Here is a 141228-nt window from a genome sequence, read left to right as displayed (position 1 = left end):
CTCAGCTGCGAGTACGCTGGTGTCTCTCGATGCCACACGGCAAACGGCACCTGCATACCTTTGGTGGCATTTGGTACAATATTAACGTATTATGCCGTCGTCACGGCTGCCTCTGCCCACAAATCCTGAGGTAGCTGAAAATGTGCCAGCAAACATCGCATTCGGTTCAGTTACAGTCCTTTATCATCCGCTCCGCTATGCCATTTTGCTCGGGTGTATGCTTCACAGTAAGCGAACACTCCATTCTCTGCTTCTTTTCACACATTCTGCAAAGTGAAGTCAATTCGCGTGCGTTATCACACCGTAATTTCTTCATACGCACTTTGAGCTGAGTCTTCACATACTCATAGAGCAACTCAAACTTGGCATAGACCTCAGAGCGATTTTCCAGCAAAAATAGAGTCGAAAATCGACTTGCTTCGTCAACAAAGAGGGCGAAATATCGCTTACCCGAATAGGATGCGATGGCATACGGTCCCCATACGTCAATGTGCACAAATTCACCAACTAACCACTCACGATCCGGAATGTTAACGGTGTGAAAGCTTTTTCGCGTTAGTTTTCCTTTCACACATGACTCACAGTGAAACGTTTCATCAACACGCAAGTCCACATTAGCTAAAGGCCAATCTACGTGTCGGAACAGCGCGTTGAACACATTTCGTCCTGGGTGACCAAGTCTCACATGCCACAGGCTCGCACTCTGCTCTGATGTAGACGATACCACCATTACAACGTCAGGCGGACTCTCCAGCTCAAGATGATAGAGATTGGTTTCGTCAATACGTGCTGCAGCTGACGCACTCTGCACCTTTACTATAGCACAGTCGTCGTCGTCAAAATGAACACGAACACGTTGATTGGGAGGTAGCGTCTTCCGAGTCTGTCGTCGTACTGAGAACAGGCTACACTGGAGCTCTGGGACATAGCGTGTGTCATGTAACAGAAGGGTACATAGGCCACGTGATGCTCTCAACACCTTTTGGACAGTTCCAATGCCAGCCACATTAAGCCAATTCTCACCGCCGACTCTCACTCGTGCACTCAACGGTATGAGCGTAATGAAGTCGCTCTTCTGGTTCGTGATGTGATTTGTGCAGCCAGAATCCAAATACCATCTTTTATGAGCTATGTTTTCCATTCTCCGTTGAAGGCAATCACCAGCAACATAAGCATTATCACTTTCTTCACCAAAATAATTACCCTGAGAGCTACTGCTTTTCGCATTGCCACTCTTAGCTTGTTGGCCACCACCAGCTTTGCTGCGCTTTCCAGGCTGTTTCACTCCAGAACGCTCGCTTGGTGGCCGCTTGCCCAAGTATGGACAATCTCGAACTTGGTGGCCTTGCTCGTTGCAGTGATAGCAGCTTCCTAGGAGTTGCTGCTGGGTACCTCTGCCTTGTCCTCCTCGTCCACGTCCTCTTCCAGCACTTCCACCACGACCGCCTGAGCCACGTCCACCAAAACCACCACGTCGTCCAGGGCTACCGCGACCTCCTGGTCCACTACGTCCACGACCACGTCCGCGGCCTCGCCCCCGACCACGACCTCCACTAGACATATAAGCCTTATCTTCGTCATCTACTTTGCCACTCTCCGTTTTACGACCTTGACGGCGATCATATGCGACCTCGAGAGCATGCTCCAACTGCTCATAATTTGGGGGTTCATTAATGTCTTGCGGTGTATGGCTAGTCAGAAACGTTTCTACCACGTTATCATACTCAGACGGTAGTGATCCAATAAGTAATGCCGGTTTTTCATAGTCATCCAATGGTTTTCCGAGTACGGCAATATGCTCCATTAGCCGGCGTACCTCCCCTAAGTGATCAGCCATATTGGCTTTTGGATCAAGACGTAGGCGGCGTAGATTAGTCATTTCCTCTGCGTACTTGAAGTACGTTTTTCCGACAAACCGCTTCTTTAAACGCTCCAAAACACGAAAGGGGGTGGGCTCGTACTTCACTGTTTTCATAATTTGATTTGTCATGCCATCGTACAGGATCTCCTTGGCCCGGCGAGTCTCCTTCTTCCACCTGGCATGCTTTTCAGACTCCTTACTCTCATCGGGCTCTAGCACCTCTGTCTCGCAGTAACGCCACAGCTCCTTCCTCTCCAGCTTCAACGTGATCCTCTCCAGCCAGACCTCAAAGTCGTTCCCATCGAACGGCAGGTGCTTGAGCTGTTTCTCCTCTCTTGGCTCCTTCTTGTCCTTGGTACTCATTATCTTGACGAACTACCCAGTTGTAATATTTGGGCTCATAACCACTTGCAGTACGCAAGTATTTAGCGCAGAGCGAGTAGCTATGTCACTGTTAGGTGACAGATAGAACGAAGCCTACGAGCGTTAGTGTAGTGAGGAAGGCTGCTCAGCAGAGCGTATATTCCAGAATGAATAACTTTCTGTGTTGCTACATTACCTGTCTCTTCTTCTCTCACCTTTCTCACACATGTTAGCAAAAACCCATTTGGGACAAAAGCCGGTGGCACAAAACCCATTCGGGACCAAAAGCTAACCTCCCTAGAGAGCCTCAACTTGTGAACCAGTACATCGCAACAGTTTTAAAATAGTGATAATATCACTTGGCAGGCCAGTTAATATAAAAATACAACCACATATATTTCCTAAATAGACAAAACATTATTTTTAAAAATTAGCTGAATACTTGTATTAGTTGCTTCCTTTTGATGTGTTTTAAAACACTGGAGAAATGGGCTGGTAGCTGTTGATATTTACCGTATCTGTTCTAGCGATCATATACAGATAATGTACGTTACCACACTAACCTTTAGCACATCGAATTTTTTTAAATCTGTTTAAGAAGGTAAAACGATTTGAGCGAGCTTATCATTTTCTAATTTTCTATCACCGGAAATATTGTTTCTTTCAAAAGCTCACAGCCACAATTTCTCAGCGAGCTTACCAGGGACAATATACTTCGCCGCCGCAGCGGTGAGTGAGCTGCCGCGGCTATCCCCGCTCTATCTACATGATACGTATACTCTTCTGCTCGTCTGCTCTGCTTGGGGAAGTTTTGGGCCAGTCGAGACCACCACTATTATAGTGACGCCCGCGACGGCTGGCCCATACGGCCTAACGACACATACGAGCGGATTTACCACTGAGGGGGAGATAAAAAAATACTTAAAAAATACTTCTGTTTTATGTTACGTCACAAACTAAATGATCTAAATCACCAAACCGTTGGGCTTGAGCACCGTTAATTGGAGTTGCACTTCAAGCGTTGGGTTTCCATTCCACTGTGATGTGATCACGCACTTGGTCAAGCGCTTATAAATGTTTATCCGGGAACAAACCGTTATGGACGAGCTTCGTCCACGTGTTGAGCTCCTAGAAAAAGCAGTTGCTCTCCACGAGCTTGTCGGTGCTGGCGACGTAGTTTGGCCTTAAAACCAATTGAGGGTACATGACGATACGAATGAGGCTTGTAGTCGATGTGATTAGATGAATAGGAATATGAAAGTGGGATTGATTAAGCTACAAGTCCCAGTACCATCTTCGACCACTTACGTGTATGACGAAGATAAACCCTCATATAATTTGTTTCTGTGGACCACATTTTTCATCAACGACATCGCTTGGCAGATGGGTTTCCAGTAACTCCCATTTAAGTACGATAGGGTCATTTTAATAAAACGATCGACTCATTAGATATTAAGCCCTATCCAATGTTTTTAGTTTAGATTGTCGTAGAAACGTAAGCGGTATCTTGGCGTTTGTAAGTAATTGTGAAAAAAAATGAGCGGAGAAAACGTCAACATTGGTAAAATGTTGACTCACAAAAGTACTGTTTTATTAAAATCAATCAGTGTTTGCCTGATTTAATAGCCAGCGTTTTCTAGGACTTTTAGCAAGTGACGATGAGCACTATCGACATAACAAGGGTCCCAAACGTCGGCGACACGAAGGGACCAACGCCAGCAGCATTTCACCAGCTTATATCAAATGAACTAAATGACATTACTTGGCTGGGTGCTGCGATAGTCATTTAAATCGTGCAGCTCGACAAGCAAATCTTCCCACAAATTCATTTTTTATGTGATTGTATCTACCAATAGGAACTCACTATTTGCTGCATAAGCTGTACACCGTTCAGTCAAATTAATCGTGCATTCGCGCTTTAGTGACGTCACAAACATGAGATATTTTAGAAGGCTCATCAATTCTAAACAAAAGCAACGACTTTATTCTAGGGGTTTGGTTTGAAATATGAAATACATGTAGAAGTTTTTAGAGAACGGGCAGTTAAATTTCCAAAACTCTGTGCTCCAACCTAAACACCATAATTAATCATGGCATGACTAATTAGAGTGAATGGTGTAAGTCTCATAAGGTATCGTATTTAACCCCTCATTCGCCGGTTAATGACGATGTGGCAAATTTGATCGGACTTGTGCTTTGAGTACAAGCTTGGTTAGTAATTGTTGAACGCTCGTACGAGGCCCAAAAGTGCTCACTAATGAGCTAGCGGTGCAGGAAGCGATCGTTGTTTCTGGGGATGAGATATCTGTATTATAAGCGGACGACGAGGGTGAGTACAAAATATCCGTGGCATATGAAAAATTCCATTAATCATGTCAAACGCTAAAAGGTTAAGGCTTCGTGGTTGAGAGTACGCATATTGCTCGTGAGCCCATGAGCCACATTCTAGTAAATGTCGTTGCTCACTAGAGTTTTTACTAGCTCAAATCCTTACGAAGTCATTCGAATGAGAGAGTTGCGGCAACTAGTACCGTCATTCCCACGCCGAACGATATCTCGCCTGCTTTCATCATTTTTTGCGACTTGGACGGGTTCTTTACAATTTCTTGCGCAATACCTTCCGTAACCTTCGCGACTTGCTTCTCGTCAGCGTTTTTAAATTGTCCTGCCGCCTTTAGCTTGGCGAAGTCTCCTTTCCACTTACCAGAAGCCGTGTTTAGAGGTTTAAGTTTCACCCCCGATTCGATCTTGACAATGGCTTTCTCCAGGTTCTTAGTCGAATCGCTTGCAAGTGGGCCTGCTCCTCGAAGAGCATTCTTTGAGTTCTTTGCAGAAGGGATTAGGAGCTTGCTAGTTTCTTTATACTTGACGATCGCGTTTTCGTTCGTTGCCGCACTGGTCCATCCCTTAAACTTACTCGGGTTCTCTTTCACTTTCGCCATGGCACCTCTCCACATGTCCTTGAATGATATAATCGTAGCTTGTTCCTTGGCACTGGCGAAACTGAGCAAATTCACCGCGAAAGTGACCGCCACTGCTACCACGAAGAGACTACAGCGCATCGCGGGTGAAAAAAATCGGCTGTGAGACCCTCGGCAAACTTGTAAAATGAAGATAAAATGCGTGTGCCAACTTTGCAAATGTCCAATTCATGTAGCTGCAGTTGTTGAGACCAGAGTCTGAGGTACGTTTGCTGTTCTGCTATCCGGATCAATAAGTCTCCGATTTGTAAACAGATTATGGAACGAACTTCAAACAGATCCGTGGGATTGAGTCTGGTACGCCAGTACCGTATCGTCTTAGTCGTTGGCGACAATGGGCAGACATAGATTGTAACGAGCTAGTAATTCAAATCCCAAGATTTAAGATAAACAAAGTGACGATTTAGATCATGGGTAAGCACACGATAAACATAATAAATGCAAATATATTTATCATTTGTCCTCAATAGCAATATCGTCCTCAGCCCCGCTGTATTCGCTTCCTATATCATCGTCAGAAGTGATTTCTTCCTCTGCAATTTTGTAGCGCTCTAATTCGATAGCAATAGTGTCAAGTTGCTCGACGATGTCTTCTTCTATGTCGACCTCCCGAACATCAGTAAGGAAGCCTGCCCTCGCAAAACCACTTATTATTGTCTTAGATGACAGCTTCGACCAGCAAGAAGTGATCCATTCCGTCATCACAGGTCTTGATGGAGCGACCAGCGAGAACTTTTCCACATCGAGTTTTTTTCTAAGGGTAGCCACTTTCCGACTCGCATTTTCTTGATCAAGTTTTGTTTGAGCAAGCAAAATTTCATCTTCGATTTGTTTTTTGCGCTGAAGTCGCTCTTGTTCACCGCTGTTGTATGTACGAAGTTGCTGTCTAATAGAATCAATCCACAGTGCGCGAAGCTCACCTTTAAAAGGTTTATTCCACGAGATGTCAGCAGGCTGACACACATATGTATACTTAGGGGGCACCTTGAGCAGAACAACATTTAGAGAGGCTGCAAAATCACGAACGGTCTGGGTCCAATGTGCGCTAAAGTCGTCCCATAGTAAAAGCACATTTTCGTGACGATTTTCACGGTAAGCGAAATGATACTCCAAAAATTTGATCGAAAGTTTATCGTTCCACCATGCCGTGTTGTTGCCGTAAATTCTACACGAATACTTATCCTGAAGTTTTTTAATTTCGCGCCAAACTGTTGTACCAAACCCGTTTCGCAAGGTGTCATTTTCTTTCTGCTTGCTTTTTGTTTTGAACGGTGCGGCTTTAAACAAAACAAAAGTGTCAAATTTGTTTCCACTTGAATCGCCAAGTAACATAGCTGTCGCCCTTTGTTTGCCCTTATTTCCGCAACGAATCCAAGCCGTCTTCGTACCTTTATCTGTAATTGTTCGCTTAGGAACGTACTCGAAAAAAACGGCTACATTGAGCGAAAACGTTATTATATTATAAAACAAAAAATAAAAAAATACAAGTTTTAACTTACCCGTTTGGTCTGCATTAAATACCTGGACACATTTTTGTTCAACAATTGTTTGCAGTACCTTTGACCTAAATTCTTTGGAGACTTGTGCTGCGTCTTCAGGGGTTGTTTGCCCTTGGCGCGTCCTGGATCGTAGAGAAAGCTTCTGGCGGCGCATGAACAGCTTTATCCACGATGGGGACGCCGAAAACTGATCTTCCGTAAGCCCACAGTCCTCTGCCACCTCCAAACCCTTAAGTTTCATCATCGTGCGCGACACCGGCGCGCCGTCCTTTCTAAGAGAGTTGATCCACAGAACAATTTCTTCTTCAGCCTCTTTAGATAGCACTGTTGCTGTACCACGCTTACGAAGATTGAGGTGGCGTGAATGCCCGCTTTCGCAAGCCGATTTAATCGTCGCATCGTTACCGCGCCATTTACTTATAAGTTGCTGCTTTGATCGTCGCTCCTTGCCGGTCAAAGTACCGTAGAAGTAGTCCAAAGCTTCACTAGGCGTATGGCCTGCTTCTAAGTAGGTGATAATCTCTTGCTTGTGGCCATACTCAACACGAACTCGCTTGTATTGTTTGCGCTTCTTTTTCGTGCCCTTGATGGTTGGCCGTGCCATCCTGGTTCAAGTGTGCAGGAACGAATTGGTTTCCTAAATACTTAAAATTAGCTGACCGTTGATTTTCACCTTCTGTTTGTTTTAGATCATCCTATTGGCTGTCGCTTAGGACCAAACGTCGCCTATTACTAAGACGATACGGTATACACGTTTTTGGCCGACGACAACACTTTTACTCACGTTAGTTAATCAATTCGCTTTCAATGTTTGTCCATTCTATGCTGGTGGTCGTTTTGATGTGTTTGCGGGTGTCATTTCCTTTTCTACTGCTGTACTTTACACCGTTGATATTAGACCATCATCATCGATACGGTATCACCCACACGAGTATCACTACATGTATTTGTATTTTCAGCTGATAGCTTTTTCTAGTTCATATTTGACCCACGTTTTGTGACCCACGCTCATGAATTGTGTTGCTGGTTTTGATCATTGTTCGAGTACCTGCAGCAACATCACCACGGCTCGGGCCAGGGAATGGAGAAATAATGAGTAGCCAGTTTGCGCGTGCTCGTTTCACAGAACAAGTTACTTGTCCAGTTGATTGCGGTTGGCGGGGATATGTCGGACGAGATCTGCGAGGTACTAAACATTCTAACTACCGATATACCTTATACTACATGACGCTTGCAAGGAAACGGCTGGTGCGGTGATCTAGCCGGCGGTGGCCCTAAAGAGGCTACAGAGCACGCTCCATCAATGGCACGTTGCGGTATTATCATAACTATATATCAATTTTCCACGTCATCGACCTTTTTCGTATATTTCCAGGCTATTCTCAAATGAAACGGCCCCAAAAGAATGTACCAGCCTCATTTTTTTTCTTTGTGGGAAGATTTGTTTGTCTAGCCAGTTGTCGACACTATTAAAGCTGCACGTTATTTAAATGACTATCGCAGCACCCAGCCAAGTAATGTCATTTAGTTTATTTGATATAAGCTGGTGAAATGCTGCTGGCGCTGGTCCCTTCGTGTCGCCGACGTTTGGGACCCTTGTTATGTCGATAGTGCTCATCGTCACTTGCCTCAGGAGTCTGAAAGCTCTAGAAAACGCTGGCTATTAAATCAAGCAAACACTGATTGATTTTAATAAAACAGTACTTTTGTGAGTCAACATTTTACCAATGTTGACGTTTTCGCCGCTAATTTTTCCACAATTACTTACATACTCCAAGATACAGCTTACGTTTCTACGACAATCAAAACTGAAAACATTGAATAGGGCTTAATATTTAATGAGTCGATCGTTTTATTGGTATAAAATGACCCTATCGTACTTAAATGGGAGTTACTGGGAACCCATCTGCCAAGCGATGTAGTTGATGGAGAATGTGGTCCACAGAAAAAAAATCGTATGAGGGTTTATCTACGTCATCATAATAGATGTAGCATTTTCACAGCCTTACACCATATTAATAGCATTTTGTGGATCGATAGGGGAGGCTAGGCTACGCGAGGCTATGCCTAAGTCACTACTACGTATATACTTAAGTGGGTACATTTGACCGTACCTCCCAAAAAAAAGGCATTTGGACAAAACTGAACTAGTCATCTTAGCGTTAAAGCATTCCCTTTTTGCTATGAAACTGCTCTTTTTGTGTTTTGATTTGGTAGCAAAAAAAAGGCCTTCGCCAAAAACTGATAGAATTTCAGATTTGTCTTTCAAAATGTATGTTCAATTAAATAAGAGCTGTTAAAATGAAACCTTGAAACATGTTTTTCTGCTCATTCTATTCAAGCGCAGCGATGGGAATATATCTGCGCGAATGTTGACGTAACGTCAAGCTTAACCTCTTATACTTCGTCTTGTATTATCACATTGACTTGAATGCAATATTTGTATTCTAATCTAAGGTATATTTAAGTAGATTCTTCATTTTTTAAGTTGCCAAACGTGTTTATACCAGATGTCGATTGCGCTACACGTTCCGATGGTATTTTGCTCATTGCCAGCAAAAAAAAAACATTTTTGTTGCTAATGCACCGGTGGGCTCGTTACATATTAGTATCGGTGCAGTACATTTTCTCGCATACGCGGACGACCCATAGTAGAAGGTAGTTGGAGATGCACGTAAGTGGTAGAAGATGGTACTGGGACTTGTAACTTAACCAATCCCACTTTCAAATTCCTATTCATCTAATCACATCGACTACAGGCCTCAATTGCATCGTCATGTACCCTCAATTGGTTTTAAGGCCAAACTGCGTCGCCAGCACCGACAAGCTCGTAGAGAACAACTGCTTCCCCTAGGAGCTCAACCCGCGGACGAATATCGTCCATAATGGTTCGTTCCCGCAGAACATATGCGTTTGCCCAAGTGCGTGATCGCATCAAGGTGGAATGGAAACCCAACGCTTGAAGGCCCTTGGTATGACCGATGAAGATGTTAGTTTCACACATCGAGTTTACATCCGCTCGAGCTAATGGCGGCCGAGGCGTGCACTTTGCTCGAGGTTATCTGCAATAAGAACACCCCCAAGAACCGGCTCCTTGCTACCAAGAATCTCCATAGCGTCCAGCTGCAGCTCGGTACGAAGTTTGCTTTCCGTGCGGACGGGTTTAATAAACTGATACGGAAGCTGAAGTTCAATTGATGAGTCGGTGGGCGAGACTTGATTGCTGGTACCGATGAGTACGCCATGCTTGCGACTGACTTCGAAACATGCCAAACGTGACTCTCGCTTACGCAATACAAGCACTCTCCGGTGTTTAGCGCTTTAACGAATCATCATCGGCTAAAGAGCAATGGTTCGATGAAAGGCGTTAGCATCAAGAGCAGCTTCTATGTCAAGTGCTTTTACTGCAAAATTTCAGGGCCCAAGGAGTTTGCGTGCCGAAAGAAGTAGATTGACGAGGAACAAGAGCAAGTGACGCATTTGCAAGCGTCAGATATCGCACTAACAGCTGCGAGTGCTATGGCCAAGTCAGAATAGTTCGCCAACGCGGGTGCAAGCTCGCACATGACCAGTGTCCGGGGCAAGTCCATGCTCATGATCGGCCTGAAAACGCAGTTCGCATCTCTAAAGTAGAAGTCACGACAATCGACTCAGCTACAGCGGGAACCGTCGGATTAAAGATGATGGACAGGACGTCAGTCACGCTGTCGGATGTTACGTACACCCCTGATGATTGAGAAAGTATCATCTTGGTTATAAGCTGACAGAGACGCACATCGTCACACTGGTTGACAAGGCCATGTGTGGCGTTTGCTATGGTGGCACAACGGTTATAGAATCTGTGCGTTACGAAAACGCATGCAAGTGGAAAACAGTGTGGGTCATGTTGTGACAACCCGTAAGGCATCATGGGCTGCGGCCAATGTACGCCTGGACCACATCTAATTCTAGAGCTACGAACAGCACTCATACATAGCAGAATGTGTGCCTCGCACCGCACCTGAAGTCAAGGGTGATGACGACTACCTATGCTGCTGCATGTAGCTGCATGTAGAAGACGAAGGACGATGACGTGTATCGACACCCGCCGAATCTTGTCAAGAATAATGAAGTTGTTGATTTGGAGCCTCAGGGTGGGGTGGATCCAATGCATGCCATGATGCATACGGAAGGTGAAGGCATCACAGTCATCGATATGGTATTAACGCAGAACGATCGGCAACCTGACGACGCGACACATATTTATTCTGTTGAATTTGAATCTAGCACTGTAATTCTGTTCCAATGTGACGTTAGCGAAAATAACACGGTCGTGGCGTACGCCACACGGTTACGCAGGCACGCCCTCGTCACCTTGATGAAACGACGGATCATGAAGAGTCAAGGCGTCGAAGCTGCCAGTGGTGGATTATCTGGATTCGACCCGTGACAAGCCTGAGAAGTTAGCTGGGAAAGGATTCGAGATTGAGCAGCATACCGCCGAAAATACATTTCCGTACGACAGGTTTAACGAAGATATCTACCAAGTGTTGCCGGAGGGGTTAGATGATGTTCTGCTTTAAACTAAGTCTGAAAGCGAAAACGAAGTCGTGTGGCAGCTGCTACAGGGTCAAGCAAGCGATTCGTGTGTGAAACGAGACAATCGACTGTCCCCCTACAGAGCACGGGGCTCAAGGCAGTGGATGTGTACCCATGCGTATACAAGAGGGGTGAAGGGAAGGCAAACGTATATGTTTTATGTCCATGATATGCTGATCACGGTGAAAGACATGTACCGTATGTCATTGCTTCGGTGAAGGCTAATATCGCCGAGAAATTCAAGATCAAGGGTCTAGCACGAGCTCGCTTTATTCTCAGGATTTTGATCAACTACGGCATGAAGTGCAAGACGCACGTATTAGTGTATACAGAGTCAATCGTCAAGAAGTTTGGGCACGAGAACGCTAAGCCGTGTTTCGCTCCAGTGGAAGCTGGGATTTGCTGACTAGGGCTGATCAACCTCAACACAAAGGCGACATGGCCAAGTTGAGATCCAACCGCTAGGGTTTGTTCGTGAGGAGCCTTATGTACCTAGCCTGCAGTACGCGGTGGGACATCTCCATTGCTGTTGCTCATTCGAATCTCTTCTTGAAGATTCCCGGACAGAAGCTCTAAGATGGTAGTGTCGGAGTAGTGCGCCACCTCTTGACGACTAAGAACATTGACATCACGTACGACGAACGCCAAGGAGCAGAACCCGTCGCATACCCCGATGTAAATTGAGCCGGCGACCGTAGCGATAGCCTTTCCGTGAGGGGCGTCATGCTCATGATGCGTAGTGCTCCTGTAGGTTAAGCTTTCAGTCGTATTGAGTTCGTCTGAGTCAATATACATGGCTTCCAGTGACCGCGTAAATGAGGTTGTGTGGATGCGAGTACTCCTTAAGTACATTGGTTCGGAGCACGATGGAGTAACCGTAATTTACAAGGACAATTAAGGTGCAATGGTATTGGCGAAGAACATTAGTTATCCAGCTCGCACGAAGCACGTCGACATTTGGCTACTCTATTTATCGCGAACGATTGAATATGATTAAGTCGAGCTAATGTAAGTGGGCACCTAGAGCCATCTGGCTGATTACTTTACGAAGGACATGTCGACAAAGATGCTGCGGGCTCTCTCCGGAAGCCGGTAACAAAAGCTACGGAGATCTACTTACGCACGAGAGAACCGCTAACGCATACCAGTAGCATTGACAAGCCCCGGAGTGTACAAACAGACGGTAGCATAATTAATGTTAGCCTTCAAAATGTGTGATTGCAGTAGTTTCAATGAAATACACGCCAATTCTTACGGCCCTGTGGTCCCTACCGAGCGGTCTAGTGGTGCAGTTATCAGCATATTACTCGTTCCCTACGCCATCAAGATAGTTGGGCCACAGTTTTTGTTGATAAACGCTCTAGTTGGGCACCTCGAGCATTCCTCGGAGCGAAGAACCTGATGCGTAATTCTAGCATTGTAAGCGCATGTAGCCGTCCCACATCACGTATTTCCCGCGTAATTGTTTTCTAGCTGTTATGCTCTAAAGCTCCGAGCTGCACCGTGCCAAAATTTCGCTCAATCTGCCTGTAATGGCACGGTTGGATAGCTATCAATGAAATGCCTTTTAGCATCGCCCTGCATATTCATCTGTCTAAGCTGAAAATTAAGGCTGTCATTTTACTAGGATAGAAAACGGTATAGGATACTGAACAAGGATTAATTCGGTGGTCTATCGGAAGTGACATCGCCCCTTCACTGGTATATTGGTTTCAATACCGAGCAACCGATAGCATTTTCTGTTGTTGGACCCCCAAAAGCAACAATATGGTGAGAGGTCATTACTAGTAAATCAATACAAGAACCAAGCCATCTGTAGCCCTGACTTAATGCGCGGGGGAGTCGCTACTAGTACATCAATACAATTACCGACCCATCCGTATCACTACTCGAGCTGTAATGCGGTGAGATGGGCGCTCAAACAAGCCTGTAACGGTGGAATATCTAACAGAACACATATATAACACATTTCAAATGTAATCGATGATTGATATTATCTTACAAAACCGAGTTTTAATTTTGCATGCTAATGTACCGCGCCAGTTTAGTAGAATCATATTTTATCCAATGAATGATCCAGCTTGTTTGACTAGCTGAAACCTCAGAAAGCGTCCACCACAATAAAACTATGTCTTCATTTGGCAATAGTTACCTTCACATTAGTTTCAGCCTAAATGACTGAAATACGCGATTGTTACACGGAGGGTGAAAAAAAAACGCTATAAAAGTGTTCTGAATGGCGAAAGCAAGTCCAGCGCGGTGTAACGTACGACGATCGGCTAGCACCCTTTATAAATGGGCTAACGATTTCAAGGAAGGTGTCCCCAGTCGACCTAAGTGACGAGGCCTAGCACCAACCTTCTCGCCTGAGGATGGCAAAGCCGATTCGAATGGGTTGTTGCTCGGCAGCAGGTGGGAATTCCGGTAGGTCATCCGGAAGTCGTCGTAAAAGATCGATCAATGGCAGAGATCATAGAACGGGATGATGTTGCCGATTTCATGAGCGCTTTCCTCAACTCGAAGGTATCTCAGATCAAACGCCGACTAGTGTCCGGAACAGCGTCGACTACAGAAATAACTGGGCGTTGTTTGGAACACTGGATACGACGATCATCGAAGAGCGACTGGACCGCAATCGTCTTTACAACATCGCGCAGAGCACACTTGCGACGCGAACGAAGAGCAAGAATGTCACTGCCCTACAGGGGTCCAAGAATGTGTGGACTACCGAAGTTTCGACGAGTTTTCAAATGACGGTTGTCGTCTGTGGTGGGGCTCAAAGGCCTGTCGTGCCTCCAATGTTAATAGTCCCGGGCAAAACGGTATCGGTTAATCACTCTAATTCGTCACTAGCCTCTGCGATTGCAACATCCATTCTTTTTCGTTTTGGACAATTTTACGCACTTAGTAGAAACTGAAAAGTATTAGACGAGCGCATTGCGGCTGCTTTACAGTTGTCAAGACAAAAATAAATCTACTAAACTGGCGCTCCATTTTGGAGCCGCTATTTGAATCTGAAAACGAGCAGTCATCAATACGATCTTGTCAAAAACGGATGGGCCTGTCTAGAGCACGAATGTCTTCTCTTTCGTTTCATATGTTGCAAGACACAATCCGTGTCGTAGAGCAAAAATTGTGGTTGTGCAAAATCGACTTTCCAATGTATCTCTTCAACAGCGCGCCACCTTACGGACAATTTGAAAAGTAACACATTACGAAAAGACTAGGCATTAATGCGGTGGGTTGGTCCTTTCTCGAAAATCTATACAAATGCCGACCCTGCTGGAGCCTTAACCTGCCTCGTTTATTTACCGCTGGTTACAAGTACCGTGTCCAATGGAAGAGTGATGTGAGTGACAACATGGACGCAAATTTGACTAGTTGGATGTTTACAAAGATTGAGAACACCATCGCATCCTAGCGTACGGAGGCTCGGTTGGTTCTAAGTTTCTGAACCAATTTTAAGCTCTGAATTACAAGTAACTCGGCTATCTACAAACCATTCAGAGAAGAGGACGATGCGAACGAAGCTTGTAGCCAATGTGAGTAGATGAGAGGGAATTTGAAAGTAAGATTGATTGAGCTAGAGGTCCTAGATCCTCTTACAGGCAGTCTTTATTACTTCCTACTAGACAGTCCGCGTTTACAAAATAGTATACCGTACCGGACACACTAATATACGACCGACACGATGTGTCAATCGGATACAGTGTACACGCCACATGTCATAATTTCCCTCGCGTAGCAGATCTCGTGATAGCCATAAATGAAGCTAGTGTTCAATCACAATACGGGATATCAAATGATCTGCCAATCAGGTCGTACTATTTCTGTCACTTCAACTGATGCACGCATTAGGCACGCCCACGCCGCATGTCAAGCGGTATGTATCGAGACGAGTAGACAGCGAAGTACAGCCACAACACCAGGGGCTAACAGCATTTAAAAAAATAAATTTGCGAAAATACTACTAAGGTGAACTGCCAGTTTAAGTCCGTGACAGAAGGTTGGGTTTGAGAGCACATAAATTGTCACCGGCATCGAAAGCGATCGTTTTACAAACACGTCTGTAACCATCCGGATTTCAGCATTGTATTGTGGTGTGGAGCAACGCGAGCGAGCTATGTTTAGCTTGTACTAGCGGCTTTACGTTCGATTTTGCCGATGTGCCAGTTTAAGTCCAAATTTGACTTTATTTTTGTGAAGACGACGACGTTTTATGTACGATCTCACACGTACATTGGAATTTCTGCAAATTCCGATTTTAGCTTTAAAAAATGATAATCACGAGAGCGATCAAAGAATGAAGTGTATTTAAAAAATATCTACAACCTTAACCTTACTCATAAAAAACAGATTGTTGGGTCGACACTTCTGCATTTAGCCCAGCTCATCCCGCTGGTCCTGCTTCTGTACGCGCTGGTGGTTGCGCTCCTGCTCCTGCTTCTGCTCCTCGTGGTGCTGTCCCCTCGACCATTTTCTTGAAGCTCTCTTACTCTTAGCTGTGGCTCGTTTTTCGTTCTGGGTCATTGGTTTGGAGTGTTGGTCCGGTTGCTGGAGCATCTCGCGTGTTAAAAGTCTACCTGCTACTGTCTTTGTTTTTCGTTTTCTACTCCTAGCCAGGAAGCTGTTGTAAGGCTGGCAGGAACGCCGTTGTGTTGGAAGTTGTAAAGTTTCTCGTACACTTTTACAAGATTCTACGAGAAAATTCCACTACTAAATTACGAAAGCCAGAAGAAATATGTTGCACGAAGTTGCAACTTGTCCATGCGAATGTAGCCATTTGAAGAGCGTTTTCCTTGCTGATAGTACTAATTCCGCTCGCACAAACTACTTCGTCGATGAGATCGTGAAGTTTCGGACAGGAATGCCATTTTGCTCGCCTATGTCGTCTATGTCGCCTCCTTCTCGAATTGACTTTTCGAAGTCCATTTTCGCTTGCTGCTGTAAGTGTTGCGGTGCTTCATGACTGGAGATCGAAACTGAGAAGTATAAATGAATTCGTCTACCTCGCTAATCGTAACCTATCCACTGCATCTATAACTGCTATTGGTTGGTCTTAATCTGATCCGATTGGCTTAAACCGGCAGTTTACCTTACTACTATTATTAGATTAAATACGTATCCATACGGTACTGGTGCTCACTATGAGGGTATTTCTGCGGAGGCGGTACAATAGCACTGTTTGGAAAGTAATTATTTCTAAGACCCCTCAATAGGCAAGGTGTATATTAGATCGGCAATGATAGTGCGGTTGTCAGTGGTGCTGTCAAGAGAAAACCACCTTTTTTTTTTTAGTAAAACAACACCTCCATTCTGCAAAACGTGTCGTATGATGGGGTGCGCAGTTGCGGGTTGCCAAGAGGATGAATCGATTAATACGAACCCTTTTTTTCTGGGTGCGGTCGGCATGTCAATCAGGCCTGTGCCACCGATTTATTCGCGGGCGTCGACACAGCAGGTGATCGATGCTTGATTAGCATTTGGCGTAAATATAGTTTCGGAACAGGTTCTATGGTGCAGCGTTCGTGAAACAGGAGTAGCCCGACGAAGGACTTCACTCCACTGGGAAACCCGAGACGGCACTTTCTCACGTGTCATCGTGGGCTGCAAAGAGGTCTTCTGCAAACATTTGGACTGGAAACGATTCAGACTTTGTGCTTGATCCCTTAAGCTGTAGAAGAAGGACAATGTCAGATCGCTACCAAGCATTTCAAGCTAAGCAAACAAATGATGCTGGACGGTGGATCCACTGCTACAAAACGCAGAGCTAAGATCAAGACGAGTACACTCTCGCTAACACTAATCGCCCCCAGACACCTCCAGTTTCGCTCGTGTCAGATCTTGGTGTGCCTCCTCTCCGTTCGACATGGAAGAGAAGCTGCAACGACTGATGGTGTTTGGACTTTTATTCATCAATTGGTTGAGCCATCAAAAGCGGGATCCGTGGCAACCATCACAGAAAGTATATCGCAACTTGTTCTTGTTGTGCTGTGAAGGGCTAAAGGCGCGTACTCGGACAGCTCGATACAGTTGGGGGGGAAGCGCTACGTAGCACAAAGCGTACCTCGAACGCAAAAGACCACATCATAGCAAATTTGAAAACCACCCACTTTCTAGTCTAGTTGAGTAGAATATTTCTGACAAGGCGACGAATGATATCGAAATTGGAGAGGCAGAAGTGCGAGGTGTAATCGACGACGACGGTTGTGAGACGTTTACTTATATTACTTTTAATGGAGTCGAAACGAAGTCATAACACCATCAGCGAAAAAGGCTAATAGATTATTTCGTTTGAACATGACATTACTGAACGAGCGAATCTTCAAAGTGTTTAGCTAACTAGATATTGTCGTACACAGTGCGCAAATCGGACGACTTCCTGGAAGTGATATATGCTGCCACGAATGACCCCTCGTACATTATCCTAAGTCGTATTATACATTGTCGCTTGCTCAACGGTCGGTTCCAACTGAAGGACGGTGGTGTGGAAGCGTGAATGGCTTTCATCGACAGCAAATGAAGCTTTTACTTCATTGGTATGCTTGCAACTGTGGAATAATAAAACGATGGTCACAACGCACCTCTTGTTGCTACGTTCATCGAAAGCGGCTTCAAACTAAGGTGTGATGTTGCCATTCGGAGGATGCTTGCTGCTGAGATGAAGACAGCAACAAATGATATCGCTGGTTTGGTATCATTGGAAGCTCAGAGTAAACATTTCGTTTCCTGCTACATGGTAGCCTTTCGGCGTCTGGCAGAAAGTAAGCTCAAGTCGTACAAGCTTCAGCGAGTGGCAATCGAAGCTTCGCGGTCAAAAGAAAAATGAAACGACCCATCGCAGAGCTTTAAGAACACTATAGTGAGTTTAGGAGCCCGGCAAGACCTGCGTTTGGCGGACACATTTTGAAACTGGAGGCACGCTTCCCCAAAAACGGCAGATCCAAAGAGCCTCGGAAGTTGCGCGCCTTCGCCGAGTGTAGACCGCAACGTTTTAATATATGCGCTCATGTGGCCTCGTCTATGCGATATGCTCTGCCACTAACCTACAGCTTACTGCTTGCAGACAATGGCGAGGATTACGAGTCGCAAGATGTCCAGAACGATCGCACGGGAGCAAGAGCAAAAGCGGAGTAAATAACAGATCAAGTAGAATAGAGGTACAGCGTGTTAACATGTGGCAGTTTAAATAGTGCGCATCGAGAGCAAGGGCGAGTCAAGCGGCGCGAATATCGAGTTCTCCTGTGACTGGAACGAAAGCTTTTGACACGTATTGGTCACAATAGCAAGAGAATAACCACCGTTGCCATGATTCAAATACGCGACGCCAATAAAATAATAAGCACGCCAACAATAAATACTGGAAGCCAACGGCCACGCATTTAAACGGAATTTTGCAATAACTACACAGTTGTTATTGCCAACGCGTATGTGCTTTACTAGGTTACATCGGTGTACGCAGGAAATACACCGATTAAACGTAGTAAAGCACATACCATTCTACGCATGAAATGAACAACTGTTACCGTGGCTTTTGTGTTGCATGGCCGTGCAATGCTAGCAGCGATAGCTTGCAAGGTCTAGGTAGCTTGGCCGATTCGTCATCAACATACTGTAAGCCCTTGCATGTACAATCTACCTTCATTTAAGAGCTAGACGTAGCTTCACAGCGAGCTCGAACGCCAATTCAACAGTAGTCTGGACTCAATTGTCATGGCAATACTCGTACCAAAGTCGGAGTAGCGAAGGTGCTCAAAGTTGTTCAAGGTTGCTCAAGGTGCCTAAAGTTGCTCAAAGGTGCTAAACAGAAGGGTGCTTAAACTTTAACGTGAGCCGGCGACAAAGCGATGTGAACAGAAAACGTAGTATAAATCGGCTATTGCAATTGTATGGATTTAATTGGCTAAAACCACGGTAAAACAACATCCAAGAGGTTACTGCGCCACAATTTTTTTTTGGCGGCACCAAGAGCTCATCCATGTTATTGAGAGCTGGTGCGAAACGCAGAAGTCATTCAGAAACATACTAGCACATATCTGAGAACTTGTACTCACTCCTATTATAAATAATACTTTAAGTTGCTTCCGCGGCTTTGCGGAGTAGCTTGTGATCATGTATCTTCATAAGTTCGTTCTCGGTGTTTCACAGCAAGAACGTCTTGATACGTACTGGCAACACGTTACGATACACATCACAGAGTTGCATCATGGATACTGTGTATGCAGAGCTCGGAAAATTAAATAAAATATTGTTTTGGATTTAGAAAAAAAATAATCCGTTTTTCCGTATCGATAAAAACAATAATAAGTACTGCAATTATTGTCAGGAATTGGTAGCGGTGCAGTGGTTTGGGATGACCCTACCAATCCACTGCACAGGGTTTTAAGTCCCACACCTGTAAGAGAAGCTGGTGGCTACCACCGGGACTTTTGTCCGGGCTTAGGGTACTCTAGCAAACAAAAAATGCGCCGGCGATGGCAGGCAGTCCACCAGCGGATATGGGTTTTGTATCTGAAAGCTTTATACCTGCTATATTTAATGATAAGACATATTATCACTAATAAGAGGTTATCCTTCTTGAGTGACTTTCATCTACTCTGCGTCTTCATCGGCCGACGCATGGCACCCCAACAGAGAAGTGAAGTCCCAGAGCTCACGGTTAGCGCGTAAGAACACCAACATCTCGAAGTTAGCTGGCAACAGGCTGGAGCGTAGAGGGTTGAGCACCAACTTGCACTGCGAGAAGAGGCGCTCACAGCGATTGCTGGTTGGAGGAACCTTTTGTAGCACGTCAATGTACTTGGTTCCAGCGGTTCGGCGAGGTCTCTTCGCTTGACGAAGCGTTTCCGTCGCGAAATCTGTTTTCTTCTTCTTGTTCGGTGCTGCTGGTTCGCGATCAGCAGGGCCAGCAAAACGAGCCACAGCTTCTTCTTCATCGGCGCTTAACGGTCGATCCGACAGCAGCTTGACAACCGCATTCTCAAAGGCCGGCGAGTGGACGATTTGAGCCGATGCACTAAGGTGGTGTGCCGTCCCTGGGTACTTGGAAATGACAGCGTCGAAAAGGAGTCGCACATCGGCAAGGTTACCTTCTTCGGCCTGTAGCTTGACACAGACGCTGTCTAGCGCCTCAAGCTTAGTGACAAGCTGGACAATCTGCCGATGGGTGCTTGGTCGGGGTAGGAGGTCCTCCACAGCTGTCACCATTTTGATAGCGTCCCGGATCTCCACATAGCGAGCCAGCATCTGGTAAGTGGATGACCAGCGCGTAGCGTTTGCCTTCAGCGGCTTGTACTTCGTAAACCGAGCCAGGTCCGCTGCATTGTTGGCGTGCCGCAGGTGAATACACAGCGTTTGGACTTGGTCGATCAGCGGCTTGTAGTCTTCAAGGTACCGGCCGACAGCGAGGTTGAAGCGATGACTTGCGCATCCTACGAGCGGTACTCCCATGCGCGTAGCGACTGCTTGGTTTGTAGGGCAGTTGTCAGCAACCAGACACAGGATCATACTGCGATCCTTCTTGTAGACATCCAGCACCGCATCAATCATGTCGATGTGAGCATCAGCGGTCCGTGCTCGGCAGAAGACAGCCCGAGCAAAACTTCGTGTAGCGCCCCGTCCTTCGTGAAGCCACCGTAGATAGCGATGAAATGGTAGGTCCCTGAAGTCCAGCCGTCAAACATGAGGCCAAACTGGTTGCCCATGTCTGCCGCAATACGCGTTCCCACCTTGCCCGCCACGTGACGCATGTACTTGACCAACGTCTTCGAAGACACTGGCTTGATTGCAGCCAGCGCACCCGTCATGGCGTCGTCCACCTCACTCAGGGGCATGTTCCGGACGAGAACCCACTCCATCCACTTGAAGATCTCCATAGTGCGCGGGTCAATGAAGCCGTGTGCTTTGAGGGACTGGCCGAACGATCGCTGGCTCTCGTCGTAAGTCTTCTTGTAGCCGGGGTGGCTCGTTGCGAGGTGGTTGATGAGATTTGTGTAGCCAGTCCCCGGCGTCTGCTTGCGAGCCTTGCCGCACTGCTTGCAGGAAAACTGTTCGTTGCCGCAGTCCGTGAAGAAAAAGCTGGAGATGGCGCGAGAAGTTGACATGGCACTGGCGAAATGAGAAATGAGAGGCACGAAAGCTCAGCCTGATGCCTCCGGCAAACTCACACAAACCATTCGTTTTGATTGCATGCTTGACAACCACTACTTTACTCTCTGTTGCTTTTTACGTTGGGTAAAAATTCAATATAATTATTACGGGCACAATTGCATATTTTACGGAAAGATCAATTTGCCAATAATCCATTATTCCGTCAATACAATTGTACAGTTATTATATTATAATAATTTTTTCCGAGCCCTGTGTGTATGGGTTCCTCCTCAAAAGAAATGAGGACATGCCTTCAAAATACCATCGCTAACCTAATATTATGATTAGGGGAGCTAAAAGCAGAAGTCTTCTTTGTTGTACACGAAACTAGCGATGCGAGCCATAGCTACTTTGAAATGATATCAATATTTGCAAGCTTTCACTGCTCTCGCAAGGCAACACCCTGGCTTGATGTACCGGCACGATCAATTCCTTATGCAAATCGAAACAAAGAGAAAACAGTCAATAGCTCATGGTCCGAGGTAGTTAAAAAGGAAACGCTCCTCTCTTAGCCCCCTGCGATTGCGACCGTCCCGTTCGGGGCTGAAAATGGCAGCGTACCCGGGTTCTGGTATCTTTTGGGAGTCGTCTTGTGCGGCAGTGGCAGCGGAAGAGGGGGCATTCTTGCTTTCATCTTGAGCGACTTGTAACACAGAAAATAGCATAGAAGTCGACCTCTGCAGAGCATTTTTTAATAAGTGTGAGGTGTATTGTGTTACCCGCCCATACGTGTATGTGCCTGAACTCTAATACCCATTTCCAACTTGCATGAAATGCCCGGTCAGGCTGTACCTACTCAGCCTGTACCTGCTGAAGCCTCCTTTCGCATTCTTATCGTATTGTTTATGCCTCTCCCTCCGTGTTCCGTCCTCTTTGCCATTCCTGAACGTCTCCCGTTGCCCAGTGCTCCACCTTTAGCATCAGCTCGTGACCTTGCTCTTCTTCGCTAGCCCCATAAATCACACTCTTGCCTGTGTCCATAGGGTAGTTCGCTAGCCAGTCCGCTGCTTTATTGTACTTCCGATAGTGGTGCTTCCATACTGTCACCTGCCCTTGGTCTGCTAGCTTCCTGGCGATCCTGTACCAAGACTTCAGCCGCTTCGCTTTTGGCTCCTTGCGCCTCTATGACCTCTGCAGAGCACATCAGCCAGCGGTCGACTGGTCACATCTGCAGGTTTAACATCAATTGTGATCTCAAAGATGATTAAATTTCTTAGAAATTTACTCTATGGCCAAGTAGATGTCGCTACTTCAGCCTTACCACTTCAAGTTACGATATCCCGACACAAGTCATTAACAGCTTGTGGCTGCATCCAATCATTACAAGCGATAAAAACAAATTCAGCTTCAAATAGATTTTTAGAGATAAAATAGCACGTGTTCTTGACTAGCTCGTCCCGATGGTTTTGGGATTATGTTGCAGCCGATGTTTATCTCCGGCTCGAGCCACTCCTTAAAGACTTTATCGCCCTTGCATCTATTTCGTGCTCTATCTCCTCCCCGTGGTTTCAGTTGATTCGTATGGGAGCCCAAGCAGCAATTGGTCGACTACACATCCCATCCGGTCCACGCAAGAGATGTAAACGGGAACATAATTTGGGTATTTAGGTTATTGCCCTGGAATCCGTAGCTCTAGCTCAATGAAGTCTTGTTGCCCCTGGCCATCGTGGCAAAAAAGCTCCCAGTACGCCTTCCTAAGGGAAGCAAGACCGTTTGTGTATATAGAACCTTCACTCCGTACGTAGCACTGCCAGCATTAGCAGTTTCTGGTGACATGCTTCTTTCGGGGATTCAATATTACGCAGGCCCGCGCAAAATATCAAATGAGCCTCTAAACGATTCGCGAGTTGAGAGTTTTGGATTTATTTGTACACGGTGCGCAAGTTACCCAAAGGTGCTCAAACCGAAGTTGCTGAAGGTGGACAAACTGAAGTAGCCTTAACAGGAGCGGTTGTGGCTAACTTCTATTTGATTGGCTTGTAAGCTGCGCTTGTCAACTTCAAATATTAGAAATCATAGCTGATTTTGGTTACGCTGGTATATATTTTCCGATAGCGATGTTACAGGAGTAGAATAACGAATTTTAGACTGAGGTATTAGAGGTTTCGTGTCAATCTTCACCTCTTCAGACTCGTGGTCAGATGTAAAGGTAATGCATTTGGCAAATAGACATTTTGCAGGGCTGCTCCTCACATTTTTGCAACCAACCATCGAACAACCAATCATACCACAACTAGATAAATCCAAGCCACCCAGTCAAATTGCAGCTGAGCTGGTGATGCAATTTGCCCAGCACAAAGCTCCCTTACTGCTGGCACTGCTAGCCTCCTTCGGAGAGGAAGACCTGTGGTTAGCGTAGGCTGATTTCACGTCCCAGAGAGGCTTCTTATTCCTTAGGTGCGATTTCAGCTAAGCACCTACTTGCGACGCTAATGCAGAGCTCGATTTTCGGCTCAACGCTCGTGGCGTGCTGCTTCTTTTTCGCCTTGTTGCTCTTCCAGCTGTCGTTGTGACGAAAAACAATGATAGATGTCATGCCCGAAAAGCTGTTGCCGTCCTGCTCTACAGGCTTAGCTTTCGTCGACGCCTGCATGACATGACCAGCACCTTCGGCCGGTCAAGACCGGCACTCAGCCGCATCTTTCTTTGGATGAGTATGCTATATGTGATGTGATCTAATTCGTACCGCTCTGCTAATTTGTGCCTTACTCTGCTTTATTATGTAGATGCAAGACACCATGATCGCATGTACTTCAATCTAGGCGTGGTGCGCAGACAAATGCGTGGTATCGAGCTTCGAACCGCTGTAGCCAGCTTCTTCTTCGCTGTTCCAGACGGAACGAAGGTCGGAATCTGCCGCCCGTACCCTCGAAAGGAGCTTCGATGTGAGGATCTGCAGAGTCAACTGTACAACGAAATTATGAAGATGCATTGTCTGTCTTTTGAGGTAACTCAAATATTTATAGTATACTTATCTTTAGCAACGACTTATTGTTTTCTATTTATTATGATTGACTACACCAGGATAGACTATGCGTTTACGTCATCGGGCCATTTGAAGGACGCCGACCAACTACTGTGTTTACTGCCAGCAAATTGATGCAGTTTTTTTTGTGAAAATGCTGACGTATCAGAGGTAGGGCTGGCTTAGATAACCCCCACCGTTTCTGTTAGCGACTTTGTCGTCACGCGCTTCTAGAACGCCGGGTTGTCAGCCCACGCAAAAATATTCAACCGTGAGATGAGTGCTGCTTGAACCGCAGTAGATTAGAACTTTGGAATCATGAAAAGCCTTAGGGATCTTATCGGTTTCAAAATGGACTAAAAGATGCGCCTGATTCATGTAGGTAAATTGGTACGAGTTGCTATTCTATTAACAAACTGTCATTGCTGCTATTATGGCGGTAACCAGATCTTTGATGTAGCACCTCCAACACTTAGAGTTGTCAATTTAAACAATTTCATGAGCCCACCAAAGTTCAATTTACTACTGCTTGCTAACTAGATGTTGCAGCAAGAACCTGGAACCTTTTTTGAGATCGCGCTTATCGCCGCGTTCTGCTCTCGACACATCGCAAGCTCCGGTTATTTTTAAGTCTTAAGAATCTCCACAGGTTTCGCAAATTCGTTGTTTCGGGAGGGTCTGTCGGATGAACCATCATCATTTTCGTCCCGTAACCTTTTAACCCCTTGAACGCGAGAGCGTGGACCGTACATGTTATCACGATTTTCTTAACGTGTACGGTCCACGTTAAGGATTTTTGACTCAAAGTTTGTATGGGACTATACAAAGTTGAAGTCAACCAGGGTTAGGTGCCATACCCTTTCCCTCCCGAGTGAATCCTCATTGTGAACAAGGACAGATCATGAGGACATAAGCATGCCAACATTCAGAAAGAGAGTGCCAACATATCGCATATGATATTTGATGGGCGTGAATCCAGCCGCCACTCATTTCTCCCTCTGGCTTGGCAGCGAATGGCCTTTCAAGCGCGATGGCGCGAGCTTGCACGAGTGGGCTGGAAATCCCAGCAGTCGACTGGACTGTCCTACGACATCATCTACATAATGCCGGGAAAGAAGAAGCGGGGAGGGGTGCGTGGGCGTGATTACTTCGTGGGGGAGGATGACCTGATGGAGTACTTGGATCGCGCGGACCTTGGTACGGCTAACATTACGTCAAATATGCTTCTGTCCTAATACTGCTGTATGTGCTATCGTATTAGAGGAGCTGAAACAGCGTCACATGCAGCAGCAGTCGAAGTCGCCAAAAGGAGGGGAAAGTGGATCAGGCGGAAACGTGAATACGGCAGTGGAGACACAGCAGGTCGATCGTGGTCAAGCTCCAGAGGATCCACCCACGCAACCTTGTTCCATACGCAGCTTGAACGATGGGAAAGATGCGTCACCGACTGATGGAGGTACGGTTTCGATTACTCTGTACGTACACGTTTAGAGATGACGCTAATCGTGTATCTGCTGTATGTGTCGTACAGAGCACTACATTGGACATCCAAACGCGATGTCGAATCAAGGGGGTACAACATCGACGACACCGACGTTCACAAGTGCGCCCACGGATTTTATTCATGGGGTGTCGCCGCACGACACAACCTACGAAGATGGAGGCAACGATTCGGCTGAAGGCGATTCTGACAATGATAGCTCAATTGGTAAGAAGCTGTATGTACAACATACGCAACTGGAACAAGTCTTAGTAACGTGTATCACTGTTTTTCCTTGTAGCAACGTCGCCCAAAACGCGGCGAAACTTGGAAGGAGACTTCGCGAATTCCGACGAAGCTCCGAGTACTGGCGAGGGACGTCAACGACAGACTGCACATACGTCCATGTCGGATGAAGAGACGAAAGAAGATGATTCGAATTGTGGCACAGGTCCGTTAAAAATGTATGTACAAGATTGCAAGGTGGTTTTAACGTGTACATTCTGTATTGACTATTATTGTAGTATCACGAAGTGATATGAATGCCTCACCAACCCTCGTGAAGTACGCGATACTTGACTCGGATGGAGATGACGACGAGGGATGCGGGTGGAACGACGACGAGCTAAATGCGGACGGTGAATCTGAGCTGGACCCGGATAAGGAGCGCCTACAGCCTGATCTGCTGTTCGATGACGCGCTGCTGGAATCTGTTGGGGGTGTTGACCAACTTGCATCGGGCAATATCTCGAGCGCCCTGCTCAGAGATATGGCTAACACGGGATGGACACCATTGGTGCAAAAGACGCCGCACGATTATATGATGGAGCCGTATGAGCAGCGGTCTCCTACATCAATGCAAACCGATTACCCTCGATTGTATGATGGTGTTCACGGGCCTACGGAAGAGGCCTTGCGCGCTGCGGGCACGCCGTTGGGAGCTTTCTTATATTTTGCCCAGCCAACCCTTTGGGAGGCCATTGCAGATACAAGCAATGCTTACTTCGCTGAGAACATTGACGAGAGAGTAGAAGGTCAGCTCAAGAAACAAGTGGTTCGCTCGCTCAAACATCCGAAGTTCAAGGCCAAAGAACGTGAACAGATAAAACTGGAGTTGCAGAAGATGGAGGACATCACGGGCCGAGAGTTGTGCGTATTTATAGGGCTACTGGCAGCACGAACTATTTCTCCAAACAAGGAAAAGCTTGAACATCATTGGAAAACGACCGATGAAGGCGCAATCCCGCGAGGTTGCTTCGGACAGTTCATGGTTCGTGATAGGTTCATGCACATATCACGCAACCTACATTTCAGCTCCAACAGCGACGCACGTGCACAGCTGGACAAGGCTTGGAAACTTCGACCTGTGATTGACGCCTTGACGCAGCGATTTCAGCGGGGATACATTCCACCTCCTGCAATGGCTTTTGACGAAGCCATGCTGCCATCACGGTCCAGATTCAATCGGATGCGAGTCTTCATGAAAGATAAACCTCATAAGTGGGGAACCAAGCTATTCATGCTGTGTTGTTCAACGACGGCGTATTGCATCCGGTGAGTTACGAGTGTTCCAACAGGAGCACTCTTTATTTTTTGGCTCCTAAGTATGCTTAACATGTACCTGACATACTAACCCATTTGTAAACATGTATGGACAGTTTTGAGGTCTACTGTGGAAAACAAGAACATGCGGGTGTCAGTGGCGCGTTGACAGACTATATGTCTGGGCCAGCAGCAGTTATTCGCAATCTCACGGAGGTGTTTGGGCCTACAGGACCCGGCACAGGTGCCATGAGGCTGATCGTCACTGACCGCTTTTACACATCGGTTTCGCTGGCAGTGCAGATGCTAACCATGGGTTTCTACAGTGGGTACAGTGCAGACGGATCGTCTGGGGCTGCCAGCGTCTCTTGTTGGCGAAAAGAAGAAAGGTGAGAAGAAGAAAAAGCCTATAAAAAAATCGCCCAGCACGGATCGAACGTGGTACGTTTGATGTAACTGAGCACCGGCAGATCCCTGGATTTCGGGCGCTGCGCTGGTGGGATAACAAAGCGGTGTATATGCTTGCATCCGGGGGAAGCGTTGAAATGGATCGCGTAGTGCGGCGAGACAAGCAGACCGGCGAGCAGGGTGAAGTTGCCTGCCCACGAGTGCTGAAAGATTATCAGACGCTCATGGGCGGAGTGGACGTTCACGACCAGCTTCGTTTACAAAGGTAAGTGTGCGTACAGTGTATATACATCTTACTTCGAGTTCTAAACGTGTATGCACATGCTTCATAGGTACTCGCTGCAACTTGCTATCAAGTACAAGAAGTACTACAAATCCCTATTCCTAGGGCTTGTCGATCTCGCCATCATCAATGCCTATATCATCTACAATGCTCGTCGCGTTGCAGATGGACAGCGCAAGCTTAGTCACGTGAAGTTTATCAAGCAGATGCACTTGGAGTTATGCCAGTTGCGGCCCGACGATTGGGAAGGACTGTTTTACGACGAAGATGCGGCAGCAACACCGTCAAGATCTCGGTCGAGAACGCAACAGCCTGGACACATTCCTGTCCAGAACGACGAGTGGCGCCCCGGTAACAACCAAGCTGGGAGGAAGCGTCGGACCCGGGTATGCAAGGTGTGCTCATTGCTAAAGGGAACAGATGGGGCGCGTGGCGGGGACTCCTCAATGTACTGCAGTGACTGCAAGCTGGCGACGCCGTCGAAGAAGCCGAAGGCATGGCGTGTGTTCTTGTGCGACAAGGCTCGACACAGGCACAACGGCGCCCTCATGACGTGCTTTGATATATGGCACAGAGTGTGGCGAAATGGTACGCTCCTCCCCAAAACTGCGAGAAAGTGGAACATTCGCGCGCGAACCCCAGCTCAAGTATCATTGGCTGCAAGTGACGAGGAAGGTTGTGTTTCATCGGATGACGAGTCGGCGGGTGCAGGACAGACCTCGCCAAAGCGAGCGCGTACGGTCGAGGCGGAGGAGTAATCGATTGTTGTGTCCGTAATTGTTTTGATTTCAGTATACTCAGTTTCAGCAATCACAAGACTGATCAGCATCTGTATTTGAGTAGCACGACTTTGTTCTATGAACGCCTTCTTTTAACACGGGAATGCACCTGTTTTATCAAGGTGTATACAGGTTCCACGATAACACCGCCTTACTTGCTGTTAATAGCTTGGAGATACACGATTGCAGGATGATGTGATTTCTGAGACTAGGTTAAGTGCACGCCTATCCAACATACACGATATCAAATGGCTTAATTTTAATATGTTAACCCTTACCCGGAGATACAAGTTTTTTAGTCGGATGGGGGCGCGGAGAATGCTTCGAGCTCAAGGGGTTAAGTCGCTCGACAGCCATACGGCGATGACTTTGCCGGCGAACTCACTGGCTGCATTTTCCTTCTCCTTTTTTTTTCTTCGCCATTTAATCCGCCTTGCACTCATCCGTCAGCAAGATGAGCCCATCCAGTAGAGCGGCCTTCTCAGTGTGCGATTCGACCCCACCCGAGAGACGCTTCGCAGCGGTGTTTCTCTAACTAGCATACAAATAAATGGTAAGGAACTACTGTAGGCAGATTATCCCCCTGGTTCCCAACGTAGTATCTTACGACTTAACGGTTTTGTTTTGTGGTAACGTACAACATAACAGGATAAACAATAGTAAATTGCTCGAGATCAGATTTTCAATACTATAATCAAGTCGGTTTAGAAAAGTTAAGTTTAACAGGCTAATCGAGAATTCTATAAACGAGACAAAGTGCGGGAAAGGAGGGGATGAACGGGAAAGAATCCACAGGCTTCAAACCTGATCACCACTCATTCGAAATTTTGCCCGATGACACGCATCTGGCCAGGGGGCCGGTCAAAGAGTGCTACCGTCGCCGCCGTCGCCTGGGATATCGACTTCAACCATTTATGGCGACAACTGAAAGCAGGGGGCTGGAAATCCAAGCGGCCAATTGGGATTCAGACCAAGTGGCGATACGTGAGTCCAGACAAATCCAAGGTGTTCGTGGGTGAGGCGGAAGGCGTGGCTTATGCACTAGAAGCTGGAATTATTAGCCCTGGGGGGTCCAGAGATAGCAACAGCGACGCCGGCAAAGAAAACTAGGTGACAGGAGAGGGTACTGAGGTGCAGCAAGCAGGTGTCACCGATGCTGGCAATCCTGAACTAGCAGACGACTCAATCCGCGTTTCCCAGATCGATACGAGCACACAGCTTTCGCAGAGCACGATGAATGAGTTATTTGGTACACCGAGTGATGAAGACAATGATCTATTCCAGGAGGCGGTCGAGAGGGCATTTGATTTGTCGTAGAGCGATCTGCAACTTGAGGATTCGCATGAAGCCGCTGCAGGCCTGCAACTATTGTCTGGGGCTCTGGTAGAGAAAGCGATGAAGAGCAAAACCCAGCGACGACATCACGCGTACTGCGCCCACGTACAGCCGTCAAATATGACATCAACTACGTTCCTCACGACGAAAGCATGAATGACTACGAGAGTTTCCGCTCGGGTGAAAGTGATGACGACGTTGAGGATGATGATGACGCTCAAGTTCGCGCTGACCTTGTGGATGATGATGATGTCGTGTCTGATACCGATGCTGTGGATCTGGATGAAGGATTTGTTGAGTCTCTCCACGTCGGTAACAGCGGCCTCGATACGCATGCCGTACAAATACGGGAAGATCCTTTGCGCGCAATAAGATGGACACCACCATCGTGTTCGTGTGAGCGGCATGGGGAGTCGTATCCCAGTTTTATAACGGAAGAAGCACATCCAGTGGACTCTTTGCTCGAGGTTTTCATTCCCCGCTTCTGACATTATTTTACGTCATGCCTAAGTGGCTTTGGGTGATGATATGCACCGAGACGAATCGGTACGGCCTTCATAAAGATCGAAGGTGTGCGCTGGACATCCAAGCGAAGCCGCAAGCAAATCAACGCGAGACACTGAAGAAAACGTCTCGTCCTCTGAAGGCAAAGCAAGGATACCAGACTCACGAGATACTGCAGGTGATCGGGCTATTGGTTGTCCGCATGTTATGCCCCCAGAAACGTCGGTTTGCGTCTCATTGGACAATGGTAGAAGACGGTGTGGTCCCATCTGGAAACGTTAGACGCTTTATGGCACGCAACAGGTGCCAGGACATTCTAAGGGATCTGCATTTTGTAGATAACGAGGCTGAGAGGATACGTGACAAGGTCTGAAAGCTCCGTCCAGTTTTAGACCAGCTACAGCATCGCTTTCGAATTGCATGGACATTACAGTCCATGTTCTCCGAAGCAATTTTTACATCGACTTCAAGGTGTTACACGGCTCGTATATTTATGCCTGACAAGCCACATCGGTATGGGTCTAAGATGTTCATGTTGTGCGACTCAATGACTGCGTGTTGTCACAGGTGAGGTTTAGAGCGTAGTAACTTGCGCCATATAAATATTGTTGGTAACGTTGATGTCATAACATACTGTTTGTAGATTTGAAATATATACTGGCAAGCGTAGAGGTGACACTTTGGACACTAAAGTACGACCACAAGACCGGCGCTGCGCCAGTTGTTCGCAATTTAAGGGTTGTCCTTGGCGACAACACTCGGCTACCATGGCATGTTGTTGCCATTGACCGGTTCTAATCTTCTATGCTTCTGGCGATTGAGCTACTTGGCATGAGCGTTTACGTGATCGGAACGATCATGACTAGCAGACTGGGTTTTGACCAAAATATCAAGGAAAAGCGAAAGTCCCGCCCGGCTAGCATTCCACGCGGACAGTTCACATTTTCGCGCTCTGTTTCGATTCCCAGTATGGTGGCGGGATCGGAAACCGGTAAACTACTTGTGTACGGGCGTGGTCATGAAGGACTCGACGATCAAGAGGAGCGTCAAGCAGGTGGGCGCGGTTACGGTACCGTGACCGCAACCGGTAAAGGACTACCAGGGGGTTATGGGCGAAGTGGACGTTCACGACCAGCTCCGCCTACAAAAATACTCCCTCCAGACATCGCCAAAATTCAAAACGTATTAAAAGAGCCTATTTGAGGGACTTGCCGACCTAGCTGTCGTCAACGCCTACATCTCTCACAAGGAAGCGGCAAAGATGGGTGGGACGGCGGCGATGCCACGTAGTGGTATGGCGTCCTACCAAAATCAATTTTGGCAGCTCAAGCCTAGAGATTTCGTGGGCGCTGTGGAGACACCCCCGGCGAGTGCCCCAAAGCGCAAGCGAGCTCCGCTTCGGCTAACCCACAAGCTGGAACAGTGCGACGACTGGGTCACAGTTTCCGGGGTCCAGAAACGACGTCAGCGCTCCTGTAATATCCGTGCGCTTCTTCGGACTGACCGAAAGAAGAAGTCCTATGCGACTACTTACTTCTGCGAGCGCGGCTCCGTCGACTACGCAAAGTGCTGGCTGTGCAATAAAACCGTCGACAGTACAAGGGTGTAGCAAATACTTGCTTCGAAAACTGGCATGACGAATTCTATGGAGGCCTTGCCATTTCCACTACTTTAGGAGAACGGGTTGTCATGCGACGGCCACCTAAGGAAGCTGGTGAACGGAAGAAGACGTGCCGGGAACATCGACTTCACGAGTGTGCCGAAGAATACGACGATGCAAATGATGAAGAGTGATTCCTGCCTGCATGACTGCCTGCGCGACATGTGATGAGTGTTAGTTCTAGCTGATCCTAATCCATGATTTCTTGAGCCTATGTACCTTTGTTCCGACTCTCGCCAGATTTTTTATATAAAATGCGACTCTTCAGATCCTTTCTTACCAGCTCTGCGTCCTGCTGGGTGCAAGTACGCCATTGGACTCGCCGCGAAGATCCAAAAGGTGTATAACTTACGACATTGTGACCGAGCACCCCTTGAAATCTTATACACCTATCCACATGTCGAACATATGATCCATACAAATCTCGAGTAACACGGCTACGTCGTACCTTACGACATGCATTACCATGTATTCGATACACTTTTCTGGGAACCACGGGATTTACAACAATATCTACTTACCGATAAGCGCGTTGATGCGTGAAGTTCCCGCGATTGGTTGGTACTGCCATTGCTAAAGCAATATGAAAGGGTTAGCGGAAGTAGAGGCAGCGTGCTAGTGGGTAGGGTCCTGACACGAAGTCATTACACCTGTGGCTTTCATCACAATTTCGAGGTGTAGAATAGGGCAACTTAGTGTTTTAAACATATTTTGGGGGTAAAGGTGCAGGAATGGCGTACGATTACTCTCTATTGCTGTAAGTCGGCGTAAATCGGGGTCCTGCGACGGTCTAAAAATCATTTTTATTGGCTCCCGTGGTGACGTCAGGCGGGTCAAATAATCTAAAGCATCCACCCACTCACCCGCAATGACTGTCACAGTGTGACTCACACCCACCGTCAAAAATTTAAAAAGATGAATATGTTGGATATACTGGGTGTAAAGCCGCCTAATAGCACGCGCTAAGATTTGCTAGATGTCCATAGCCTCCCCACGCAGTATAGCGCTGAAATGAGCATCCGCTGCCGTCCTATCAGAGAGAGATCTCGTAAATTACCGTCTGGAAAGTCGCTGGAAAGGAAAATAGGCAACGAGATCGGATTAAGACCGTATTAAACGTCTGCGTGCATCTTCACTGCGGATGAAATTTTAATTCATGAATTAACTAGTTTCACCAGAGACTGATCCCCGTTCACCCATAATCTATCTGCTTATAAATGCAGAATAAAACTCCTTGACCAGAGTAGAGGCGCGCTATGGCCAGTGGTGACGGAACTTTAAGCCTTCCTGCTGCTGAAAAAGCACCACAGATGCTAAAGCGCTTCCTTAGGCTATCTCCACTCGTAGCTGCTATCGTAGTTGCTATCGAGCGTTTTTGATTGGGTGCTGCTATTGGATTTGATATTAGCAATAGCGACCATTCACCAACCCCAGCCGTCGGGAAGCTATTCTACTGCCTGAACAACGATGGAGAATAGCGACGAAGAAGTTATCCTCGATGATGCCGACGATCTTCTTGTTGCTGCTTTTGTAGCTGTCTGCGCCGAACAAGACGTGCGCACTACAGTTTCTTCACTCCGCAAGGCTTGCCGTCAAAGGTGTCACAGTACGCCAACACACGTCCTCCCAGCCTTTTGATCAGTCCCTTGGATCAAGTCTCGACGGACGCCTTATACGCATGAGCGAGAGCTTCGTCCTTCTCAGCACTCTACTTGCGAGCTCTCCCCATTGCACCTTGGGTTTTCCGCTGTGTCTGTTTCTATTTTGAGAATAGAGTGGCTAATCAGGATCGTGATAGCAGCTGGAATCAGAGAAGCTATTTTCATTTTGCAATAGCAACTCCGACTGGAGCTACCAGAATCTATTTTTTATATACCGCTTCTATTAGCCCTTGTAACCCGGTGTTACGGATTATCCGGAATACAATTTATAGAGGTGATATTACTCCGCAATGTCCATATCGGAGCAACGTTCGAGAAAACCCCGCATACTGCAATTTGTATGGGATTGATTTCGACAGGTCAATTGTACCGGTAGCTGAAACCTGCGACAATAGAGTTGCTGCAAAAAGGGGTGGGGGCCATATATAAATGTACAGAAGAATGCACCCCAGCATTTCATTACGGACGGAAAGCACATTCGCGCCTGGAAATAATGGTTGTCGTACAGGAGAAGACGTTTCGCCAAATATGGCGCAAGTTGAGCAAACAAGGCTGGAAATACAAGAAACCGACCAGCCTGAGTAACGACAACCGCTATGTACCAAAGGAGGGTGACGTCAAAGGGACTGAATGCGTCGATTACTTTAAAGGTGAGTGTATCGTGACTAAGGCTACGTGTGAGTGCTAACTGACTTGCGATCAGGAGAGGCAAGTCTACTGCAGTATTGCCGGAGCCAAGGATGGCTCCCTCTTCCTCCGCTGGTACCTCCCACCCCATCAATCGAGGCGCAAGCTTAACCTGACGACACCAGACAGCCCGCCATTGGTGCTTTGAATGGTCCATCTGAACCACTCGCTGTCGCACGGACTACTTATGGAACTTCGTTGGACACTTTGCCGTCGACTGTATCCGAAAAGGCACATACAGCTGCGAAGAAAAAGCCGGCACGGAAGACAACTGGTGATTGCCCTGCGTCTGATAAACGCCAAGCTGCATCTGACCCAAGGCCTCCACGCAAGAAGCAACGCCGTTCCGGTACGAAATGTGATACGTTGATACGTATACGATGAGCTGACTTTATGGCTATTGCGGATATTGCAGCCTTTGCTACCTCTGCTCTTACGGAAGCTATTGAGGTTGATCCTGATCAATCTATTACGGATGTTACCGCTCCAAGAACAAATGATACGGAGCAGGTAACTACGGACGGCGCTGTTGAATTGACGACCCGTGCTTCAACATCGAGGACAATTATGACGATTGAGGATCGTACTGAACAATTACATTGGATAGCACTGAGCGAGCTCAGAATGGTCCGGCTTATCTGTTATGGATATTCCTGACGAGGTGGAGGAACCTGATAGACGCGTTTCTCGCTTAGTCGCTTTGGATAAAATTGACTCTAAAGACTTTCTCGACGCGCTCAAGTGCGACAAGCTCTTCGGGCCTCTAAGGGCAGATGATCTGAACATTGGTGAGAGCGATTGGCAGATTTCTCTTGACTCCGATCTGGAAGACGATGAAGAAGGCATCCTGCAGAATGAAGCCAAAGATGCGCAGGACGGTGGACCGGAAGCTGGTGTTTTGAGTGATGACGACTTTGAGCAACCTTTCCCGTCCTTACTGGAAGACGCTGACCACAACACCTGCGCTGAATTTGATCTGACCAGTGAAGAATTGGAGCGCTTGCGGCTGAACGAGTGGGGTACGTATGATGAACACCATTTAGGTCAAGCCTTTTTCAACCCAGTTTCACTGTACAAAGGTCCATCCGGGCCGAGGCGGGCTGCTTGTGTTTACGCAGAAAACCCGCTGTCTATCTTCTACTTCTTCCTACCAAAAGAGCTCTGGAGAAAGATCGCAGCTGAAACCAACCAGTATCGTCAAGAAAGTATCGTAGCGGTTGCAGAAGCTATGCGAGCGCGGGCATTGCACCGGCGACAAGTCACGCTCGACGGTGGTGCTGAGCGTGGACGAGTACAAATCAAAGCTACTGAGGAAGCGCCCCGTCCAGCCCCATGAACCCGTCCGATTCATCGGCCTCCTGATCGCCCGTACTCTTGAACAGGGCTTAAGGGCCTCAGCAGCCACTGAATTACGAACATTGAAGGTGCTTTGTCGCGAGAAACATTTGGACAATTCCTGGGTCGTGACAGATTTGAAGACATTGCTCGCTATTTGCACTTCAACGATAACGCTCAACAAGCTGGCAGCGGTGTCCGTGCGTTCAAGATCCGGTCGGTGCGTCAGGCATTACAAAAGGCGTTCTGGCGGGGATATCGACTCGGCTCCCACATCTCGTTTGACGAGGGCATTGTACCAATGAGGCACCAACGCAATACAATGTTGCGGTTTATGCCAATGAAGCCGAACAAGTGGGGAACGAAGTTCTACTTGACATGCTGTGCAAAGACAACGTATTGCTCACGGTGCGCTTTCTTTTATTACGGATCATTCGTAATATATTCCGGATGTTACGTACTTTATTCTGGGCAAAACTGATTATTTTCTGTTCGTTTGGTTAGACCGGAGATCCACTGCGGTAAAGCTAATGCTGACGAAGAAAACGTGACACAGAGATCCGTGGTGTCGAATTTGAACAAAGTACTGCGTGGACAGCCTGCGCAGCGACTTATCTGTACAGACAATTTCTAATTCAGTATCCCTGTCACACAAGCCGTTGAGTACGGGGCACTCGCATGTCGATTCGATCCGGAAGAACCGTAAGGGGTGGTGTACGAGCATCGAATTCATACAGAAGCGACGGCCGAAGCGTATGCGTCGAGGCATATTTCGTTTGGCAGTGTGGAAACCCCACCCAGAGATCGTTGCGCTCACGTGGATGGACAACAAACCCGTGCGTTTCCTCGCCCCCTGTTGCTCCACTCTGCTCGCTCAAGTATCACATAGGGAGGCAGACGACTATGTTAGTACGGTAACCTATCCGCAGCTAGTCCATGAAGCTATGGGGTGTGGGGACATTCACGACCAGCTGCAGCGCTATTCCATACAGCGGTCAATCAGAATGCGCAAAAAAAAACTTTAAGACAATTTTTCTTGGGCTGGTAGACATCGCAATGGTGGATGCGCTCATCGTACACAAGCTGGTAATGAAGCAACGCAGCAAGTCGGTGCCAACTAACGCAGCGATCATGCGGCACCTCCACGCCGACCCTCTCAGTCAAACCAAGGAGGGCTTCACTGCCGGCGATGACTTAGAGGACTTGGTCACATCACAGAGCCACTGCCTCAGCTAGCTCACACACTGGATAAGACAAAAAAAATGAACGGAGCGAAGCTGCGGCAGTGGCTCTGTATAGTTTGCTCGGTGCATGCAGGTGCTGGTACTCGTAGCTACGACTCTAGCTTCTACTGTGCGAGGTGCTCACGTGACAAGAAGGGAGGAGTGACGCTCTGCAATAAGGTGCGTCGTTTGGACCGAGGAAACCACCTCACCTGCAGCCAGATCTGGCATCAGACGTGGAAGAACGATACGGCGATCCCAGTAGCGGTGCAGCACAAGATTCGCATTGTGAAAAAGCGCCGATAGCGACGCTAGCGATGTGACGGGGTCACATAGCACCTTGCGCTAGAGGAAGTTATCTTCCGAGAGTATACAAACTCTCAGTGAACGGCAGTTCACAGGTCCCCTATTTTAATTAAAGAGAGCGAAGTGACCTAAATAAGGTAGATTGTAAACTGAGTATATTTATAGGTAGATTAAGTTTGGGTTTAATACAAACTATAAGTTACCTATAGAAATGCAATGTCATTTAACCAATGGTTGGCTATGAACGACCTTGGTACCTTGTACCAAATATCCCGGAGTATGACGTGTCATACTCCTGAAGTGTGAAGTGTCACACTTCATGTAACCAGGGTACACTTAGGGCTACGTACCCCGTTACATCCTCCCCCACTTAGGTTCGGTTTACCGACCAATCAGAATGAAGAGGTGGTCGTCACAAACTCTCATTCTCAAAGTCGAAAACCATCGACTTGGCCGCGCGAACGCGGCGGAGGCTCACTTCACAGTTAGAGCCTCGAGCAGCAACCTGTGTGCTCTTCGTCTAGGTCTCCACTTCGACCGTTATCATGCCTCGTGGCACTGCAAAGAGCGGTGCGAAGACACGCTCCAAGGCTGCTGCCGGGAAGGCGCAAGCCAAGAGCACTAAGCCTCACGGCAAAGGCTCGGCACTCAAGGAGGCTACTCAGGTGGCCTCCGAGGCGATCGGTTCCTCAAGTGACGCGGCTGTGGACAAGCGCGCAAACAAGCGCCGCAGTCCGTCGCCCTCGTCTTCAGACAATCGTCCGAGCCCTCGGTTCGTAGAACGTGAGCTCAACTCGGGCAGTGAAGACGATGCCGAGTCCGAGAGCACTCATGATGCTCCTGCGGGCTTTGTGGGAGGGAACAGCCCAGTGCCCAGTGAGCACAAAGATGACAGCGTGCAGGCGCCCGCTAGTGATCACGGTGATCACAGTCCCAGGCCCTCTGTGCGCTCTGAGAGTCCGGCCGCTAAGGCTAAGGGCGCTCCCAAAGCCGGTGGCGATGAGGAAGAGAACCCTCGCAAACGTCTCTCGCTTGCCGAGGGTCTTGCGCGCGCTAAGGCCTCTAAAGCCGAAGACGCCAAGCCCTCAAAGAAGCGTACCGCCTCTAAGTCTCCACTCCGCGAGGAGAAGGAGACTCGACGCTTCTATCAGAGTCTCTTCGACTCCTTGGATGAAGCGGAGGAGAAAGAGGAAGAAGTGGTGGAGGAGGGTGCTATTGTTGAGCCCCGGGAGGTCTCAAATGACCTCGACCAGCAGCAGGAGGATTTCCAAGCTGCCCAGCGTGTGCGTGAGGGTTCGGTGGCGGCACCCGTCAGCCAGGGAGCTGCCATCAACTCAAGAGGGTATTGGCCTTCCGAGGGGAGCTCTGGGGCTGACCTCTTCTTGGAGGTTCTCGTCGCTCCTCGTGGTCTTGCGAGCGGCCACACTTCTAGGGGCATCTATGAACGAGCCCTTGTTCAGAAAGAACAGTTGTTCGTCGACAACTTGGAGGCTGCTCGGTGTGTGCTTCTCGCGCCACACCGCATTCCCCTTAAGGACTTCACGACCTGTCGTACGAAGCCCGAGACCCGGGGTGGTCTCTATCCTGTTTAGGGATACCCCTGGATTATGCCCGAGAACTGTCCCACGTGGAGTTTTTGTGAGGACATGTTCTGGGCGTGGGTGGAGACTCTCAAGTACTCACCCACGGAGTTATGGGAACTCCATGAAGATCAGCAGCTGTCCCACATCCTGGACCAGCGTGATCTTCGCGTGAGGTTTGCTCACTTGATCAGCAAGCGTATGCTGCCAAGGGACATCATGAAGCGCGCGGCTTCTAGCGCTCACGATGAGCGCGGGTACGGTATGTATTCATCGTCCGTACCCCGTTCGGGCAAGAAGCCCCGGACTACTTATGAAGCTGCCGCCGCTTCTGTTCCCAGATTGCGACAGCCTTCGGGCAGTCAGAAGCCGTTCAACCGGCTCCCACGAGTTCTCGGAGTAGGCATAACCCCTCCACTTCACGAGGAGCTGTCGCTTACCGCGACGCCGTTGCTCCTGGAGGATCCGCTCCACGTGGAAGTGGACTTCTCCATTTCGGTCAAGCAGGAGCAGAGGTGCCCTCGTACGAGTACGAGTACTCGGCGCCTCCCGAGAGCCACTCTCGTCCGAGTGCTCCGACTGCGGGTCCGACACGGGACCCTGAGATTGACCGCCTCCGTCAACGTGTCCTCGTGCTTGAGATCGCACTTAACCTTGGGACTGGCGGTAATACTGCCGCCCAGGCCGGGAATCAGGGCGAGCTCGCTCGTCTTGCGGGTCGCCTGGACCTGGCGGAGCGAGAGGTCGCGAGCCTGCACCTGCGGGTGGATCGCCGGGCCTCTTCGTCCGATCTGGACGAGGCCTTTCGAATAATCCGATGGATCGAGGCTTTGTTGCCACGTTCGGAGCCGGCTGCGGCACACTCCCAGACGTACGCGTATGGTGCGTACCCGGCGTACTCAGCGTACCCGGCGTATGGCGCCGGGGTCCGTTCGTATGGAGCCCCTTCGGCGTACGGTCTTGGCCGCAGCCTTGCCGTTCCGACCGAGACTTAGGTGCCTGCTCCGACGCCCTCGTCGACGACTGTGACCGGCCCTCGCTTCGAGGAGCTGTGTCAAGGGGGAGCTGCGAGTCAGCCACCCCTTGCGGGTCAAAGTACCGCTTAAGACGTCCGACATAGAACGTCGGGTGCGTCGTCATTGACCTTGGAAGGTCGATGGTGTACGACGCATCAAGTCTGGCCAGGACTGCAAAAGGTCCGATGAAGCGGTGCTTCAGTTTGTTGCTGCCGACAGTGCTAACCGTGTATAGAGGTAGGTGCCTCGTGTCTAGCAACACTAAGTCCCCAACCTCAAATATACTTAAGTTTCCTCTTCCTTGTTTGTCTGAGTACTCCTTTTGCTTATCTTGGGCCGCTGCCATGGCATCGTGGACCCTGCTGACAATGTTCAGCTTGGTATTCATAAAGGATTCCACCTGTTTCCGCAGCGGAACTGGTCTCAGATCCGAGACCTGGGAGGAAAGGGCTTTCCGAGCCTCTCCCCCACTTAGAATAGAGGAGTCAGTGTCTCCTCGAAGAGTGAGAGGCACTCTGGGGTGGCGGAAGCCGTTCAAGTAGAACGGCGTGAGCCCCGTGGACGCGTGCACCGCGTTGTTGAGCGCAAACTCAACAACTGGAAGCTGCGTCGACCACGTACGTCGTGCTGCCGCGCACACACTGCGCAGACTGTCCTCGAGCACTCGATTGACGCGCTCTGTTTGGCCGTCTGTCTGCGGATGGTCCGCAGTGGACATCTGCAGACGAGTTCTTAGTAAAGGGAACAGCGTTTTCCAAAACGCAGCATTGAACCGTGGGTCTCGGTCCGAGACAATCGTCTCTGGGAGACCGTGATAGCGGAACACGCCATCGACGAACAACCTTGCGGTTTGTTCGCCCGTAACAGTGACGGGAACTGGAGCAAGATGTACCATCTTGCTCAGCCGACACACGAACACCAAAATTCCGGGTTTGCCGTGTCCGTCGGCGGGAAGCCCAAAGATGAAGTCAAGACTCATCGACTTCGAACAACCAGCCGGTACGGGCAGGCTCTGTAGTGGAGCCGAAATGTGCCCTGCGGGTTTGACCCGCTGACATGTTTCGCATGTCTTGACGTACCGGGCGACCCACTTGTACATGTGGGTCCACCAGAAGGACTGAGAGACCGACAGAAAGGTCTTCTCGCGGCCCAAGTGGCCGCTAGAGGGCGCGTCATGCGCCTCCGCGAGGATGTCGAACTTCAGATCCTCGTCGTTGGGTACGACCACCCGTGGACGATCAGTGGGCTCCACCCGATAATAGAGGAGGCCCTCCTTCAACTCATATCGGTGGAGCCGTGAGCGCTGTCGCGACGAGAGCCAGTCGGACGTCGCGCTCGTTCCGGCCTTAAGGAGCTTGACGATAGGCGCGACAGCCTCATCGTCCCGATACGCCATGCGTATCCGATCATATAGATCCGTTGTCACCCGCGTGATGTGGGCCAACTCATAGTCGGGACGCCGAGAGAGGGCGTCCGCAAGCACGTTGAGCTTGCCCGGCTTGTACTCGACGCGGAAGTTATATTCCGCGAAGAACACCGCTCCACCGACAGGCCGTTGGGAGAGGTGAGGCGAGTTAGTCGCCGTCCTCAAGGACGCGTGGTCTGTGTAGATCACAAAGGGCGTAGAGCCCAGAAGGTGAACACGGAACTTCACAAGGGCATATTTCATTGCCAGGAGCTCCTTGTCATGGACAGGGTAGTTCCGCTCGGCGGCTTTGAGCTGCCTGGACTGGAATGAGATGACTCGTTCCTGTTCAGCCGTGTCGGCCTGCAGCAATGCACATCCGATGGCGAAATCGGAGGCATCGCAGACGACGCTAAACGGCTTCGTCTCGTCCGGCAGGGCCAGGACAGGGGCCTCTTGGAGACTGGCCTTGATGCTGTCAAAAGCATCCTGGTGCTCTTGCTCCCAGCACCAGTTGACGTCCTTCTGAAGAAGGCTCGAGAAGAGCTTAGCGAAGCCCGCGTACCCAGCGCTGTACTTGTGAAGGTAGTTGGCCAAGCCCAACCACTTTCGAAGATCCTTCTGGGATCGGGGCGTCGGCCATGCTGCTATGGCCTTGACCTTGTCTGGGTCAGCCCGAACGCCCACGTTGCTTACGAAGCAACCGAGAACTTTGATCTCTGGTGACGCGAAAACGCACTTGTCGATGTTGGCGTAGAGCTTGTTCGCTCGCATCACGTCCAACACTCGACGGAGGTGTCCTAGATGCACCTCCATGGCCGTCTTGCCTCCCTCAATACGGCTATGGACGAAAATGTCGTCGAAGTACGTCTGTACGAAGGTACGCAAAGGGCGGAACAATTGCGTCACCAGGCGATTGAACGTCGCAGGGGCGTTAGACAAGCCCTGCGGCATGACGAGCCACATGACGAGCCACTCAGCATTCCAAGCGGCATGCTTTGCATGCCGCTTGGAATGCTTACCGCGGTGAGCGGGATGTCACTCTCGCGCATCAGGATTTGGTAGTATCCGTCTATTAAATCCAGCGCATTGTACAGTAAGCTCCCGGCCATGTTGTTCAACAACACATCCTTTCGTGGGATTGGTGTTTGGGCCAGCACCGTTGCGCTGTTCAGCTTGTTATAAGCGTGAACCAGACGCCACTTTCCGTTCGGCTTACGAACGCAGAAAGTCGGCGTCGAGTGCGGGGATTTCGACTCCCGCACCATGCCTGCCTTCGCTTTCGCGGCGAAGAAGGCATCAATGACCTCGCAATGCTCGCGCGGGAGAGGCCATTGCCTCGTGACACAATACTTTGTGCCGGGCACGAGATCAATCTCGTGCCGTACGCCTCGATCCGGTGGGAGTTGGGTCGGTGGGTGTTTGTTCACCACGTCCGCGTACTCCGTCACCAAAGGATACACCGGATCCTTGGGGTTCTTGAGAATCTCAGAACCCAAGCGCGCCTGACGCTGCTTGTTCATGTCTTCCAGGACGTTCTCGTCCAAGACAGAGGAGGAGTTCAGCTCCTCCTGAGTAATATCAGGTCTCATGAGTACCATCTCAGCAATCTCTCCAGCCTTGAGGTTGGTCAGGAAAGACTCAGCCGTCATTTACTCGAGGTGCAGTATCTCTGCAACCTCTGGAAACGGTTCCAAGTGGACACCAGATGCCTTGACGGGTAAACCTGTCTCGCCATCGAAGATGTGATAACACTTTTCCACCGGCCTTGTCGGCGAGCTCGGGCCCTGGACTCCGGGTCGCTTGAAGCGACGTCGATCGGAACGAAGTTCGGATCCGACTTGAGGCGGCGGCGGCGTCTTTGCCGACGGCGCCTGTGACGGGGGGCTTTGCTGCCCACGTCTAGGGATGTCGTCGCTACGACATCCGAGGCACTCGTGGCCTCGTGTGGTACTGTTGTACCCACACAGGAAGCGTGTTCAACGCATTTCTCTTCAGTTAAGGTCTGGGCGACCGCGTGTGGAACTGTGTTACCCACACAGGAGGCGTGTTCAACGCCTTCCTCTTCAGTTAAGGTCTGGGCGACCGCGTGTGGCACTGTGTTACCCACACAGGAAGCGTATCCGACGTCTTTCTCTTCAGTTATGGTCTGAGCGACCGTGAGTGGAACTCTGTTACCCACTCTTAACACGCTGTTTTCAGTGTTCATGACAGCTGCAGCTGTCTGCGGAACTAAGTTACCCGCCTGTGGACCTAAGTTACCCACTTGGCCGGCGCCTCTTCTGGGCGCGGCCACCATCAAAACATCCTCGGAGTCGTCATATACGTCGACGACTCCCGAACATCTGCCGGATACTTTGGTACCCTGGCAGCCCTAGCGGGCGCCCCGGGTCCTGACAGAGGTGGGAACATGACTCACCAATGCTCTGTCGGACTGCGCAGGGCGGCTGGCACCGATTGCCTTGCCTCGCCAGTCGATCCAGGGCTCGTGCTTCTCAAGCCAGGGCATGCCCAGGATCATATCATATGGATCCATATCGAAAACAGTGAACTGTTCGAGGCTGTCAAAGTCTTCAAACTTGACGGCCAGATCCACTTGGACGTTGGGGACAGTGACGACCTTCCCGTCGGCCAGTCGCACTGACACCGTCCCGTTGCCCTTGCTTTCTCTCAAAGCATCGGACAACTTGTTGCTGTTACGAGCAACCGTCTGGCGGCGTGCGAAATACTTCGACGCCCCAGAGTCAATCAAGATTCTAAAGGAATGATCGTATCCCCGTACACATCCGTGTACTACGAGCAACCCGCCGCTGTTCTTCGCCGATTCGAGAGTGCGAAGACTCTCAGGGGCTAAGTCCCCGTGGTACGCGCCACCCGCGCACCCATCACGAAGACTTAGTTCTTCTTCAGTAGGGCGCCCCGCCCCTACTGGTTCCCTGCGTTCCCCTGTCCCCGGGATCCTGGCTTTTGCCACCGACCCTTGAGGACGGGCTTGGGGAAGGACCGTCTGCGGAGTCTTTCCGCGGGGCAGTCACGCTTGAAGTGGCCCATCTTCCCACAGCCGAAGCAGCGGATGTCACGCTGTTCGGCGGACCCGAGTTCCATGGAAACTGGTCCGTTGGGGCTTGTTCGACCGGGAGCCGACAAGACACTCCCAGGCCACGCTGAGGCCGGCGTACGCGCCTGGCGATGGCTGTACGCTTCTTGAATAGCCACTTGAATCGCCTTTTCAAGGGTGCTTGACTGCACCCGGAACAGCTGAGTGCGTGCGGGGCCCATTCAAAGGCCGTCCATGAACACAGTCATCTTGATGTGTTCATTGAGTGGGTTTCCCACTAGGGACGCCGTGAGCTCCCGTATCTCTTGCACATACTCGTGCAGCTCGCGCCTTCCTAGTTAACACGCGAGGAAGCGTGAACGCTGGTGGTACTCGTAGTTCGCCGGGAGGAACGCGGCTCGGAGCTGTTCGCACAGCTGAGCCCAGGATGTGAAACATCCAGGGGATGTCGCTTCCCGAGTGTACACCCAACTCTTAGCACGACCGCTAAGGTTGGAGAGTGCAAAAGCAACACGCAGTTGCTCGGTCGAGATCAGAGCCGCGTCCATCGCGAGCTCTACTTCTCGGACCCAGAAGTGAAGGTTCTCGCCTTCCTTCCCTTCATACGGCTTAACCTTCAGCCGTATTGGCTTCGGGTGAGACGGATTTGCTTCCGCCGCCGGAGCCTGCAGGTTCTCCTGCACATGCACTATGAGGCCCTGCTCGTACGCGTCAAATGCATTGACGCGCTCGAGCTGCTCAGCCGGTGTTGACACCACCAGGCTCTGCAGGGCCTCCATCCTGAAGATGCCTGCCATCTTCCGAACCGACTCGAACTGAGAGTCGTTCATATGGGAGAAGTCGTTCCTATCCATGGCAACGAACTTCGGAGGTTCAGGTAGTCTACCCGCGATGGCGTGGATTGACTACAAGTGCTACCAAGTGTGACGGGGTCACACAGCACCTTGCGCTAGAGGAAGTTATCTTCCGAGAGTATACAAATCTCAGTGAACGGCAGTTCACAGGTCCCCTCTTCTATTAAAGAGAGCGAAGTGACCTAAATAAGGTAGATTGTAAACTGAGTATATTTATAGGTAGATTAAGTTTGAGGTTAATACAAACTATAAGTTACCTATAGAAATGCAATGTCATTTAACCAATGGTTGGCTTTGAACGACCTTGGTACCTTGTACCAAATATCCCGGAGTATGACTACTCCTGAAGTGTGAAGTGTCACACTGCTCATGTAATCAGGGTACACTTAGGGCTACTACCCCGTTACAAGCGAGGAGTAAAAAATTAGTGGGAACGTCTTTGTGCTGAATCGTAATCATTCAATGGCTCGTTGCTGTCCAGGGAGAAACGGTTTTACAGGGAGATCTCAATCGACAGTTTTATTTGCCTGGTTTTACCCTGCACAGCAACATTGATTAACCAATCAGTCACCTCCAATGTACTACGTGTCGAGAGAACAGGCTTGCAGCAGTGTATATTGTACTGATTTCCAGGTACACGCTAATTCATACATTATCAATTCCGGAGAATCCGAAATATTCTTCAGGTTAGAGGGGTTAAAGCAATATAAACTGTAATATTAATAGCAGCTCGAAAGTAGCTCCGTTATGAGCTGTGGGTGCTTCCCACGTCATAAAATTCCAAAACTATGTTTTGGGTATGCTTTGTACCTTATAATTACACCGTTCTCTCTATTTAGTCGTGCAACGACTATTTTCGGTATAACAGTAAGACGCCAATTTGTCTGAACGATTATTGGTGGTGAACGACCAATTGAGGTGTACGACTAATAGTGGTTTATGGTATTGCTCGGATTTATTTTTGGCACCACTTTTTTTTACGACATCGAAACAAACGATGGCATTGGTGGAGTGGTCTAGCGGGCGTCGTTCTACGCGATGTATCGCGGGTTCGAGTTCCAGTCCGTAGTGATGACACAGAGAATCCCCATGGGGGATTTGAACCGCCATGTAAGTCCATTTTAATATATTTTCCCAGCACACAAAAAATATATATATTATAGACTTACTATGCAAGAGCTCTCATTGTATCCTTTAGCAAAATCCTCCGGAAATACTGCAACAATTTCTTTCAGTTTCCGTGTAAGCTGGTCCACTTTCCAAACACCATCAGCGGGAACGTCTAAACCGCATTGCACCATAAAGGTTTTGGCCCAATTGAAGCCGTTAGTATCCTTCTCAGAGCTCACAAGTTCGATGCACTCTGCTGCCAGCCTTAAAAAAAAATCTTTGCCAGGGTTTGCGAGTTTTCCGGACGAGGAAGCACCTTGCTTCCAATCACCATTACGAGATGCCTCCATATTGCGACGCTCGCACAGCCGACGCCAATGCTCCTTAATTCGCTGAATGGGGAAGGAATCTGCCGGTTGAACTTTGTCTGTAGCGTTAGGAGGGAAGAGATTCACTTTCGTTCTCAAGCGTCGCGCCGTGTCCTCAACGTCATCTCCGCAATGACCACTGGCGTTATCCATCCATAGCGTTCTAGACGATGCAAACGGGCCACCAGGCTCCCAACACCGAGGCTCCTCCAACCACTCCGTCATAAGCCGCCCGTTGATGAGCGCACTTGGAGATGATCTGTAGCAGACGCCCTTTACGCTGTCAGGTAACCCTTGGATTGGATAACTAGAGCTTTTGTTCTTGAAGATCAACATCGGGCACATTATGCGGGCGTCCGATCCACCTTTCACTAACACGCACATTGTGATTCCCTCACGGCCTACTCATGTACAATGTTAGCTTCAATTTAGATGATAGAAACTGGTACGATAGCAGCTTCCCAGATACGATGCTCCTGTACTTCACAGTATTAGCCCCCACAAAGTCAAGCGTTTTACCGTCGTCGAGGTCAATTACAAAATGACTTTCGTCCATATTGTACTGCTGGTTGGGATCCAGTGTTCCTTCCTCGAATTGACGCTTCAATCCTCCGAGGTGAACAGCAATCGACCGATCGATCTCAATCTGCTTATCTTCACTGACTTGCTTCTTTCCCTTGTGTCGACGATAGACGATGTTGTTGCGTTCAAGGAAATCCTGTACTCTGCGCGGAGTAATCATGCTAGTAAAAAGCTTACCTTTCACAGTAAATAGAGTGTTGTAAATGGTGTGATCGCTGTTCTCAATTAGTACGATTGCGATCTCTGAGATGAGGGAGGTTGACATCTTGCAACCAGCGCGCCGTAAGCGTTGAAATTCCGTTAGCAGTTTGGGATGAAGCCACTGCCAATGATCACTGAGCTTTTGACCTCTCCCACTTAAAGCTTTTATCACGAACTGATGTCGAATTCGTTGACGTGCTGTTGCATATTTACGTTGTTGGGGGTCCTCAAGCTTTGCTATTGTCGTCTTGCTCTTATCCCACCAGTCGCGTGCCTTGTTCATGTTGATGATTCGGTCTGCCGAGCGGAAAAGGCTGGGAAAGAAAACGACAGTCCGGCCCATGAACCCTTTCCTTCCATGTAGTGCGTGGTCGAGCTCCAGTCATTCGATGCAACGGACACGGTCGCGAATTGGCACGAAGGTTTCTCTTGGATTCGCTGGTCATCGTAAATTTGACACTGAACGCTGTTAGAGCTGCCGATGAATGGCTACAACGACGTTTGAACGACTAAAACTGGTACATGAGTAATTGTGGTGTAAGTACCATATACTATCGACTACGTACGATGTACGACTATTTAGGTCGCATGACTAAATAGAGTGAGCGGTGTACTTATAATAAATAAGTGATTTTATAAGAGATCAAGACGTGATGGTGATACCCTTGAGCTAAGCAAGTTCTGACAGCTGTTTCCAACCCACTCATCAAGATTTTTAGGCAAGGCTTATAAGTATTCGGTTTCTGACATTACTCGATGCTTTTCCTTTTTGCTTACAGCGCGGTAGCTTCTAGCCATTACTGGGTGGACTGAATCTGAGACCTCAGCTGTCGCAACAACTGCAGTCAGGCACGGGCAGGGAACCCAATAAATATATTTATTGCCTATTACTGTTTATTGTTTCTCTCAATAATTCATTCACGAAAAATGCTTCAGCAAAATATGTAACGGATGCGCCCGAATAAAAGCCCCCTTCCGAATAGTGTCCTCTGGGGTGCTACATGCCTACACTAAGCCTCTCCCGAATAGAGTCCTTTTACAAACTACCAAACATGTTACTACAAACTTACTGACCATTCATTATACAGAGAGGAACAATTTCCGGCAACAGGCCGAAAGTTGCCCCCACTTTTGGTCTGGAAAACATGAGAGCCCACATATTGAAGGCTGTGAAAGTCAAGTGCTCTTCGGAAAGTGTTCGATGTGTGTTGTGCCTGGGTGGCCTCACGCCTTACTTGCAAGCTGGAGATACTGGAATCTATAAGAGTTTTAAGGATCTACTGTACATAGAGAATTAACGCTTAGAAAGAGTCAGACCAATAAAGTCCTCACCCGTATAAAGTCCTCTCTGTCACTTTCGAGTGGCACTATTAAATAAAGTCCGGACTCTAATAGGGCGCATTTGTTATTTACGAAGTTGGTGTACCACAACCCAGAATTTATCTTCCCGGACAACAGCAACCAACATGGTTTGGAGCCCCTCGACTTCTCCGAAACGCATATTCTAGCTCATTCTACAACTTCCCAGGAACACCCCAACAAAACCTACTATCTTCTTTCACCACCGTGGATGCTTGCATTTATTTATAGCGGCAGAAAATGATGGGGCTAGCTAATCCAAAATAAATTATTATCTTTGGATAATCGGCGATAACTTCACCAAAATAGCCTTAAATTAAGTGCAAAGGGCGCGGATAGAAAGCTGAGGCTTCGTAGTTCCTTCTTCCATAAATTAAGACTCTTCATCTCTTTCATTTCAGGAAGTGCAATGCAACGCAGACACCAGCTCAGTCCGGACGAGAAAACCCTAGTTTGCAATGTATATGATTATTTCGTCGCCGAGGCCAAAGCAGGCAGAAGTGGAGGGCGGGACTCGCGCGATCGAACTAAAGAGGCGACGCGCCTTGGGAAAAGCACAGTTTTTCGGGTGCTCTGGGCATGGAACCTCGACCCAGACACCCATTTCGCCGAGGTGCGCTTGTCATTTTGGCCTATGTAGGGTTAAAACCGCTCTGTCGTGATATCACATGAAAGTCTTATAATTTAATGCTTTTGCTAGTAGAATGTACCATCCAGCACGAGGTCGCAAGAAGCTCATGAGGAAGATGGTGAGTAATAACTCTTTAAATTTATACAAATCCTTCTGTTTAAATTTGAACGTTTTATTTTTAACGCCTGTTTGTACAACTGTTTTGCCCTTTCCACACTCTTGACCAATAGAATATCAGCATTATAGCAACTGTTTCCCCGTTTAAAGGTCCTCGGAGATACCTTTTTGGGGAGCCTGTAGCGAAAAAACTACTGCGAATTAGCCGGTTTTAACACCAAAACCATACTCAAAAATGGGCGGTTTTATCACATATCTAAATATCATATCTGGTTTTATCAAAATTGAGCACCCCATGGGGATTTGATTACTAGCCCCTTCATTTTCTGCCGCTACAATAGGCGGCTTCACCTAGGCTAGGTACTTTATTTCACTAATAATATACGTTTGCAATGTCCCCGCTCCAGTTATTTACTTGGAGAAGACATGAAATCTAAACTAAGCGAGCTTGGAAGTAAACCAACCACCTGACATCAGAACTGAGAGCATTAATATGCAAATAACCGACTTGATTTTAAACTGCAGAAGTCGGAGTTGAACTGAGGGGACAGGGCAAACCTTATCCCCCAATCCTCCTTTATTTCACTTCAGATACGTCGCGTTGCTACTAGTCTAATATATTATTTTTAGGAAAGATAAAACGTGCTAGTAGTTAGTATAATGCTGGATTGATCTTAAAATCTATTTTCATGGGGCGTCCTCGAAGGAAAAAATCTATTTTCAAGCTCACTTGCAATCCACACGAGAACCAACGTAGCTTATTGATATTGGAGAAGCACTCGTCTCCTTTACATACAACCGTGGTGTAGCATGCCGTTCTCCTACGCTTGGCAGCATTTGGCACGAGTTCAAGGTGTTCGCGCTGCAGAAGAGAAGTTGGACTCTCTGCGCACCATCAATGCATACGCCAACATAAAAAAACGCTGCTCCATGTGCCCTACGAATCACGACCACCACCAAATGCGTTATCGCATTTGGTTCTGCAACTCTTCGACATGTAAAGAAGACAATTAAAGCTGTACGTATTGGCTCAAGGTTTTGTGGTGTCTTCAAACAGACATCAACGACTTTTTTTAGCATGGGCAACACGCGTCTCCGGTCGGGTCGCCGCATTCAAGGCCCTTCACTCGTGTCATGAAGTTTGAGACTCGAAAAATGACAGAAACGTCAGCAACACCAAATCGAATTCTCAATTCATTAATTGATCAGTTCTCGCTTAACCAAGGCAACGTTCCTAAGCTACAAACAGTCCAAAACTATGTCTACAATCACAAAAAAAACAATTCTCCTCCAAACAGATATACTGGACGATATGATTTCCATTGCAAGAAGTGCTCAGTATTCTGACGATCTTGATGAATCGACTACGTTCACGTTTGGATATAACGTGGACAATGAAGGAGATCCGGTTCTTGGAGACGGGATAGACGAAGATCCTTTCGTTGTGGCGTTTTCTACGAAAACAATGATGCGTCAGCTGGATCGTGATCCCGAGCCCTTCTTATTTCATATGGACGCAACATTTAAGCTGAACACAGTTGGTTTTCCTCTGTTTGTGTGTGGAATTTCAGATGCATCGCGGTCATTTTTTCCAGTGGCACTTTTTCTGGTTTCACAAAGAACTGAAACTCAGTACGCAGCTGCGCTACTTTCAATTAAACAACAATTTCTTCGTGTTGTCGGACGTCCCGCGAGAGCTACGTACTTTATGGCTGACGCGGAGGACGCCCAATACAACGGATTCAGGCGCGTGATTTCGTCAGGGTGTGAGTCATCGTATATAATGTGTTGGTTTCACGTAGTCAAGAATGTACGAGACAAGCTGAAAGGACTTTCAGATGCAGCGGTACATCTGGTATTTAAACATTTATACGAGATGCACTATGCTCGTAATCACCTTGAGTACGAAGAGCTCAAGGCGACAGCATTTCAGAAGTGGGCTAATGTGGATTCGCTAGGTAATTTTGTCGATTACTTTAACCGGGAATGGGTTATTTCTCGTTATTGCAACTGGCAGTGTTTTCATTCTACATCCGGGTACGCTAAGACGAATAACCCCGCTGAGACATTCAACAAGCTGATTAAAAGAGACTACAGTCTTCGCGTACGTCTTAAAACGGGCGAATTGATGCAGAAAGTACTGCTTTTGTGTAAGCACCAATCTATTCGTGCCTCCGTTTTTGCAATTGAAGCCAAGCCCAGTGAAAAACTCGTTTCTCGTGCGAAAAAATTGTATTTATCACCGAATCTCGCTATAACAGAGAGACAATACGACATTCGCTTTTTGCTTGGCGAAATGAGCACGGCTGAAGATATACTCGTAGCTCGAAGCTACAAGAGTGGTGATGATTATCGGGACACACAGGATAAAAAAGAGGTGAACAAGCGGCGAATGGAGCGATGGGGTCAGCCGACACATGGATGGGATGTAAACGTTACTCGGCGCGTGTGTCCATGTCGATCGTTTTTTAGATATGCATTTTGTGTCCACTTAGTTGTGTGCATGAAGATACGAAAGCTAAGAGTGGCTGGCTGGAAAAATGATCCACGTCCTCTTGCTAATCGTAGGATTAGACGGAATCTTTCCTCTAACAAAATCGGGATGGTAACTACCACGACCATCAACACTGTTGAAAGAAGCAACGGCGCGTCCAGTAATAGTCGACGGGGTGATCGATCTGGATCAGGACGCAACCTAGGTGGTCGACGTATCTCGGCAGGAGGTCGTGGCAATGGTATCTTACGGGATAGTATTGGTGATACAAGAAGAGATCGGACTGATTCCGCACAACGCCAGACAAATATCTCCCTTCGTGGATGTAGGGGTAGAGGTGGCACTGGAGGACGAATGAGAACTGTTGGTCATGCATTACAAAGAGAATAGATGAACGGATGCTATATTATTTGAATATATACGATTTAATATTCATTCAATCAGCTGATAGTAATGTAACTAAGCAATGCGTTGAGTTTTTGCGTTTGTCAAATTATTTCGGCAGCTATGAGCCATTAAATGTGGGGATCCCTGCTGGTTTCTTGAAATATTGAAACGTCGAAGGGAGAATGGGGCATCTGGATCCTCAGAGACGTTTAACTCTCTGCATTTTTCATATGCAGATACAGCAGCTTCTCTATAGCCATCGTGTACCTTTCGAATTCTATTCTCCGAGAATTCTTGCGAAGGTTCATCCTGAACGTCTCCATGCTCAGGCGGAAACATTGCATTACCCCTCATAGATACAAACGCTGTAGCCAAGCGCGTAGCTATAGCCGTATATGCGTCCTCGGCTGTCGTTGCTCCATCGTCATCACGTGACTGCAGTATAATGCTCTCAACGGTACCAGTTACCGCATCAATGACGCCGCTTAAGCTCCCGCGATTGTATGACGTGTGAATGTTTAGGTTGCGCTCTGCTGTCAGAACTTGATAGTATTTATTACGGGCTCGAATCAGCTTCGCTTGGGTTTGCTTAATGTTTGTAGTTTCAGACACACGTTTTTGTGATTGGCTCCCTTCTCGTTTCGACTTCTTTGTAGAAGAGTGAGATCTAGTCCCTTTCTTACTTCGTTTTGTGCGCTCATCCTCTATCCCGATCCCTTGATCAATAAGGTGCCGGGGAAATCCTTCATCCGCAGTCTTGTTCAACATCAGCAGCCTTTCTTCTAGAGGCAGAACACTCCAAGCAGCTCTCAACGCAACACCGCCTCGATTCAGCAGCCATTTACTGTCCGATACGCGTAGATATGTCCCCTGTAGTTGCAATCTATCTCGAGCGTACTTCTGAGCGTATATAGATCCATTATCTGAAGCGAAAAGCCACACGGCAGCATGAGCTCGCATGGTGTTTTGATTTTCCGACTGAAGGTGATCTTCGATTCTTGCTCTGCACCTAGTAGTGCAAGCTCCAGAATTAGAAGCAGGTCTATTACAAGCATCTCCAATCTTCCCTGTAGGCGAAACGCCTACATAATTATGTTCCAGATTCAATAATTATGCTCTAGAGCATATATAGTGAATGATAGTAACTTGTGAGTATTTAACTGCTAAGTAATAACTCCCGATAAGCTAAGACTAATTGTGCACTATGGCATAGTTCAGCATTAATAGTGCATACGCTACTCGTTTAAATCGGCGGAACGCTACATGCGAGTCTAGTTGTGATGTTTCAAGATACAAATAACAAAAATGAAGGCCAACACAAAATGTGCACTGAGGCAGAATTCAACGTGGCTGGTGTGCTCGAGCTGTCATCACGTGGTCGACGAAGCATTTTCCACGCAAACGTACGCCAGTCGTACTCCATCGCGACCCGGTGACTCAAGACTAATTCTGCACTGAAGCAGATTTTGCTACGTGCAGTTATCGAAGCGGTAAGGCGTCGAAATATGTCAATCATAAAACTAGGAATATTAATAAAATTGTTTTCTCATATGACTACTCTATCGATAGTAATGAACTTGCACAGCTGTTCTAATCTTACATACGTTTCTTGGATGCATCAGTTCAGATCTTATGTAAAGTTAAAGTTGCCTGGTTTAAATCTAAGGTTTTCTCATTTACTTGCTCTTAGGTTACTGCGCATTATGTATTTGTCGCTTCAAATTGGAGTAACTGTGCGATACCCAGGGACGGCCCGGCTACACGAATTGAAGCCAAGGGTGCCTGTAGCTGCGGGTTGAATTATCCGCCTAGCTGTTTTCTATCTATTCGGCAATGTCGAATCGTACGCATAGTCAAAACTCGTTGTGTATTCGTCTAATCTTCAGCACTACAGTTAGGCGTGTACGCCGTCTTCGAGACAACCGGTCTAGCCGTATTACGCAGTATATCGGTCAGACAACCGAGAAGAGTGGGGCGCTTCTTCATGCAGCATGGATCATGATACGAAGTATGTTCAACTTGTAAGTCACTTATTTTGTTATGGCATCGTTAGCGCGCAAAGTGCTTTAACAGCTTCAGGGTAATATTCTCTTTTTTACTCGAGCAAACAGCAACATGGGCAACAGTACCTCCGTAGGGCAATTAATCAAGAGAAAACGAAATGACAGTGCCGCTGGCTTGTGTTTCATTCGATGACCCATCTTGCAATACGTGTATACCGAACGGACGTTGGTTGGTCGGTCAACCTCCGGCTGTAAGCAATGTTTAGATTGTCATCGTCTCTCCACTTTATACAGTACCACATGGAGATGAAGGTTAAACCGCAGTGGACTTCCGAAAGCAACAGATTCAGATGTCCCCTCGGATGTAGCCACCGCGCGAAGATGTCGTCCGAACGCCAAAGAACCAGCGACTGAACGTCCTACAGTGTAGCATTCGTAGCATCAGGTTGGCCAATGTGACGAGGAGTTTTTTTTTAAGGAAGCGACAGGGCGCGCGTATCAGCCGACAGGCACATTGTACCTCCAACTCCCGCTATTAGATTCGCCATGCCATGGTCGCGGCACTGAAATTATGACGGCATCAAAGCCATCCAAGCTATTACCTTGGCATTCCTGAGATTCTCAGTCTTATCGAGTATATTGGCGACGATAACTTAGCACGACGCGGTCAAGTTCGGCACCAGTGTACGCATGGCAACCATAATCACCAAGCATTCAAAGGCCGCTCCTGGGCCAGGAGTCCTGGACTGAGAGTTGCACTATAGAGATCGGCCAGGAGTCCTGGCCGATCTCTATAGTGCACTCTCAGTACTGTACACCGACGTCCATCCTGATGAATCAGCGATGATACCCACCGTCCCACGGGCATCCTCTGTATTCAAATTGCTCGTGATGTAGGTCGGAACGACAACCACTCTCGGGACATCAAATTGGTGCCTGAGTGCGCATCCCTCGCGCACACTCTCCGACGCCGCTTGGGATCGCTTCTCTTGAGTCACAACAGCACAACAGCAACTAGCTCCGTTGCCTTGGTTGCCTAGTTGGTGAGACCTTGGCATCACTCGCTTCAACTCGGATCGTCAGTTCTCGATTCGCTGCATCCCAAATGGAGGACGAGTTTCAACTAGCGGCCATGCTCCCCACAGCGGGATATCTCTTCGCTGAAGAGCTGGACGCGCATTTCCACGCCCTCGACGACTTCAACGCCATGCTCCTGCAGGATGACTGTGTAGACCCCAAGGTCACGGCAGTAGAATGCTCCTTCAGCTTCGTCCGGCCGACGCCGCCGATAGCGCCCAGCTCACCTTCATCGGTGGTGTTTCTACCCACATGCAATAGCTTCGACGAGCGGTATATCAAGCAGGAGTCTATAGCTCCAATCTCCTACACTGACACGGTCTTCATTAAGCCAGAGTCTCGGTACGCCACCCGTGAGGATACTTTAAGTGAGGAGGACAAGGAGCGTCTCCGACAACGCCAACGAGGCTACGAGAAACGATACCGTGGCCGTAAGAGGGTGAGTACTATTGCTACCTAGTCAAAACACGTGCAAGAACCAACGTTTGTCTTCACAGAGAGATCTCAAACAACAGCGCGACGAGTGGCTGGAGCTTGAGATGACGCTGCACGCTGATCGCAATAAGCGCTGTAGACCCTACGTCCGCATGGAGCAGAGTGGCCGGGACTCCCTCCGCCACAAACTACTGCTACTCAAGCTCGAGGAGCGCGCACTTCGCCAGGACCAGGTCGCAATGCGCTCGCTCCAGGCGTGGGAGCAAATCTCGCGGATCCGCGAATACTCGGACAAGGAACAGCTGCGCACGGCGAGTGAGTGGCGCCACAGTGCCGACAAAGTGATCGGCCGCTGTGCACTGCTCGGGCCGGACCGATTCCACCCGTACGCGCCGTTGAAGCAGCGCCACTTCACGTGGTGAAGTAACTTTTCGACGACTGCATCAATTGATTTTTTCTACTAACTAAGCGAATTTGACAGTAAAGTATCCAATTAACACCGTCGAACACTCATATTTAGAGTTTTTTGCTCTCGTCGTTGCTTCAACGACTAGGGGAGACGTGCCCACTAAAACAATATGGGGAGAGCGAAACCTACCAGTGCACTTTGAGGCAAACTACTTCAAGTGACCGATGCTTGAAGTTGTTTCCTCGATCTTGACAGTCATCCTATCGAGGACGTAAGATACAACTTTTTAGTTAAATGTCACAATAGAAAATCGAAAGTTACGGTGATTGCGTCATACTAAGTTGAGCAGGATAAATACTGCATCTGTGGAACCTATTTTTCCAATATTTTTTACCTTGAAGCCCACTCGTTTCATAACAATTTCATTTCCTTGCAGTTTAAAACTCGGCTGCGGCGGCAGCTACATATTCAGCCGGTCAGTTGCTACCGCTTCGCTAGAACCCTGTACATGTACAATGTTCTACACTGCACACGGGAACTTAAGCTCGTCCCGTGATGTGGTACCTCAAGCATCATTGGACAACCAACGTCGCAGACGAGGCCACACAGCGAAAGAAGATGACCGACTATAGAGTCTAAGCCAAACAACGTCCAAGTCCGAGATTCGTCGACCAAAGTCCACATTAGTGCTGCGCTGAACATGCTCATAACAGCGCCGAAGAGCTAAAAGTTGTTGTCCAAGCGCTAAGCTCAGTAGACAGAAGACGGTGATCTGCTCAGCTTCACACCGCCCTGTTTACGCTGAAACAAGTACCTTGGAATGACCCGCAGTGTCAGTCGGCCGTGGCCCAACCACAGTACAGTAGCCCCAAGCTCAACTCAGGCGTTTGCTGCAAATTGCAGCCATCCTTCACAGTGAAGAGCTCACCTCAATCGAACGATACAAACAAGGTGCACGCCGCTCCGAGCAGTCAGTTGGCAAGGATCGGCTGTCATTCCGCAATTCTCGAGCTTCCGTCGATATGAGTTACCGTGACTTGAACCTCATCGCCGTGCGCAGCTTCCTCAACGAGCTGAGTCTCGACGAGATCATCCAATATGGTCCCATAGGACCTACTTCCGACAGATGGGCCTGCCTTCTCGATGACGCTGAAATGACCGGCGAGCCCTCGGTGTCGGGGACCACGTCGGACGAGGCCAGTGACAGTGAGGACCTCCAGCCAATAAGCGTGGTCAGGAAATGCCCCACTAAGAAGCCCAAGAAGCCTAAAACGGAGCTCCAAAGGAAGCTCCAGCAGGTATACGACAAGAAGAGTCGTGTCAACAAACGCGTAAGTCCACAGTTTCGGTCAATTATATAAATATATTTACAAAAATTCTGACATTTTTTAACTATCAGGCAAAACATACAGCTTTGGGCGATTCGTTCGTCCCGGTACTCGAGGAATTTGTGGCGTTGATACAGTTCCGCCTCGCCAAGACGGAGAACACGGCGAGTTTGCTCTCCCTCGCTAAGAAGAACGGAGTCTTTATCCCGAGTGGAGACGTGGCGCAACTGCAGTTGGAGCTCAACCAAGGAGCTCTTGAGTGCATTCAGTCCACTGTGGAGGACTGGGAGGCGAGAAAGACCGGGAAGACGGGCAAGTGTTTCTTAAAGCACTTGACTATGGAGATTCAAAGTATATTGAACAGTTTGGTGGCGCTGGGCGAGCAGTTGAAAGTGGCATCGGATGCGCTGCGATGGCGACTTGAAGCGAAGACTACAGGAGTCTGGGTATAAATTTTGTAAAACGTAATGTAATATTTGTAAATACCCCTTCTTACCTTACAGTGGACTAGTGTCCAACCTTGTAGAGTACAGAGTTCCAACGCGGATGTCAATGTAATGACCGTGAAGGTCTTGTACCTTGCACCGTCTACCCTTAAATTACAGAGTGGCTTAGCGTTGCAGTCCCCTCCTTTGCTTGGGGAGGAGCCACGACAACAACTAGACGTTCGCGCGCCCCCATAACAGGTAGACGACAACGCTGAAGCCAAGAGGACGACGTTGAAGTCCGAAGACATGGCCATGCATTGTCCTCTTCATTTCTCTTTTTGCATTCCTTCGCAACCATGAACGACGTCGAGTTCAACGCTGTATGGGACTTCCTAAACGAGTCTAACCTCGACGAACTGGTCGGGGGTCAAGTGACTACTGCCAATGACGCAACAAGTTTCCTCCAAAGCGCATTTGAGGCTTCTGTTGCTGCATTTAACGCTGGTAACACCAGTCCGTCCAAGGCTTCTGTGATATCTAACAGAACCAGCGTGGAGAGCACGTCCGACGATGAAATGCAGCCATCTACTCAACCTCCAAGACCGTCGATGACGGTGGACCAACGTGAACGACAGAAAGCGTATGACCGGAAATATCGTAAAAAGAAAGATGTACGTTGGTAGTATTGAACGCTTTAGTAAGGATGTTCTAGTGGCTAACTCGTAGTGGGGCAGGTATGGAGAACTGAAGCGGCCAAAGCTTTCGTCGCCGGGTTGAGACTCCTCAATGTATTGCTGGACGATCGAATTCAAAGGACGAGGAAAGTTTCGGCGACGATGAGATTGTTGGTTCTCGGCAAGGACGACCGGAAGTTCCCCGACTTTGATCGAGAAATGGAGGGGGCCAACCACGAGGCCAAGACGCAGCTGGGGTTAAATCAAGCTGCTAAGACATACATCGAGCTGTGGACAGCCACGTGGACACTGAGTAAGATCGAAAAGGGCAGGTTCTTTCTGAAACCGTACGCGCCGGATATCGAGAAAAACCTCAAAGAGCTGGTCAAGCTCGGAGAGAAACTTAAGGAATCGACGGTGGAGTTAGAGTGGTGTCTGGATCAAAAACCGAAAGGAGTTTGGGTTTAATTCTGAATATTGTTTTTGGTTTTTAGTTTGTTGTAAGTGAAAAAAAAAAAGGTTGTGTTGCAACATGGTGGAACGCATCTTCCTAGAGTTGCTTTTTAGTTTCTGGAGGCGTTCCGACAACTCGACGAAGACCTCTGCAATCTAAAAGGAGCAGTGGTTGTTACCCTATCAGATCGAATGATACACCTTCGCGCGAAAAAAGTTACGAGGTCAGGCACTGTCTGCACATCTCAGGTTGATTCGAAATCACAAACTAGAAGTCATTCTCCCTTTCGCTCAGGCGTCGACAACCGATCAATGTGTGGCTTCCAGTGTGACTACAACATATTCAGCCTACTCCCAGGTGGCTGCACGATGCTGCTGATCTTCTCGAAGCCACTTTCAACGCCTCCGTAGAAGAGCTGAGCGTCGAGTTGTAGGGGGGTCAGACAGTAGAATCTTCAGCAGCAACTCGTTCGGACGAGGTCTACTATTCTGACAACGACGATATGCCTCTTGCCGTCGTCGCTACCAGCCTTAAAAAGACGAGGAAGAGAAAGATAATTAGGACCGAATCACAGCGAAAACGACAGAAAGAGTACGACAAAATGTCTCGTTGGAGCGAGGAGCGCGAGAATCAAGCAAAATTTGATACAGGACTTAAAGTGCTCGATGTGACGTTGAAAATTTCAAGTTGAGAAAACCAACAAATTTCACGTTAACGAAGAGATTCACGCATCTCGTCAAAGACGCTTCGGTCTATCACATTGAGGAGGAAGGAGGCAGATAGATACAACTGAACCATGCAGCAATGACGGTAATTATTTTTTGGGATATGACCTGGAAACACAACAGAGCCGAGTACGGAATTTACTTCCTCAAGCCCTGGGCTACAAGCATTCAGCTACTAATCGGAAAATCAATTGCTATCGGGAAACTACTGACTGAAGAAACGGTTGAACTCGAGTTTTGCATTGCGCAGAAGCCGCAAGGAGTGTGGGTTCAGTGATTATCTGTAGAAATCTAAGTAAAAATACTATTAAATCCACTAAGTCGAACCTGTCGACTGCGCTTCAGCATCTTCGCAGCTTTTACCTTTTCCTCCAATCTGAGGAATATACCAGCAATGTTTAATAGCAATCCCACCAACACCCGTAGAGTCCAAATCTTTAGTCATTGACCAACTATCATCAAACGTGTTAAAACCCACTTTCAACCAAGTTGGGGACACATTGAGCGTAAAGAACCCATACGGATAATGGCCAGCAGCCCATACATTCTCCACGTAATCTTCCGCATAGGGTGGGATTCCACTAGGTGACTCATTTTGGATCCCGCCACCCGCGCCATTTTCGATAAAATGGGTCTTAAACGCAGAATAGTCGTGTTTCTCGCCGTGAGTGTGGCCATAGAGGAAGAGTTGGATGCCAAGACCGTCCAGTAGCTCACGCCACTTCTCAGCTGGCCCGGGAGCGTAGTGATTGTATGGCGAATAGTGCGTGTTCACAATCTTCCAAGTCGCATTCGAGGCTTTCGCAGCTTCCACTAATCTGTTCCTAGAGTCGTCACCCCAGGCTTGAAGCTTGTCCATACAGGCGTCAAACATGCTAGTATCCCCTCCAGCACATAGACTGTCTCCACGCTTCACGTTCTCACATGCGTCGTCATCTTTTCCAGAATATCCGTAACATTGACAACAAATTTGCTGTGCGCCGTGCGAGTCGGCGTCATTTGTGTCCAAATTGAAGATATCAATCGTTAAATTTGACGTTGGATCAGCGATCGAATGTACAAAGAAATGGTCGGGCATAATCCATCGGTTGTCTTGTGGACTCACATACTGTGACTGCAACGTGAACTTGTGGTCCAAACTGGCCAATAGCTCGCTAGTCGACGAACATTCCACCGCTTGTTCCCCATCCGTACACACGAAACTGGCACCTCCGTAGTCGTGATTGCCCATGACGTTGACCCACGGAATCCCTGTCAAACTCGCAGCACTGTACTTGTCCTCGAATGTCTGTTGGAAACGATAGGCTTGGTCCGTTGCGCCATGTAAACCGTCCCAATAGAAATTGTCTCCATGACCGATTACGACGGAAGGACGGGGCTGCGCTACAGCCGCCGCTTGTCCCAGTAAGATTGCCACATATTCCATCGCATTATAGTCCAAAACGGTGAAAGTTTTGCGTCGCGAGCAGCAAGATCCGCCGTCTTTAGCAATTGTACGACCCCAATCTCCAATAGCCAACGCGGATACGGAATAATTTTCTGTTAAAGGATCCGTCTTCTCCTCGTCTTCGTCCGATGACCCACTACTGGAGTTGTCCTTTTTGAACTTACGTAGCGTATCCTTGACACGTGGCTTCACCTTTTCATCTGTAGAACTCCCTCGCTTAACGTTATCTTTCGATTTAGTGGAGGCTTTCGAGCTCGACACTGTGACAGCGATAACGACGACTGCGATGATGACTGCAAGTGCCACTAAGACACTAATCACGAGCGCTCTCTTCTGCATTGTCAACGACAAAGCAAGAAAAATAATGGAGACCGTAGAAGAAACAATTAGGCATTTCAACATCAATCACGTTGCTATCCCCATCAAAAATTAATAAGAAAATCCAATGATTTCCCAGCATAAAGTTTTTTTTTAATCTATTTGAAGTCGGTTCTTAATTTGTCATCTCCATCCATCGATGAAGAAGGGCGGTTCTTATCGAGATGAGCACCACAGACGACGGTCTCGACAGAGTTTCCGCAGTCAGGAGCTGTTGGCTTCACTCACGTTGTCAGCCGAAGCCATCACGCTTAATTCCGAGTCTGGCGATGCAGAGGAAGCGGCAGCTCGAGCTTCACGACGCAGTACAAGAAAGTCGACGCTTCAACTCGTCAAGACTCGGTCTTCTGTCGCTCATCAAAGCACTCAAAGCCTCGCGAGCGTCACAAATACAAAGATTATGACGATGAAGAAGCTTAAACTTAGGCGTAAATATCGATTAGGTGTGCACGGCTCACTTCGAGAAGAAGATGATGATGACGAGCTGGATAGTCCAGCTATAAAATCTAGACATAAATCGTTGATGCCTCTGCTACCAGCTATTCTACCAGGACTGATACCGTCTCCCACTCCAAAGAGTGTCACTAAGGGAGATGAGAAACATGCAGTTGGGAAGTTCGAAACTCACGATACCAAGTGGAGAGCCACAGTCGATGGACAAGTCGAGAAGTTTATGTACCCAAGTCTACGACTTGAAACTTTATACTTGGAGAAACCGATTCCGGATTCTGAAGATGATAAGCCAATGCCATCTCCGAAGACAATTGACGAGGTGTTGACTAGCACTTCAAAAGTGAGTTGGGAACTGGAGCGTGTTGCGCCAAGTCCAGTACATGGTCCTGTGCAAGAAGAGGATAGTAAAAGACTTCAGTTTGACCTGAAACTTCATGACGCTGAGGTGATTTTACGGAAACGTGAAGCCGCTTCTATGAGGATAAACACATCTCCATCGTCTTTAGAAACAGCCGCAAGGAAGTCGAGTTGTCTGACTGGAGAACACTCAAAGGAAAGAACAACTCAAGCGCATTCTTCGCTTTATCAAGATACACCGACGCCAACTCAACAGCCGATTCCTCGACTCCCACAAGCTCGAAAGTACGTACTCTTGATACTTAATACTACTGGAAGAATTTTAACTTGTGTCTGAATAGGTTGATAAAAGAGATCCAGCGGCATACAACTAATGCCGGTCAGATCGACTACTATGCTGATAAGCAGCACCTTTTCACCAAGTGGAGAAAGGTTGAGAACTCGCAGCACCACCAGCTTCGTCCTCAACAACATCTTCCGTATGACTCCGACAATGACGAGGATAGCGATCTGGAACCAGAACACGACGATGGCTCGAGCCAAATGTTCGGCAAGTTGTCACCACGGTCTCTTTTCTACGACGAATGTGTGAAAAACCAGATTCTTCCCGAGCCAATTTTCTCGAGAATAAACGAGGTAGCAGCTCCAACTTCTCATCCTCCAACGGCACGACAGTCCTCATCTCGCTCTTCCATAGCTGATGTCACTTCAATGCTGTTGAGTATGCAGAAAAAGAAACATCCTAAGCGTCATCTTGCGCTTCAACTTCAACAATTCGGACTGGGGGATGCCAAAATTATCGCTTTGTCGAAATCTCTTCATGGATTCCAAGCCATTCAAGTTCTAGATCTCAGTGACAATCGTCTCACTGACGTCGCAATTATTCCATTGTTACAATCACTTGGTGCAGCTCCTACCGCTTATGACGAACACAAGTCTGCTGATCGATCTCCAAAAGCGAAGCTTCTTGCTGCGAGTCAAGCAATAAACAATGGAGAATGTATCCTCACGGTACTAAATCTCAGCAAAAACGAGATTGGTCGCAAAGGTTGTGAGCAAGTTGCACGCTTTCTGGCAGTCTGTAAGACGCTGACGTACTTGGACTTATCGCACACAACGTTAGGTGGAGATGACGAAGCGTTCGCGCCAGTAGCAGTTGCAATTGAGGCTCATCCGTGTTTAAAACGAGTGAATCTTTCGCATAATTCGATCGGAGAACGAGGTGGAACTCTGCTTGGCACCATGTTGACTAATCCTGCGTGTACTGTACGAGCTCTGGATGTGTCGTGGAATAATATCCGTCGAAGTGGAGCAGTGGCTTTAGGTATTGCAATGCGTTCGAATACCTCATTACAGACACTGTATATGAGTATGAATCGATGTGGAGATGGCGGTGGAGAGCAGTTAGCAGCAGCGTTAGCGTCTAACACAACTCTAACCGAACTGGATCTATCGCACAACGCTCTAACCGGTGCAAGTGCAGTAGCTTTCGGCTTCTTTTTACGTCAAAACCACTCACTTCGAACATTGGACATGCGAGATAATAGTCTTGGAGAAGTCGGGGCACGTGCACTGCTGAGAGCTATCGCGTTAGGCTCAAGATGTGAGATTAACTTGTCTGTCCACGACCTTGAATCTTCCGCTACAGGGTCCACATCTAGCTCGCCGATTTTTGACGCTAATCTACCGTCTGCTTCGTCTCCATTTGAGCTTAAAATCGGGGAATCGCCCTATGCGTTCGCCGTCGCGAGTGAAGTAATCGACGCTGCGTTAATCCAAGGACACTGTATGCTCTCCGATCTAAGCCACGAGGACGATGATATACCTCGATCTAAAGCTAAATCGGCCAAGAAGAGGTCCTTATTAGGGTTCGATCAGGACCGACGTTGCCTCTATAGCGTTCAAGACGCCGATAAAACTCCATGGACGCTGCCAGCACGAGGCGTCTTACGAGCTGTGGCTACATTTATGGCCCCTCCACTGCCTAGAGGCCCCGTGTCATGGCTGGATGAACAATCATGCTTGGGTCTAATTCACATTGTAAAACGCGGCTTCTCATCGCGAGATATGATGAGTCTTCTGGATTTGGTGTTATCGGATTTGCAGCTTACAACCACACAAGCAACGTTTTTTGTGAGTCACTTGCAATCGTCGTTGCCAAAGATGGAGCTTCTAGGCAGACTCTGGCCGTGTCTAATTGACGGAGAAAAGGCGTTTACTTTTCTACAAGAACATTTGACTCAGCCAGAGCAGTGGCGACTTATCGATCGCTTCGGTCCAGTGCTGATGCAGTTCTCGACAGCTAATCCCACGGGCCATTGGACGTTGACACTAAGAGATGCTAGACACAGGAAACTTGCACTCTGGTTTGCCTCTTTAAACGCATACCACACTGGTGTAGTGACTCGCTCCCACTCTAAACGTTCCGACTGCAGTCAGTACGGACGTGGCTTCCACTGGCGCAACGTAGTCTTCAACCAGAAGCGTATTCAGTTAACCTACTCGTTCTTTGATCGCTTACCACGTGACGGAGTACTGGAGTTCGATTACGTGTCTCCATTACGACCAGAAGACAGAGATCTGGAAGACACTAATCTAGAATTTCCAGAAGGTACAGAACTGGATCAAACCACTCTTCAAGACGCTATGACGGACGAGGAGTTGACAACTTTATTAGCTCAAGTAGGAGCTGAAGTGTGCGCTGTCTACGTCCCCGTCCACAAGCGGCAGAATCTCAAGTATCACTTAGTACTATTTCACCTTGCTATTGCTGGTCGACGAGTGATGACGAGACAAGCACATTATGTACTACAACACTTTCCCAAGAATTACGAATCTGGACGTTTACGTGCATTAGTGGTCATGCATCACGCTATTGTGGACTTGGAATCTTTCGGGGAGTTATTGGATCGTCTGGCGCTCACAGACCGTCCACGTGTGTATATGAATCTGGGCTATCTTAACACAATAATGCCTTTGAATATTGATATGGATTTTGAAGTGGATTTCACTCGTGAAGACGAGAAAACGCTACTACGAGCACTCGTGGATTTATCGATCTCGTGTCCAATGGACATGATCCGTATCGATAGTACCCGGTCCACTGTCCTCATCATCTACTCCATGTATCAAACTAATACTATCCCCGCTTCGGGGCGTATATGCTTCCGCTACGTCACACATCAAACCACGAATCGTCTCGAATGGCTACGTGCTCGCCAGCAAATCTATCGTCATTTCCTCTGTGGCGATCGTCTGAAAAACCTAAGCGAGGTAGCAGCTCTAGCTCTAGCAGATTGTAGTAATGATACTACAGGTCCGACGGATAGTAACACAACAACTACTACAGTGTAGTACTAAAAATAATACGTAGTACTATTCTTCAATACTTAGAAGATGTCAATGTTAATGATCTTGACGTCCTTGACCGGCTTATCGGACTTGTCCACACGCACGCTTTCGATACTAGAAACCGTATCTTTTCCATTCTCCACACGGCCAAAAACCGTGTGTTTGTTGTCTAGCCACGGGGTGGGCACAGTAGTAATGAAGAATTGCGAGCCGTTCGTTGCCGGGCCAGCGTTGGCCATGGACAAAGTGAACGGCCGATCGTGTCGTAAGCTCCGATGGAACTCGTCTTCGAACTCACCGCCCCAAATCGACTCTCCGCCGGTGCCATCGCCCAACGGATCGCCTGTTTGGACCATGAAATTCTTGATTACACGATGAAAAATGAGATTGTCGTAGTAGCCATTGCGAGCGTGAGTACAGAAATTCTCGACCGTCTTGGGACATTCCTTGCCGAACAGCTTGACGGTGATATCGCCCATAGTCGTGTGCAGCACGGCCAAGTCTCCCAGCACCTTGGCCGTGCTCGACTCGGTGGCGACTTGAGCCTCCTCCAGTGTGGGTTTCTCGTTGAAAACGTCTCGGCCACCTGTCGGGCCGTCGTCGCCTTCGTCTTCTTCAGGCTCTCGAGACGAGAAGAGGAAGAAGCGATTACGTTTAAATGACGTACAGAACAAAGTGGGGTCACTAGTGTCTCGCTCTTTGTCCGAGTCGGCCATCACTTCGGCCTCGTGTTTCAGGCCAGACGAGGCCTTTAAATGTTTCTCGAACTGCGTGTTCACCTTGGGTTTCCCTTGAAACAGACTGAGACGTAGGAACCGGTCGGAGCTTTCCACTTTGCCCAGTACTTTAACGACTTTGTTGGTCTCGATATTCAACACTTTGATACCGGCCAGTGTGGCGTACACCAGAAAGTGGCCGGACTCGTCGAACACGCAGTTGGACACGACGTCGGAGGTGGCCAACTCGCGCTCGACTGCGGCCCGACGGCCAAAGTCAAGAGCATCCAAGTGCAGTGCGTCGTCGGCCTGTGCGTCTTCAAACACCGTCAAACCTTCGTCGTATTTCCGCCGCATTTTACCGGTGGCGAACCGGAACACGCGGATCTGGCTGTCTTTGGCCGACACGACAAAGCTCTGGCCAGCGAGCGACACGTCGATGGCCGTGGCGTATGTTTTGCATTTGGCCAGCTCGAAGAGATCCGTCTCGCCTTTAAACTTGAACTTGACGACTCCTGTGGCCTTGGCCGGAAGCTTGTATGTGTTGGCGTCCCAGTACTCGATGATTCCCTTCTGGTCGGCCGAAATGACGCAGTTGGCCACGGGGTTGTACGCTATGGCCGTCACTGGAGCGGCGTGTAGCTTGCTGATAGTGTGCACAGGCTCGTTGGTCGCACTCTCGGCCGTGTAGATCCGCAGGGCCGGGCTGTTCTTGTCGGCAACCACCACCTTTGCGTTGATGGCCCCTTTGGCCGAGATCCAGCAGCACTCGGCCGGCGTGAAGGCCACGCTCAGCATGTTGACCATGTCGAAGGCCACCACGTCGTAGAACTTGATACTGCGGTCGGCCGACGTGCTGCACAGTCGGAGGCCATCGGCCGACACGGCCAGGCCATGCACCTCGTTCAGGTGGGCCTTGTAATGCTTGACAAATTCAATACCTTTGGCCATCTTCTTCCAAAATTTAACGTGGCCATCCACGCTGGCGGTAATGATAAACTGCGTCTCTGGGGCCACCAATACATGCGAGACTGTGGCCCGATGCATGAAGCTGCGTTCGTACATGGCCGCGCTCGGCAGGTTCTTCAGATACGTGGCCTCGAACGGCAGCTTCTTGGCCTTCTTCTTAGAAGGCGCGGCCGGCATGGGCATGGGCATTGGCCCCTCGTCCTCCGAGCTGGCCGCATCCTCGTCGCGCTGGTGCTTGGCCGGCATGATGCAGAGTTGCAGGATTAAATTTTTAGAGGTTGTGTTGACCACATACAGTGTTTCCTACAAAATTTAAAACAAAATTGTTGAAATGCAGATGCAACAGGTGCGCGCTGGCCGCGCGGCCCAGGTGCCCGTGCCGCCGGCGAGTGCTGCGCCGCTTGAGATTTCAAGGGAAATGCGGCAGCATCTGCGACTGACGCGACACAGTGCGTTCGAGCGGCACCAGGAGAACGCGCAATGGACCAAAGAAATTCTCGACTGTGGCACGAGTCGAAACGACGTGTCCAGGACACCCAGTGGCCTAACATCGTCACTCGAGGAGCTACAGAAACACATCGAAATTAAGAAACACGCTGCTGACGAGCTAGAGCGGCAATTGGTGCAACAGCAAGAGACACAACAGGCGACACAGCGAAGGTTTGTTCTCACATTCCATACATGTTTTAAACTGCCACCCAAGTGGCATAAACTTTGTGATGGTGTTGCAGGTTTGAGGAAATGTTGAACGCGCTGAAGACAATAGGCGACGCCGCTACGTTAAAGAACTGCGAAGAAAAACTGGAAGCCGAAAAGAAACTGTTGCTGCCAAGTGAGCAGCGCAAAATGGAGATCATTCGATTATAGACCGTTTTGTATGGTGCAACCTCAGGGGTTTTAAAGAATGCTACACTTTCCATGTTATTTTGCCCAATCATCGTTTTTATCTTTATCCTTTTTCCGTCATTTTACAACTTACACGTCAGATACAATGGCGAGCACTGTACAGGAGAACGAGTCGAAGCTGCTAGAGCCTTACGCGTACATCAGTGAGCTACCTGGCAAGAATGTTCGCGGTAGGATGATCGGCGCCTTCCAGTCTTGGCTGCGTGCGCCCACCGAGGCCGTGGAAAGCATTCAAAGCATCGTGGACCAGCTACACAACGCCAGTCTCCTTATTGACGATATCGAGGATGACTCGGAGATGCGACGTGGCCAGCCAGTGGCCCACCACATCTTCGGTGTGCCTGCCACTATCAACTGCGCCAACTACGTGTATTTCCTGTCTCTGCAAAAGTGCCAAGCTCTCGGCAACCCACGAGCTCTACAGGTCTACACAGACGAGATGTTGCGGCTACACCAGGGCCAAGGCCTCGATATCTTCTGGAGAGACCATCTACAGTGTCCTACAGTGGACGAATACCTCGAGATGGTGCAAAACAGTTGAGTATTACTTTCTTTTTACTTTACTATTTTTTTTTGAAAAACTACTAACTTCTAAAGTTATTGTAATTAGAGACGGGAGGACTCTTCCGACTGGCTGTGGGACTTATGCAGGCATTTAGCGACTCTACTATGGACTTTACACCGCTGGTAAACGCTCTGGCCGTGTATTTCCAGATCCGAGACGACTATGTGAACCTGCTGGACGAGGCCTACATGGAGAATAAAAGTTTCTGTGAGGACCTGACGGAGGGGAAATTCTCGTTTCCGCTCATTGTGGCTATTCGTGAAAACCCACAAGACACACGACTGTTGAGTATCTTGAAGCAGCGCACCAAGAGCCTCAACCTAAAGCAGTACGCTGTACAGTATCTGCGTGAGACGGGTGCTGTAGAGCTCACGCTGGCCAAGTTGAACGCGACGGTACAGGAAATCCGAAACGAGATTGCATCGTTAGGAGGCAACCCGGCACTTGAACAAATCGTCGAAGGATTGCATTCGACGATAAAGTGATTTTCGACGGGACGGGATCGCTCTCTGCTCTCATAGACAACTTTTCTTGATGTTTGCAATGGTGAAGAAATCGAAACTAATTTTTAGCAAGTCTTCATCAGAGATGCATTTACCCCCCCCCCCCCGCCCCGGACGTTGAACCAGGGGGTGAATCTGACTGTTCCGCTGAATACTACACGTACTGTAGTATAATTCTGAATTAGAAATAGATAAGAAGAATTAATGTCGAGGGCTTTCCTTACTTGAATCACAAGTCTTCAAAAGTACAACTGTTCAGCTCTAAGTAATACTTAATGTTTCAGTCATGGTAGTGCTGTTTTGTGCCCACCTCCTTTAATGCTTTTAAAAACAATGTATAAATTTAATACGGCCGTGATTAGTTTTCTCGATCAATGTGCATGTCAATCGTCATATTATAAGTCGTCGATTTTGAGAGGTAATTTCGACTGAAGGGTGGCGTGTGGCAGACGTGGAGGAAGTCACGGACGGGAGGAAATACCATCGGTCAGTAGAAAACTACTGATCTGTCCCCAACGCGGCGCTGCCTGCACAACTACTGATTTCACAGCTACTGGAGTGCTGTTAAGTTCGCATTTGCATTTTCTCTTAGTCCTGCCTCGTTTGGTGTTAAGTTCGCATTTGCATATTCTCTTAGTCCTGCCTCGTTTGGTCTATCAGTCTCTGACTCCGGCAAAAAGACCTCCTCCTCTACTGACACCGTCACGCAGCCCACCACCTATGGACGATGCACGCTCGGCGTCCAGCTCTCGGTCGACTTCGTTCGGTATGCTAACTTCTCTGCTTAGACGAAGCTGCCAAAAGAAGCCGTCCAGACGGCGCTGGATCGTTCGGGCGTGACGCTGTCGGGGGTTAAGCGGAGGCATCGACCAAAATGGCGAATGCCACGGAAGTGCACTCCACAAAAACAGCCATATAAATAAAGGCGTTTAGAGCAGCTAAAAAATGGTACACCGAAATAACATATTGACGTTGAAGTAGCTGGGTACACAGCGTATCCAACTGGTTACTCTCAGGGTACGTTAGTAGAGTTCTATCTACTCACAGAGATTGACTCCCCAGTCCGTTTGCTGCTGATATTTATTGAGAGTGAGGATCAGTAAGATAATCTATTGGAAAGAAATACCTTAATTATTAATCAGCAGTCAACGCTGATATTTATTGAGAATGAGGATCAGTAAGATAATCTATTGGAAAGAAAAACCTTAATTATTAATCAGCAGTCAGCGATTGCAATTGTTTGTGTCGTTAGTTTCCTTATTTGTGTTGGAAACTCAGTGTCTGCAATATTGGTTCGCGTCGCGTATACTCCCCCATACTTTTGGCTGGAGAGGTCTGAGGTATCACCTTTTGCGTCCTCCCTCAAAATACCCATGCTTATAGCTGTAGCGATGTCAGAAAGATCTACCACGAAGGGAGAACTCCCATAATTCGGAGGCGGCTTTCGAGGCATGGTACGCTTAGGGCAAAAGCGGTTTTGCTGAAGGCAGCAGAAATGTAGCTTTGATTAGAGTTAGGTACGGATCGAACTTTATCATTTTCTACTGATTGCCGTCTTTTCTGCGCCGCGTTGGGGACAGATCAGTAGTTTTCTACTGACCGATGGTATTTCCTCCACGGACGGCTTTGAGCTGTTAACCCCTTAGTTCCTTTATGTTGGATCTTCCAACATAAGGGGTGTATACCCTAATTCACTTCTGTTGCACCTTTCATTTTATGTTGGAGGTCCAACATAAGCAAATCTTATACCTGAATTTTGTATGGGGCAACGGTCCATATCCCCCCTTTCCCCGCTATAGTGAAATGAAGTCATTGATATGAGTGTAAAACGGTCACATGCACAGGCATAGGTGTAGTTTGGTTGAATGAGTTAGAAAAGGGAGGTACACACCCACTATCGAGCGAGTGGCCACCAGCCACCAACCTCCTCACTCTTCAAAACGACGGCCGATAGCAACATGGTTGCGCCGACACCCAAGACACCGCGTCACCACCTCACCGAGCAAGAAAGGCGCCTCTGTCGCGAGGCTCTGCTAAGTGAGCGTCACGAGCGCCGCATTCGACGGACAGAGCAGAAGAGCGGCAGCGATGGAGCATGGCAGACGAAGGCGAAAAAGGCGACAAAGAAGAAGGCTGCCAAGCGCACAGCGGCAGATATGGAGGTGGCGCAGTATAAAGGTCTGTATATTCCTTCAGCAAGTGCTCAGGTTGCAGACACGGCGGGCGAAAAAGAGGACTCGCGAAACCAGACGATTGCTGAAGCGAAGGAGACGATAGAGACAACCGCGATAGCGAATGCGATGGAGGTGGATGCAGACCACGAGACGGAGGTGACAGAAGTCGTCGCGGACATGGTTTTGAGCGTTGAGACTGCGCTGCCTGCCCAACAGTCTGGTATCGCGTTAGCTACTACTGATTCCAGTGCTGAAAACCGAAAGCGTAGTACTCAAGTGCCGACAAGAGAGCATCGCCGTGCTCTCCTACAAGAAGACAGCGATGGCTACGATGACACGGTGCGTTTTGTTCGTTTATCCAACCTAGAAGGATTGTGGCTGACAACATGTCTAACATAATATCCAACGTACGTGATGTATGGTGAACAGAGAATGCAAGGTGACGAAGACGAGAGCGTTTACGAAGCAGACGTTGTGCACAGTGTACCTGCGTGTGTTATTGACACAGACCCTAACTTTATGGACGAAGGAGCTGACGAATGCACCGGGCTCAACTCCGACGAGGACCCAGAGCTTCGTGAGGAACCTGAAGACGAAGAGGATGCTGATGACGATAGTTGGGACGGTGACTGGGACATTGGAGAGCTGACAGATGAAGATTCGGACCACGACATCGAGGAGCTTCCAAACACGGCGTGGTTATCCGCAGCGAAGAACGCACACCGATGGCTGGGAGTATGGTACGTTATGTTGGCCGAATCCAACATAATCCTTTCATTTTGTTTCTGAGTTAACATAAAGGCTAACATAGTTTTTGTCCTTGTGTGTTGTATCTAGACGCGACTAAATTTGGACCTGACCCAACGTATGCTGGGTTGTATGATGGGCCATACGGACCAAGTGACAGCGTGCTACGCCTTGGGGACGATCCGCTGGCATTGCCTTTCTTTTTCCTGCCGCCGAAGATTTGGTCCCAAATTGCTGTCGAAAGCAACCGTTATCATACTCAGTCAATCCCTACGAGGGCCCGCTCAATTCGCAGACAGCAACAGCGTAGTGGTGGCGAAGCAGAAGATCTTGCTGAGATCAAACGGCGGTTGTCAGCAGTTGAAGAAATACAAACTTACGAGGTCCTTCAAGTTATGGCATTGCTGATTGCACGTATGTTGGTCCCCATCCGGAAAGGCATTGCAGCGCATTGGTCAATAAAGAAAGTTGGAGTTCTACCGTCAAACCGCTTCAGTCTCGTGATGGGAAAGAATCGTTTTTTTTCATATCATGATATATCTACACTTTTCGAGCAACAAGTCGCCACAAGCCCGTACGGACCGAGCGTGGAAGATTCGACCAGTGCTCGATGTGCTACAGCGAACATTCGCTCGTGGATACAGAGCTCCCCCAGTCATCAGCTTCGATGAAGCAACACTGCCTTCGCGCTCGCGATACAATCCCATGAGGATCTTCAACAAGGACAAGCCCCACAAGTGGGGGACGAAGGTGTTTGTTGCTGCGTGTGCCAAGACCGCGTACTGCATGAGGTAACTTGAGGCAAGCTTCGGCTTGCCTTTTTTTGGTCCAAGTACTTATGTTGACTTGTCCAACATAAGAATCCTGCGCCATCTGTTGATACAACATAATATTAACATAATCGTCTCTCTTGATGTGTTTGCCTGCTAGAATTGAGATTTATTGCGGGGCGAAGCCACATCTACGTACTCCTGTTCCAAAGGATAACAACACTGGAAAAGCGGCTGTACTTCGAAACATGAAAGCTCTCTTATCTCCGTCACCGACGTCTCCATGGAGGTTAGTCGTCACCGACCGTTTCTACACGTCGGTCAAGCTGGCGCTGGAGCTGCTTCATTATCGGATGTATCTAACGGCGACGATACAGACGGATAGATCAGGTATCGCTGCTGGAGTGATCACTACGAAAAAGAAAAAAAGGTGAACAGGCGCGAGGTACTGGTGCCTCCGCAAGGTACCATCAAGCTGGCTCAAAACAAGATGTTTCCGCAACTAACTGCTGCCATGTGGATGGACCGTAACCCGGTGCACCTGCTCTCAAGTGGGGGCAGCCGCCAAACCGGCACCGTGAGTACGTACTACATGCATTGGGTTCCCATTTGGGTGTTAGCACTAATTGTATTTGTATTCTAGTGAGACGCATCCACGAAAAAATGACGCCGGCGCCGGCTCCAGACCTTGTTCGCGACTACCACCGCTGGATGGGTGGAGTCGACGTCCATGATCAACTCCGGTTGCAACGTTACAGCGTGCAACTTTGCTACAAAACACGCAAGTACTACAAGACTCTGTTTCTGGGGCTTCTGGATATGGCGCTCGTGAACGCGTTTATCGTTCATCGACACTATCGAAAGGTAAACAACAGGCGCCCGCCAAATCACTTCTCGTTTTTTGAGGAATTGCTGGAGCTGCTACTGGCAGTAGATTCAATCGAAGCGTTTGACGAGATTGAGGTAAGTCAAATGTTGACCAGTCAACATAACCTCATCTGCTTCAGCAGCCTTCCAACATAACAACTAACTTATGGTGGGCTTGACTGTATTGGAACAGCAAGCGACATCTGCGCAAGATAGAACTGCCCCTTCGCCGGCAAGAGCAGATTCAACACAGCTACAAGGAAGCGCATCGTCAGCTATCGACGGACATTGTTTAGAAGAAAACCCAGATACTGTCGATTGCGAGCAGGGTGTGAAGCGACGCCACCGATCATGCAAAGTCTGTGCCATCTACAAGGTCAAGCCTCGCAAGTTTACGAAATACTTCTGCCCGGAGTGCTCGAACGGGAACAAACGGTGCGTAGCTCGCTTGGTACCCTTACCGTAAGCTTTGGCTAACTCGTTTTGATTTAGTAAATACCTATGCAACGTTCCGCGTGAAGGCAGGGTCAGTACGTGCTTCAGCATTTGGCATGCTGATTGGAACAACGGCAGCGACATTCCGCGCGACCTACTGCAAGAGCACAGGACACGTGAACAACCGCCAGCACCGCGGCAAGGCAAGAAGCGGAAACGCAGCAGGTAGGCGAGAGCGGAGCAAGTGCTGGTGTTGGTGCTGGGGAGTCGAGCGAAGAAGAAGATGAAGTGGTGGAGGAGGAGGCGTAGTGGTTGCGCCGTCTACGTGAGGTCGTACATGTCTATGCAAGGATCAATCAATTCATACGGCACTTGATCTTTTTTGTTATTGGCTATAATAAATGAACTCACCGCTGCTGGACGTATGCAACAACACAAGATAGGCTAATCAATAAACAGTGCATATCTTATGTTTATTTATACATCATAGTTGCATATGATCGTCTCAATGTACTACATAAACCCTCCTTTATGTTGGAGAATCCGTACTATACACACTGGCATGTCGTTGTTACCACCCCGAACCCGCGCCAAGATATCCGGACTTAACTGAAACCCCATACAAATTCCTTTATATCTGTATATGGGACGAGGTCAAAATATACCCTCATATTTGAGGCCGGGAACTAAGGGGTTAAGACCTACAGGAGCACCACTTCTCGAATTGTCGTATTCGGTTTCAAGCAGAGGTCGCAAACGTAATCTTCCGGCTAACCATACCCGTCCGAAAGCCCTTGTCATCGAGTTTCGGCTGGCCGAAATTAGCGATCGACTAGCCAAAAATTACGAATAAATTATGTGTAGAATGAAGATGGTGAAATACCATTTTCTTATTTAATATTTTACACTCAAAATAAGCTGACACGCACCTTTCGCTCGGTTAAGACACGAGCCGTCGCCAAAATTCTTAATAAAGAAAAACATGCAAAAAAATTCTTCGAATACGTGAGCTCGGCCAACCATAACCAACCGATCCTGGAAGTCGGTTACTCGTACCCGTCCGTTTTTCAAAGGGGCAAGCTTTCGGTTAACCATACCCGTCCGTGGTTACGGTTAGACAAACCATTTGCGACGTCTGGTTCCAAGTCACGAAGGAACTTGTTTCGTTAAAAAGAGCCCTTCCCACGTGCTGGGGGTGATATCAACCAAAGAGAAATCATCCGAAGAACCAGACATCATCTCCTTACGCAAAAAAGCGGCCACATTGTTTCAACACATTTTCTTTAGCGAAAACTGAAGATGCGATTGATGGAGGCATACGAACGTGCGTGCGGAGAAACCGCGAAAGACGTTGTCATGGTGATGTGCATGGTGATGAATGTTGGTCTACCGGACTCTGTTGTGATTGGATCGCATCTTTTCTGACGAGAGCACGATCTTCTTTAAGATCGATTCATGCAAATCGCGGGTATTGACGAGAAATGGATTGCTTTTATTTAAATCCGTCGATGATCTCCAGGGATGCCAAATATTGCATGTTTATCTATTGCTAATCAAAGCAAAAAATAAAAATTGGGTTAGAGAACAGACTAGACCAACATAGATTATTGAACTTCCTCAACTCAGAAAATAGATTATTGGTGCAGCAATATTGATACACAAGTACTAAAGAATGTATGGCTGATTAAACAGCCCACTGGGGAGCGAAAATAAATACATGTACCGGTAATTGGTTTTCCTCCTCCAATAGATAATTGGTGCTTTCTTATTGCAATAATTACGGCACCAATTTATTTTCGGCATCTCGACATTGCGTTTCTTGTCGACAAGCACGATCGGTTCACACTGAAGATTATTAATCCAGACATCAGGGCGGATCTGCTCGTTGACCCAACAACAATGGGGTGATCTACGAGGTGTATCCGTACCAACAAATTGGAGGATACAAAATATGCTCCATTTGCCCCGTAGTTCGATTTGCTCCCAATGTTTGGCGAGTTGGATGGCAAGACACTTCAGCTTCCAAGCGGGTCAGCGCTTCGACCTATCAGGCGTTGTTTGTACCACCAAGCGCAGTTGGCCAGAACAAGGCCGATTATCCAGGGATGGGTGTCGAAAAATTTAATTTCGATGACTTCTCGACGGAAGCGCTTGCACTCGAAGAGAAGATGAAAATGCTATTTAGAAGCATTTGAGCGTTTTCGAACTCCGCAATATAATGATATTATCATCAATGGCTCACGGAGGTATTTTTTTTCTGGACAGATTGTCCAAAAATAAATAACCAATTTAGAGATGCTTAGAGCTACTTCTTATTAAAGTATTTTACTTTTTACTACTAGTACACTGTCTACGGTAATTAGTCTGACCGAGACTATTTTGTGTGTATCGTTTCTCAGGTCATACACATTTAATAGTCTGACACAGATAAAACATTGGAAAGAACGAATATTTAGTCTTAGTTGGAGCAGTCGTCTGAGCGACGACCCTCCACGCTGAGGTTTGACGGTTCGAGTCTCACGTTTTGTGTATTTTTTCGTGACCGGTCGAAAATCATAAAAAGTCTTAGCACTTAAATAGTCTGTGTTGGTTCGAGTCTCACGTTTTGTGTATTTTTTCGTGACCGGTCGAAATTCATAAAAAGTCTTAGCACTTAAATAGTCTATGTTAACAAATGACCACCTTGCTGTATTTCTACGCGTTTTTCGTGTCAACAGGCTCGCCTTCAAAATGGACCTCGTGCTTCTTGATGATGTCTTGGAGATGCGGGTAAAGCTAAGAAACCGACCACGTCCCGTCGATGCCGAGGGACAGACCGCATCGCATCATTGCCTTTCGCGTGTATGACATTCCGTTCTTATCCCTTTGAAGATTGACCGCCTTGACTGCATCTGAAGCGAGTTGCAAGAAAAACATCTTACCTGGGTTTTGAAGCTTGCCTGACCACGAGCCATCCTTGCGAACCTTGTTTTGCCACCCGTTCTCCTTGATCAACTCCATCTTCTTCTCGTTCCACTTGACTTTCCACGCGTCCTTGATCTTGGAAATGACGAACGCGTCAGCTGGCTGGCACAGATCCGTCGCGTTTGGCGGAAAGAACTTGAGGTTGGAGTTGATAGCGTCGAGCTCTGAACGATATTCTTCCGCTTCCAAATGGCCGGAGCAGTTGTCGAGGAAGAACGTCTTCTTGCGCCCATGAACGTCTGCTCTCTTCGCCCTCCTTTCTTTTAGGTACTCACGAAACAGCTTTTGAGTCATCCACCCCTTCTTGCTTGAGCGATAGCAGAGGCCAGGGATCTTGTCTGGAACTCCGTGAGTAGAATAGTTCCCCGCCAAATTCATGAAGATCATCATTGGTGGGTGAATCCGAGCGCTTGGGCCTCCTGAGAGTCGCACGAATATCGTCATTCCTTCACCTCCGGAGACCACGTCAGCATACTTCACAGTCTCGTCGCCACAAAACCCAAGCGTCTTGCCGTTGTCGAAGTCGACAACGAAATGAGTTTCGTCGATGTTCTCGATCGCGTTTTCATCGAGCGATCCGTCGGCAAACCCACGCTGGAGCTCGCTTAGGTGAAACGCCACTTTCGTCTCGATGTGCTGAAGCTTGGCCTGGCTGAGCTGCTTTTTCCCTGTCTGGGCCCTGATAACAATCTGGTGTGCCTCCATAAAGCCCTGAACCCAGCGAGAAGTGATTTTGTCGATGATCAGCCTACCTTTTGGGTCAACACTTTTGAAAGTGTAGGGCGCCGAGCTGTCTCGAAGAATCTGCTTCGCGAGTTGCTGCAAAAGCGCCGGCTCGAACTTCACGCCAAGCTTTCGGAGTCTGTCGAGCTCGTCCAAAAGCAAGGGATACAGCCACGTTACCCACGCGCTTCTTGGTCGCCCACGCCCCGCAATGACCTTGGAACTCACGCGACGTCTTCCACCTCGCCGACGCGTCGAAACAACAACCGCACCACGATCTGCCTCCAGTATACGCCCACGCTTCATCCACCAGTCCACCGCCTTCGCTAAGTTGGCTGCCCGAGTCATCGAGTTGAATACACCAGGGAATTTGTCGACAGCTTTTGCAAACATGCCTTTGTCGCCTTTGACTGCCTCGTGCTCTGTCATCCAGCGGACGACCTTCCGGCGATGAACGATGCTGCTGACAGCCTGTGTGCTGCGCGATTGTCTGGATGAACGGGGTGAGCGTGATCGCGTGTACTCGAGCTCGCCTTCGAAGTCGTCGGCCTGAGATGTGCCGTCGCTGGCTCGATCGGTATTGTCGCAGTCTGGACACATCACCGACTGCCCAAAGCCTTCGGCTCCAGTGGGTCGTCCACAAAATGGATGCATGTGGCGCAAACACTTGGGACAGCGATGAACAGGACCAACGGGTTCTCCACAACCTCCACATTGCGCAGAAGCTGTAGCAACTTCCATGCCGACTTGCCGATAAAACAGAGAATGAGGATTTAAAACGTAACTGGAGGGAGCGCTACGGCACTTTACCATCCAGTCCTTCACCCCTACCACCGAAGCGGAGGTAGCATCAGACACCTGTTGCTATAGCTTCTAATGATTCTGGGTTGTATATGTACTTGCACTTGGTCGGCACTTCGAGAACCACAAACATCAAAACCAATTGATGTGAGAAAAAAAGTAATGGGTGACTCGAACCCAGCCGTACTGAGTACCAATGTGCACTCTTACCCACACGGCTCAGGTTAGACTATTTATGAACCTGTGTTGGTCAGACTATTTATGAATCTCGATATTTTGGCTAAGCAATAAATAGTCTGACCTAGACTACTTTTGAACTGAGACTATTTTCGCACCTAGACTAATTACCGTAGACAGTGTAGTAATTGACCGATGCCAAAAATCGATGTTTGATTTTTACAAAGCTCAAGATTGCAGTGTAATTATCTTCTATTTTGACCAATCATCGAAGCTTGATGGCAGTTGAAGAAGCCAGGATCGCATTATCTGATCTGAAGATGAAGTTCCCCCTCGTGCTCGTCGCCGCGCTCGCCTCCGTGGCCATCGCCGCCCGTCCAAAGGGCCAAATCCACCCTGACTTGTCTTTGCTATTCTTCAACGATGAGGAAGGCTCATGCCACGGCTTCACCACCAAAGAAACGTGCATGAAGAACCATTGCGCGTGGTGCGTTTGCGCTGCCGTTCCGTCGTCCTGCTACTCGCCCGAGGAGGCGGATCAGCTGCCCCCCGCTATCTTCCAATGCGACAAAGGGCAGCATCTTCAGTCCTGGGACCTAACGACGGTTCCGTCGACGTCTTTGGAGCTTAACAGCCTCTTCGAAGCCTGGAAGGGTCTTCACGGCAAGAGCTACGACTCCCCCATCCAGAACGAGCTCCGTCGCGGTATCTTCGAAGTGAATGCGCGCTCTGTGGCCGCTCACAATAGTAAGAACCATAAGAGCTTCGTTATGGAGCTCAACGAGTTCGCAGACACGACGTGGGACGAGTTCCAGAGCTGGTACTTGGGTGCGCCACAGGAATGTTCGGCCACTGAGACCACCGACGTGGTGTACGGTGAAGTGCCTGTCCAGAAGGACTGGAGAGCTGACGGAGCAGTGTCACCCGTCAAGAACCAGGGCAAGTGCGGCTCGTGCTGGACATTCTCCACCACGGGATGTCTAGAGAGCCACGTCAAGCTCAAACACGGCGAGTTTACCATCCTATCCGAGCAGAACTTACTGGACTGTGCGCAGAACTTTGACAACCATGGATGCAACGGTGGACTGCCGTCGCACGCCTTCGAGTACATTAAGTACAACGGCGGCTTGGACACCGAAGAAGTGAGTCATACTTTTATTTGTAGTAGTACTATTTTGCCTTCTAATATTTATATTTACAGACATACCCATATGAAGCCAAGGAAGGGAAATGCAAGTTCAACACCTACCACGTTGGTGTTCAGGTGGACCAAGTGGTGAACATCACGACTCGTAACGAGAACGAGCTGAGGGCCGCTGTGGGGTCCACTGGGCCAGTGAGTATTGCGTTCCAAGTGGTGTCGGACTTCCGCTTCTACGAGTCCGGAGTATACGAGTCGAAGGAATGTCGCTCCGACGAGAAGGACGTGAACCACGCTGTGTTGGCGGTGGGATATGGCGTGGAAGACGGTAAGGATCACTGGATCGTCAAGAACAGCTGGGGCTCTCAGTGGGGCATGGACGGCTTCTTCCAGATCGCTCGTGGCAGCAACATGTGCGGCGTCGCAGTCTGCGCCTCGTACCCCGTTGTGGTGTAAGAGAACATAAGTTGAAGATTTGCGTACCGGTATCGATACCGTATGAATACCGGTACGAAACCGATAATACAATGAAAAAACCACCGGAATGCTGCCTTGTCGTCGTCGGAGTTCAACTCCGACGGCGTCTTAAGTGAATACACACGGCCTTAAAGAATGAAATTGCTGCTGATCTATCTATCCGATACATGTGATAGTGACCTGGATTTCAGGTTCCTACGGACCAACCACGCAAGAAAAAAAAATTCGCCTTGTGTCTGAGACTTAACGTGAAAATCACTTCGAGATAATGTGCAGCTACTACGGTAGCATTGACGAGACTACGCCTCTAAAGGGCTTGCAACCCGCCAAGACCGCGCGTCGCGTTCCATTGACAAAAGACGCCAAGCGGGCACAGCGTAAGCTACAGCTCGCGTGCATTTGTTCGCTGTTCTTCATGTGTGCAGAAGTCGCTGGTGGCTTTTTGGCCGGCAGTCTGGCTATCATGACGGACGCCGCACACTTGCTGTCGGACGTCACAAGCTTCTGTATCTCGCTGTTTGCTATCTGGGTGAGCACACTGCCGGCCTCGAACCGCCTTAGCTTCGGCTTTCAGCGGGCTGAGGTGATTGGCGCCGTCACGAGTGTGCTGGTCATCTGGGTGCTCACGGGAGTGTTAGTCTACACCGCGGTGGAGCGATTTATGGAGTGTTTGGAGCCCAATCCGACGGAGCACGTAAACGGTAAACTCATGTTCATTGTGGCCTGTATTGGGCTATTGGTGAACCTAATTCTGATGCAGATCTTGGGCCACGGACACAGTCACAGAGGAGGTAGCCACGGTCATTCGCACGGAAACAGCCATGGCCATGCTCATAGAGACAGCACGAGTTCCAGTAGCGAAAAGGAGCTACAAGGCCACTCTCATGGAAACCTTGAGAATGGCGAAGCTCCAAAGATCAAGAAGAAACTAGAGAACTTAAATATTGAGGCTGCCTATATCCACGCTCTTGGTGACTTTATCCAGAGTGTTGGTGTGTGTATCGCCGGTGGCCTCATCTGGTACAAACCCGAGTGGCAGATTGCTGACCCTATTGCCACATTCATTTTCTCAGTGTTGGTTCTAGGTACAACGATCGGCATTGTTCGGGACAGTATCCACGTGCTAATGGAAGGTACACCGGACGGCATCAACGCTGACGAGATCAAACGCGGTCTGCGTCACTGCTCGTCCGTGGAGACCGTGCATGATCTACACATCTGGTCGCTCAGCGTCGGGCTACCGTCGTTGTGTGTGCACCTGGTGTCGGACGACGCAGAGACGGCTCTGCACGCAGCTCAGCGCTATCTCATGTCTAAGGGCATCACACACACGACGATTCAGGTCGAGAAGACGGCGACGCGGTACCCACGCGACTGTAACTCGGACTTAAAATGTGGTCAGGACTCTACGTACTACATAGAATAACGGGAAAATGCTCACGCAAAGTATATGGCAGCGAGTAACGCGAAAAAAAATTGCCTTCATACGGATGTTTCATGATGTTACGACCCCAAAAAAAAACAAATTACCGTATCGGTCGGATCAATAACCATTGTGCCTGAACATCTAGGACGCTTGTTGTGCTTTGAAGAAGGCTGTGTACGCCGCCACAATCTTCTCATCGCTGTTACCCCCAAGATGAGGGTGCTGTCGACTGGCTAGTTTGGATTTGACAAGACTCGGCTGTATTCCGGCCTTCTCCCACTTGGTGAACAGCGCTTCCCTCAAGTCCTTAGCTATGCTTTCCGACTTTGACGAGAACTTGGACGCTTCAATGTACCTTGCAATCTTGAACTCGTCATAACGCTTCAGCAGAATCTTGAGCATGATGGAGCCTGCGTTTTCTGGATCCAGTACGCTCACTTTGTTTGCCCAGCTTTTAAAAGCAGTGGTGCCAAACACACTATTTTCGGTCTTCAATCCGAGACGCTCAAACGCAGAATATGCCTTTTTGTAAGCAGGACTCGCGTTGAACAGATTTATCTTTTCGAGGAGCGACGGTAGCTTCCTTTCTTCACCGCCGGCATCTCCACCCTTTGTGATTTCCCCCGTATTCAAAAGTCGCCCGGTGTCGGATGAAATCGAGAGCGCCGCTTTTGTCGATGCAAGGAGAGCAGCAGCAACGAGCAATACAATGCGGTATGCAAGCATGGTGTGATATGTTTGGTGCAGCACAAATGTCTTTGTGAGGTTTCAAAGGAGCAAAGCCTTCTCGTCTGAACAACCAGAAATGACCTTGTTCTAGTAAAAAAAATAGTCTAACCGGTGTTCAACTAAGAGACTGTCTACTGAGATAAGGTATTAAAGATCTGCAAAAAAGACTAGTCTATTCGAATACCTACGAATCAAAATCTTGATTCGTACTTTAGCTGATTAGTACTGCCCAGGTGTTGTATGCACAGAAACAGTCTTAGAGTATGGGCTGCGAGGAAGGCGTATGAACCGTGTTCCATTTAGTTCTGAATTGCCTAGTCATAATAGAGGTAGTTCTCTAACAAATACTACCGCAAGAAAATCTATTGCAGTTTGAGCTGGTCGGCACTCAGCAATCACAGCGCTGAACAGGAGACATACGTTGGCGGCTCAGTAACGTCTGTAGCTTATTTTATCAGCATTGATATTACACTAGCCGAGTGCCGCCGCTACGCGGCGGGTAAGAATGAATCTCGTTCCTTGTATTTTGCCTCTGTTCCGCTCGCCACGGGCTCGCTTCACTACTCGAACGGTAGGTTGGCAGATTGTGGCTCAGGCGGGCCCAAAGGCCCGCAGGGTTGCAGAAGGTGCTGATTAGGGCCGCCTCGCTGCGCTCGGCAGCTGTTAGGGTAATCGGGGCCACCTTCGCTGCGCTCGGCAGCCAATAGAAATATTTAAATTTTTTATTCAATGATTTGTCCGGAAAAGCGTGACATGCGCGACAATTTAGTGTGACGGACAGACAGGTTGCTGCAGTAGATGTTTAAGACTAGCCGAGTGCCGCCGCTACGCGACGGGTAAGAATGAATGTCGCTCCTTGTATTTTGCCCCCGTTCCGCTCGCCACGGGGTCGCTTCACTACTCGCACGGTAGGTTGGCAGAGCGGGCCCAAAGGCCCGCAGGGTTGCAGAAGGTGCCGATTTGCGCTGCCTCGCTGCGCTCGGCAGCTTCTAGGCCAATCGGGGCCACCTTCGCTGCGCTCGGCAGCCAGTAGAAATATTTAAATTATTTTATCCAATGAAATGTCCGGAAAAGCGTGACAGGCACGACAATTTAGTGTGACGGACAGACAGGTTGCTGCAGTAGATGTTTAAGACTAGCGCTCTGGGCGCCCGCTCCGCGGACGCTAGGGAATGGTTTGTTGGTCTAAAGAGGGCCGACCACCTCCGCTGCGCTGCGGTGACCTTATAGTTTCTACTGAGAGCGAAGCTTCACATAATACATGTATACTGTGATCTTCTTATGTTACGTTCCAAAACCACAATGCACATATTATCCTTAGTGTTCACACGTTGTGGGAGACGTGACCCGGGTTTAACGTGATCTGCAAGATGAACACCTTTTTACCCGGGAAAGTTTGGCCTATAATCCCATTTGAGCGTATAGCTCCTGAAACGACACGAAGAGGTGCGCGTGGTAGCAAATGTAATATATGCTGTGCAGAAGACGGGTCAATACTAATGATGATCCTAAATTGGCATATATAGGTGAGGAATCTCAGTGTAACTAGGGTAAATACGCCTACTCAAACATATTACCATCTGCACGTCATCGCCGTGAGGCAGTCGACACCATATCTTTGAATGCGACGGTCTATTGAAGCAAGGTTTGGTCAGCTCCTCGCGCGAAGTATCTTTTAGGTCAGGTAGTATTTGCTGATGCTCGCCACAAACACCAATACTATGCCTTGAAATTGTTCCGCTGAGCTGTTTATGATATTACTGAAGGGTCTTTCCACTATTTTTGGCATGTGTTTATCTGACTTGCATGGGCGACGTACTTACTGACTTATTTGCATAGGCACTGACTGACAGAGCTGTATAGATCCTTTCCGAGTGGTATTTATCGTTTCCGATAAGTACGACGAACATGCGAAGCCACATGACTGTAGGCAAATTATCAGATCGTAGATATCTTATGCTTGAATCGAAATGTAGCTCATGTCCATTAGGTGAAGTACTTTCGCTGTATATCTAACTGCCCGGCGTGCTATTTGATGTGTCCGCGCATATCCCGCCATGCCGCCAATGGGTGTGGCCGTGATAGCCAACACCTATGCATTGGGTCACTGCTGCGATCTCGGTACTTTTACATCTTCGTGCTAGCTTACTGTACCTACGATTATGATGTATCCGTCTATATGATCAAGCGCGTCACTAATTGGGCACAGGTCATACCCGTGGTGACATAGGCAACCTTATACAGGCCAACTGACCAGGCGTCTGCTAGCAGCAGTCAAAGCAATATATACGCGTGCGGCGGGTACATCTTGTAGCCATCAGCAACTCAACCGAGCTCATATATCGACAACTATGGGCAGGGCACTAAAGTACAGTACTGCGTACAGACACATCGACTTGCCACACCCACCTGTATGGCTTGCACTACCGCACACGTGCTTGTGTCTATGCAGACAGCAACGTATTTGTCTAACTCAATACTGAAGCTTACACTCGTGGGCGCATATTAGTGGAAAATAAGCTGTGAGCGTTGGTGGCACAGATAGCATGGGTTCGCGTGTGCCAAGTGAGCGAGTATACTTTTCATCTACGGTAACGCGTTTGCAGATAGGGATGACCAGATGCAAGGGTACACAGTAGATAACATGCGCTAATTATTATTTGAAACGCGCTACGCTCTGTAGGTGTGTCAACACGCTTGGCAGCGGCATAGTCAGTTTACCGTATGTGCGGCTCCAAGCCTCGCACTGTCAGCCAATATACTAAATAGAAATATAGGTAGGAAAAAGGGGACCTAAAAGGGCATATTTTTTCAATTACTTTTTCTTCTGCTGTTTCTATTGCTCGATGTACCTGGAGTTTCTGGCGGTCAGCTTGCGAGGGCGGCTGCGCCTTCTTTCTTCTTGAGGTACCGGTCAGGACCCATCGCCTTCTTGACGTTCGCCAGGCTTTCCTGGCGGCGCACTTCGGCCGAATCAGGTGGTGGGGGCTTTTCCTCCCAGAACTCAACCGCTTTTGGGCCGTTCTCGCAGACAATACAGCGCCGCACGATGCCCCTCCCGCTGATTGTACGGAATGCGTAGCCGTACTGCAGCTTCCCGCAGCAGACGCAGCGCGCCCGGGAATCCGTCATAGACCGCTGCGGGTTCAGCAGAAGCGGGTCAATCTTCGCCTCGCATTGCTTGCACGTAGGGCCAACAACTGTGAGTAAGTTAGCAAATTATACAAAAATTATATTGTTTCAACCAATACTTGCGTCCAAATATTAGCCAATAGCACGGTAATATAAGGCTGGTATTTATTATTAGGAAAAATATTAAAAAAAATTATAATATTACTATTTATTTGCTATATTAAGAATAATATCAAATTTTTCAAACAAATACATACATTACATGCAATATATACTGATAAAAACAAATCGTGCGCGCATGCATTCGTCGGGTGGGGTGCACGGGAGCAGATAGCGCAATGACCGTGCAGCCGCGCGCCTTCATTGCACGGTGACAGTGGTGAGTGCCAGGTGATGTAAAAAAGATATATATTCGCAAAGTCCCTACAGGAAGCGCTGGTCGTGAAGCCTACTTTAATATTAAAAAATACTATCGTCTCTACTTTAGAAAGAGTGTGGAAAATAGCATCGCCGAGCTCTTACAAATGCGGCCTGTGAAGCTTATATCAATAACGTCAATACTATTAATATCGTCTTTACTTTGAAAAGTGTGAGGAAAATTACATCCCAGAGCTCTTACAAAATACTGGTCTGTGAAGTCTACATTAATAACAATAGATATCTCTATTTGAGAAGTGTGCAGAGCTTTTAGAAAATAAAGTGGTTACTGTGCCCGATTTGCAGTACATACGACAGGTTTTGCGTAGCTAAATTTCAATAATCAATCACCTGCGCAGCTCGCCTGGCTGTTTGCAACCAATCGATGCGGTTCGTGCTCGGCAGAAATGTTTTCCTTACGTCCAATCGCGAGGGCGACAGACGGTCTGATCGTGCGACAGATCCAGTCAGCGTCACAGGTCGGCAGGTATTGCCCAATCAGGGCGCGATTTAATTGTGTCCGCTTTTGGATATAATTGTAATTTTAGCATAGTTAGGTCGAGTCAGAAAGGTAGGCGCGGTCGATAGGATGGGACGAAACTGTATTAGCCAGGCTGGCTGTAGCCATGCGAAAAGGCAGGCAAAAGCAGCAAGAAAGGAACCGGACGGGCTTATTGACAGACGGACAGACACGCTACAAGGTTAGAAGCGGAGAGCTGTATCTACCGGATATATTGAACTAACAAAATGTATCGTGCTTTGCAGCGATTTTGGCAAGATTTGATGGATTTAGAAATAGCAGGTGGTGATATTACGATAATGCGAGTTCATAAAACCGTGATCTTACAGTAGAGCAGCCAGAATTGCACTTTTGAAACTGCAATTCTGCCACAGATGCTACATTTCGTTTAACTGCGCCCGTTGATGTACAATCAAATTAGGATGGATTCACGAGAGCAAACATGCACTGCTTACTGTTGTAGCCTCGTCGCCACATCAATTACAATATATGTTAGGAAGTGACTATTTTATCGCACACATTTACTATGATGGGCTGCCAGGTTTAGCGCGTAAAAATGTCGACACAGCATCATCTGATTACAAAAACATTATTATCCGGATACCGATTACATTGAACCGTTGGATTTGCTTTTAAACGTTTTTCGGAATAGAATGCAATAATAGGTGCATAAAAGAAGTAATAATTTCTGCTGGGCATCGGAAATAGCCTATTAAAGGTTACGACTCAGACGTGCGATCGCGAACTGTCAGCGAGACCGTTTGTCGAAGCATCAAAGGCAGACGTTTAAGGATCTTAGATGCTGGGGTGGAGACGACTACGGCAATGTTTTGCAGGACGTCCAACAAACTTCCGGTCAATACGGTGCGTCGGTTAAATCCGGTACCTGAGTACCCAGAGCTGGGCGACCATGCAAAGACGAAAAACGTTGTTGCTGTCTGAAGTATAGTGCTTCAGCACGAGGCGCGGCGGTCGGAGACTCAGGCGGACGTGGCGGCTTGAATTGAGCAATTCACCAATCCAATGCCGGAACAGGACGCGACAGCCTCACTTATCAGTGATAAGTAGGATGGTCAATACATTTTATTAATAAGAAATGTCAGCCTACCCGGACACCCGCTCTAACCCCCTCAATGTTGGGCGTAGGTTGTGTCCGCAAACAACGCTAGCCGTAGTCTGTGAACCTGACCTTGATACCCTCAGAGACATCTGTCAGATGACCTAGCCTACCAAAACACCCGGAACTACTGCTCGTTAAGAACGACCCTCAGGCAATGCAGTGCCACATGTTTGCAGCGGAGGTCCACTCCGAAGCGGTGAAGCTGTTCTTTGTCTCCTTGAAAGAGCCTAATTTGGTATAGCGTAGCTTTCTACTGAGCACAGCACGACGACACGGTATCACCGACCATTTCGTCTGTGCGGTGGAACTACTGCATGATGGAACGTCGGTAAAGTTCATCACCACTGGCTATCACTTGTGGACGGTGCGCGTGGCCAGCGGGATCCGGTAAGGGTGCTCACTGGTCCCTTTTCTTGTCACCCTCGCACGGGGAGCACTGTATCAGGAACTTGGCCACCGCCCGCAGCTACCTAACATTTGCCTGCGCTCAAAAGGTGGGCAGCTGGTCGTGAATGTCGCTGGTTATTCCAAAGGAATTGCGACCTACCTCACTTTCTACCGACATGTGTCGACCATCGTGAAAATTACGGATGCTTTTGGAGCGGCCTCAGGTCTCCTGCTAAACCACGACAAAACGATGGTTTCGCCTTGCACTTATCTAGACCTCGGGGCTCAGCAAAGTCTCTAGCGCTATAGCTGGGAAACGTGTCGAGTCGCTACCTCGGCATTCATGTGGAGCGCCGCCTGGATGCGAAGCGCACGTGGGCTGTCGTCAAGAAGAATCTCGCTACACGCCTCGCGCTGGCGTGCTGCAAATCCTAACAGTAGACCATCCAAGTGCTATTGCTGCGGCCGCTAGAATTTCGAAGCTGGTATATATCGGTCAGCATGCGTGGCCGATTCAGTCCACATTCAAACGGGCCTTTAAGAAAATCACCGGTTTTGGCTGGGGTGTTCGCTACGGGAACCCCACGCCAACGGGTATGGCCGGACGGGGATCTCGCGCCCTTAGCCAGGTCAAGTGGCGGTATTGCACTACCAGACTTACCAGCCGAGCTGCTGATAATGGCCGATGCGGCGGTGGCCCGGTTGGCCCTTAACGAATCTCGTTCTGCCCACGTCGTCGGAGGCATTCCACTTGCATCGGGCCCATGGTGAGCGTGGCGCTACGTCAGCGGTGAATCTAACACTCAATGTCTGGGTAACTGCACTAATACCATTATGGAATACGGGATCAATCTGGCAGACCGGTCACTACTGTGTGACATCAACGCCTGGAGGGTGTCAACAATGCCGAGCGCCGATAAGGTAAGGCCTTCTACCATCTTACAACCAATTTGAGACGGCGCACACTTAGGTCTTTAAAATATGTGTGAAAGTGGGATGGTAACCGTCACATACAGTCGGGGACACATCCTAAATTCTGAGTCAATATCAGAGGCGGATACCTCCGAAGGCGCTGCACCTACGTGGGGGCATACTTTTAATGCCAGCGCGCAGTCGACCAGCGGAATGGGTTGAGCGGGCAACACCACTACAGAATATTCAACGAAATTACGAATACGTCAATATGGCGATGAATGCGCATCGCAGCATCCAGTTCCAGATCCCTGTAACTCTATCACTACAAAACGTTGGGACGGGATCATGAGGCACGCGGCAAACGGTGTGGTCCCTTGGTTCCAGCGGAACTCTACTAGGAATCTTTAGAGGTTCGTGGCCTACCAAACGTAGTGCTAATGGGACCTGAGAGGTACCGACTCTCGGGATTCGGGCGGATGGAGTTAGACGCACGCCGGCTGGGCAATCGGATGTCGTTGCTATGTAGTCGTACGTGACGACCATATTCCCACAACTAAAACAGTAGCCTACATTGCAGTATCAGCAACCCTTTACATGACATGTAAAGGGTTGCTGATACTGCAATTAAGCGCAATTTAGCTCGAACAATCTAAATCGCTACGCTACCAGCGATACTGATTCAGATTAACAAAGGGTGTCGAGCACTTTAAAGCGAGGTTGCAGGTGTGATCATTACACCATATTCCATCACGATATTAGCTGTTGGAGCAGAGCCCACCGAACCGCTTTGCCCAAACACCTCGCCAATCCTTAGCAGTACGTTGTAGGACTACGCTATTATCGCAGCATTAGAATTATAGTCGAAGGACAAACTTCTTTTACTGTCAATAGCTCAGATTCTGCGATACTGGGCCTACTTTAAGCCAACTACTTTGGTATGCACATTAGCGCACGTGTATGAGGAAGCAGAAGCTGCGTTTCACTTAAATTAGCTAAACTTATGTCCGAAAACGACCAGAATTGCCTCAAATTACGGTTGCGGTAATCATTCCGTGGTGAGTTGGCTTTTGTAGTATAGCACCACCGATTAGTTGTAAGCTTCGCTTGCGAGTAGGGACTAGCAGTACCATTGTGTCAGCGGCGGAGATACGATGCAGAGCAAATTGATCTGCTAGACACGCGTGTTTTTTTCGATTTAATGTCTGCATACTAATTACACTCACCACTATCGTTCATGGAGTCCATATCATCAAGGTCCTAGCTTTTTCAATTTCTAGGCGTGTAACCTGCTGCTGATTTTAGTGCACACACAGGACGTACTCGTGGTAGTTAGCAATCCAGGCAAGCAACAATAAAACAAACCACAGCTTTACAGTGGTTGAAGTCGAACCGACATTCTCAGATGAAGACCCTGCGCTCTATCCATTCAGCTACACTGTCGTATTGGGAGGTTGGAGGGGGGGGGGGGTGACTGACGTGACGCCGTGTGCACACACACGCTGCAGTGCAGCTTGAGAGACCATCGTAAGGTTTGCGTAGTAGCGTCGAGACAAGAACGAGTGAGGCCTCGACCTCATTGCCGGGTACGATGTGGTTAGTGTGTGGTTGTGTATCGCCAACTGATAAAGAGATTCTGCTCTGTCAAACGGCATAGGTTAAAAGGCAATCAAATAGTCTATTTGATTGGATAAATGTCAATAAGGGAGAATTTCATTGGAAGATGGTTTCCCAATGAAATGCGCTCAGTTGTGACTGGTTGCCGATGTCCGATTAGTATCCGGACAATCAATTTATCCGGATGATTGTCAGGTTCGGCAACATATTATTATATGTCTGCTAGAGAGCACATGACTCTAGAGTGTAATTTGCTTGTTCTCAGTTTTTTTTCAATTTTCTTAGCCCACAGGGCGATTCTGAGCCGCCTATAAGCTAGACACAACAGGCTCTCTACAGATTCAGTACAGAACGACAAATCTTGCCTATCTTCCTCCAAACATAATGATTACACAAAATTACTATACTTGTCAAATAAAGTCCGTTTAGCTTTTTACACTACATGTACCACTATTTTGGTACCTGTTCGATAGGGTCGCTCTGCTATCTTAAATATGGGGTAAATAGTGAAGGTCTCACAATAATGAACGAAACTGACAATTTCCCTTACAACATAATAGGCGGATGTGTTGTCGACAAGGGCGTAGAATAAGATTTTACATGGAGCGGTAAGACAACAGCACAACAGGAGAGGTATAAATATGGCTATTTTAAGTAGACCCTATAAAGAATCGCTAAAAATTAGAGCCTAATGGACGTTTATCCATCCTGGAATCATCGTTAAAGTATCAAAAAAAAACTGCCGTCAACAACAACAACAGCAAGGCGTCTTGCGACGCATCGTTATATCCAAATGATTTAACCATAGCTGATACACATTGGAGTGCCTAATGACTATATTCTAAATCCGCTTGAAATGAACACACTTCAATGTGCCACAGTTTGAGTATGTTTTACTTTACAGTAGCGTTTATTGAATTTGGTATGAGAAAAAAAATAATCTTCAGTTAGTTAAGAGTTTTAACAGGAGGTATCCAATTAAGGCATAAAAGGCACGATTGCAATGCGCAAAGAAAGCTTTATTTTTAGGATGATTTAGACCGCCCGATCGTGATTTACATTATTTTAAATGGCTTCTGCTGTATACCTCAAGCTAGAGCTGTCGAACCAGCTTCGTTCACCTTATTATTTTGCAGAAGAGCGAATCTAGAAATCGGTGCCTGGACCTAACAGCTGAAATCGCCAAAATTACAAATCAAGAGGTGTATAAAATTATATGGGAATCAACTCTTACATGTTGGACATCTTAACAGTCTGCGGCGGGTCTTTTTCACTCCTTTCCCAAAAAAAAGTCGCTCAGGTGTAGCAGTTCTGCCACATCATACTTACTTATAGTCTGCCGCTCAGCGGGTTTCTTTCTGCAGAGACCACTCTTCTCGAAGTCCTGCTTGTATGAGCCGCAGGATTTCAAGTAAAGTAATGCACATCATATAATAGAGGTTTTGAGGAGTAGCCAATCAAATCGAATGAGAGCAGACATCGTGTTATAATTGGTTGAAAGGGGTGACGAGCAAAACTATTCACATAAAGCAATTTTTCCCTTAACAGAAGAGTGCTGTCTAAAAAATGCTTAGAAACAATGGTCTAGTTTAATTCGCTTATAGTAGTAATTGTCATCAGCACAATGTATATGTTCTTTTTGTTCAATCTAAAACTATCTAACTTTGTAGCTCAAGCGACAACATTTATAAGCACAGCGTTGTTCTTACGGCCAGTCCTTACAGCTCGCTACTGCTATACTTGTAACATGTACGATTAGCAGTACGTCATACATGTAAAAACCCACTCAGATAACTTATTAATGCCAATATTTTTAGCAACAAAACAAAAGTTGTTATATTTTTGTCATTGTACCTCGCAGAAACTACTGAGTAAAGAAAATAACGTATATTAATAGTATGTCCTCGGAAACACGTATTCCCAGCGTGTCCGCTAAGCACCTTGCTGCATTAAAAGCAAGCCTTCAGCTTAGCACTCAAATATTAAAAACAACATGCATTTTTAAAATAGCATTAAAACGATACCACCTTCGGATAATCGATAGCCTTGTACAAATCTCCATACCAAAATTTATCGGACCGGATGACCTTATCGGACCTGTACCAAAACTAGGGTACGCTAAATAAAACCCCTCAAAATCAATTTATTAGTTTATGGCTTAGATATTGTGGCCCACACACTAAACATTATTATTTTACAGAACGCGGGGAGGGAGATGGCGAGGGGCGATGACGGCGGCGGCACGTGTGACAGGAGGGTGGCGACGACGGCATGCAGCAGGAGGGTGGCGGCGGCGACAAGAGGGGCAACACCAAGGACAGGAAGGACAACAAAGACGGAAGGAGCGAAGGGGACAACAACAGCGGGCGGATCCTCAAGGGCTGTGGTGGCTTGCCCGGCAGGGCGGGCGGCAGGCTGCCCGTTGGGTGCGTGCCTGCAGGTGGCACTCCGAAGGGCGGACTTCGACGGTATCGTCGAGTCATCCAGCTATCAGCAGCGAGGATGCCGCCGCCAGGCCCCGTTCAGACCCCGCAAGATCTATTTCCCCACCCGGCAGGGCGGGAAGCATGCTGCCGGCCGATAGCCCGCTGGCGACGCACCAAGTCCAGATGCTTGTCCCAGCTGCTGGTCGTGTCGATGAAGAGCTCGATGCTCTCAGTAGTAGCGTGTAGCTAGCGAGCACTAAATAATGTAAAACATGTCCAAGTAATTGATGCAAATTGTCAATGTCTATTTAAAAACGGGTACAATAATAAGAATTCGCAATGCACCACCTCACGGAAGCTATTAGAAGTTACAAGTGTAGCTACTGCATCTCGTCAGCACAGAGGCTCTTAATTCCATGCATCATGTCGCCATTTAAGCGCTTTCGAGAAATTGCTACGGTATCAATACAACAAATTTTAAAAGCGCAAATTGAGTCGTTTGTACCGAAATGATTACGCCGGTCGGATAAAATGAAAATATGCGTGTGATACGCCGACATCTTAATATTTGTAAAGAGATACACATATTTTCCGTGCCCCTCGGACCTAATACGTCCGATGTGGAGTTTAGATGACCAACCTAACCCTTGACGGATTGATTGGCCAAGACTGACATAATTTTTGGATATGATTGGTTATCCAAAGCAAATAAATATACGATTGGCCATTAAAACTGATAATAAACCTTAGTGAGGTCCGATAAGTGATGATATTCATCCATACAAAGAATTACTACTCTGTTCCATCTCAAATATAGCACTTCTCCTTTGCGGAAATATTTGTAAAACTAATGGTGTGATTTAGATTAACAAGCCCACTACGGAAAGCCCTGCCTTGGCTCTATAAAACAGTATTTTTTTGGTAGATCATAGTCAAACAGCAACGAAGTACAACGCAAAAGAGCTTCATTCGTTTGACGGGGAGGGCGTCGGTTTTCGCAGTGGGTTTCCCAGCGTTGGAAAATTGCTGAGGTTTTCAGGAGAGATGGATTTTGTTACGGTCCTACAAGCTGTAAAACCCGTTCTTCAAAATCTGCTGTCTGTACCGCGTTTGCCTGAAAAACGCTTTTGACCAATTGCATCGATGTATTTACAGTCTGACAAATTTTAGATCTCGCAAACGGTGAAAGTAAATAAAACAAGGTGTGTAGAAAAAAGTTCATTTTCAAATAAAAGATACTCAGAGGTACCTTGCATCCTCCAAACTTGGGAAGCCAGCTGCCTGGCTATTTCGAAGGCTGCCGCGGCTTTTGTTTTGACCCCTCTTGGTAGTTTGTGGTCTTTTAGGAGCTTTGTCAGCCAAATGACAATATTTGGACGGTCATTGACGCTAAGTTGCTTGTGTTTGAGTCGGAGGGCTGGAGGGGTAGTCATCGGAAAAGTGCTTGTGCAGCTCGGCGTGATTGGCTTAGATTGAGGCCCTGATTTTCAGTCGAAATCGCTTTTTACTAGTGGTGTGAAGGTTCAGGCGCTGAACCTTTGTGAACCTCCCGTTACCTCTGCATCCCGAGGTACCCCTGAAAGGTATCTGAATCCCTTCAAACCTACTTCAACTACCTTCTACATCCTCAATGGTACATCGGCGTTAAACTATGCACATACTTTATTCAAGTGTTTTGTTCGTGCTGTGTGTTATCTGAGAAGGCGATCATCATTTTCCGATACCTATGGAGGCACAGCAGCACTCGCGGCGCGAGTCGCGCGGCCATCACACGCCACGTCCTCTCCGTACGCCAGCGCCTCGGCGTGTGCTTTCTTACGATGACGAAGTGCCTACTGCAGTGCCAGCTTCCGTCCCGGCTCAACCATCGAGGTCGTTCTCTCGACAATCGCACCAGTCCCAGCAACAGCTCTCGCTGCAACCGCGGCCACAGCAGCTCTGGCAAGCGCAACCTCTCCATCTCTGGCAAGCACACCAGCCACAGGTGCAGGAGCGGCTCACCCAGCATCCACAGCAATTCTGGCAAGACCGACAGTCACAGACGCAGCACTGGCAGCATCAGACACAGGAACAATTCTGGCAATACCAGTCGCCACAGCAACCCCAGCACCCATGCATCCGCCCTCCTGTTCTCGAAAACGAAGGTGCCGTCATTGACGTCCAGGTACTGCAACAGCGTGCTGAAAGTGAATCGGGATTAGTGCTCTTTACTATGAAACGTCAGAAGAGGAGAGATGTTTGGCATTTCGCTCGGCTCATTCGAAGCGAGGCGTGCAGACAAATTGAGCGTAATGATTTGAATAACGATCATGCCGAGCTCGCGTATTGTTTACTTTGCAGTGCAAAAGTTAAGTTTCGTGTTGGTCAGTCGAAGTTGCCGCAGCATATGGAAATCTACCATTCTGAAGAGCTAAAGGTGTACAACACCAAAGCGGGGCAGCGAAATCAGAGCACAGGCCAAGTTCCTCTTCATAATGGAAAAAGGCAGCTGCGTACCATTTCAGCGGAGCAACAGAAACGCGTAAATCTTCTTCTTGCTGAGTGGATCGCACGGCACTTTCGGCCGATGAAGATTGTGGAAGATGCTGGATTTGTCGTATTTATTCGATACATTACCGAAGATATTTGTGGAATCAAAATAAGGCTTCCTGAGCGAACTAAGATCGCACAACAAATAGTGGCTTTGGCTGTGGAGTATCGAAAGCGAGTACGACATGTCATTGTGAAGGGATGTTGGTATTTTTCAATGACCTGTGATATTTGGACTTCCAGAAACACGAAAAGCTACATTTCGTTGACTATACATTACGTGGACGATGAATTTTGCCCTCAGAATTGGACTCTGAAAGTTAAAGAGCTGGCCGGCATTCATGATGGAAACGCCATTGCAGACGCGATTGAACAAATTATGGAGGAATGGCAGTTGTCTAAGCTCTACTGTGTCCGGTTTTTGAGAGATGGAGGCACAAACATGGTTGCTGCTGGTGAACTATTACATGTCGAGCACATGTCATGCCTAGCACACTGCCTGCACCTAGTCGTTGGAGGGGCAATGATTAAGAAGAAACGGGCGAGTGGTGTCGCCGATGAGCCAGATTGGGCTGCTGAAGTTGCTGCCGAAAGCAGTGAACCAGTTGTGGAACATGAGGAAGAAGCTTCACTGACTGTGGATGACAGGAACCAAATCGAGGGGTTCCGCGAAGTTGCAATCGATGACATGGAGCAGTTCTTAAACGACACAATTGAGTTGGTTCACCGTAATGAGATGGATAGGGTACGTGAAATTGTTCAGCGCTTCCGGACGCTTGCTGTGTACTTTAGAAAGTCAGCAAAGGGCTGTAACCGATTAAATGCTCTTCAAATTGAACATTTCAGCGTCAAAGATCACGAAGTTAAGAAGCCTATTGTCGACTGCGCCACAAGATGGAATAGTTGCTGGCAAAATGCTCCAAAGAATGATAGAGTTGGAAGGAGCTCTAGTGAAGTTTTTCATGTACCTGAAAAATCCTGAAGGTATCCGAGAGTTCAAAGATGTGGCAAGAAAATTATATCGTCCAACTGCCGAGGAATGGCTCACTATAAAGTGCTTGCGAGCTCTGCTGGGGCCGTTTGCCGTTGCCTCAGAAACACTAGGTGGACAAACTTATCCTACGATGCCGCTGGTTCTCCCTGTGTTATCCGGTATTCGAAAGCATTTGGAGAAGACGGATCTCTTTGCCAGTCTTGAGGCAGAAGCCGGTGACGAAGCGTACGTGGCTCAAACGGTGTTAATGGTGAACGACTGCAGAAAGGGAATGCTAACATTGTACGTTAAAAGATTCGAGGACTTGGAGAAAAGCGAGCTTAGGTGGGCTGCGTACTTGGATCCGCGTGTAGGAAAGTGGATGTCTCACTTAAGTCCTATCGACAAGCCAAATGCAAGCAACGAACTTGTACAGGCAATGGTGCAGCTGGCAAACGAAACGCTACCACCTGAACAAACGGATCCCCGTCACCAAACACCCATCGAAGAAGCGGAGCAGCAGCAACGGAATGACATGATCCATCATCTCTTCGGGCCGAATATTTCTCGAATCGCAGCCACAGATTTAGAAACAGAGTGCAAAAGGGAGTTCACTCGCTATTTAGAGTGCATTGTTACCGTGAAAAATGACCTGAATCCCTTCACGTGGTGGAAGGCGAATGGAGATGACTACCCCAACTTGCGCAGACTAGCGAGGAAGTGGCTGGGGACCGTGGCGACAAGCGTTCCGTCAGAACGTGCTTTTTCGACAAGTGGAAACGTCATAACGGTGAAGAGAAGCTCGCTGAAGGCTACCATGGTCCGAGATCTTGTTTTCATTGCAGAAAATTGGAAGTGTATCGATCGCCTTAAGTGTGGAGGGTATAGTGAGTAAAACACTTATGATATTTAATATAGGATATTAGCAAACAATCGCGTCACTGTCGTCTTCCCAGTACCAGGTTTCCCTACAACGCTGTAGTTGAACCCCATCAAGTTTTTCTTCCGTTGCGTGGCCGATAATTGCTGTAAGGCCATTGCATTCATAAATAAATTTACAGCAGCTTGCTTCACTTTCTTCAGGCCCACCAACTTCAGTAGATTTTCCATAGATTCCGAGCGACAGCCATATTGACTCTTCAAAGACTCCATTTATCCTCCACAGACGCTGGCCCAGAGATAATTGAACCGGATCCAGTTGATACACTAGCCGTTGACTGGATATGCTGCGCTTCGTCTTCATTCAGCCATAAAGTAGCAGCTCCTGAGTAAAGTTTAGCGAAAATATCCAGCAATTTGTGCTGAATATCCGACGTTTTAGCTCGACTTGATCGAAAAGCCAATCGGGCAATAGCCACTATGACTAGCGGATGCGCGTATCCACTTTCCTCTTCACAAACTCGAGTCACGTATATCTCCAGTTTCAGACGTACTTCAGCGGTATCTTGCTTCCGAACAGATAAAAGATCCAGTGCGAGGAACAAATCTCCATCTCGTCGCCATGAGTGACGCGGGAGCCACAAGGTCGAATAAGTCTCCATTCGGTGAAACTTCAGTCACCATAGCCACGTAGTCGTCTTACTCCAGCACCACAGCTCTCTGCAAGCCGGACAGCAACCTCCACATCAGTCGTGGCGGCGTCGAATCTGGACATCGCGCTAGACTCGAGTGCGTCGAGCAAGAAGTACTGGGCCACGGAGACCAGCAAAAACGGCGACAACGCCAAGGTGCACCTGATCCACTTCACCTTGAACGCCGCATCCAGCGTGAACATCATTCTATTTACGGCACGGACACGAAAGAGTGCGCTCCTCATCTGGCGTACATTGGTAATGGTGGTATGCAGGTCCTGTGGGAGGCAGCACGTCGGGCGGCGACCTGACGGAGCACGATGTACGCGAAGGAGTTGGACGCGTCGAACGGCAAGCCATCAGCGACATGGTGACAGTGGACAAGTCGGTGGTGTCCAACCTCGTGTCGCTGTTGGAGACGTCAGCGAATGCTGGAATGCTCGTACATGTCTTCATGCTAAACCTGTTGAGAGTTTTATTGAAAATAGACGGCATAGAATTTTTAAGTATAAACTACCGCGGAGGTTCACGGAGGTTCCGAGGTGCTTCAGCTGAACTTTACCGCCCGCGAACGCACCAGTCGTAATCAGAGGTTCAACTGAACGTTCACACTACTACTTTTTACAGAAGCGACCAGACGGCAGCACATGATGCTTATCTGCACAGCTGACTCGTATTATGTAGCTGGTAGTCACAAATTAGTAAATAGAAAATCTATATTTTAAGCCTAATAATAGCCAATGATATTATGCATTTTTCTGCGCTCGCTCATTGCGTTAGATTTGAGAAGGAACAGAGTAGTAGGTAACGAGCTGATCTGTTTTACCGTAACCATTCAATTTTTACGATAAGATGATTGTTTTTTTTTTAAATTTGATTGGATATTAATTGCCACTACTATGAAGCGGCTATGAAATACCGGCTTTTGCGCTGCCGGTTTTATCTGTCACTGTATGTACTTCAGCTAGCCAACCTTAAGCGTGATGTATTTCAAGAACAGACAGTAAGCGAGGAAGAAACATCGTGATAGAACCAGCACTCGTAAATGTGTACCGATTTTAAATGATGAGCAACTGGACGAGGCGACGGATAGCAAATCTACTCGGAGCCCTGTAATGCGTAAGCACGTATACTATGCTATGACTGGCTGAGGATATTGCCGATTTGTGTACTTGCGTGTGTAGTTAAGCAGTCATACATTGGTAGTCCAATATCAAATATACGTGATCCCGGGTTGCCACTTCCTCTACTACTTCCGCAATTCGAAATGGGCACGTCTACTACATCTACATATCTAAAGGCAGGTGACATATTAGTTTGTTTGTCAACAGAAGTTTTTGCAATGTTTACTTCATTACTAAGATGTAATCTGCGGCGAAAAGTAAGGTCTGCAATTAGTTTCGTATCGAAAACCAGTTTTGTAGAGTCAGGAGCATGCCCAATCAGAGCAGGCTATTTAAAAACAAGTAACGCTATTGGTAAAAGCACTAAGGGCTTGTGAACCTGTCATTCACAATAGCAAATCTATTGTGATTTGACTCGAGACCGCTCCTTTTGCCATCATTGCTACAAATGGCGCCATCTTACAGCCAGAAAGCCCTCGACTGTGCAGCTCAGCGTGTCCAAGGCGGTCAGCCAGCGGTTGCCGTGGACCTCAACATTTCAGGGAGCACGCTGAGGAAGTGGGTCAGTAACGCAAAGAGTGACGTTACCCGACAGCGACGAGGTCCAAAGCCTCTGCTGCCGACAGAGGCTGAGGATGCAATTCAAGAATGGGTCGCTGGGCGCCAAATTGTACGTTAACCAGTAGGACGTGCCGAGATCATGAAGAAAGCGGTTGAAATATCTGAGCTGGTCGCTGGTAGGGCTGTCACTGGAGGGTGGTACACGCGGTTCAGAGAGCGTCTCCCCGAACTCACGAATCACTCCGCTCAAATGCTGTCCAAAGCTCGCAATACGGTCGGTTATACCGACGTTCACCAGCTATTTAGCTCAATGGCAAAGGCCATTATCGAAAATAGTGTCACAACTGATCGCGTCTTTTACGTCGATGAAACCGCATTCTACAAAGCGTCGAAAGGAAAACGTGTTGTTTCCGTTCGACGCTCTAAAAACGTGTAAACTTCTGCTTCAACTACAAGTTTTCACATGACAATTATCGCTTGTGGAAGTGCCTCGGGCTTCGTTGTGCCGCCTGTTTTCATTGTTCCTGGAAGAACCGTTCCGCTGGATATTCTAAATAGCTGTGACGCACCTGGTGCTGGTATCACGGCGACCCCGTCTGGTTTCATAAGTTTGACCTCATTTGAGTCATGGCTTGTGTATTTTTAGAAGTCTGTCCCAGCCACCGTAAAACATCCTCTCCGCTTGGTAATGGATGGTTATACCTCACATTACTCGCGCTTTATCGTCGAGAAAGCAGTCGAGCTAAAGATTATAATGGTTTGCCTGCCTGCAAACGCAACACACCTTTTTCAGCCTCTTGGTGTGGCTGTTTTCGCATCATTTAAGGGTAAACTTCGTGCTCTTGTGATGAGTTTATCGATGAGGATCCTGAGGGAGGGTATTCTATTGACAAAACTACTGCGGTAAGATTTTCCTGTTTGGCCTGGACGAGATGTCATTTTTCCACCAACGTATCGTCATGCTTTCATGTGTGTGGGTTGTATCCACTATCGCTAGTGAGGATGACCCAGCGCATGGCGATCTACACACGAAATGGAAGCCCGACGGACTTCCGGATTGCGGCCTGGTTGATGGTGGATCTGGCAATTCGCCGTGAGATTCTGACGCTGCCGCAGCCAGCGACGAAGATAAGAAGAAGAAAGACGGCCTCTGTTGGCGGTTACATTTTGACTGCTAAACGGCTGGATGAATTGGAGCAGAAAAGCACAAAAAAACGTAGCAGAAGAAGAGACGCAAAATTACAGACGCCGCACAGGGGACTGTAGAGGCTCTAGGAGGCTAATAAATATACAGACACATTTGCTGAGAGCTATTAGCCGATTCCAGTGCAGATACAATATATTTGCATATACTTACCATTCAGCGCGGAGAATTAACTGTGCAAAGTTGCACGGCGACGTACCCTGCTTCGGGACTCGAACCCACACCAAATTCACTGGCCTTCACTAAACACTGCCGTTAACCGACTGAGCTGTCAACGCTAGTTTTAGGAAGTGTGTCTCACCCGTTTTGGTCCTTCGCTTCAATACCGTTAACAGATGATTGTAATGATAATTTCAGCCTTAACCTAACCACAAAGCGGTCTTAGGGGCGATCTGCCGATATTGGTTACAGCCATACTGGGTATTAGTTTAAGAGTGACACGAAACTGGTTACTAAATAATTTCGCTACATTTTGCTCTTGTGTATTTATCGCGTGATCTCATTCGCTGCGACGCGACAGAGACGATTTCAAGTTCTCCAAAGCAAGCGCTTTCAAAACCTATGAACCTTTAAATATGACTATCCTTTTACAGGAAGATATTGACCAGCGAGAAATGGGTTCAGAAATGACACGACACTGGTTGCACACCTTAATATAATATTAATTGTGCATTTTAATGCTTTTGTTTTTTCACTTAGTCTGATGCTCGGTTTTGAGCAGATAAGGGTTTAATTAAGTAAAGGTCTAAAAAAGACAAATCGATCAAGCTACACCCTTGCCGATCCTAACCGGCGAGATTGTATAGCTAAATAGACTGAAGTAACTAATGTAACAAACAATTTTTGAAAATATATTTGAAAAAGCGACCTTAGAGCAATGTAAAATTAGTGTAGCGCTAACCAACTGGCTTCGAGCCAGTACAGCCAAGCGAGCCGAAGCACGGGCTTGCCGCCCGAACGCGGGTGCTAGACGCTTACACGAGCGGACGAGACAGGGCCCTGGTGGCGGCCTGTAACGGCATTCCAGCCACTACAGGTACATGTACAGCCCGCAAGATTGCCGAGCGTGGGACACCGAACGTCAAGACCAGAGGTGGTGCGCGCGCAGCGTGCACTAAGTGCACGCCTGAGATGGAGGAGGCGCTACATGTAGTGGAGTACTTAGAGGAAAACGGCTTGTATACACTTGCGCAGATGCAAGAGATGTGTGATTTGACTTCGCAGTTTGAATCAGCATGTTGTCTCTCATCAGCAAGAAACTATGTGATACAGGCAAGCAGTAAATATTTGATTTACACTAAATCTGCATTGCTCTACACTGAATACTCACAAAACAATATTTATTAGAAATGAAAATTTATTTTGGGTCATTTCTCTTTACTATTACAATCTCGCCGGTTTGAATTGGCAAATGTGTAGACAACCAAATCGAGCGCTATTAATAGGGACTGATTAACCACCAAATCCGCATCGATATTCTGTAAATCGGCCCTTTTTGCTGTATTGAAGTGGAAATTCGATCACAGATACACTGCGCGACAGATCACATCGGACACCCACTTACAGTGCTCTAGCGCCGTCAATACTGCGAGTTAGGTCATACTATTTAGATATATGCGAGTTGTTGACAGTAGGAAAAGCCTAGTAGCGCTAACGAGCGCAGATTCGGCCGCTGAGGGGGACCTCCAATACAACTTTCCACTTTCAGCTCCACGACAGATCAGATCGGATAGTACAGACTATACAAAAATCTAGTTTTTTTCTCCTTAGTAAGTCGTTCTATCTCCTTTCTCGGCAACAACCGCTAAGCAGCGACGCGGCATTGACTCTACCAGTGACTGCAGCAAAGCGAGAGGGATGGAATTCCAAGCTTCGAATAGGGCTTTTTTTAGACCACACACCTTGTCGAATTGCTTACCGTTCCTGTAAACGCGCCGGCTCATTATTGACCATAGGTTTTCAATAGGATTTAAGTCGGGTGACTTAGACGGCCAGTCGAGCACCTTGACTTCCTGGTCCGCAAAAAAGTCCTTAGTGCGGGCTGAGGTGTGGATGCTGGCATTATCTTGTTGGAAGATATAGTCTAGACCGTAGTTGGCATGTGCATAAGGGAAGCAATAACTCGGACAACGTGTACACATAGTCGTCCGAGGTTCTGCTTCCCATTCAAAAGTTACCAGCTGAGACTTTCCCCGCCCACTAAATGCAGCCCAAACCATTAGCGATCCTCACCCTGCTTGCCTTCTCTTGGTCCTTCGTTGAGGTCGGCGTAAGTCCCTCCAATATTGCTGAAAGCCGTCGGGCCCATCGAGGTTCCATTTCTTCTCATCAGAGAAGATAATGGAATCCCAATAGGACCCGGCGTCTTTCAGCAACAGCTTCTCCGTTGCCCACGTGAAGCGTGCGGCCATGTCTTCCGGCTTCAGCGGAAGCGTGTTAACCATTTTCGTGTAGACCAGCCAGTCGACCCTCAAATGGACGCGCTGGATGGTCCTCACGTGCACGTCGAGGCCCAACTCGGCTTTCAACTGCGCCGCCGAGTGCTCGCCACGCGATGCAGTGCGCACAAGACGCCTGACCTCGCGGTCCGTCAGTGCTGGGGGCGATCCGCTTCGCTTGGGGGGCTTCGCGGTCTTGCGTGCCTTGGGTGGAGGCTTGGGAGCCAGTGCACGGCAGATGGTGTCGGGGCTGCGGCCGAGGCTGCGCGCGATGGCGCGCTTGGAATCTCCAGCCTCAAAGAGGCCGTCAATCCTCCCCCTCTCTCGCTCGGTCGATGGAGGCTTCTTGGTCTTCGGCATCTTTTAGAATGAGCCATGCACTCCACGCTCATGGCAGCCACCCACCAGGTACACGCGCTGCAGCCACAAATTTTCAGCTTTAAAATATACTTGATTTTTGTATAGTCTGTACTGTCCGATCTGATCTGTCGTGGAGCTGAAAGTGGAAAGTTGTATTGGAGGTCCCCCTCAGCGGCCGAATCTGCGCTCGTTAGCGCTACTAGGCTTTTCCTACTGTCAACAACTCGCATATATCTAAATAGTACGACCTAACTCGCCGTATTGACGGCGCTAGAGCACTGTAAGTGGGTGTCCGATGTGATCTGTCGCGCAGTGTATTATAAAACAAATCGAAGCCTGCCTCTTCCCATCTCATTTTTACGCGTATTTTTATGTACGACCATGTTCGATGGACATTCCATCTGCAAAGCCCACACATGCTCATAAAAAATTTAAAATTTATGAGCATGTGAGACCACGCAAAACAAATACTTACGAACCAAAGTACGAATCACGATTTAAGCACTCTAAACGAAAGCGGGCGTCTCCTCTATCAGTCGAGTCCTTATAAGCTACAGAATGCTTAAAACTGAAGAAGTTGTAGTCGCTCAAAAATATTATCTCCATTTTTGGGCCCTCGACATGACGCGTGTTGTGAGCTCAATATTTTTTTCAATTTGAAAAATCCAAGTGTTATTTAAAAGCCCTTGTTAAAAGCAATTGAATAAGGAGGTTTACAATAGAAAAAAACACAGTTTCGATAAGGTGCGAAAATCGATTGGCCAACTTTAAGCTCGATTATCTCGATAGCTCTAAATGGTTGAGCATCTCCAGCGGTAGGCTCTAACGATGGTTTTATCCCAAAAGTTGCGCAAATAAATCTCTCGACAAGTTTTTTTTGCCCCACCCGTTGGTGGTATTATTAGTTTTAACTTCAGGAAGACTTATATTTCTGGTCCAAGGACTTTATATAAAACCTCAGTCTAACGAAAGGAAACCTTTGATCTCAGCACCGACACGGAAACTTGCAGTACGATGGGGAAGGGCTTAGCGTGGAGTGAGAGCGAGACCATACAGCTTTGCCTGTCGTGGCTGGAGGTATCGGAGGACGCAGTGCGTGGTGCAGGACAGAAGAAGAGCACGTTCAGCAGTCGCTTGTACAGCCACTGGCTGGAAAACAAGAGACCAGAAGACAAGGATCCACAAACGGAGGTCGCGATAATGGGGCGATGGAAGAAACTGCAGCCAGAAGTAACGAAGTTCTGCGGTATATATGCGAAGGTCACCAGCAGAGAGCGATCAGGATGGAATGACGCTATGTATCTGGACGCCGCGTTGAATGTTTACCAAGAGCGACGCAAACAGCCGTTCGAGTTTCTTGCGGCGTGGAAGGAGCTCAAGGACAAGCCCAAGTGGACCAACAAGATCACTTCGGCCTCATCTATTGGAGTCAAGCGAGGAACAAGTGACGTTGCGTCTTTGGAGAGACCAGAAGGCCGCAAAGCAGCAAAGGCGGCTAACGCCAAAACTAATGAGAGTCATGGAAGTGCTGGAGCTCAAACGATTGGGGGTGAAGCTCACCTTAGGTTCGTTGCTGCCACAGAAAAGAAGGTCGCTGTGATGGAGCAAATATCTATCTTCTTGCAGAATCCCGCTAGCTACGAATCACAGGAATATTTTACTATGCAGCGAAAAACCATCCTCGCCAACATGAGGAAGACACTTGCTGTTTCACAAGAGCGCCAGCAGTTACAACAAAGCGAAGAGCTAAAAACACCTGAGCGTTCGTTCATGGCACCGCACGTGGCAGGACTACATAATGGCGAGGGTGAAGAAAGTGAAGTTGCTGACAATCAAATCAGTACTTTAATTTAGCTGGGCTTCTGCACGTAGTCTAGCTTAAAAACCTACTACACAGGATCCAGAGAAAGTTTTGCTAGCCGAGATCACCGTAGCACTGCCATACGTGTTCGATCAAATCCGTTTTTAATTCATAGTGAAGCTCTTCGTCTTCAAGCACTTGCATCGCGTTTGCTATCATTGCGACTGGGCACTCATCCGGTACACCAACTTCTGCCGGGCTGACCCATTCATCTTCAAACAGGTACTGATGATTTAGCGAGGTAATTCGCTGCTCGTCTTCCACAATCATGTTATGGAGGATGATGCATGCTAACATTACATCATTCATTGCATCGACACTCCATAGCTTACAGGGCAGGGCAAGAATTCGAAAGCGTTGTTGTAATACTCCAAATGTGCGTTCAACGTCTTTGCGAGCGGCTTCCTGCTGGGCAGCGTAACATCTACGCTTGTTGCCTTGGGGCGCACTGATACTGGATTGGAATATTGCCCAGGCAGGATAAATTCCATCTGTAAGATAGTATCCCTGATTGTACGTCGCACCATTCACAGTGAAGGAAATCCTGGGAGCAACACCGTTTACCAGGTCATTCAACAAAGGTGAACGCTCGAGTACATTCAAATCATTGTTGGCGCCAGGCATGCCATAGAATGCATGCCAAATCCATAACGACTTAGAAGCCACGGCTTCCAAGATCACCGTCGAACACTTCTCTTTTCCCTGAAAAGCTCCTTGCTATGCCGTTGGACAATTCTTCCATGTCCAGTGCATACAGTCCAAGCTACCAATCATACCCGGAAATCCGCGTTCAGCATTCTCGGCAAGAAGTATATTCAAGTCATCCTTGGTCGGCTTTCGAAGATACTCTGGACCAAATAATCGGATAATATTTTTGCAGAACAGCTTTAAGGTCTCCAACACTGTGGACTCAGCCATACGAATCAACTCATCTAATTGATCTGCTGATGCTCCATATGCCAACATCCGTAAAGCACACGTCACCTTCTGTTCTGGTAGGAAACCAGCACGTCCAGTTGCGTCACTACGCTGGACGAAGTAGCTGCACTCTTCATCCTCAACCAGGGCAATGGTAATGAGCTCAAAGAGGTTACGACGCATACGAAATCGCCTGCGGAAGTCATCTGCATCAGAACGAGTAGCCATGAGCATTAATGGACAGTTTTAAAGGAGAACATGTCGTTTACTCAAATACATACCATCATCGTAGACTGGGTTGTCGTCAAAGTAGTCACTCATTAGGCGTTCACCCCATATTTCTCGATCCCGCTCTTTATTTGCTCTCCTGCCTTTGGTGGACCCGCCGTGTTTGCCCCGCACTGCGCTCGTGTTGTCCACCCCGCCCTCAGGCAACATGTAGGTGAAATAGTACTCTTCTTCCGAGTCGTCGTCCATACTTGACGTCGCCAGCAGTGCTTCACTCCTTCGTGTATTTCTGATAGTGCGGTATCTAGAGAGATCTTTTGTATCGTCGTTTGATTGGACAAAAAAATGTTAAGCCGCGGTGAGTTCCAAACCGCTGTAGACAAGATGCAATCAGGAGTTCTATCCTAAAAATTGAGGTCTCATCCGTCTCAATAGGACTTGCAAATAAGTCTAACCGCTGGAGATGCTCTAAGTATCATTTTGTTTGACGCAGTCTCAAATATTCACTGAAATAAGGAGATTATTTAATAGCGAGCAGACATTGAGCCATTTTGTAAATACCGGTATTTGCAAAAATCACTGACAAAATCTATCTGAATGCAAATATTGTGAAAGCCAGAAAAGAAAAACACGCCATGGATGCTGAGCGCGAACGCATTGAGCGCGCCCGCGCCAAGAACCTCGCGTACATCCAGCAGTAAGCGCTTTACCTCGATTATTTCCGCATTTCGCTGGTCCTGAACGTGCTCGTCGGGCTACAGACAGGATGAGCGCAAGGCTTCTCGAGCGGCGGACGAGCTCTTGTCCTCCGCGCTCGGCGCTGCCAAGCGATCTACACCAGCGTCGAAAGGCAACAGCAGCGTCTACATAACGGGGCTCACAACGTACATGGCGTGCAGACAACTTGGTCAGCAGTCTGTTGTCCTACTTCATGCATAGAGCTATAAAGACTGACGGTGTGCTGCAGAGGGTGTGTGCAACAAACTGGGCAAGGTGCGGCGTATCAAGTTTTACAAAGACGCGAAAGGAGGCCTCAAGGGCGACGCAGTAGTGACCTTCAGTTCGCGAGCCGCAATGCTCAAGGCCGTTGACAGGGTAAAGCTTAGCGTACTCCCTCGTTGCTCCATGTTACTTCAATGTCTAGTCGGATCCCAAGTTTTAGTGGGTGGATTACATGCAACATTCAACGCATAGTGCTGATTCGCGTCTCGTACCTTGCCACGCAGCTAAATCATTTCGAAGTCAAGCCGGGAGTCGTCATCACGTAAATATTTTCTTTTTTTGCGTGAAGGTAGCTAAGAAACTAATTTTTAGAATCACACAGGGCAACAGAAGCAACTTTTTCAGGCAAAGGAAACGAAGACAGCAAGGAAAACAGTCAAGTTGCTTTTCAAGTGCCAAAGGTCGTGCAAACTTCGTCTGAAGTGGAAGCAACAACACCTGTTACTTCAGTAGATAACTTAGTGCAGCTGGATTTACCGTCGTGCTCGATCATCCTCGAGCATATTTGGGATCCACTTGAAGGCAGCGATGCCAAATTCTTCGACGAATTGGAACAAGACATGCGCTCGGAGTGCAGCAAACACGGAACTGTAGAGCACGTTCAAGTTGTGGCCGATGGCTCAGTCATTGTTCGCTTCACGGAGCTCAAGGCAGCTATCGCGTGTCTGAAAGTGATGGACGGGCGATGGTTTGCTGGGCGTCAGATCCAAGCGCGGTTCGACCAGGCTACAGCCGAGAATCCAAGTGATGCAGATACGAAAGTCGAGGCTTTTCTCGCCTCTCTTGGCCAGTGAGCTTAGTGCAGAGAGTGATTAATAAACCGAGCCAAGAGTTTATTTTCCCTTTACTCACGCGATTGAAAATACGCATCGAACACTACGAATCGGTTGGGTTGGGGGAAATACTCCGTCAGACCGACGTGTTTCTTCAGAAAGGCAAATAGCTTAGGAGACGGTCGGTCGTACGCTAGCTGAGCAGGCGTCGTGTTTTCCTCCTGGAGAAGACGCTGGAAGAGCTGCAACCCGACGCCGCGACGTTGCCAGACCTCGTCCACGTAGAAATCGAGGACACAGATTGGATCTATTTCAGTGTACTCGCCTCTAGGGTTCTGTGTATAAGCACAGCTCGTCAGTGTCTCCTGCATGGTGATCGTCGGGACATGGCTACATTGTTTTTACTAGGTAGAACAGGTGTTTGACGCCGGTCTTGAGGAAACCCATGACAGCACCATCGTCATCATTGATGGCCAGCAGCAGTGTCTGTTGCTGTTCTGTTGCTGTGGACGTCGCAAAGAGATCGGTGGAGGTGATTTCATGGGAGAGAGTTTGGGCCTAGACCGATCGCCAGTGGGGTGTCAATGGCGATAGCCCATCGTAGTTGTTAGTGTCGGTACTGTAGCGCGATGGGTGGCAGAGGATGGACGTACAGTAGCTGACTTTTTGCCGAGTGTATCGATCGCTTCAGCTAGCGCTGGCCTGTTCAATGGCCCTGGCGCTCGCACGACTTCAACCCGCATCTTGGGGTCGACGCGAAAAATGCTTTGTCCCCGGCCGTTTTCTGCTTGTGTCGTAAGAAACACTGTTACGGAAGTAACAGCGAGTCCTGAGGTCAGGAAGCCATCACTGCCAACGCCAGCATGGGCGCCGAACTATCCAAGCCAGCCGAGCCAAACCCGTGCGCGGGCGAGATGGAAACCTACGTGAAGTGAGTGCCACGCTGCTGCTCCTGAAGGAGGAGACGCCGTGATGGAATCCTGTAAAGGAGAGGAGACTTAGACCTGATCAATGTAACTGACAATATCGACGTGCGCAGGTGCGTGGAAGCGAAGACCGCGCAGAGCGGGGGGCTGCGCGATGGCGAGGAGTGTGAAAAGGAGAGCGAGGCGTATCGCGAGTGCCGACGGAAGGTCAAGGAGCTCAAGACTGCTGTTAAGAAATGACTTTGACGCTTAGAAACACATTACAGTAGATGACACGCTAGATGCTTGCTAGCAAATACACTTGCCTGTTCATACGTCACACTGGTTTTATCTATCGCTACTAGTACATTGCTACCCCTACTTCATACACCTACTTGGTCCTATTCCCCTCTTTCATTCACTTAACTCGCAGCTCTTGCATCGAAAGGCGACTGCTATCCACACCTCGACTCGCCGTGGGTTCGTCATCGCTGTAGCCGAAGCTGGAGGACGCCGTCTTGATGCCAAAGTTGTATTTCTTGTTCACACTGGACGGGATTTCATCCGCTGCGTTGTTACCAGCAAAGCGCACAGAGTTCAAGCCCTTGGAAGAGGAGCTACTGACTCTAGACGAGTTCTTGCCGCTAAAGCCGAAGGACGAACGCGACGCCATGTGGTGATGGTGGCCATTGCGCTGTCGACGTTGAGATAGAACCTGGATGTCCTTGGGCATATAGGCGTCCGGAACGAGTTGCTCTGGGTTGGACAAGATGGAGGCCACCGAGCAGTCCGTGGCGGACGAAATTGAGCGCCCGCGACTGCTTGTCGGTTGGTCGAAACTCCGTGCAAAGTCTTTCCTCTGGTAGTGCTGCATGTAAAGGAGAGATCAATATTCAGTTGCTGTACAGCAAGACCGACGACAGAATAATACAGGGAGCGAACCAATTGCGGGTCGCTGTCGCTGGCTCCGAGTCCACAAACGATGGAGAGATTGCCGCCCATAGTGTCGAAACGTTTTGCTTGATCCCTGCAGAGGTTGTTGTCTTATGCAGCCACGCAAAATCAGGATGTGTACCACATTAATGTTCTTTTTTTCTCTCATCTCCTGTGTATGGAACATACCGGTAACCGTTCTTTTTTTCTGGTTTCTGTTTTTTCAGTCACAAATATTCGAGTTACAGTTTCTGAATATTTGCATTCGAGCTGGATTTCCTATCGAAAGTGTGACAGTCAATTCTTCCCGACATAAAGCAAGTTGCAAACATGGTCGCTGTCCGTGTGCGGACACTCTTCGCGTTTATCAACCCGGCAGCTTTAGATAATCGTGCTTGGCAAAAAGCGCTGTTTGAATTCTGAGGCAAAACATCACGGTACCTGGCATCCACACGCTCTACGTGCAACATTCACGCTTACCTTCCGGTCACCTATAAAAGCTCGAGTGAGTGAATGCTGGAATGATAAACAATTGGGCCTCGTTTCTGACGACGTGAAGTCTGCCAATAGCGCATTAAGTGACACTGAACAGGTTCAGCTTTGCAAGCTTCGTACAATCTTCGGTGACAGCACGTGCATCATTGCGTCGATGGTTAAATCAACGACGTGCAAGGAAGTAGAAGTGAATCTGCTCGTGGATCATGGAGCTGCTATCACGGTGGAGTTGTGAGAATTTACTCCAGTGCCAGCTGCGCCACGTCCTGTGAAGTGCCACTAGAAGAGGTTTCTAAGTACTTAAAACACAGCAATGTACATGTACATTGAAGCTCTCATGAAGCTCTTCTTCGAGAAAGATGTGTTTCGGACTAAAGTGATTGCCGACACGATCCTTCGTATGCTCACTTTTGCATCAGCAACGATAAGCGAGGAGAACACGAAGAACTAAAAGAAATTGCAGTTGATGGTTGAAATACGGTGGACTTGACTGTAGCAAAAAGAAGTGGACGTCGCATGTAGAAAGAAGGGAGGGTCCTGCGTGGTCGCTGCGTCATAAACCATCTTCGCTGTGCACCGCCGCAGTATGCTTGGCGCGGCGGATCTGGCTTACTACATTGTGATATCGCACTAACGCCTTAATCTTCTCTCTTACAACGGCTAAGCTCCGAGCGTCGGAGACGCTGGATCTCCGCGCTCAGAGCTGCGAGAATATAGTCGCCGTCGATACGAAGTCGCAATAGAGGTCAAATCCATGAACAGGGTGGAGCATGCTGCATGTTGCGAATTATATGGCTGGAAGGACGTTTAAACGTCCTGGGATGAGTACGAATCCTGGGGCATTGATGCGTGAGGAGTGTACTGCTGCTGGATAGCTGAAGCGTGATGTTGCTGCTAGTTGCTCCTTGGAGCGTGATTATTGTGGTGGGGTGCTACCGTGGGGAGTGTACTGCAACTCTGGAGCGTGGGGAACGTGCTGGAGTGCTGAAGCGAGATGTTGATGCGGGCCTGGAGTGATGTACTGCTATTGGGGTGCCGGAGCACAGAGTGGTTGCTGATGTAGCACCGGGGCGCTTTGCGGGTGAAGCGGAGCGAGTTGTAGAGCTGGGATTGCAGTACCCTGAGCAACCTCCGGCTCCTCAGGTGGCTTCGCCGTTGCACTTTCAGCTTGAGCCTCTTCACGGCCTTTTGATAGAAGCGTTTGGACATTCCAGTCAGTTCCATTATCTCACCGCGCTTCTGGCCTTTCCCCAACTGTCACGCGACGCGTCGTCGGAGACGCGATGAATGGGTTGCTTCAAGGCCGTATCACGTAAAGCGATTAAGTAAGTTGAATGCTAATGTTTACCATGTCTAAGGTCACCTTGTTTCGTTATTGACTTCGATTGCGGTTGCCCTGTGAGCGAAGACGTTGTCGTTGGGGGCTGCGATGGGTGAGGCTGTTCTGTCGGAGAAAAACGACTTTTTTTTAAACTTTGTTGATGGTGCAGAGTGATCGCGTGGTTTTGCCGCAGATCTCTATAATATCCTTACCTTAGTTGTCCATTTGCTCGACGGAGTCAACCTCCACCGAGGACAGCTAAGGCCCATTCGCCATCTTGGATGATATGGCAACCTGCAAAAAAGGAATATGTTGCCCGATTACCTTATCGCCTGCAACGTCGTTAGTGTATTCATTCTAGTGAGCGTACACATGGATACAGTGGGAATTAAAAACTACTTGTAATTTGTCATTAGTCCTTAAGCGCTGGCAATAGTTAGATAAAGCTACTGGCGGGCATACCTGGTAATTAGCGTAGCTGCGCGCTGTCCTCTTGCGTCCATTAGCCCTCTCTCTCTCCACTCTGGCAAGTCGGGTCACCGCCGCCCTGTTTTGGTGCACTGCATGTCGAGTCCGGAGAATCTTAAGGACGGCTGCATCCCACGCCACCCTCCGACGCTCGACCATGGCGTTCATGCAATGCTCAAAGACGCGGAAGAAGGGTTCCGACCCATGATCGAGTCGCACGACCTCTCGGCGCTCGGTATTACCCTTCCTGTCGCTGATGAATGGGACGCCAGTCGCGTCAAGCCAATCTTGGTCCTCGCCTGCAGCATGCAAATCATCATCATTCTCTTGTTCTTTACCATTTCCAGCCTCGGCTGGCTTCACTTGTCTTGCAATCTCACTTATACGTCGATCTGGAAGCCCCCACACGAAGTCGCCGTCTAGGCCTTGGTCTCCGTGGCCCTTCGGAATGCCTTCCTCCCCCTGGCCTCCCTGGGGTGCACGTCCGACGTATGCTGGTGTCCTTCAGCATTAAAGAAAAGCCTAAGCATTGCATCTGAAATGCTCTTTACGTACCATGTGTTCGATTTGGAGCAGCTTGCTAAGGTTTTCCGGACGGAGCTCACGCAGAATCCAGACCCCTTCAACTCCGACCTGAGCTTCGTAAATCTTAAGTAGGCTTTGGGACTACAAAGTATTAATCAAATTAAATAAACGCATACTTTATTTTTTAATTTTAAAAGACACATAGAAAGCACACGTCACGTACGTTGTGACGCCATACCGGTACTTGCCCCTTCCCAAAATCGAAGCTGGGATTCTGGATTCTTCATATGTTTCCCCAAAGCCGTGCGCCGCAGATTTCGTTCTTTGAGAGCCCTCCGTCACAGCGCCAAGGTTGGCATCGTAGACAATTCACTTGCGCATGAACAGTTCCGCGGAATGGACGCCGCTGAGAGCGTGGTCCATTCGCTCGCATCTGATGGTTGACATCGACATCGACATCGACTGGCGGCGCTCTGTAGCAAGCCTTCGAGCTAGTCGAACCTCACTGGCTGAAAACTAATCCATTGTGCTCACCCTCTTCAATGTGCTGATTGAGAAATGAAGTAGAGACTTTGAGGGCGGGTGTGGGTTTTTGTTGGCGCCAAAATTTTGGCGCCATCGTCTGCCATTGGTGAATACGTAACGGGGTGGTCAAACGACGAGTCCACTTGATGACCTGCACGCAGATTGAACGAGTGGCTACTCAGTAGAAAGCCGCTGAGCTCAAAGTTCAGCGTCACGGGCGTTCACTTCTCGACTGTCGCCTTGGGACACTCAAGAGTAGCCAGCGAGTGGAACGGCGTGACGTCGAGCGTTGCAAAGTAGTTTTGCTCCGGTTTTGCTCCACCGAGACGTCAGGCTTCCCAAACCGCAGCAGAGCGGGCCAATATATGTGTCCGCATTAGTGTTGGTCTTAATTTTGTTTTTTCGTCGAGATCTAAATTTAAATCGCAATTAAAACTGGATTTTGTCGACGAATTTATATGATTCGTCGACGATATTGGACAGCTTGGCTGAAACTGTAATTCTATGCTTTTCAGACGGCGAGATGTGTATTTAGTCCATTCAGTACTGAAAATATTTTGAATGTCGCACGCGCGCGCAATTGACAAGTCACCTATAACTCTCGCACGTGGTGAAGCTGAAGTGGAAGAGGAGAAGGACGGTAAGTGCAGTGTCACTGTCAGTGGTGATCTGGCCTACCGGAGGAGCTAATGTCCTCGCAGCTTGAAGAGCAACGATGACTGTAGGCCGTCCAAAGTCCAACGTCTGGACGCTCTTCAGCGAGGCGAGTGAAAATGGCCGAGTCAAGGGTCTTCGATGCTCAACAGTGATATCCAACCCGAAAGCACACAAACTGAAGAGCCATTTGATGCACTGTCAGGATTACACATTAATGGAGAGGAAGAAGCGAAAGCGCGCTGCCATTGAGCGTAAGGAGGATGATACCCGGAAGAGGAGCCGACAGAGAGGCGTCCAGCTAGACGGAGAAGACGTAACTGGACAACCATTCCAATCTGCCCACTTTTCCCAAGCTCAGCTTGACAAGCTTTTGCTGACTTTGTGTACGAGTCGCGTTCATCTTTTCGCATCGTAAAGCTGCCGATTTTCCGTTGTTTGATCACTAGGGGAGATTCGAAAACGCGGACGAAAGCGATGACGAGCTTATCGAAGATGAATGGCTGGTGTGGCAGAGCGTTTCAGTCAAGCTGTAGACTACGTTCTCGACTACAGCCTAGACTACTTGGGAGCTCAGCTTTGAGATCAAGTTGATATTGGTCGCTACTTTAAAATATCCGTGTTCTCCTCCTTGTTTTAGGCTCAGTTCAGTGCACATTTAGCTAGCACACCGGCTGACCGTCGTTGACGTAGAGTGTAGTTGCTGTGCCTATTTTGATAGCTTTATGCCAGGTAAGCTACATTTAATATCAAATTATTATTTTAGACATCGCTCGCACGAGAAACTTTCATCTTTACTGGCGTGCAGTGGAGCTGACACCTTGGGTAACCAATTTGACGCGAGTCGCACGAAGCTGTTGACAAGGATGAACTGCGTCTGCATGCTAAGGTAGAAGAATACTCAGTAGTGGTTACCATCACACGAGGCCGAGTACTGCATCTGGTCATTGAACGTGCTACTGTTCGCCAGGCGCTTGACGCTGGTCACGCTGGTGGCGACCATGTGGTGACTGACGTTGACAATCTTGACATGGTCGACTCACACGCGCTACATGATTATCTTGCAGCTGTAGAGACCATGGATGTCGACGACATCACCGTCTAAATGGCGTGCCGTTTCCGCTGTGTGATGGCGACGTTCTGGGTAATCCCGTGGGTTTTGTTCGCGATTTTATTTGAATTTTGTCGACAAAAATCCATTTTAATTGCGAACAAAACCAACACTACCACATGCATACTTTTTACTTTTCCTTGTTTCAATTTAAGTTTAATTCCTTTCAGTCGTTTCGGGAGGCTGTAGCATTGGTCTTGTTTGTTGAAGTTGTGCCAGGAAAGAAAGCTGCAACAATCGTCTGCACTTCATCGAGTGATTTTCCAGTTTTGAGAAGCTCAAGAGCCATGGTCTGTCGGGATTGAACTTGCTGAATTTCAGTTTGTTTTTCCAACTCCTTCACTCGTGCTTCTCGCTCATATTTTTTTTCAAGGCTCCTCCAGCAGCATTTTTTCTTTCCATTGCATCTGCACCTTAAGTTTCTTCTCGTTAAAGGCTTGGCGCTTCTTGGATGCCTCTGTGTAAACGCTACCGAAGTCCTTGCGCTTGTAGCACATGGCTTTGTCGACTCCTTTTGTCTCTGCAGCCGTGGTTGCCTTCGTTTTTGCGGCGCTTTTGAAAGTCTTCGTCGCCGGAGTGGACTTCTTTGCAGTTGGCTTCGCTATCGTGGCCATAGTAGGCTGTTGAGAAGTGTGATCCTGTTCTGTGGTGTTTATCAAATTGAGTGGTCGGTATGCCGCACTCTTCTGAGCGTTTGGGCTCACATTCTCCTGGTCGTAGCCGGTATCATTCACGGTACTATTCTGACTAGAAGTCATGCTGTTACACCGATCGATATTTGTTTTGTCAGAGATATTTTCTCGCACGGGAAACCAATCAGCGTCGTCGTACGATGGCTCGCTCATCTCTGAAGGGGGTGCGACATTAGACTTTGCGCCGAAGAGCGCATCAATTCGATGAAAGCATGGGCAACTTTCCTCTGCAAGATCATCGACCGTCATTCCCTTTGCAACCATCTCTTCTGTGAGCCCAAACCCCGTCTGGTTATCCAGTTTGTACCGTGCCGCACGATAGCGACGAAAGATGGAGTTCCAGCGACTTTGGCACTGCTTCGCCTCCCACGCAGCGGCAAGCTTTGGGTCAAAAAATAGTTCCGCTCTCATGTAATCCACCGTAGCGGTGTGCACGAACTCGGCCATGCTGCGGAACCCAGCGATCTTGGTTGTGCCTCCACCATGCGCCATTTTTTTTCCACTTGTCGAGTTCCCTGCTATGATGTTGAAATTGGCAGAAATTTCCAGCCACGATACCATAGCAGCAATTTGATACCGTGTTGTGTGGTATCCAGTACCTGTGTCGTCCTCTCCTTGTTGGAAACGTGTAAGAGAGACTCGGTGTGTCTCCCCCTGTTGCCCAAAAGGCGTGTCTTCTTATGTTTCTGCTGCCGTTTAGGAGCCATCTTGATTCAGTGCCTTGATCTCCAAGAACTACACGCAAAGATACTCAGCACTTGATAGAGTTCAGCTAAATTCATGGACAAACCTGTGGTATACTGTATAACGTCGAGCAGGAAGAGGACTCTATACGGACTGTGCGCGGACGGTGGAGAGATCCTGGCAGGAAAGCCTGCACTTGACGTTTCCGTGTCGAATTCCGCACTGACCGCATTGGTGCGTGTCCCCCTTCAAGATGAATAAGCCTTATATATAGCGTTCTGTTTTATAAAAGTCTATGTAAAAGGTTTGAAAATGATAAGGCTTTTCAACGATGACAGGCGTTATTTTTTGCCTCATCGCTCGAAAACGATGAGACAGGAAATGAGACAAACTGATACGATGTCTGAAACCCCCTATTCTTTTTTTTACCATCTTGTTTCTTAGTGTTTTATTCAAGAGATGAAGTAACACAGCTTATGTATGAGCTTGCGAGATCAACATCTCGCCTGAGAGGAAGGCGTCGGCGCGGTGTAGTGTATTCTGCGAAGACAAGTCGACCGGGTACTTGTACATCTCAGCAGTAGTAGGCGCGCTGTTGGCTGTACGTTGGTCAACTTGAAGATACGTCCAGCATTCCGGATTGAGTACACTAGCGCCAAGTGTTGGGGACAAGGCGCCGTCGCGTGTGGGTGAGCCAGACGACGTGCTGGTAGTGGCTAACTCCACTACGATACAAGCTCCGTGTGGCAAGTTCTCTAGGGGCGTCTGCATGTGCCACGTGAAGCCCCAGAGTAGAGCGTTCGACGCAGCCACGGGTTGTACAGACACTTGTTGCCGCATCTCGACGAGGTTGCGTTGCCCGTCCATCACAGAAATGACGATTCGCGGTCGTCGATCTCCAATTGACGTCGCGTTATTCAGTCTGATGAGCTCCACAAAGAGCGACACGTAGGAACTATTGAGCACTTTTCCGGGTTGTTTAATCAGGAAGAGCATGCGAGGTTCGTCGTCGCCCGTGCTTAACCCGCGCATAGGTCGCTTCAGGAAGCAATTTCGTGCAGCTATCAGCCCATTCATGGGTCCCGGAGGTGGCAGATTAGGGTGTGCAATACTAACAGAGCCACGCGCAGACGAAGAGATACTCGTGATGGCATGTTTAGCCAGTTCAGCCTTCAAGCAACGGACCAGCATCAGATGCGGCTCAGAGAGGCTTGACGCTAAGGCTCCACGGTCCAAAAGAAGTTTCGCTAGTATCAAGTGTCCGGCTTGTAGAGCCAACTGTAGAGGCGTTTCTTGCCGTGTTGTCATGACGTTAATGTCTGCTCCGTTCTCAATCAGCCACTGCGTCGTCTTGACCAGTTCAAGCTCGGCATCCAATAGTGATTTGGACTTTGCACTGGCGTTTGCTGTGATAACAGAAACGTCAAAGTTGATCTCGCTGTTGTTGCTCTTGTTGTTCTCGGGTGTTTCGTCTTCAATGGCTGCAAGAATCACGAGACTACTGCAACTTGCAACCAAGTGCAGGGGCGTCTCCAGTCTGGGTGACGCGCTTTGAAGGTTGCACACTTGTTGACGAGCCTTAAAGTCAATGAACTCCAAATGGTTACCTTGAGCGGATCGGTGCATGGCAAACACACGCGACTCGATGCTACTTGGGATGATGTTGCGCAGATGTGCCAGCCAACATTGGATCTCAAGTGCACCCGATGCTGCGAAGTAAAGTCGCCCTTCTTTGTTGCGACCTCCAAGGAGTTGTGGCGAGTGCAACTCGAAAGCGAACGGCAAGTCCACACTTGTCTTGAGTAGAGCGGTTGTTAAGTCAATCTGCAGTGAGCTGGGCCCAGCCAATGTGGCTTTGCGGTCGTTGGGATAGTAGTCCAACTGTGGGCGATCGTGCTTGTCCGAAGTCACACTCAGTACTACGTAACGTCGCATCCAACGCGAAGTCTCGCGTCGCTTACGAAGAAACCCACTGTAGACTACCGTCCGCGTAGATGTTGTGGGTTCAGTTTCACTACTCTGCTGGTTGTCACTCTCATCACATGGGTCTGCTGTGCTCTGTTCTGGCGCGTCAGTCGTGTCGTCTTTAAAGGTCGGCGGAAAAGCTCGCATAGTTGAGATCGCATCTATCATTTGCAGTGCTAGATACTTGACCATGGCATGCTGACCGTACGCACACGCTTCATGGAACGCAGTGAGGCCTCGTCCGTTCTTAAGGCTAAGCAACTCGTCAGCACTGCGTTCACTGAGCATGTACTTGACCACATGGAAATCTCCACATGCGGCAGCTTCATGGAACAATGAGTTGTACCCAAATGCACGTGGCTGTAAAGTGAAAAAAATGTCTGGTTGAAGACGCAATTTTGCCATTCGACGGTCCGAATCTTCCATTCGAGTGTGTTGTGTCCACGACAAACCCCCAGAATCTGATGCAGCGTTCGAATGGCTTACAAACACACTCGCCATTTCTAGTTGCCAACGCACACGTCGATGATGCAATCGCCACACTTTTTGAACACGTCTGGACGCTCTACGAGCACGTCGGAACTGGCGACAGAGCAGCCAACTCGTGATGAAATACTGAAGTCGAGACGTACTTTTCTTCAATGTGACGAATCGACATCGAGCAAACCATCCGACCATAGCATGTTGCAGTCGGATTACTGCAGCTTTCCGAGCGATAAAAAGTTTTCTCGCTGCTCGTTGCCGACGTAAGCTCTGTAGCACCACGAGAGCACAGCGTAGGGCCACAAACATCCGACGTGCCTTCCACTTACGCACCATGGCTTGGGTCTTTACAATACTCGCTTTCAGCTTCTTAAAGCGTCTACGTTGCAAAACTTGACGCACAAACGCAGCCAGCACAATCGCAGCTTTCTTCTCACGTAAAAAGCGACGGCGTTGAGTGCGACAGCGATATTTAGTTTGCAGTCGAACGGCAGCGTATCTTTGAGTCAGAAAGCGACGACGGTGGACGTGCATCCGCTGCCACGACTGCAGACTCAAAGTAGTACGTTCACGTGTCTTGCGCTCACGTTCAGCGGCTGTACGAAGTAGGAAACCTCGGATATGACGCTGAATCTCAGTAGCTGCACGTGTTGACTTGAGGAAACGAAGGAATTTGCATCGAGTGATGTACTTGCGACACACTCGCGTCATCACAGAAGCTGCGCGTTTCTTCTTGTGGAATAAAGTAGAGAGTTGAAAAGCTCGGAAACGAGCTTGGATCTTCAAAGCAGCTTTACGTTGTTGCAGGTACTTAGAGTGTTGCGTGTGCATCCGCCAAAGTGCTTGCCATTTTACTGTTGCCTGACGGAGCAAATGAAACTTTTTGAATGCCAAGCGAGCTCGAACCAGTTTGGACTGTAAGGTGACGATGCTTTCTAGTCGAAGTGTAGCTAAGGAGCCTTCGAGACGCTCGATCTGGCCGTAGCGAAGGAACACTTCGTTCCTCCCCATGGCAAAGATCTGTCGAGCAACTCGCGTTGTCGTCTCCGTCTCGTCCTTTTCCATTTCTGGAGAATCATTCTCTTCTTGAAACAATTGTTGCCGTTCCAGATCTTTATCTTTAAGCCACTCACGAGCAATTACCTCGCAGGCTTGTCGGATTTTACTCGTGTTGCCTCTTGTAGTGACAACACCGTAACTTTTGATCGCAAGTGGCCAAAAGAGCTCGTAGAAAACGCTGAACTGCTTGCGGATCGGAAACCCTTCTTGACGTATACGTACCACTTCAAGTACACCACTGTATACAAGTTGGTCGCGTACCAACTCGCAGCTGAAACCACCAGGGAATTTCAAATTGTTCGGTTTGATACACTTAATATAACTTGGCGTTGTGCTCCATAAAACCTCCATAAGCTCCGCCAGTTGCGTTCGGAACCGACTGGATACGGTTGTTGTACCGGTTAGAGATGCGCTCTGAGTACGCTGGTGCGTGGCTCCTCTTGGCGTTGATGGCCCTCCGCGCTTAGTTGCAGCGCCACCAAGTGAAGCTGCAGCTGGAGCACTACACATGTCTTGAAGTAGCGGTTGGGAGCTCCGTCGTAGTAGATCCAGCAAGTCATCGTGCAGATTGTCCGTGTTCTTAGCGATGAAGTCGTGGATATCGTACGTCACGTCTCCTGCGTAGTGTCGGATAATAAACTCGTCGCACTCGAAGCGAGGTTTCGCGTAACTTGGGTGTTTATCTAAGTGGTTGCCGTGATAAATCGTGAGTAGCTGTTTATCTGTAGTTTTGCGTTTGAGTAGCATTTGCTCCTCTAGAAGAGGTAAGAGACCCATAGGTGGCTTCTGGATGAGGTCCAGACAACGCTGGTTGTCCTGGAATTCAACGGGAGACACGGCGATACCTTCGCGAGCGTATCGCTCCTGTTCCAGTACGAACACATGTTTGTTGAATTGTTGCTGCAATGTTTCGTTCGTAAAGTTGATACAAAGTTGCTCCAGACTGTTGCGTTTCATCACTTCGAAGCCGAAAATGTCGAGGATCCCGATAAACGGAGTCAGGGATGGGGTGTTTGAGCCACCTTGGACTCGAGCTTTCGGCGTTTTGTGGTCGACAGATGTCTGCTGTTTGGCACAGGCGTTGATACGTGATATCACGTGGTGGAAAAGCTCGCCGTAAAGATACTTACAGAAGGCATCCATGGCGTTTTTAGCTTGTTCCGGGGTCAGTTTGATCTCCAGAATACTCCCACGACCAGTTATAGTCGTCTGGGTGACCATCTTGTTAGCAAACTCGGCCGCATCGACGCCTAGTAACATGGCTACATGTTCCAAGTTCACACCCGCGTCACTTTCAGGGAACACTACTCGAGTAGGTTCGTCCTCCCGAGAGCCCTCTCCTTTGCTCCCTTGCGTGGGACTCTCGAATGTGACGTTGCCAAGATGTAGAATGGCTGCGAGGACCTCGAACATTGGACGTTGGAAGGAGGCTGTGTCCATCCCTAGTTGCTCTAGACAACGTCGAAGCTGCTCGAACTCCGTCGCGTCGTCCACCCCATCCACCTCCACACAGTCTCCACGTGTGAGGTACGTATAATTCCACACATCATTCCGTAGTAGCAGCGGTCGAGCCGTAGTTGCAGGGTCTGACGTGTTGTTTAAAGTATCAAGTCCTGCTAATAACTGATAGAAGATGTGGTAGTTACGTTCGTTCACTTCTGGACGAACGAGACGTGTCTTCTCCAATAGAAAGTGACGAATCGACACCCCTGCCATTCGTCCTTCACTGTTGTAATGAATCTGAATATACTTGCCAAACCGACTCGAGTTGTCGTTGCGTGAGGTCTTTGCGTTGCCAAATGATTCCAGAATCAAATTAGACAACACCACGCACTCCTCGATCTGTTCGTGTACAACTGCCGCTGTCTTGCCAGAGCTGGTGCTGGCGACGTGTTTACTGGCAGTTGCGAGGTATTTCATAATGTACTTGGACGCTTCCGTCTTACCAGCACCACTCTCGCCACTGATAACGATAGACTGTGGCGCTCCGGACCCGGGAACAACACCTTTCATGCCTGTATACGCCTTCTCTGCGATGGAGAACAAGTGTGGTGGCGCGCTGCTGTCGCTGGTCGCTCCGTCTCCAGTAGCTGTAGCTGCCTCCTCACGGCTCTTCATGAAGCCGACGACGTCGTATAGTAGAGGAATCGACTTGTACGGATTGATTGAGAGCAAAATATCAGCAGTGAACGTGTAGATCTCGTCGCGTTCGAAGCGTTGGCGCAACACGTTGAGCAGCGGTGCCTCGTGCATGTTGTTCATTAGCGCTACATCGGCGTGGTCCACAATATGCGATGCGTCAAAGGTGAAAAGCTGGTCCATACGCAGAGTCTGCGTCTCATCCTCCGCAGCGTCAGGGAGGTATACCTGCGCTGTCTTCCGGTCTTCTGCGATCGTCTGGACTTCGCCAATGCGCCAGAGTACTTTAGCGTCGGCCACCCAAACTTTAACCCCGATCTGTAAGTGTCTGGCATCGATCTGTCCAAGCGCAGGACGTGCTACAGGGTTGGCATTGTTGCCTTGATGCTGGTTACTGCTAGGGCTGTCGACGCTCTTGCCGAGTGTCTTAGTACTCGACGGCCGCGTCGAGATCGTCGGGTGTGCGCGTCGAGCGAGCATCTCGACGGCAACTTCACCCTCTGAAGGCTTGCGCGGGATGAACAAGTGTGGCTTCCGACACACTTCTTCTCCTTCCCAGAGATAGTCGCAGTAGTTTCGAAACCATCTCGTGGTTATTTATGGGCAGATTCTGTCAAAAAGGCAAGTTGAAGTTACTCGTACTTAATCGAGTCAAAATTGCTGCAACATTTCCTTTTGACTTGAGATCTGTAGAGGTCGCTACAAATCGCAGGTGTAATCAGAAATGTCGCTTAAATTTGCATGTTGCACCAAGCTCCAATTACGTGGCCGTCCAAGCAGACACAGTCAAGATGCACGGCGACTTGCGGGGCTTCTGTGCGTGGCCACCTCTCTCTATCTATGTATGCTCGTCTTCTCTAACGCCTTTGTTATCTCAATAGATGGCGCTCCTGTGACCTACGCCTTCTCGCTCGCGGTGGGGGCTGCCAGCTCCGCCAGCCTCTTACTGGACCGTGGTCATCTCTTAGCGCTCGACCGAGACGCCATTCTCAGTCGTTCACAGTACTGGCGTCTGATCTCGAGTCAATTAACCTTCCATCAGTAAGTTATATGAATTATTTTTGTCGTTATAGTTTGTTATACTAACAACGTTCTGTGATGTAGTGGGTTGGCTGTGTCTCTGGGGCTCTACACCGTATTTCAGTTCCGAGTCCTGGAGAGACAGTTGGGCTCTCGTAAATTCGGCAGTATTCTCGTTTTCGTGCTGTTAATTTCGGGTGCACTACAACTCGCGGCGCTGACCTCCTCCCCTTGGTTAGCCAAGACCATCCCGGGTGGGCCGTACCCTATCATTGGAGCTTTTGCCGTCTACTTTAACAGTACGTGGCTGCAATGGAAAGAGGTGACGAAGTGATTTTTAATTATTAATTTATGGTTTAGAGTTTATTCCCAAGCTACACCCGCGATCATTCAGTGTATGGGGACTACATTTCTCGGACAAGTCGAGCACGTACATGCTCATGCTTGTGGTACGCAATGAAAACTGTTTTATTTTCCTTATAAAAAACGTTTAACTAACGTTATTTTACAATATTGTAGCTGTTCGTACGTGATTTCCGGGCGTTAATTCCCTTTATGGGCGGATCTTTCCTTGGTCTCCTGTTCCGCTCTACGCCACTCGGACGACTGCAGTTGCCTTCGTTCGTGTGCTCCATTCTCGGTCTACTACATCCATTGTTTAAGGTGGTTCCAGCGAGCACATTAGCGCTACAGCGGCAGCGGCGTGCACTTGAGGCCCAGCGACGAGTAAATGCTCGCTTCAATCGTCGTCCAGGTGCCCCAGCCGTCCAGGGTCAAGGATTCCGAGACCAGCTACTGCCCGGTGCCGGTGGGGCGATGCCTGGAGGCGCTCCGGCTGCTGGTGGCATGTTGCTACCTCACATGGCCGCTCAACCGCCGTCCGAGGACGCAATTCAGCAGCTTATGGTAAGTTTTTTTTTATTATTTGCGCTAAAAAATAATATTATTGACTAACAATGAATTGGCTGTAGGCTCTTGGGTTTGATAGAGAGCGCGCCCTACAGGCACTTCAGACTACGGACAATAACGTGGAGGCAGCTGCAAATCGACTGCTTAACGGCTTGTAGAGGAAAGATGAAGCATACAACAAGATAAAAGACAGTGACAGGCATCAGTGCCGATTTTCCCAAAAGTACATACACAAGTCTCCATTTGTAATTGGACCTATACACTTCATTCTTAGCAGTAGGCTCCAGTGTCTTCTTGGGTGGGTGCAGGGGTAGGCTCCGAAGTGGAGTTGGTTGCCGGCGAAGGTGTTCGCGGGTGGGGCAGTGGTCGCCACGGGTGGACTCGGTGGGGCTGTAGGCTTCTAATACGACGGAGCTGAAGAAGACTGTGCGGAGGGAATTGAGGATGAGAGCACTCAAGCGGCGGCTAAAGTAGCCAAAATCTTCGTTGATGCCCTCAATATGAAGCTGGATGCATATTCCGCGATTAAAATTGAACGGTGCGTTGAAGTTATCCTCCTCGGGTGCAAAAAGCCCAAAGTCACTTGGCCAAACTTTGAATTTCGGATCGAAGCTCAGCAGTACACCGTGGTCGATGACAGCTCATTGAGTTCCAGGTGCTGGATGATACAATCACTGTTCTTGAATAATAATGGGCAACAAATATTTATAGCGGTCACTGGTCCTACGTGAGTGCTGAATCACAACATATTTTACGGCATTTATTTGCCAAAGTAATGCAGCTCGATGGGTCTCGTGATCAGATACGACACGACGAAGAACAGCCACGCCAGCTCCACGCCGACGTCTCCTCCGAACGGCTTCTCGCCGCAGAGTTTGGCAATGGGGCCAACGTACCACGTCTGGCTCATCCCCAAGACAGCGCCTACGATGCCCACACAGAACGAGAAAACGGCGGCGATACCGTGCGGGAGCTTCTCGCGGTTATCGTAGTCGGCCGGATTGTAACCCGAGTAGCCTTTACGGAAGTAGAAATGTTCCGTAAGACCGATCGACGCGTACACAGACATCCAGTAGCCGATGACATTCATAAAGTTCTCCAGTACACTCTCAAAGTTAGGTAGCCCGGGAAGGCCACGACCGCGTGAATGACCGAACCCACCAATGTCCATACGAAGCGTGGGATGCTGCGCGTCCACTCTCCGAAAACTTGCACGGTAATAGCGAACGAGTAGATGTTCGGACAGTTGTTGGCGATGATGGACAACGCCAGGAGGACGAGGTAGAACTGACCGAAGCCACCAAGTGGACCCACGATCACAGCACTGATGAGACCGCCAGCCCCCGCCTCATTGTAGCCATCACGGTACTTGCTGTCCGGATTGCTCTCGTCCGTAGATGTCATGACAGCGACACCGAGGAACTGTGTGAACAACAGCGGCACGATCAGACCGGCGTACGCGGAGAAGAAGACTTCACCTTGCTTTGATTAACTGGTTGGTACACGGTGTAGTCGGCGGCGTACGACGCCCAGCCGATGGCGAGCCCGAAGACTGTTGCACCGAAGCTTAAGACACTGCCGACCTAAGAGGTACCCGTGCCCATTGGGATATTAACGTATGCGTCTGAGATAGCGAACTCAATGAGTACGATCATAAAGACAATAAAGGCTGGGATCCACGACCAGAACTCGTAGGCGTGCACCACTTTGTAGCCAAATAGCGTGACGATGAAGGTGCACGCAGTGATACCGGCCCAACCCGGAACGTCGTTGTTTACTGCGTTGATGACTTGTGCGCCGACAATGACATTGATACAAGACCAACCAAGACAGGCGATGACGCTGAAAAGGGCCACGATCTTAGCGCCGTGCCAGCCGTACCAGAACCGTGAGAGCACGATCTGGCGTAGACCGAAGATCGGACCAAAAGTGGAGAAGTAGCACACGGGTAGAATGCCCACCATGTTAAAGAAGAGCACGACGAGGAAGGCGTCGGCCGAGCCCAAGTAGAAGAGCGACTTGCCAAGTACACCAATGGCGAAGGAGCTGATGACCATGTTAGCCGCCAGCCACATACTACCGACGTTCAGAAGCGAGTCATCGGGGCGCTCGTCCTCGGGGACGCGCTCGATGCCGCGCGTCTCGATCTTGAAGCGACTGGCCCAACGTTGTAGACGCGCGTACAGTGAGTTGCTGTTCTCCAGTTGCTGCTCTGGGGCCTGAAACGGTACGTCGCCGTCTAGCTTGGAATACGCCGCAGTGGGCGACTTCTCTAGGTCAGGTAGGTGACTGTCGGTCTTGTCCATAGTGACGGAGGTTAACGAAAAAGACGCAATGAGAGATGCCACGCGAAACGAGGAATGAGGATACGGGAGTCGCGGCGGAGACCACCGATCAAGCGATGCGCTCCACCGGTACGGTACGCATCCCTAGGTGAGATGATGCAAAGATGGCACCAACACGGAAGGAGATGCGGTGACGCGACGAGAGAAAAGAATCCCTTACAAGTGCAGAGAGCCAAGGGATCGGCACAGTGATCGGCCATCTGGTTGTATCCGAGCGCAGGAATTTCGCTAGGGTGCAATGGATAAAATTAGAAGATCGCTGAAAGAAATTCACGAGAGCTCGCCAGTACATGTAGCGACTTGCCTTGGAAGAATGTGTTTTGCTTCATAGTGTTCGTGTTCGAGCTAAAAGTGCAGCAAGTATGTACACAATGATTTATGAAGTTTGTAAAGTAGCAGAGTGGAACTCCGTGCGCATCATCCAGCACTTGCTACAGTACACGTCGATTGGCATAAGGTCAGTAAGGGTTCGCTCAAGGCAGACAAGATGTGCATGTAGGTCGCTCACTTGGAGTGAGCGGCTCTCACTGCCAACGCAGAATTGCTGCTGCGTGCACTACTCGATGCTGTGGAATGGCGTGCTTACTCACTCACAAGCGCTGCAACCAAATTATTTTAGAAACTGACCGTCCGGTTTCTTGACTAGCATCGTCTGTGATTGCAGAGCGTGAGAACGGCCAACAGAGCCCGTCACCAAGTCAAAACTCGCCACGACGCGAATGCATGTGAAACCGGCTACAAGTTCTAAAAAACAGCATTTTACACTAACGTTATTTTGTTTGTCCTGCAGCAATGAATCTCTCGTTACTTTATTCACTTATGTAATAGAGAGACTGGCTTACGCAGAACACTGTCATGATAATGCAGACAAGTCTACAAATACTGAGTTGGCAAGCAAGGAAACCATGAAGTTGAAGCTGAATGGGTTCTGCACCACGACAAACATTATCTCTACACTCCCCGTTAATTTCTGTCGATACTCCTGAAGTATTTCCGTAATTACGGCCACGGTGCGTCAGTGCCATCTCGTCCAATCCAGGTGGCGTTCTTCCAAAATCACAACTTCTTCGGTTCTGGACAAAATGATTCCCTAACCGCAAAAAAGTCAGGCATGCGAAGAGTACGATAAAACATCACTGAAGTCTCATTTCCTCCTTCTACACGCTCAGACTTGGGGTCAAAGCTTTTTAGCGTTACAAATCAAGGGCTACGAGCTACCGCGCCACAAGCCGAGAGCCAGATCGGTTTGAGCCCCATAGGTAGAGTGGTACGTCATTGTAATGTTGCCAGGTTGGCGGCCCCGCTCACCATATCGGTGACGACTGCAGCGACGGAGTCGTTGCATAAGCGCGTGTAGAGTTTGAATGCGCCCGATGTCCAGCGGCCGTGGAGCTGGATGGTTCGTGAATCCACGCCAGCTCGGTACATGCTCGTAGCTCCGCCGGCCCTGAGAGAATCTGTGCTGTACTGGCGGGGATTTTTGCCCATGCGACCAGCTGCATCTTGGTTTTCCTTGGCGACGCGGGCCGCCGTCACGCAGCGGGGTCTCTCGCCTTTGTTCACTAACACGGCTGCCAAGATCTCAGGCGGTGAGTTACCCCTAGCGCGAAAGAGGAGCAGTGCGCCGAGCACTGGGCATGAGTGTGGGTGACCCGATCGTGACAGTATGCGCGTTATCGGTGGGCCGTTCCGGTTGGTCTTGGAGCCTCGGAGCCGAATGCATACCGCCGATGCCTTCTTTGGATCCGCTGTGGCCGTTCCCTCTGCGTCGATCACGGCGATGTCTGCTGCCGTGAGGGCGAACCACCAAAATGTCGTGGATGTGGTGGCTGCAATTTCCGACCGACGCAGAACGAAAAAGAAGGCCAGGCACAACCCCCCCCCCTCTCCCACGTAGCTTGGTTCGCGGGGTCCTGAAGGGAAAGAGACCGAAGACACTCCTCGAGCAGTGCGACGGATACCGGGGTCTTACGTCGCGTGGGAGCGTCGGATCTGCTCACCCCGCGCAGGATCATGCGGACCTGTGGGTGGACAGCTGGAAATTCGTGGCCCGCGCCGCTGAGAAAATGGCGAATGTCCTGAAGGGCATACTTGATTGTGGAGCTCTGAGCTGGTCTGTTCGAGCCTAGGCCGTGTTTGTTAGCGTCGCTGATAACATTGTAAATGGTGCGCACTTGCTCATCTAGCTTGAGGTTGAGGTGCCAGAGGATGCCTTCTCGGTGGGTCCACAGCTTCCGGTTGCTGAACGCCCGGGCGTAACCTCGAAGGGATGAGGCAGCAGCGGAGTATTCGCGGAGATGCCTTGCCATGCTGTCTCGAGCTTCTCTATGGATGAGGGAGTCGGTGCCTGAGACCAACCACGGGCTAGCTCGGCGAACAGCAAGGCGTGAGGACCATCACCCCACCGGCGGGAACCTGCGTCGACTGTGGTGTTCTCGGACCCGGGAATGTGTGACGCTGAGAAACGCAGGCCAAATTGGAGCTCCCAGACGCCGAGGAGGCGAATCAAGAGCTGTACACGAGTATTTCTCGATGCCATTCTCAACTGCCACGAGATGGCGGTGGTGTTGTCAAAACGGAAATGAATATGAATCAGACGTGCCTGAGCGTGGCTGGCGCGCCACAGGGGAGCCCATGTCTTGGCCGCAAATGCGCATGCTAGAATCTTCCGATACTTGATATCGAACTCGTTTGTCGAGCCGAGGTGAAAACGGCTGATGAGCTCTCGCTCGAAAGGGGAGAACCCGTATGTGAGGTGCAAGTACCGCGATGGAACGACTGCGCAAATTCCGATGTCTGATGCGCTCGTAAAGATGGTGACGTCGTTGGACGGGCTCGCATCGAAGTACTCGAGGGGGACACCGTTTTGAGACGGAGATCGTAGTATGAGCCATCACCAGAGGAGGTCATCACGTATTGTCGGGGACAAGGCGATGCGCTTGGTGCGGCGAATGGCGCACTCGCGGGCATGTAGCCGCTGGAGGAACACACGCGCGGGTCTTACGCATCTGACGACGTGACAAAGAGATCTGAACAGAGAAAGGTACTCGGTACGAGAGAGGCTGACGGCGTGAAAGGCCTTCGCTTCGAGAGGCCTGGCCTTTTGAATCTTTGCCTCTAACATCGCCACCGTGCCGGAGATTGTGTCAAAGACGAGGCCTAGCACCTTGATCCTAGAGGCTCCACGGCGTGAACTTGTCGTCGCTATCAGCGCTAGGACCCATCACGACCGTCATGGCGTGGCGCATTCGATGTCGATGCAGCTCGTTCCAGTATCAGGTGAGACGTTCACGTGGTCGTCGACCCTGTGGTAATTATAAAACCCACTGAGGTGGGCGTCGCTGGTGCACGATCCGTGTATGAACGCTACCGCACCGTCCAAGATACCGAGCGTTCCGGAGCTGCCAGTCCACCCGAGCGCGGCCAATAGGTCGACTACCATTGCGTTGTCTTCTGGGATGTAGCCCGCGAACATGAACACGCACTCGCTGTGTATGCACGCGTTGCGGTAGGCTGACGCGACGTCGCCGGTCATCAACTTGACGGTCTCGGATGGGGATTTTCGGCGACACCGGATGATTTCCTGCGCAACGCTTGAGCACTGCACAAACAATGCCGTTGGGGTGTCGTCCGCATTCGTGTGTGAGTTGACCGAATCCCCTTCGGGAAAGAGAGGTCGTGGAGTACTCTTCCCGAGACGTGTGGGTCGCCGTCGCCATTTTGACCACGCCGAACGGGCTGATAAACAGCTCCGGCCAAATCGTTTTGATTTCGGCGTCCACAACGATACAGCGAAATGCGTCCTGTTCTTTCCTCATGTTGGATCAAAGAACCTGGATGCGTTGAGACACCGAGGGGTGGTTGCGGGGGAACAAATGCTGCTGAGGGATTGGGGAGGTCAAGCGCACACGGGAGCCATCGGAAGCGATGCGCACAAGATCGCCGACATGTTCGTATCCTTGGCAGTATGCCCGCAGAATCTCAGGCTGTAGTGCTTTGTTGGGACGGTAGTGTGTGTGTGAAAGGCAGCGAACTAGCTCTGTGAATCGTTTCAGGGGCTTTCGTGTGCGCCTGATGTACTCGGACATTGCGTGTTGCAGGGGTTCGTTGATCGCGTCGCGGTTGGGTGCCGTGTCTACGGGGTTGGTAGTGTGTCATACAGGAAATTGCACGCTGACTTTACGGAAGGCAACGGAGAGGGAATCGTCGCGGATCGACTCCCAAAGTCTAGCGCTGTTGGCCTGAGTTGCGAGTTCGTGCCAGCGTGATGCGCGATGACGAAGGGCGTAGAGCTGGAATACGCACCTGTGGTGGACGTTGATGGGCTACAGTACAGGAAGTTGCGGATGTTAGTATACGACACGTGGCTGCAGAACCGCTCGTGGTGGAAAGCTGGTCAGCTGTAACGCTGAAGCCCCCACCGTGCGGTCCCACGTGGGACGAGAGGAGAGGGGCGCTGGCCGGCGCTCGAGCCCGCGTCTTCGGTTGGATGGCCCGCGCTGTAAGCGGGCGGCTGCTCATCGGCATTGGGCTGGGAGCGGTGGGCAGGTGCGCACGCATCGACGGCAAGGTCTCCGTTGACCATGCAGCAAGGAGTCACGTCGGCAAGTGTATTGGGTTGTTGGGGTAAGCCGTGTGGTTCGCTAGAGCTCAGGATGTCAGTATACGTGCGTGTATTCAAATTACGACTGAGTCTGAGGCACTGAAGCACTGGCGAACCAGCAGTACATCGGCCTCGTCAGGCACGGCGGCGGTCGGACGGTTGCCGGCGACTAAATTTCTTGGTGACGAAGCTTACCAGCGCAGCGGGGAGATCATCTGGTCAGGTGTGTTTCCGGCCGGCCGTGCACGTGTCCGTGGTGCCACCGGGACACATACCCCCACCAAAGAAGCGCAGACACGGCTCTACACATCAGAGTCACGTGGGATAATGGCGTGCATGCTGGCTGGAATACCGCTCGGGCGTGCGTCGTCACCTCGATGCACGCCGCGGCCGCGTGAAAGAGGCCGGACGTCCGAGAAAGGTGCAGTCGGGCTGGACAGAGAAGGTGTAGTGGGCGCGCCGCTAGCGTTGGCGATGTCTTGGAGGGCCATGGTCCATTCAATGGACTTGAACTCAATTCACGTGGCTGCGGACAAAAACTCGCGCCACCAAAAGGGGGAGTCGCTAGATAGGTGGACGTATACTGAGCCGAGGTGTAGGTCAGCCTCGTGCAGTTTTCGCTGGACACGCTGTGGCGTGTGGCTGGGGTCCGCGTCCATGTTGGCGACGACAAACTCGCGGATGCGGTGTGGGGGGCGCGTGGAGAGCGCATACCACTCGGCGTGCGCGAATGCAAGCAGACTTTGAACCGCTTCAAGCAGGTCGAAGTCGTATTGCATGCCGGAGGCGGCGGATGTGCTGCGTTCGAGCCGAAGTCAATACTGAGATTAGCGTCGGATGATCCAGCTTCGAGCCAAGTGGCTGAGTCGGCGCGACAATAGTGCATAACGGACGCTCCGTGCCGTCCAAAGCGAAGTTCGGCGGTCGCTCCAATAATCGTTGGGTGGTCGTCGAAGTACACGCACTCAAGCATGCGCATGCGGATGACAAATGATGTCGGTGTCTCATGCACGCCAACTGGTGTTTGCCAGTATGTATATACACCGTGAGAGGTCAGGCTGCGGACGGCCAATGGTCTGAAATCTCCCCTTGCGCGCAGCGCTGTGGGTAGAAACTGGGCCACGCGCAGATTGCACGCGTTTTCGGGCGGCAAAAGGCCGCGGTGGTTGGCTACCGTCCAAGAGAGGGGATCCTGCACGGAACCCAAGTCCGTGGCGGCGGCCGCGGGGCTGAAGGATCGGGCGCTGTGACGCCAGGTTGTGCCTGAAGGAGCTGCAGGAATACAGAGAACAGTGAGGTCGTATCTCATGAGAGCGTGTGTGGCTCAAATTAGACCGGAGCCGCGACAGGCAGGGACTCGGTTGGACAGCCGCTTGGTTGGATGACGTCCGACTCAACGGGGCGCTCGGAGAGGGAGGGTGAGCTAGAAGGGGTCTGGCTGGTGCCGGCGTGGAAGGTGTTGAGAAAATTGGCGAGGTCGAGCGGCTCGCGCGACGGTAGCTGTGGACCGGTGCCGATGGTCGAAGGGTGAGCGGCAGGCGAGGCCGCAGTCACGCCTGGGGTGCTGTTGAAGATGGGCTGCGGGCAACTGGGCGGCGTCGCTGCGCGCACGATTGGAGGGCTCCAAGCGATGTGTGCCACACCCGCGACGATGGGTTCGGTTGTTGGGTCGGGATGTGGCGTGGCGCTGGTGGACTGGACGAGTCGGTGATGCGCTCCGAGCTCGTGAATTCTGGGAGCGACACTGGCAACGTGGAGCGTCGGTTGGGTACGGGCCAAGCCGGCGGGGCGGGGGGGGGGGGGGCGTGGTTCAGACGCAGGAGGGAGTGGCGTCGCCTGAGTAGGTTGGGAGGACGTTGCAGATGCAGTGGCCACCGCCGGCTGCAAACAAATCCGAAGAGGAATTTGAGTCGATACTAGCGAATTGCCGAGGGCCACGGCGGTTGCTCGAGCTGCCTGTGCGGAGGTCCTCTCCTTGTCGAGTATGAGACGCTTCTTCTGGCGCCGAACCTCTGCCTGAGCCTTAGTGCTTTTGTTTATCTTAGCGGTGCGCGTGCTCACACGGACGCGCGCGTCCTGTGTACCAGCTGCCGCCACGAGCGAGACCGTCGCAGACCTGCCGATGGTGGTCCCGACGCTGGGGTCGAGGCTGGGTGCGACGAGGATGGCGGGAAGACGTGGACCAGGGGCTCTGATGGGGTCGGAAGCGACGCGGGACGCGAGATCGGCGCGCGGGCAGGCGGCGATGGCGCAACCTGGGGCGAAGGAGGCGACGTGGAGACGGAGCCTGACGTGGAAAAGGCGGTGGCGACGGCATCGTCACGGTCGGAGAAGATCAAATTCTGGGGCGCTTGAGCTTGGGGGGCGAAGACGCGAACTGCAGTCGTGCTGCTCCTCCGGCCGCGGAAACTGGCGTTGCGTCTGGTCGCTCCCTATTCCGGAAACCTATGTTTCAACATCTTGAAACTCCCAGTGTTTCAAGCGCTTACGCAAAATGGAAAGTACTGTAAAATCACAAATTGTGATAATACAGCACTGGATAATGATTCCTCCATAATTTACAAGGGTACCATCACCTTTATGGCTTCTGCTGTATTCTTCAATTAACTATGTCACTGCTACAAAGCGGTATTGCGTTAGCATGCGCCAATCCCTTATCTGGGGCGTAAAGTTCTGGAATTGTACCGTCTCGGTGAGCTACTAAAATGACACGGGTCTTCTGAACTGCCAAAGTTGTGAAAATAAGAGCCCTGAACTGTAAGACACTGTGAAGCAAGACTAGTTTCACTTAAACACCGTGTGGTGTCATAACGAGAGCATAGCACCAATAGGTAAGGGTCGCCATGCTAGCGGTCGCATAGGAAATGATCGCTTAGGATCTCGAGTTGATCAACTAACTAAATACACAAAATCGCTGCATTCATCAGCACAAGAGACCACAAGGTATACTTTGATTGCGTGCAGTTCCCAATCGATAGTCAAGTAGGTCAAGATGTCGTGCTTTGACGTTCTAGTGACGGAGACGCAGAGATGACTGTACCGCAGCCGGTCTACGAATACATGGGACCTCCAGAGCTTGCGGAGTTGAACCAAGGTTCGTTGGTGAAGTAGCGGAAGGCCCGAGAGCAATACAAAGAGAGACTTCGCGAGCGATGCGAGTTGGGGACGGGTGAGAAATACAAGACCGTAGTCCGCAGTGTACGAAGTGCCGTGACTCCGGATATGCTGACGTATCTTGCAGTGTATGAGATTGGCAAGGAGAAGTCACTGATTAGGGATGAGGACATCATGACCAAAGTGAAGGAGCGGTGTGATAAGACTAAACGTGACTATATCACGAATCCGTCTGGCTTATTCTCCCAGCAATTGAAAGTGGATCTGGTAATCACGGATGTGATAGATCGAATATACAAGTATTTTCGGTATTTCGAAAAAATTATAGCCGATTATGGTCTCCATGAGAATTTGGGTCGAGGTTCAGCTACAGAATACGATTATGTGGTGCGGATGAAGTAGAGAGCCAAGATATTTGTCGACAACCTTCAACCACCCATACTCAGAGATGAGATCAAAGCCATGCTAGAGCTGGAGAAAATTCGCCATATTCGGATCAGCGGCCAGTTGCTGTATAAGTTGATCTTGGAACGAGCTGAGATGCAGCAGCTATTATACAGCCGATTTCGACAGTCTGGTGGAGCACATGCAGCTCTTATGACGAGTAATCGCAAGCGTATTAAGCCACCACATACGCAGGGACGTAACAGGCGTGATAGAACGCAGCAGGAATCGAAGAATGGCGGGTAGACAGCCGTAGATACGGACAGAAATACTACCGGCCATAATCACCATACGAGTACAGCTCATGGCCGGCAACTACCACGAACCGGTTGTCTGCACTGCAAAGGTTAGCATTGGTTGAGGGACGGCCCTGTGGCCACTTCTGAAGAAAAGGAAGCAGCTCGTGCGGCACATCGGACCACGAAACGGAAGGTGAAATGGGCTGTGGTCGGCAGACAGACCGAAGACACTGAACGGACTGTCTATAGTAGTGGGATGCTCAATGGAAAGCCTCCGCCCACTCACACAGAGCAAAGCGTAGGATAGCAATGCCGAGCTGGCTGGTTGAGGGTTGGGAAAGCCCTATCAAGCACAGGACGTGCCGGGCAGTGGATGGTCATTAGAGATTCTACTTGCTAGGATTCCCAATAGACTTTTGGGTGTACCAGGAAGTGCCAGCTTTTCTAGTGTTGGGATTTTATTGCTAAAACCCTACTTCAAAGAATTGTTTAGTTGCGAGGTCTCGCGACTAGGACTGAAGCTAAAAAAACATGGTCTTCACAACGGAAAGACGACAGCAAGCAAGATGGGATGGCTGGAAGCTCGGAAGGTGCTAATATTCCGATCACACGGACAATTATGACGGTTCCAACGGATCCAACGTCCACGACGAGTATACCACGAGCTCCGCAGCCAATATTTGTCGTTGTCGCTGCACCCTTGGTGACTTCAACACCACGTGAAACCTTGCTGGAGTGACTGAAGCTACGCAAGGCCTACGAAGAGGCAACAAGAGAGAGGTGCAAAAGACAAGGAGGCCTACAAGTCGGTGTTGAAGAGTGTAAAAAAGCTCATTTGACGCCGATTTATTGAATACGTTGTGTGAGGCAAGCTGGGGAGTTGAAAAAAAAGCGAAGTGACCGATACGTTTCTCTTGAAAAAGATTCATGAGATTACAGATAGCTATCCAAACCAAGCGTTGTCTCTAGTGAAGCAATTGTTTCTAACCGAGTTGAAGATGAACATGAGTAACCCAGACATTCAGTCAAGGGTGACAGGCTATTTTTTTTCTCGTGTAACCTGCTGATAAAAAAGTAAGGTTTCTCTAGTTTCTTCGACGGGACGAAAGGTCCTAAAAAGAAGTGCAAGCGGCTGATTAACTCTCTACCTATAGCGTTACAAGAAAAGTTCGAGAACGAGATCGACTATCGCTCCCCGGACGCACACACCAGTGTGATGAAGCTTTCTAAGCTTATTAACCAGCAAGCATTGGAACAGGCAATAGAAGGCCGCGCTCTAAAAAGAAGCGCAAACTCGAGCCGCAACGCGACAGGGCGCGAGCAGCAGCGCGAGTTTTAAAACAAAAAATGCCACCACGATATCAAGCAACAACATCAGCCCGAAAAACGGGCCAAGATCCCCGATACCCGGAAAGGTGGGAAACCGGCCGACAAGAAAGAGCAGTCGAGCAAGAAAGGAGCACCGCAAGATGGATGTTTTCACTGTGGCGGCCCCACTACATCAGCAGATGTCCAACGGCGACAAAGAAAGATCACGACTGTCATGCCGCCAAGCTGGACCAGAGAGGTGGTCGCTCTGCCGCGGGGAGGCATCGCTAATCTCCGACGGTTAGCCGGATTCCTGTCAGCACAGACACGCTCAGCTGTGTTGGAAGACGCTAATTCGGTGGCTTTCTGCGCGGATAGCGGCGCAGACAGGTCCTTCCAAACTTTCACTTAGCGTCCAAAAATCAAAGTGTAGTGCGCCATTCCTCACATTCGTTCTTTCAACACGAGCAAATACCGATCTCCATCGAAACTATCACTTAGCGTAAAAAAAATAAGATCGTAATGCTCCATTCCTCACATTCGCTCTAAACGTTGGTCCTCACGGTCGTTGAATGTTTTTTCCACCTTTGACATGCTTGCACATGAGGCACGCACCAAGAAACCGCTCCACACGAGCTCGTAAATGATGTACATTGAATTGTCGACCAACGCTTTCCAGCGTTGCATCACGTCCCCGATGTTCTTGGGGGCCACACAAAGGGCCACCACCAAAAGCCGTTGCACGAGGTCGTCAGCCCTGCGAGGAATCCTCACTCTGTCTTTGTTAAACCCACCTTCATCATCACTACCTACTGCAACGCGCGGTCTGCCCTCGGCGTGTAGCCTCTGCACCCCCAGTATCGCAGTAAAAGACGGCCACACGAAGTCCGGGCTGTCCAGTGGTGTGGGAGAGGCTGTTCTGTTGATTGCACCTTCGGTGGCAAGGGATCCGTCTTCTTACGACGAACTCGCTTACGTCGTGGTTGCTGTGTGGCCGTAGGCTCCGCAGGGCTTCGTTTTCGTATGGTCATAGCCTTTAAATGTACAGTGGATCTGTGGTTTCTCCCCCAGCGGGAGTCCATGTCGGCCCACACGTTCGACTCTCCATCAATGCGCTCCACTTCGTACCTGTACTCCATCAACTTTGTTGACCGTCGTAGTAACTTGCCCCTAATTTTTTTTTTACTCTTCCTTGTCAGGTGCAAATACGTAGATCAAATTGCGGTGGTCACAGTACCGTTTAAAGCCACCCGGTCCTAACAACAGATAGCTCAACTTCTCGCATGCGCACACTATACGGCTAAGCCACCATTTCAATGATCGGCCAATCGCACTGCGTTCCGGTGAAACTGCCACTCAAACAAACTAACAGCTCAAGTTTTTTTGTTCATGCACTTCTTTGCCAGGTTGTCTTTTTTCACTTGACTGGCTAAAACGCTCCAGCCAGCATCACACGCATCTGTCAGCAGGCACATTGTCGCTCCTTCCTTCGTGAACGCCAGTGTGGCACTAGAGGCCAGTATGGCTTTCATTGCGTTGTATGCAGACCGCTCACATTCGCTGAGCTCAATAGCAATCCCTGCAGCGACGCGTTCGCCTAGATGCTTGCGCCATCGCCAAGTCCAGCGCGTCTTGTAGCGGCCGAGATGTACGAGCGTAATCTACCAGCGAATCTCTCATCCAGTTTGTAGAGATAAGAAATTGCTGTAGTTCGCCTGCAGGCTTCGGATATGGCAACGTTTGTATTCTCTCCGGGTCATGGTGGACACCATCGCCATTGATTAGTTTACCACACCATCGAACTTCTCGCTCGAAAAGGCTCGACTTCTTCGGACTAACCTTAAAACCGGAAGAATCCCATAATTCAAACAATCGCTCGATCGCTGAGAGGTAAGTAGTTACGTCGTTCGCATACAGAAGCAGGTCGTCGATCAATACCGGTAAATGCTTGTGCAGCAACTCTTCCAGACCTTTTTGAATCGTAGCTTGGAAGAAAAGTGCAGCGTCCGTGCAGCCTTGTGGCACTCTGCAGGGGGTGTACACTTTCCGATGTGTCACTTAACTCTACCCCACTACCAATTTGCGGCTCTTCAGTATCGTCAAATTCATCGTCCAATTCATTCTTAACGACATTGGCAACAACTAAATCTAGTTCCCGATGCACGTCAATCCCTAATATCATCAACACGTCATTCTCCAGCAAGAATTTCGTCTGCATCACCAGGAATGATGAGGCACTCAACTGGCTTAGCGATATGAACGCTGCCAGCTGCAGTCCGTAGTCGTAGATGTAGGTTCACAGTCATTTTCACTTCAATTGGTTTTCCATGGGCTCCTGTGCACTCGATTAGCTCCTTCAACTGCACCTTTTTCACCTCCGGGCAAACCTTTACAAACGTTTTAAAAACAGCCATGCTCATGCCAGTATTTGCTCGTGCTAAAAGATGAAGCCACGCATTTTACGGAGCTGGTACCTTGTGCAGCACCGACCAGCACCGTGCTGGTGGAGGCGATTCTCGCTTGGTACAGCAGATTTGGTATGGCACCTGTGTGGATCTCGGACCAAGGCTCGCATTTCGAAGCAGAGATTGTGGCAGAGCTTGGGCGGCGCCTGAAAGCGCGTCACGAGCTCACAGTGGTGTACTCACCTTGGATAAATGACAGTGTGGAGCGGGTAAACCGCGATATCATGCAAGTGCTACGTATTTTGTGTTTGGAAATATGGTTGACACCCACGACTGGGCATTCTTCGTGCCCATGTTGCAGTCTAACTTGAGCCACACACCGGTTCCGTCTCTCGGTAATCGTGCTCCAGTTGAGTTATTCTGCGGATTGCCACTTCCATCATCGCTAACACTATGCATGAACGTGAAGCTAACGGAGACCTTGGAACTACCAGAGAAGCCAGAAGCTATTGAGACTTGATAAAACAATTTCCGAAGTAGCATCCATAAACTACTCAAGTCAATGATAAGTGAATGCGCACGACAGACTGTGCGAAACCAACAAATGCAGAAGTACGCCCGCCGACCTAACTTCGATGTAGGCGACTACGTGTTGCGGTCTAGAGTAGACCAAAAACACCATGCCAAACTACTCGTCACATGGATGGGGCCCTACCAAGTCATTTATGCGGAACAACATCTTTTTTGGGAGGAGACGGATGTTCACCCGTCACGGCTTAAAATTTTACGCTCATAAATTGCTTTTTGTGAGCGAGGAAATACGCGATCATATTGCAGCCCAAGGAATAGGTAGTACTGTAAGTGGAAAAACTCAACGATACTCGATGGAATGAGGACAAGCAAGACTACGAAATTCTTGTTGGGTGGAAGAAGCTGGAGTCGATAGAATACTCTTGTGAGCCAGCCAAACAGCTCAGCAAAGATATATCGATACTGCTAACGGAATTTGCAGCATTGACGAACGACAGGAGGTTCGAGCAATATATTACCGAAACGGCAAAGTCCAAGTCAAAGTCAACAGATAGACGGCCACCAAACGCACAACGGAACGTGCACCGCGAGGACGCGTGAGTGGCCACGGCTTGGTAGGGCAGTGTAGTGGTGGGGTGCTCAATGGAAAGCCTCCGCTCACTCACACAGGGCAAAGCGTAGGATAGCAATGCCGAGCTGGCTAGCTGAGGGTTAGGAAAGCACTACCAGGCACAGGACGTGCCGGGCAGTGGATGGTCTTTAGAGATTCTACTCGCTAGGACTCACAATAAACTTTTGGGCTCACCAGGAAACGCCAGCTTCCCTAGTGTTGGGTTTTATCGCTAAAGACCTACTACACTATCGCGGCAAAATCCTCAACAGAGTAAATAGCGATGAAGAATACACTG

General features: G+C 49.0%; 22 protein-coding genes and 1 pseudogene across 23 annotated transcripts; 13 read left to right on the top strand and 10 right to left on the bottom strand.

Moving 5' to 3' along the window:
* Positions 1 to 55869: 55869 nt before the first annotated feature.
* Positions 55870 to 56698, top strand: PITG_13085 (uncharacterized protein; the record flags this gene model as incomplete). The annotated part of the gene is made up of 2 exons (XM_002900572.1): positions 55870 to 56280; positions 56357 to 56698. 2 exons carry the CDS (start codon positions 55870 to 55872, stop codon positions 56696 to 56698), a joined length of 753 nt encoding a protein of 250 aa, XP_002900618.1.
* Positions 56699 to 57707: 1009 nt separating this feature from the next.
* PITG_13084 (uncharacterized protein) lies at positions 57708 to 58502 on the top strand (the record flags this gene model as incomplete). The annotated part of the gene is made up of 2 exons (XM_002900571.1): positions 57708 to 58016; positions 58085 to 58502. The coding sequence occupies 2 exons, from the start codon at positions 57708 to 57710 to the stop codon at positions 58463 to 58465; spliced, it is 690 nt and encodes a 229-aa protein (XP_002900617.1).
* A 295-nt stretch (positions 58503 to 58797) lies between these two features.
* Positions 58798 to 59583, top strand: PITG_13083 (uncharacterized protein; the record flags this gene model as incomplete). The annotated part of the gene is made up of 2 exons (XM_002900570.1): positions 58798 to 59112; positions 59176 to 59583. 2 exons carry the CDS (start codon positions 58798 to 58800, stop codon positions 59581 to 59583), a joined length of 723 nt encoding a protein of 240 aa, XP_002900616.1.
* A 1027-nt stretch (positions 59584 to 60610) lies between these two features.
* On the bottom strand, positions 60611 to 62080 carry PITG_13082 (uncharacterized protein; the record flags this gene model as incomplete). Its single annotated transcript, XM_002900569.1, has 1 exon — positions 60611 to 62080. The coding sequence occupies one exon, from the start codon at positions 62078 to 62080 to the stop codon at positions 60611 to 60613; it is 1470 nt and encodes a 489-aa protein (XP_002900615.1).
* A 178-nt stretch (positions 62081 to 62258) lies between these two features.
* On the top strand, positions 62259 to 62995 carry PITG_13081 (uncharacterized protein; the record flags this gene model as incomplete). Its single annotated transcript, XM_002900568.1, has 3 exons — positions 62259 to 62434; positions 62492 to 62931; positions 62991 to 62995. The coding sequence occupies 3 exons, from the start codon at positions 62259 to 62261 to the stop codon at positions 62993 to 62995; spliced, it is 621 nt and encodes a 206-aa protein (XP_002900614.1).
* A 645-nt stretch (positions 62996 to 63640) lies between these two features.
* On the top strand, positions 63641 to 66283 carry PITG_13080 (uncharacterized protein; the record flags this gene model as incomplete). Its single annotated transcript, XM_002900567.1, has 2 exons — positions 63641 to 63833; positions 63927 to 66283. The coding sequence occupies 2 exons, from the start codon at positions 63641 to 63643 to the stop codon at positions 66281 to 66283; spliced, it is 2550 nt and encodes an 849-aa protein (XP_002900613.1).
* A 35-nt stretch (positions 66284 to 66318) lies between these two features.
* Positions 66319 to 68211, bottom strand: PITG_13079 (peptidylprolyl isomerase domain and WD repeat-containing protein 1; the record flags this gene model as incomplete). Its single annotated transcript, XM_002900566.1, has 1 exon — positions 66319 to 68211. The coding sequence occupies one exon, from the start codon at positions 68209 to 68211 to the stop codon at positions 66319 to 66321; it is 1893 nt and encodes a 630-aa protein (XP_002900612.1).
* An 85-nt stretch (positions 68212 to 68296) lies between these two features.
* Positions 68297 to 68888, top strand: PITG_13078 (uncharacterized protein; the record flags this gene model as incomplete). The annotated part of the gene is made up of 2 exons (XM_002900565.1): positions 68297 to 68625; positions 68697 to 68888. The coding sequence occupies 2 exons, from the start codon at positions 68297 to 68299 to the stop codon at positions 68830 to 68832; spliced, it is 465 nt and encodes a 154-aa protein (XP_002900611.1).
* A 68-nt stretch (positions 68889 to 68956) lies between these two features.
* On the top strand, positions 68957 to 69990 carry PITG_13077 (geranylgeranyl pyrophosphate synthetase; the record flags this gene model as incomplete). Its single annotated transcript, XM_002900564.1, has 2 exons — positions 68957 to 69407; positions 69482 to 69990. 2 exons carry the CDS (start codon positions 68957 to 68959, stop codon positions 69919 to 69921), a joined length of 891 nt encoding a protein of 296 aa, XP_002900610.1.
* Positions 69991 to 79917: 9927 nt separating this feature from the next.
* PITG_13074 (cysteine protease family C01A, putative) lies at positions 79918 to 81194 on the top strand (the record flags this gene model as incomplete). Its single annotated transcript, XM_002900563.1, has 3 exons — positions 79918 to 79938; positions 80026 to 80739; positions 80799 to 81194. 3 exons carry the CDS (start codon positions 79918 to 79920, stop codon positions 81192 to 81194), a joined length of 1131 nt encoding a protein of 376 aa, XP_002900609.1.
* Positions 81195 to 81483: 289 nt separating this feature from the next.
* Positions 81484 to 82641, top strand: PITG_13073 (Cation Diffusion Facilitator (CDF) Family; the record flags this gene model as incomplete). The annotated part of the gene is made up of 1 exon (XM_002900562.1): positions 81484 to 82641. One exon carries the CDS (start codon positions 81484 to 81486, stop codon positions 82639 to 82641), a length of 1158 nt encoding a protein of 385 aa, XP_002900608.1.
* A 141-nt stretch (positions 82642 to 82782) lies between these two features.
* PITG_13072 (secreted RxLR effector peptide protein, putative) lies at positions 82783 to 83367 on the bottom strand (the record flags this gene model as incomplete). The annotated part of the gene is made up of 1 exon (XM_002900561.1): positions 82783 to 83367. The coding sequence occupies one exon, from the start codon at positions 83365 to 83367 to the stop codon at positions 82783 to 82785; it is 585 nt and encodes a 194-aa protein (XP_002900607.1).
* Positions 83368 to 91230: 7863 nt separating this feature from the next.
* On the bottom strand, positions 91231 to 91301 carry PITG_27951 (annotated as a pseudogene). Its single transcript has one exon. The product of its transcript is annotated as a tRNA-OTHER (tRNA).
* Positions 91302 to 101413: 10112 nt separating this feature from the next.
* PITG_13071 (uncharacterized protein) lies at positions 101414 to 101830 on the top strand (the record flags this gene model as incomplete). Its single annotated transcript, XM_002900560.1, has 3 exons — positions 101414 to 101467; positions 101524 to 101752; positions 101793 to 101830. The coding sequence occupies 3 exons, from the start codon at positions 101414 to 101416 to the stop codon at positions 101828 to 101830; spliced, it is 321 nt and encodes a 106-aa protein (XP_002900606.1).
* Positions 101831 to 108303: 6473 nt separating this feature from the next.
* On the top strand, positions 108304 to 108936 carry PITG_13070 (uncharacterized protein; the record flags this gene model as incomplete). Its single annotated transcript, XM_002900559.1, has 4 exons — positions 108304 to 108365; positions 108430 to 108575; positions 108636 to 108763; positions 108895 to 108936. The coding sequence occupies 4 exons, from the start codon at positions 108304 to 108306 to the stop codon at positions 108934 to 108936; spliced, it is 378 nt and encodes a 125-aa protein (XP_002900605.1).
* A 578-nt stretch (positions 108937 to 109514) lies between these two features.
* PITG_13069 (uncharacterized protein) lies at positions 109515 to 110186 on the bottom strand (the record flags this gene model as incomplete). Its single annotated transcript, XM_002900558.1, has 3 exons — positions 109515 to 109778; positions 109849 to 110001; positions 110064 to 110186. 3 exons carry the CDS (start codon positions 110184 to 110186, stop codon positions 109515 to 109517), a joined length of 540 nt encoding a protein of 179 aa, XP_002900604.1.
* A 465-nt stretch (positions 110187 to 110651) lies between these two features.
* On the bottom strand, positions 110652 to 111388 carry PITG_13068 (uncharacterized protein; the record flags this gene model as incomplete). Its single annotated transcript, XM_002900557.1, has 2 exons — positions 110652 to 111216; positions 111291 to 111388. 2 exons carry the CDS (start codon positions 111348 to 111350, stop codon positions 110767 to 110769), a joined length of 510 nt encoding a protein of 169 aa, XP_002900603.1.
* Positions 111389 to 112670: 1282 nt separating this feature from the next.
* Positions 112671 to 114513, bottom strand: PITG_13067 (uncharacterized protein; the record flags this gene model as incomplete). Its single annotated transcript, XM_002900556.1, has 5 exons — positions 112671 to 113030; positions 113560 to 113864; positions 113904 to 114036; positions 114121 to 114223; positions 114464 to 114513. The coding sequence occupies 5 exons, from the start codon at positions 114511 to 114513 to the stop codon at positions 112671 to 112673; spliced, it is 951 nt and encodes a 316-aa protein (XP_002900602.1).
* Positions 114514 to 116748: 2235 nt separating this feature from the next.
* Positions 116749 to 117564, bottom strand: PITG_13066 (uncharacterized protein; the record flags this gene model as incomplete). Its single annotated transcript, XM_002900555.1, has 2 exons — positions 116749 to 117139; positions 117212 to 117564. 2 exons carry the CDS (start codon positions 117562 to 117564, stop codon positions 116749 to 116751), a joined length of 744 nt encoding a protein of 247 aa, XP_002900601.1.
* A 628-nt stretch (positions 117565 to 118192) lies between these two features.
* On the bottom strand, positions 118193 to 123882 carry PITG_13065 (myosin-like protein; the record flags this gene model as incomplete). The annotated part of the gene is made up of 1 exon (XM_002900554.1): positions 118193 to 123882. One exon carries the CDS (start codon positions 123880 to 123882, stop codon positions 118231 to 118233), a length of 5652 nt encoding a protein of 1883 aa, XP_002900600.1.
* A 288-nt stretch (positions 123883 to 124170) lies between these two features.
* PITG_13064 (uncharacterized protein) lies at positions 124171 to 125554 on the top strand (the record flags this gene model as incomplete). Its single annotated transcript, XM_002900553.1, has 6 exons — positions 124171 to 124218; positions 124284 to 124443; positions 124507 to 124721; positions 124783 to 124871; positions 124942 to 125328; positions 125394 to 125554. The coding sequence occupies 6 exons, from the start codon at positions 124194 to 124196 to the stop codon at positions 125487 to 125489; spliced, it is 972 nt and encodes a 323-aa protein (XP_002900599.1).
* Positions 125555 to 126091: 537 nt separating this feature from the next.
* Positions 126092 to 127637, bottom strand: PITG_13063 (purine-cytosine permease, putative; the record flags this gene model as incomplete). Its single annotated transcript, XM_002900552.1, has 4 exons — positions 126092 to 126439; positions 126484 to 126753; positions 126810 to 126897; positions 126970 to 127637. 4 exons carry the CDS (start codon positions 127635 to 127637, stop codon positions 126092 to 126094), a joined length of 1374 nt encoding a protein of 457 aa, XP_002900598.1.
* A 7672-nt stretch (positions 127638 to 135309) lies between these two features.
* On the top strand, positions 135310 to 136040 carry PITG_13062 (uncharacterized protein; the record flags this gene model as incomplete). Its single annotated transcript, XM_002900551.1, has 5 exons — positions 135310 to 135362; positions 135420 to 135754; positions 135796 to 135810; positions 135854 to 135970; positions 136018 to 136040. 5 exons carry the CDS (start codon positions 135310 to 135312, stop codon positions 136038 to 136040), a joined length of 543 nt encoding a protein of 180 aa, XP_002900597.1.
* Positions 136041 to 141228: the final 5188 nt, after the last annotated feature.

This window comes from Phytophthora infestans, genomic scaffold (assembly GCF_000142945.1).
Source record: "Phytophthora infestans T30-4 supercont1.25 genomic scaffold, whole genome shotgun sequence".
Classification (NCBI taxonomy): domain Eukaryota; phylum Oomycota; class Peronosporomycetes; order Peronosporales; family Peronosporaceae; genus Phytophthora; species Phytophthora infestans.
The sequence above is the reverse complement of the archived record's forward strand: the minus strand, read 5'-3'. Positions and strand labels throughout refer to the sequence as shown.